The sequence below is a fragment of the Oncorhynchus keta genome, chromosome 26, assembly GCF_023373465.1.
Source record: "Oncorhynchus keta strain PuntledgeMale-10-30-2019 chromosome 26, Oket_V2, whole genome shotgun sequence".
Lineage (NCBI taxonomy): Eukaryota > Metazoa > Chordata > Actinopteri > Salmoniformes > Salmonidae > Oncorhynchus > Oncorhynchus keta.
Window position 1 is genome coordinate 12,278,660 of NC_068446.1, and position 144,179 is coordinate 12,422,838.

Below are 144,179 nucleotides of genomic sequence, written 5' to 3' on the forward strand. Positions count from 1 at the left end.
ATCCTATCCTAGGTATTCCTTAAAGAGGTGGGGTTTCAGGTGTCTCCGGAAGGTGGTGATTGACTCCGCTGTCCTGGTGTCGTGAGGGATTTTGTTCCACCATTGGGGGGCCAGAGCAGCGAACAGTTTTGACTGGGCTGAGCGGGAACTGTACTTCCTCAGTGGTAGGGAGGCGAGCAGGCCAGAGGTGGATGAACGCAGTGCCCTTGTTTGGGTGTAGGGCCTGATCAGAGCCTGGAGGTACTGAGGTGCCGTTCCCCTCACAGCTCCGTAGGCAAGCACCATGGTCTTGTAGCGGATGCGAGCTTCAACTGGAAGCCAGTGGAGAGAGCGGAGGAGCGGGGTGACGTGAGAGAACTTGGGAAGGTTGAACACCAGACGGGCTGCGGCGTTCTGGATGAGTTGTAGGGGTTTAGTGGCACAGGCAGGGAGCCCAGCCAACAGCGAGTTGCAGTAATCCAGACGGGAGATGACAAGTGCCTGGATTAGGACCTGCGCCGCTTCCTGTGTGAGGCAGGGTCGTACTCTGCGGATGTTGTAGAGCATGAACCTACAGGAGCGGGCCACCGCCTTGATGTTAGTTGAGAATGACAGGGTGTTGTCCAGGATCACGCCAAGGTTCTTAGCGCTCTGGGAGGAGGACACAATGGAGTTGTCAACCGTGATGGCGAGATCATGGAACGGGCAGTCCTTCCCCGGGAGGAAGAGCAGCTCCGTCTTGCCGAGGTTCAGCTTGAGGTGGTGATCCGTCATCCACACTGATATGTCTGCCAGACATGCAGAGATGCGATTCGCCACCTGGTCATCAGAAGGGGGAAAGGAGAAGATTAATTGTGTGTCGTCTGCATAGCAATGATAGGAGAGACCATGTGAGGTTATGACAGAGCCAAGTGACTTGGTGTATAGCGAGAATAGGAGAGGGCCTAGAACAGAGCCCTGGGGACACCAGTGGTGAGAGCGCGTGGTGAGGAGACAGATTCTCGCCACGCCACCTGGTAGGAGCGACCTGTCAGGTAGGAGGCAATCCAAGCGTGGGCCGCGCCGGAGATGCCCAACTCGGAGAGGGTGGAGAGGAGGATCTGATGGTTCACAGTATCGAAGGCAGCCGATAGGTCTAGAAGGATGAGAGCAGAGGAGAGAGAGTTAGCTTTAGCAGTGCGGAGCGCCTCCGTGATACAGAGAAGAGCAGTCTCAGTTGAATGACTAGTCTTGAAACCTGACTGATTTGGATCAAGAAGGTCATTCTGAGAGAGATAGCGGGAGAGCTGGCCAAGGACGGCACGTTCAAGAGTTTTGGAGAGAAAAGAAAGAAGGGATACTGGTCTGTAGTTGTTGACATCGGAGGGATCGAGTGTAGGTTTTTTCAGAAGGGGTGCAACTCTCGCTCTCTTGAAGATGGAAGGGACGTAGCCAGCGGTCAGGGATGAGTTGATGAGCGAGGTGAGGTAAGGGAGAAGGTCTCCGGAAATGGTTTGGAGAAGAGAGGAGGGGATAGGGTCAAGCGGGCAGGTTGTTGGGCGGCCGGCCGTCACAAGACGCGAGATTTCATCTGGAGAGAGAGGGGAGAAAGAGGTCAGAGCACAGGGTAGGGCAGTGTGAGCAGAACCAGCGGTGTCGTTTGACTTAGCAAACGAGGATCGGATGTCGTCGACCTTCTTTTCAAAATGGTTGACGAAGTCATCTGCAGAGAGGGAGGAGGGGGGAGGGGGAGGAGGATTCAGGAGGGAGGAGGATTCAGGAGGGAGGAGAAGGTGGCAAAGAGCTTCCTAGGGTTAGAGGCAGATGCTTGGAATTTAGAGTGGTAGAAAGTGGCTTTAGCAGCAGAGACAGGAGGAGGAAAATGTAGAGAGGAGGGAGTGAAAGGATGCCAGGTCCGCAGGGAGGCGAGTTTTCCTCCATTTCCGCTCGGCTGCCCGGAGCCCTGTTCTGTGAGCTCGCAATGAGTCGTCGAGCCACGGAGCGGGAGGGGAGGACCGAGCCGGCCTGGAGGATAGGGGACATAGAGAGTCAAAGGATGCAGAAAGGGAGGAGAGGAGGGTTGAGGAGGCAGAATCAGGAGATAGGTTGGAGAAGGTTTGAGCAGAGGGAAGAGATGATAGGATGGAAGAGGAGAGAGTAGCGGGGGAGAGAGAGCGAAGGTTGGGACGGCGCGATACCATCCGAGTAGGGGCAGTGTGGGAAGTGTTGGATGAGAGCGAGAGGGAAAAGGATACAAGGTAGTGGTCGGAGACTTGGAGGGGAGTTGCAATGAGGTTAGTGGAAGAACAGCATCTGGTAAAGATGAAGTCGAGCGTATTGCCTGCCTTGTGAGTAGGGGGGGAAGGTGAGAGGGTGAGGTCAAAAGAGGAGAGGAGTGGAAAGAAGGAGGCAGAGAGGAATGAGTCAAAGGTAGACGTGGGGAGGTTAAAGTCGCCCAGAACTGTGAGAGGTGAGCCGTCCTCAGGAAAGGAGCTTATCAAGGCATCAAGCTCATTGATGAACTCTCCGAGGGAACCTGGAGGGCGATAAATGATAAGGATATTAAGCTTGAAAGGGCTGGTAACTGTGACAGCATGGAATTCAAAGGAGGCGATAGACAGATGGGTAAGGGGAGAAAGAGAGAATGACCACTTGGGAGAGATGAGGATCCCGGTGCCACCACCCCGCTGACCAGAAGCTCTCGGGGTGTGCGAGAACACGTGGGCGGACGAAGAGAGAGCAGTAGGAGTAGCAGTGTTATCTGTGGTGATCCATGTTTCCGTCAGTGCCAAGAAGTCGAGGGACTGGAGGGAGGCATAGGCTGAGATGAACTCTGCCTTGTTGGCCGCAGATCGGCAGTTCCAGAGGCTACCGGAGACCTGGAACTCCACGTGGGTCGTGCGCGCTGGGACCACCAGATTAGGGTGGCCGCGGCCACGCGGTGTGGAGCGTTTGTATGGTCTGTGCAGAGAGGAGAGAGAGCAGAGAGGAGAGAACAGGCATAGACAGACACATAGTTGACAGGCTACAGAAGAGGCTACGCTAATTGCAAGGAGATTGGAATGACAAGTGGACTACACGTCTCGAATGTTCAGAAAGATAAGCTTACGTAGCAAGAATCTTATTGACTAAAATTATTAAAATGATACAGTACTGCTTATTATTATTATTGTTATCCCTGCATTATAATTAAATAAAAGACCCTTAGATATTCTGTGTTTTTACTTACAGTAGTGATGGACAGCTGTAGGCATTTTGTTTTTCACAAGCGTAGCGCGATGGGAGTGCTGCAAACAACATTTCCAGGATTGGAGGATTCTAAATTAATATCTAAGGGGCATTTTTCGTTAGAGCAAATCTAAGAATATCTAAGAGGCTTTTATATAATAATAATAATAATAATCGTTGGATAACAGATCGGCTCTCGGAGCTCATTAACCTCTTGATTCTAGCCATCCCGAATCCGGGATCGTGAATACAGCCTCAAGCTCATTACCATAACGCAATGTTAACTATTCATGAAAATCGCAAATGAAATGAAATAAATATGCTAGCTCTCATCTCAGATTTTCAAAATATGCGTTTCAACCATAGCAAAACAAGCATTTGTGTAAGATTATTGATAGCTAGCGTAGCATTTAGCGTAGCATTCAGCATGCAACATTTTCACAAAAACAAGAAAAGCATTCAAATAAAATAATTTACCTTTGAAGAACTTCAGATGTTTTCAATGAGGAGACTCTCAGTTAGATAGCAAATGTTCAGTTTTTCCAAAAAGATTATTTGTTTAGGACAAATCGCTCCGTTTTGTTCATCATGTTTAGCTACGGAAAAAACCTGTATCCAGGAGTGTAATTATCCCCGCAGCTCATTAGCATAACACAACGTTAACTATTAATGAAAATCGCAAATGAAATGAAATAAATATATTAGCTCTCAAGCTTAGCCTTTTGTTAACAAGAAATTTGTGGAGTGGTTGAAAAACGAGTGTATGTAAACTTCCGACTTCAACCGTAACTTGGGGTTTTAAGCTACATTTCTGTATAGCACTATGACATCTGCTGATGTAAAAATGGCTTTATGAATACATTTCATTGATTATTGACTCAAGACATTTCAGCTTTTCATTTCTAATTAATTTGTAGAAATTTCAAAAAACGTAATTCCACTTTGACATTATGGGGTATTGTGACACATAATCTCAATGGAATCCATTTTAAATTCAGCCTGTAACACAACAACATTTGGAAAAAGTAAAGGAGTATGAATACTTTCTAAAGGCACGTTTTGGCAAAAAGGAAAATCATATTCTAGTCCACATGCCTGTAGCTCTGTGCACTGACAGTATCACATATGCAAACAGTTTTTGCATAGTGTTTGTGGGTGATACATCCAGTGCATGGAGTAATGGCCTGTGGAGCCCTCTTCAACCAGGTGGATGGAATTCAACTATTTTTTTCACAATAGCCCAATAATCTGTCATTTCACAATATATCCTAAATTGTTTGGGAGAACTACAATCAAGTTAAGAGTGATACATGTCAAAGGTTGAAATTCCACTTTATTACCTCTTGAATTATCTGAATATGTATGACTTTGATACATTTGTTTACTGTGCTCTATTGTTTTCTTTGTTTTTGCTTCTAGATGCATAGTCGAGAGTGCTTGCAGAGGATGAGAGAGACATTTGGACAGTAGTTATTGTTGACCTGATGGCCTGCAAAATGGAAAAGCAGTGTGGTTCGTCAAGAGTGAGGTGTTCACTGCTCTTTGTCAAGATCTAGAGTCGCTTGGAGAGGGACCAGAGCTACTTGGCGAGCCACAAAACACGGGACATGTCTGTGGAATTTTTGTCGAGGCAACCTATATCCCATGGACCCCTTGTATGTAATTGTGGTGGTTAATTTCTTTACTATCAAATGAGGAGAGACAAATGTATCACACAAGTCAGAGTTCTACTTAAACTAAATATTTAATGACTTCTTAATAATGGAGCAGGTCAATACAACGCACACATATAAAGTGAATCGATTGAGTGCTCTATGATAATGATGGCTGGTCATGGCTGGTCTACGATTCATGCTCAGATGATTTGTTGAGAGCCCCGAGACAAGAGTTCAAAGGAATTTTATAGCCAAGATACACCCCTTTCAACCTACATGACAAACAACAGATATATAGAATGGGTCACAAGGTTAAGACTTGTATGAAAGACACCTATAATACATAGCAGACAGTATCTGCTGTGTCAACAGTTTTCATTGTGTATAGACCAGTGTCTGGCCCTCAGACTACAAACTGGAACCATCTCTCCCTGCTATGGTATAGAACAGAAACATTAACTCATGCTCTGGAATACTCTTTAGGTTTTATCACCCAAAAGACATTGTAAATCTCCTGTCAGTGTTATCTCCCAGAGGCCCATCCTCAGTAGAACACACACACAATATATAGAATACTATATTATTTTGCTTAAAACAACCATTTGATGCAATAAAGGTATTATACCATAGTCTTGCAATTTGTCCACCATAGTATGTATGGAGCATAATGTATTTACTGTTTTTTTCACATGTTTTCAAGTAATGGTGACAAATCATGCATTTAGATTCTTGCATAGATTGTAATGGACACTTATATGCGTAAAATACTTTTTTGAAGGTTGTACTAATTATGTTGAGCTAATGCTAAGCCATTTGCCAGCTATGTGTGGCGCCATGTAGTTTGACATCATACAATGCATTCTGGTTGTCACGTAAGCATCTGTCAGACCAATGTTGTAGCAAAATGAGGTGACTGACGTATGGCTCTTTCAAGACAACTGGGAACTCTGAAAAATATGAGGTTAAATCATGATGTCAGTGATCTTCAGGTCGGAAATTCAGAGCTCTGAGTTTCCGAGTTGGAATTCCAAGTTGGATGACCGTTCAAAACAAACAGTTGTCTTGAACGCACTGAAGTTGGAAGTCTGAGATTTCTGAGTTCCCAGTTGTTTTGAAAGTGGCATCAGATTGTACCTCGGGTTTGCCAGCTCAGACCCCCCTTTCCAGGCATTTTATTTTTATTCAGCTTATAAACTTATCCTGTGTTTGCCCCCCATTTATTGATAAATCCCCCATCATAATCATATTTGCTGCATCATATACCCCCACGATACCTTCCCCCATGTTTACCCCCCATGGTCTTGACCCCCCCCCCAAACATCCCTAAAATGGTTTCATCCAAATCTGTCAACCGTGTTTAGCTTTCACACTACGGTTAAGCTAGGCAGTAGGCTTGTATTTGGGGTGATGACTTGTGAGGTGATAATATTTTATTTGCTTAGTGATTTGTCAAAAACTGTAAAGGACTTGTCAAGTCATGTGCTCCGGTTATTTTATACACTGTACATCGAAGACTTATAATATGCTGAAAAGTGGCCAGACTAAAATAATATTTTTTAGGCAATGGGCGAAGCCATCTTTGACTTTGTTTATTTGCATCTTATAGTGAATGTTATTCTGGGATTAGGGAGTTTTCGCTTGTCAAACATAAACAAACATGGTTGCCATCATAAAGAATTTAGCTGACACGCATCTCTATTCTAAACAATATTACATTTATCCGTTGTACTCACCAGAGATGTGGTACATTGTAAACAAGTCTAGCTGTTAGGTTGCTAATTTATGTTATGTTTTTTTGTCAGCGCAACCTGTTTTTTAGACTGGTTTATGGAATGAGTTTGGCTGTGGATGTGTTCCGTGTAATGCTTTTACAATAAGGTGAAATTGAGGAATAAAGATGTGAAGACCTTTATTTTCCATCAGTACAAAACATTGTTTAGATCATTTTCAGACAGCATTGGTGTTTATATGTGTTTGTTGCGTCATGTGTTCTGTTGCTACTGTTCCAATCACATATTTGCGATGGTAAGCTGCAGGGACCACTCAACAATGATCACAAACATGTGATTGTACTTATCAAAGGGTTAAAAACAACACAGTCTGAACTGTCTGTCCCCTCAACGTCCATCTACCTGTCAGGAATGATCCATCACTGAAGAGAAATGACCATTCGGTCTCAGGAGAGAAGGGAGAGACAGAGAGAACACTAAGACAGAAATGATTTTGTGAGACCTGAGCTTGACTCACAAGGAAGCGTATTTTAGTGTATGTCACACATGCATACCTGGATGTGTAAAATTCAAAAAGGCACTTGCACATCTGATCTGTCTTTGTTGCATGTGCATGGTAACAGTTGAATAAGATGAGAGAAAACTAGAAACCTGCACACTGATCTTGCTAGTATCACTGCTATTTATTAAGCTTTACTTAATGGCCTCAAGGCCTTCGTCAGCTCGAGCAGTGTGCGGGTTTCTCCTTTTTTCTCATACCTGGATATGTAAACACACAAGCCGACACAAACAAAAACACTTGGTACAAGCACACAGACACTAATGTACAGTATTTTGTGTGGCGATTGTCAGTCATTGCTTTCTTCTCTTTCTTGTTCTTTTCTTTTTCTTTTTAAAATTATTTTCTATTGGACCTATGTGAAATTATATTAACTTAAAATAGTTAATAGTTAAATAGATTTAATGTATTTCGATTCCTTCTTCAGCATAGCCAGGATTCAATTGTTGAGGAGGGTGAGGTGAGTTCAGGTCAGATACATCAACACCAGCAGTTCTACATCAACCAAATCAGCACTGTAGGAGATGAGTGGACCTGCAATTCCCAGATAATCTAATGATCATGTTTACAAAAGCACAAGCATGCACACACACCCTAATGGGAGCCTGTGGGGGATTCTCTGTACTTGTACTAAGTCTGGGTCCTTTTGTAGCGGGTGGACGGCTGAGTGGACACCCCCGGGCCAGCTGTGGTCCTCGATAGTCCTGGGTCCTAGTTAGAGAGATCAGACATGTGCATGGGCTACCATGTCACAAGGAGGCCAGCCCAGTAGAATGTTACGTAACAGGACCATCAGTGTGTGCAAGTTGTGTGTGTGTGTGTGTGTGTGTGTGTGTGTGTGTGTGTGTGTGTGTGTGTGTGTGTGTGTGTGTGTGTGTGTGTGTGTGTGTGTGTGTGTGTGTGTGTGTGTGTGTGTGTGTGTGTGTGTGTGTGTGTGTGTGTGTGTGTGCGTGTGTGTGGAAGTGTTTAACTATACTTATGAATAGTAACAAACTAAATATTTGACCAACTGGGGACATTTTGTTAGTCCCCACAAGGAAAAATTATATTTCTAGGGGGTTTAGCGTTAAGGTTAGATTAGATTAGGGTTAGGATTAGGGGTTATGGAAAATAGGATTTTGAATGGGAATCTATTGTGTGTCCCCACAAGGTTTGTTAAACAAGAGTGTGTGTGTCTGTGTGTGTCTGTGTTTGTGAATGAGTACTTGAGTGAGTTAGTGAGTGATATGATACACTTATGTCACTCAAATGTGAGTTAATGGTCATGCATATGTATGTACAATGTGTGCGTGTGTTATTGTGAATATGTTAGTATCCTAACATATCTGACCTCAATGAGACATCAGCTCTGTAAAGTGGGTTATGGAATGGCAAGGTGGACCGGGGTAGAAAGTGTGCCATCAGGACAAACAGCCCGAGAGCCGGGCTGGTGCTGTACACATGGGGTGCGTCCCAAATGTTACCATATTCCCTACATGGGCCCTGGTCAAAAGTAGTGTACTATATAGAGAGTAGGGTGTCATTTGGGACATGACCACACATCCCAGGAAGTTATTTAAAGGGCTCCCGTCCTCCCCAATGCACCATGCAGGCTAAAATGGGCCAGGCAGGACCAAGCCCAGAAGACAGAGAGAGAGAGTCACACTCCCCAACTCTTTTCAGCAGGGCTTACTGTTTCTAATGTATTTAGGACATTATTTAGTAGGAAAGAATGGTAAGACAGTTACTTTCTGTTACATATTTGAAAGAATGCTTTGAGAAAGTGAGAAGTGGGTGTGTCAGTAAAGGGAAGCCATCTTTGCATGGTGGTCAGAAATGTTTGGGGAAACAAAGAAACTGTTTAGAATTTAAAAGTGACAACTTTCTCAATTGTAAATACCTGGTACTAAATGGTGCCTAGTGGTGCAAATCACAGCAAATCTAGCATTTGTCAATGAGAGCAGTGCAACGGTTTGAGGTCACTGTAGTGGGGGTGGTAGTATAGTATAGTGGTTAGAGTGTCGTTACCCTACTATTTCCCGGGCTGGATTGTGGATGTCAATCAGTGGAGGTTGTAGCTTGTATGGCTCCATGGGTGGACCCATCTGCCCCCCTCAAAAAGCACCATTCTGCACTAACTGTAGACTCATAAATATCAAAAAGAAGTAACAGAAACAAATGTGTTAATTTGGCACTTGAACATCAATACATTACCCAACACAACCAAGAGCCAAGACTAAACTAATTCACCTTGGTGGTGTGCAGACTGGTTTTATATTATTTTTAACGATTTCACACAAACCAGAAAAAAATGCAACAATATGTCTGTAAAATGATATATTCACAGTATTATGAATTGTGATTTATTTGGTAGTGTTACCGATTTGTTATTTTTTAATACATTTTTATTTTATTTTATTTGACTAATTGCATTAGTACTGTACTAAGTTAGATGTGCTATTTGATAGATTCGCCCGCTCCCCCTACCTCGGGCCTCCAGTGGGGAGACCTGAGGTCAACCTATCCCCTCCCCATCTCGTACAGTAGCCTGCCTTGCTCACAAACTAGAATCAGGGCACCCACTCCGACAAGGTTAATTGACCCACAGTTCCACACGGTGACAGGATATCTTTGAAGTGATGTGCAAATGAGCGATAGAAAACCAATCGCGCAAATGTCACCATTCAGATAATTTTTTTGTATTTTTTTTGTGCAGGCGCCCCATGCCGCCCCCGGTAAGATGCCACCCTGGGCGGCAAGATGCCACCCTGGGCGGCTGCCCATGTCACCTATACCTAAATGTTTCAGAAGGGTTGGGTTAAATGCGGAAGACACTTTTCAGTTGAAGGCATTCATTTGTACAACTGACTAGGTATCCACCTTTCCTTAGTGCTTCTGCCAAGGTTTTAAAGACCAAAGTGACTGTCCCTACACACACACACAAGCAGCTACTCCTCCACTGCGATGGATGATTTTGGTGACAGGTATTTGTCCCAGGGCCTTAGCGTGTGGCGTTTTTGTGTGTGTGTGGACATCCAGATGTACGGAAGACACTGCTGTATAGGACTTCCACTGTGTATCACGACACAGATGGGCCCATATATATGTGATTTTCCTGGTGTATCCAACCACTGTTCTGACAACATCACAGTATGCACTGTAGCCCTAATGTTTTATATTTCCAGCTCCCATGTGCAGGTGCCAGACAGGAGCAGCCAGTTATTCCTAATTGTGTCTCACAAGGAGACCTGAGGTAAAGTCTATCTTTACCTCAGGTCTCCTTGTGAGACACAATTAGGAATAACTGGCTGCTCCTGTCTGGCACCTGCACATGATCAGAGAGAAGGATGAAAGGATCAACAGCAGTGTAGAGGAACCAAGAAATATTGGTGACTGAGAAATAATAGAATAGTGGTTACAGAGAATGAATGGAAAAGGGAGAGGGCGAGGAAAAAGCGAACGTGTGATGGTACTGCAGCCCTTGGCTGAATCTGGAATATGGTCACCCATGGCTGACTGTCGGTTGGTTGGGCCCATCCCATGGTTAGGCTGCCCCTGGCTAGGAAGCATATGTCTGCACTGGGCTACCAGGTGTCCATATGGAGACTTTGTTAAATTATTACTTAACAACTCCAGTTTCACCGCATGTTAGTTCACCACAGGCCCACAGAGCAGTCATTTTACCGTTAAAGCTATTGTGGAGAATATTGAGTTTTCATGCCATTTTGCCTATTTACTTTTATTTTGTGTCAGGAAATAGCAAACCTTACCAAATATTTTTATGTATCTTGTCTGAGCTACTCTAACATTTATTTAATGACCCAACACACACACACCGTACCCACAAACATCGTACACACACACACATTTGTGAGTGTCCCTCCCTCAGTAGCCCATTAGGTAATATCAAGGCCTCCCACACCAGCCCCCTGTTATCGCTCTGACTTGGGGCCTTAGAGAGGGGATGGAGGAAGAGGTATCTCATATACTTCCACAGATCAACCAACTGGACGTTTTGATTTCATTCAATTTCCAGCTTTCTGCTGTTAGTTGGGCCAGACAGGAAGCAGCTCCCAACGGATGTGGTTGTCTAGGCTACAAAAGAACAATCACAAAAGGTCAGAGGAAGAAGGTTGTGTGACCGATATGTGAGCTTAGTAAACAAGTGATACTGGCAGTGGCAAGTGCGGTGAAGGATTTTAGTTACATTAGAGCAGACAAACAGGAATTGAAGGAGAAGGCTGCGCTGCCCTTTCTACACACCTGTGCCCCTGTTTCAACATCAGTAACTTAATAACTCATGGGAGACCGAACAGTGTGTACTATTTCCTGATGGCTCCGATGCGATGGTAGCCATTTCCTTGACAGCACATGGTATCCATTGTTTAGATATTACTCGCACAGAGTTGGCTGAGGACAACTGAGAGAGTAGGAATACATCTGACGAGTGGAAGAGATGTGATGAAGCTTATACAGTTGAAGTCGAAAGTTTACATACATCTTAGCCAAATACATTTAAAGTCAGTTTTTCACAATTCCTGACATTTAATCGAAGTAAACATTCCCTGTCTTAGGTCAGTTAGGATCACCCCTTTATTTTAAGAATGTGAAATGTCAGAATAATAGTAGAGAATCTTTTATTTCTTTCATCACATTCCCAGTGGGTCAGAAGTTTACATACACTCAATTAGTATTTGGTAGCATTGCCTTTAAATTGTTTAACTTGGGTCAAACATGTCGGGTAGCCTTCCACAAGCTTCCCACAATAAGTTGCGTGAATTTTGGCCCATTCTTCCTGACAGAGCTGGTGTAACGGAGTCAGGTTTGTAAGCCTCCTTGCTTGCACACGCTTTTTCAGTTCTGCCCACAAATGTTATATTGCATTGAGGTCAGGGCTTTGTGATGGCCACTCCAGTACCTTGACTTTGTTGTCCTTAAGCCATGTTGCCACAACTTTGGACGTATTCTTGGAGTCATTGTCCATTTGGAAGACCCATTTGCAGCCAAGCTTGAACTTCCAGACCGATGTCTTGAGATGTTGCTTCAATATATCCACATAATTTCCCCCCTTCATGATGCCATCGATTTTGTGAAGTGCACCAGTCCATCCTGCAGCAAAGTACCCCCACAACATGATGCTTTCACCCCCTTGCTTCATGGTTGGGATGGTGTTCTTCGGCTTGCAAGCGTCCCCCTTTCTCCTCCAAACAACACTGATGGTCATTATGGCCAAACAGTTCTATTTTTGTTTCATCAGACCAGAGGACATTTATCCAAAAAGTACAGTCTTTGTCTCCATGTGCTGTTGCAAACCGTAGTCTGGCTTTTTTATGGCGGTTTTGGAGCCGTGGCTTCTTCATTGCTGAGCGGCCTTTCAGGTATCGTTGTACAGTGGATATAGATACTGTTGTACCTGTTTCTTCCATCTTTACAAGGTCCTTTGCTGTTGTTCTGGGATTGATTTGCACTTTTCGCATCAAAGTACGTTAATCTCTAGGAGACAAAACACGTCTCCTTCCCAAGCGGTATGACGGCTGCATGGTCCCATGTGGTTTATACTTGCATACTATTGTTTGTACAGATGAACGTGGTACCTTCAGGTGTTTGGAAATTGCTCCCAAGGATGAACCAGACTTGTGGAGGTCTACAATTTATTTTCTGAGGTCTTGGCAGATTTCTTTTGATTGTCCCATGATGTCAAGCAAAGAGGCACTGAGTTTGAAGGTAGGCCTTGAAATACATCTACAGGTAAACCAAATGATGTCAATTAGCCTATCAGAAGATTCTAAAGCTATGACAATTTTCTGGAATTTTCCAAACTGTTAAAAGGCACAGTCAACTTACTACATGTAAAGTTCTGACCAACTAGAATTGTGATACAGTGAAATAATCTGTCTGTTAACAATTGTTGGACAAATTACTTGTGCACAAAGTAGATGTTCTAACCGAATTGCCAAAACTATAGTTTGCTAATATTAACAAGAAATTTGTTGAGTGGTTGAAAAATGAGTTTAAATGACTGCAACCTATGTGTTTGTAAACGTCTGACTTCAACTGTAAGTCCCACACATGTATGGACTGACTGTTAATGTTTCCAGCAGTGCTATTGTTGACACTGAGGATGATAAGTAGCCTGGCATCCAAACTGATTTAGGGCTAGATTAAATCCATAGCGCAGAAGATCTGTGTTGTAGCACGATAAACATTTTAAGGGAATTTCCGATTGAGTTGACATATGCAGTGTTTACCATGTATGTGGTCTCTGTAAACGCAGGAACATTGCTTTTAAATTTCAAACGCACTATTGTGTGGGTCTTCACTGTTTCACTTACAACGCTGACATTACCGAAGTCAGAAGATCAGACAACCATGTGGAGAATCATGTGACCACAGGTGCAGCTGGATGTTCCTTACTGAGACTTTGGCTGTGTCTGAAAATGTTAATATCTGTCTAATCATTGCCTCCTTTGTCCATGTTTTTTCAAAGAACATTAGAGGATTCAAGGTCCCTCCCTAATACCTCCTTCTATGAGCTTTGAGAGGAATTGAGGAAACAAGGACAGAGGAACCAAGGATTTGACAGCTATTAACCTTTTTTTAGACACAGCAGTTCCCAAATTGTAGCATATTCCCTACATAGTGGACGACTGTTGACCAGAGCCCTATTGCTCTGATGCCAAGAATGGCGCTGGAGAGCCCGTTGTACAGGCTACTGACCAATTCTGCAATTTAGTTTTAAGATCTTAACTTTTTTTCATACAAAATGTGTCTGCCATTTCCTATGCCGGAAAACGGCTTCTGGACATCAGAACAGCGATCACTAACCTCGATGTGAATTAAGAGTTCTACTTCAATGAGTCGGAAGCTCTGAACATTTGGCTTACTCCGGACCAAGCCCTTAATCCCTGGGACCCAAAAGAGGAAGAGACAGAGAAAAAGAGACATGCATGGCGGCCTCCTAACAAGATTACGTTGGCAAACAAATAGATCACCATTGCTCTGTGTTCTGTTGGCAATGTGCAGTTACTGGAGAACAAACTGTATTAACTCTGTTTGATTGAGACTATTCTATCAATGGGACCTGAAGAAATATAATATTCTGTTTCTTGATTGAACAAGGACATTGATAATATATACAGTATCTTGCAGGTTTTTCCATGCATTGTCTAGATCGGAAAGCAGCCTCAGGTAAGACAAGTGGGAGGGGTGTTTCTCTTTGTTAACAGCAACTGGTGTGCGATCTCTAATGTTAAGGAAGTTTCTAGTTTTTGCTCACCTAACTCATGATAATCTGCAGACCAAACTATTTACAAAGAGTTTTCACCTATATTTTTTGTAGCTTGTCTATTTACTACCACAAAACGACGCTATCAGTAATACCGGACTCAATGAGCTGAATAGGACCATAAGCAAGCAAGAATGCACTTGTGTTCATAGACTTTATATATAGATTTTTAACCATTATGTAACCTGTGCAACTAGAGGCGACAAAACTCTTGACTCCACACACAAACGCATACAAGGCTCTCCCTCGACTTCCTTTTGGCAAATATGACCATAACTCTGTCCTTATTTTTTCCTGCTTACAAGCAAAAACTCAAAGGAAGTACCAGTGAAACGCTCAATATGGAAGTGGTCCGATGAAGCGGATGCTATAGGACTGTTTCACTAGCAAAGACTGGAATATGTTCAGGGATTCTTTCAAAACATTGAGGAGTTCAACACATCAGTCACCAGCTTCATTAATAAAAGCAGGAAGTACCAGTGACTCAATACGGAAGTGGTCAGATGCTACGCTACAGGACTGTTTTGCTAGCACAGACTGGAATATGTTCTGGGTTTCACCCAATGGCATTTTAAGAGTATACCACCTCAGTCATCGGCTTCATCAATAAGTGCATCGATGACGTCATCCCCACAGTGACCGTACGTACATTTCCCAACCAGAAGCAATGGCTACAGGCAACATCCACATCGAGCTAAAGGCTAGAGCTGCCACTTTCAAGGAACGGGACACTAATCCGGACACTTATTAGAAATTTATGCCCTCAGACAAACCATCAAACAAGCAAAGCGTCAATACAGGATTAAGATTGAATCCTACTACACCGGCTCTGACACTCATCAGATGTGACAGGGCTTGAAAACTATTACGCACTACAAAGGGAAACTCAGACGCAAGCTGCCAAGTGATGCGAGTTTACCAGACGAGCTAAATGCCTTTTATGCTCGCTTGGAGGCCAGCAACACTGAAGCATGCACGAGAGCTCCAGCTGTTTTGGACGACTGTGATAACACTCTCAGTAGCCGATGTGAGCAAGACCTTTCAACAGGTCAACATTCACAAGGCCGCGGGGCCAGACGGATTACCAGGACGTGTACTCAAAGCATGCGCGAACCAACTGGCAGGTGTCTTCACTGACATTTTCAACCTCTCCCTGACCAAGTCTGTAACACCTATGTTTCAAACAGACCACCATGGTCCCTGTCCCCTAGGAAGTGAAGGTAACCTGCCTAAATGATTACAGCCCTGTAGCACTGATGTCAGTAGCCATGAAGTGCTTTGAAAGGCTGGTCATGGCTCACATCAACAGCATCCTCCCGGATAACCTAGACCCACTCCAATTCGCATAATGCCCAAACTGCTCCACAGATGACGTAATCTCAATCGCACTCCACACGGCTCTTTCCCACTGGACAAAAGGAACACCTATGTGCGAAAACTGTTCATTGACTACAGCTCAGCGCTCAACACCATAGTGCCCATGAAGCTCATCATTAAGCTAAGGACCCTGGGCCTAAACACCTACCTCTACAACTGGATGCTGGTGATAAGGGTAGGCAACAACACGTCCGCCACGCTGATCCTCAACACTGGATCCCCTCAGGGGTGTGTACTTAGTCCCCTCCTGTATTCCCTGTTCACCCACGACTGTGTGGCCAAACACGACTCCAACACCATCAGTAAGTTTGCTGACGACACAACTGTGGAAGGCCTGATCACCGACAACATACCAAGACAGTCATGAAGCGGGTACGGCAATGCCTATTCCCCCTCAGGAGACAAAAAATTTGGCATGGGCCCTCAGATCCTCAAAGTTCTACAGCTGTACCATCGAGAGCATGGTTGCATCACCGCCTGGTATGGCAACTGCACGGCCCCTGACCGCAAGGCACTACAGAGGGTAGTACATACAGCCCAGTGTATTACTGTGGTAAAGCTTCCTGTTATCCAGGACTTCTATACCAGGCGGTATCAGAGGAAGGCCCAAAAAATTGCCAAGGACTCCAGCCTCCCTAGTCAAGACTGTTCTCTCTGCTACTGCACAGAAAGCCATAAGACTCTTGAACAGTTAATCAAATGGCTACAATGACTACTTGGATTGTCCCCACCCCTCGTTTTACGCTGCACAACAATCTCCAGTCGTTAATGTAAAAGCCTCTGCCAATTCTTGTGATTTCAATATTACAATTCACTTGACTTTATCATGATGTTATTTGACACAAGAATTGTAATTTCAATGCTGCTTACCGCCACATGCTCTCCTTACCACATTGAGGCATTTTGAAAATGTAACTTTTTCAGGAACAATACTGGATGTCAAACCTTACAGTAATTGTAGCTGGTGTTGTGCTCTCCAGCATTCCCTTTCACTCTTACATAAGGGGAGGGGGGAGGGTTGTGTAACAATTGTGGGTACATTTTTATTTGGGATATGGCCTCACCTCCCAAACACTCCCCACTGAGCCAGAAAGGTCAGATCATCCACAGAGATCGCCCGGACAGGGGGGCGGACAGGGGATAGGGAGGCAGACGAGGGTAAGGGGGAGGGTGGTTGGCAGGGGTATGGGGGTGGACAGCGGGACAGGGGGTAGAGGGGTTGAAAGGGTATAGCTATGGGTGGACATGGGCTAGCTAGGAAGCAGACAAGGAGAAGGGTGCAGGGGATTGGACGCACACGACTGGGCTTGGTTTTCCCCATGCAAAAAGCAAAATAACATGCAGTGAGCAAAATAACATTTGAAATAGCCGATACGGCATATTATATTTTCCAAGGCAAGTTTGCACATACAATAGTGTCACAACTTCATGTCCTATACTTACGTAGATACCCTCTCGCTCCCTCTCTCTATGCTCCTTATCTCGCACACAGACACAAACACATGCGCTCACTTGCGCACACACCGTGATGCTCGAGAGATTATGATGAATTACGATGTGAGATCAGGTATGATTTATTAGTCTCTCTTTGTGTGTGTATGTGTGTGTTGTAGGGCCCTATTCTGTCAGTGGAACAATCTGCTCCTCATGGTATATAATCCAGACTACCACTCAGTTGCCTCTTGGGGATTACTACCAGATACAGCTCTCCTCGCACTGACACACAAACACACCCATGCGAGCACACACACACACACTCACTCTCATACAGCGCATTACTGTAAGATATTAATAGAACAAGACCACACCACCTTAACCCCAAGACAGTTTTCAAGGTGGTGGCATGACAAAAATGCATATGCACACGCACACACACATACACAAACAAACATCCGCAATCTATGTAAGTTTAAACTGGCAACAAGAACTCAACCAACACATTTGACTACAGCAACAGGTAGTGCAGGTAATGGACTGTGTATTTTTTGTGTATAAACTTGTGTGTTTTGGACTCTGCAATATTATAATTAATGTCTATGTATGATGTTAAGGTCATTGCAAATGTGTGTTACTTAATGTGTGTTCAGTTGTTTGTGTACACTGAGCATCAGGCTGCCTCTCAGTGTCAATGCAGTTCTTCGGGAGCGGACTAGCGCATAGTCTGCAAATGCCAACATTGACACAGACAGAAAGGGAGAAAAAGAAACAGAAGAGAGGGAGGTTGAGAGGGTGAGTGCGCAAGAGAGAACTGCAGCAGAACTGGATCAGATAGGTAGAGAGAAAGAAGAGGGGGGGTGACTGTATGGATTCGACAAGGTTGGGGGAAACATTGATTTAAATGAGTGGACCCCTACAGAGAGGGAGAGACCCTCAAAGATAGTTCCGACCGGAATATCATGCTTTTTTCTTTGCATAAAATTGTTACCTAGAGAGGTTACCATTGGGGGTTCTGGTCCTTTCCAAAGATCTACTTCCCTTCCCAATTTTCCCATATACCTATTTCTGAAAACGAGAGCACACAGAAAGAACCCAGGGCACCTATCGAGTGCGTCTTGGTGGAACAGGTGTTTTGTTGTGCAGCGATACGGTCCCTGTCCTGTCACTTCGTTGTGTAGACACATTTTCTGAACGGCGAAAGAGACCAGTGACGACCAGGAATGATCGAGATGAAGAACCTCAGCGGGTTTTTTCGGTTCTGCCTCACTCGGATGGAGTGGTTCTACCCATAAAGGATCTGAAGAGAATTAGCCAAAACCCAGCAGAGAACATGCTACATTTTGGCTAAAGAACCTTAGCAAGCAGAGGGGGAACTGGAAAAGCTCTGTACCAGAGCAGTTGGAGAAAGGGAACTTTAACTGGAACAAATAGGGATCATCACAAGGTAAGCAGCTGGATGATCAGACTGGCATTGATTGACACCTGTAATGGAATTAATTCACCACCTATTTCTTCAACAGCTGTCTAGTGCAGATTAGTTACCCTGAAAATCTGACAACTGACGTTTTGGATGTAGTCTACATTCTCTGTTAAAACAAGTTGTTGTACAGACCTACACGTTTACAATCAGGTTATGATAAACATGCATATTGTTCTGACGGCCGTAAAGAGTCAGAGAGAAGTCTAACAGAACAGTATGGATATTCATATCTCTGGTATGGTTCGATGCTGGCATCCTAGCAACTGTATTGAGCAACCTGCTGTTTTATCTTGGACATAACGGATTGAAACTGGGGCAACATGCTTAAGCTGTTGTTAAACTGTTCTGAACCTGCATGGGTCTAATGGGAACACATAGACCATTGAGGAGGACAAAGCTTGAATTCATAGTCACATACAGGTACATATATCTAGGCTATTAATAAAGAGTCATTGTCCTCTCACTAAACAGTCTAGCCTAGACAATTATACTAGGAATGAATGTTTCAAAGGCAATCATTATCAGTAGCTGGAGAAATTAGATTCTTCCTGGGAGAAATATTATATTTTTTGTATCTAGCCAAGTAAAATATATTCAACATTTATAAAATTTAAAATAATTTCTCCCAGGAATATTATTGAATAGTTCTCATGGTTTTGGAGCTGTTTGATCCAAATATTTTGAGTAAATAACAGTATGAATAATCAAAATAAAGTTGATGTATCATGCATTTTTTCCCCCACTATTAAAAGCAGAACGATAGCCTACTCATTTGCTATTACTGATATTTTATTTTATATTTATTATATATTTATTTACAGTATTTCTATTATTATTATTATTACTCACTCACTCACCACTATTTCATTCGATCACTGAAATAAGCAAATGGCTGTCAATTACGTCAGAAGTTTAAATTAAGTACCTGAAAATACCTTGTACCAGCACTATATGCACAATTGCATCCAGTAACACACACGTTTTGAGGTCCAATCATATAGTGCACGCATACTCATAATTGTGTCTATTCCTAGGAGTCAGCTGGTCTGAATGGGGATTCAGTTCAAATCAATATCAGAAATAGCCATGCTTCCATTTAGTCATTTATTGTACTTTTTAGTTTTAGTTGATCATCTGGTGAAAATGTATGATTACTGAATCACTGTATAGATTGAGATCAACAAGGTGGTTTATTTGGAGTGTATTTGATTCAGGGCTAAACTTACCCCATGAGCCTTTTCTGGATGTCTTTCATTTACAGTGGCATTTGCAATAACACATTTTACATAATGATTACTAGTTCAAATAGACAAGTATTTACTTGACAGGTTTTTCAGATACTCGCAAACGTAAGTGGAATTCATTACATACAATACAGCTACAAAATATTTGAGACCTTCACAGAAGTTAAAATGTCTGTTTCTGTTTCATACAGTTAACATTTAATGAGTGGGCCACTTCATATTTCACCATATTCAATAGAACTTGTAGGTGTTTTTTTGGACAGTTAAATTAGCGTGTGTCTGTTACTGTCTGTCATCACCACCATCTGACACCCTATCAAGACCAGTGCTGTGCTCTCTTTCCCTCTTAGTCTACAGCAATAGCAGCACACACATGTAAACCCCCTTCCGCCTTTCTCCCTCCCTCCCGTTTCAGTTTCTGCCCCAAACCTGCCAGTTTCCAACACCAGCCAGCCAGTCACAAGCCTCCGAGCACCTTGGCGTGAACACCTTCCTAACGAACCAATCAGGTTTCTGTGCAAGGCGGTGGAAAACCCAATCAATTAGACAATGATACTTCCAAGCTATGAACTATGGGCGCACCTGGATTGTACAATATTTGGACCCTATTCAGTCCCGCTTGTAATGGCGTTCAGCTTATAAAAAGGGTGTCATGTTAGTCACATTACACCTAATCTCTTTCCCGGACACTTCTGCCCAAATGCAGAAGAAGTCTGGTGGACCAACACATCAAACTTGGCCTTCATTAGTTCGGGTTAGGTTTAAAATAAGTTTAGGAAGATAAACTGTAGAAATGGGCAGGGTTTAGCAATAATTAGGACTTTTGGACTGTTAAGTAGTGACGATGACAAATACTTTAGTCCGTAAGGAAGAAGTCTATGGTCACTCCCACGAAGGCCAACTTTAAATGGTTGATATTCCCAGGCTTAATAAACGCAGCAAAAAAAGAAACGTCCTCACTGTCAACTGCGTTTATTTTCAGCAAATTTTAACATGTGTAAATATTTGTATGAACTCAACAACATACATAAACTGAACAAGTTCCACAGACATGTGACTAACAAATGGAAAAATGTGTCCCTGAACAAAGGGGGGTCAATATCAAAAGTAAGTAATTATCTGGTGTGGCCAACAGCTGCATTAAGTACTGCAGTGCATCTCCTCCTCATGGACTGCACCAGATTTGCCAGTTCTTGCTGTGAGATGTTACCCCACTCTTCCACCAAGGCACCTGCAAGTTCCAGGACATTTCTGGGGGGAACCCACCGATCCAACAGGTCCCAGACGTGCTCAATGGGATTGAGATCCGGGCTCTTCGCTGGCCATGGCAGAACACTGACATTCCTTTCTTGCAGGAAATCACGTACAGAACGAGCAGTATGGCTGGTGGCATTGTCATGCTGGAGGGTCATTTCAGGATGAGCCAGCACGAAGGATTCCAAATGAGGGAGGATGCGTTCAGCGTTGAGATTGCCTACAATGACAGTCCGATGATGCTGTGACACACCGCCACAGACCATGACAGAGCCTCCATCTCCAATCTCCAAATCGATCTCGCTCCAGAGTACAGGCCTCAGTGTAACGCTCATTCCTTCGACGAGAAACGCGACTCCGACCATCACCCCTTGGTGAGACAAAACCGCAACTCGTCTGTGAAGAGCACTTTTTGCCAGTTCTGTCTGGTCCAGTGATGGTGGGTTTGTGCCCATAGGCGACGTTGTTGCCGGTGATGTCTGGTGAGGACCTGCCTTACATATTTGTATGCTGTTCTTTGTATGACATTTTAATATTTGATTATTAACCAATGATATTAGGCCACTCCTGGCCATGATTACAGACACCTGTGTCTTTTGACACTATATAAACGAGTCATCCCGCAGTGTTTGTGATTATACCCTGATGAAGACAGCTTGGCTGTCGAAACGTTGGTATTACATTTTTGCATCTGAGCTCCAAGAGTGGGCGGCTTTCTTTTATTGTCGAGGACCTGCCTTACAACAGGCCTACAAGCCCTCAGTCCAGCCTCTCAGCCCATTGCGGACAGTCTGAGCACTGATGGAGGGACTGTGCGGTCCTGGTGTAACTCGGACAGTTGTTGCCATCCTGTACCTGTCGCGCAGGTGTGATGTTCGGATGTACCTATCCAGTGCAGGTGTTACACATGGTCTGCCAATGCGAGGACGATCAGCTGTCCGTCCTGTCTCCCTTTAGCGCTGTCTTAGGCATCTCACAGTACAGACATTGCAATTTATTGCCGTGGACACATCTGCAGTCCTCGTGCCTCCTTGCAGCATGCCTAAGGCACGTTCCCGCAGATGAGCAGGGACCCTGGGCATTTGTCTTTGTGTTTTTCAGAGTCAGTAGTAAGGTCTCTTTAGTGTCCCAATTTTTTCATAACTGTGACCTTAATTGCCGACCGTCTGTAAGCTGTTAGTATCTTAACCACCGTTCCACATGTGCATGTTCATTAATTGTTTATGGTTCATTGAACAAGCATGGGAACAGTGTTCAAACTTTTTACAATGAAGATCTGTGCTGTTAATTCGTAAAAATCCAAATATCTTTGAAAGGCGGTCCTGAAAAAGGGACGTGTCTTTTTTTTGCTGAGTTTGTGCTGTGTATTCAATAGCCTGTAGACAACGTTACACCAATAAACACTTACCTTGAACCCCCAACCTAAAGAAATTGAAAGTTTCTTTCTTCTGGAGATAAGATACATGTTCCCCAGTGCACAAACATGCACACAACAAACATTTGCCATACCATGCAATGCTGAGCCCAGTCGTGGTATTGACACATTCACCCTGCTGAAAGATCAGCCACAAAATATTGGCACCATTGTAACAGGTTGTAATCAATCTCTGGTCTCCACCATGGGAACAGAAGAGGAATATCTGGTTTGGTAGTCTCAGGTTGGACTACTCCAAATCAATTTGGTTCTGACACACACACACAAACACAAGCTTTGCAGGTCCATCAACCCATTAAAATACCTCTCACACCCTACAGTAACCTGTGGATCATGAAAGAACCTTCATAAATCAGCCTAACTGCCTATTTATTGACACTATGTAGTGTCCTGTAGTACTTAGTTTGAAATGAGAGCCCTTCGATCATTCACAACACATCCATAAAGCCTCTATATTGCATGATGCTACAATTAATTTAAAGTCAGACCCCTTTCGTCATTTATGTATGTGTTATATCATATGATGCTGTAGTTACTATAGGGTCAATGTATAGTTCCAACTTTAAAGTTTGGTGGAGGAGGAATAATGGTCTGGAGCGGTTTTTCATGGTACGTGCAAGGCCCTTAAAGTTCCAGTGAAGGGAAACCTTAATGCTACAGCATACAATGACATTTTAGATGATTCTGTGCTTCCAGCTTTGTGGCAACAGTTTGGGGAAGGCCCTTTCCTGTTTCAGCATGACAATGCCCCCGTGCACCAAGCGAGGTCCATACAGAAATGGTTTGTTGAGATCGGTGTGGAAGAACTTGACTGGCCTGCACAGAGCACTGACATCAACCCCACCAAACAACTTTGGGATGAATTGGAACGCCAACTGCGAGCCAGGCCTAATCGCCCAACATTAATCAGTGCCCAACCTCGCGAATGCTCTTGTGGCTGAATGGAAACTAGTCCCTGAAGTGATGTCCCAACATCTAATGGAAAGCCTTCCAAGAATTATATGAAGGCTGTTATAGCAGAAAAGGGAGGAACAACTCCATATTAATGCCAATAATTTTGGAATGAGGTGTTCGAGCAGGTGTGCACATTGAACATTACACAGCGCTGTGAATAGTGTAGGTTGTCCATGAGCTGCAGGACCAATGGTTCTTGCCTCTCTTCCTGCTGAAGGAACTGCATGTTGGTTCCAAGCTTAAAAGTAACAACAAAGAAAGTTAGTAGGTCTGTTAGGAAATGCCTTTGTCACACCATCTGGATAAAGGCATATCTGTGCTGTGCCAGAAACTCTACAGTACATGAGAAGATGGGTAACTCCATTCAATTAGTATATTCCTCTTTCATTTACAAATCTTATGTGACTGAGACATGGCTGTATCTCGGGGGATGTGTATTTAGCTGAGCTCGCTAGAAATTACTTTGAAGTCACCAAAATTATTAGAAATAAAGATTGAGTTAGCTACAGTATGTAATCTACTTCAACGCTTAACTACTACAAACTAATTTAAATTACAATAAAGGTCTGTTTTTCACTGTCCAGTGGCAGCACAATACAGGAGTAGGTGTCTTGTTAGCAACACTAAAAAAGTACTTCCGGGTCAGGAATTTCAGAAATGTTCCATATAAAAGCCTCCCACTTAATAGTAGAAGTGTCTAACCATTCATGATAAAAAACAGTTGTGCCCTTGTATATGTAGTGGAAATTTCCTGTATTTACCAAATCATGAGAGCAAACCACATACAAGTCAGAGTTATCATAAAGTTAATCTTTAATTATATGAGCTCCATCACAACCCTGTGACTCTCAGATCAATTCAGTGTCTATAAATGAATTCTCTGAGAGTGCTTACAAAACAGTTCTGAGTATAATTTATAGCCAAGACACACCCATCTCAACTCACATGACGAATAACAGATTTTAGGAATATTACAAAGGAATACTTTTACTTGAGAGAGGAGTAATTCCATAGCCAGACAGCATTAGCTATAAATTATCGTTCCGTTTGCTCTTCTAAAACGAGGTTCTACTTCTCGTTCTTGGTACAACATAGTACCATTAGGATATATATCAATTGTCATTTTAGACACTCCCATTCTGGACAAGCTCACGGAGACACAGTGACTGGCACACAGACATTGTGGAGCCAAGAGATAATTGGTTCCCCCTCAATCATCCCTTCACATGGTTTAAAAGACATGTTTACATATGAAGACAAGCTTGACCTCTCCCCTCTCTACGGCCCAAGTAACTGACCCCATGACAGAGAAAGGATAACTGCAAATGGCCACCACTATAGTACAACAAGATACATTCTATTTGAGAAGTAACTCACAAGCATATAATGAAAATAAAACATCTTATCTATGTTACCCAACTATTCTGATTAATCCCCAACATATATTTGCTTAAAGCAGGAACTATTCTGGGTGCAGCAGTAAAAGTATGTGAATACTCAGTAGGGTCTGTAGAATGTATACATGGTGTCATTTCATGGAGCTCTGAATAATACTAATAATCTGAGTGTTGCTGACATTTTACTCCACCCATTCCACTGGCGGCTGCATCACATCACGTGCACTTGCTGCACTACAGAAAACCTGCTAACCAAACAGTGCAGGGCATGCTCACTATATTAAAGGGCAACTACACTCAAATCTAAGTTTCTTAGACCTCAAAAGTCATCCCCTGATGTGGTTTAAGCATTGTTGTAAACAAATAAATCAAATTGTGTTGTTTTTCTATTAAATGAGTGTGAAAGAAATGGGGTAAACCAGAAAAAATGGGGTAAGTCCGAAACCTGGATAAACAAAACCAAGAAAATGGAATTTGGGAAAAAAACAGAAGTAGGCAAACCTAAACAGATTTTAAAAGGTCCTCCCAACGTTTTTTTGCTGTGCATGACTGCACTTTAGTGTGAGTCATCCTGCAGCACAGCATTTTGGAGGACGTTGAGGTCAGGTCCAATATTGACTATTTACCCAAGAGGGAAAGGGGCTGTGCCATGCTAGAAATGTTTTTGTGAAATATAACAATTTTGCGGACACTTTTATCCAAAGCGACTTAGTCATGCGTAAATACATTCTCATGTATGTGTGGTCCGTGAATCGAACCCAATGTCATGGCGTTGCAATGCACTACCAAGATGCATAACAGGGTTAAGAATGATTTGTGAAGCCTCAATTTAACATAATTTATAAGGCCTTTATTAAGCGGTGCAATTGCCACCTTTTATAAAGCACATGTTTATGTCATATTTGACAAAGTTGGTTAAATCACACAGTTATGCAACATTTATGAACCCTTTAAAGCATGGCATACAGTTATAGATTTGTAACACGTATGTAGTATTTATGAAGACTTTATGAAGCCTCTATAAGCTGCACGCAATTTATAGCGGGACCCATTATTCTTTAAAAAATTATTCAAGCACTGTCAAGTTGGTTGTTGATCATTGCTAGACAGACATTTTCAAGTCTTTCCATAGATTTTCAAGATGATTTATGTCAAAACTGTAACTAGACCACTGTAACTAGACCACTCCAATGCAGTGGCTAGAGCGTTGGGCCAGTAATCGAATGGTTGCTAGATTGAATCTCCGAGACAAGGTAAAAAATCTGTCGTTCTGCCCCTGAACAAGGCAGTTAACCCACTGTTCCTAGGCCGTCGTTGAAAATAAGAATTTGTTCTTAACTGACTTGCCTAGTTAAATAAACCAAACTCCAGTGCCGTCAGAAAATATTCATACCCCTTGACTTATTCCACATTTTGTTGAGTTACAGTTTCAATTCAAAATCAACTGAATATATTTTTGTCTCACCCTTCTACACACAATATCTAACTCCATAATTACAAAATGAAAACATGAGTTTAGAATTTTTTTTCACATTTATTGAAAACTAAATACATAAATATCTAATTTCCATAAGTATTCACACCCCTGATTCAGTACATGTTAGAATCACCTTTGGCAGCGATGACAGCTGTGAGTCTTTCTGGGTAAGTCTTTAAGAGATCTACACACCTGGATAGTACAATATTTGCACATGATTCTTTATAATGTCTGTCAAATTGGTTATTGATCATTGCTCGGCAGCGATTTTTAAGTCTTGCCATAGATTTGAACATTCAGGAACATTCAATGTCGTCTTGGTACGATACTCCAGTGTATATTTGGCCTTGTTTTGGTTATTGTCCTGCTGAAAGGTGAATTTACCTCTCAGTGTCAATTGGAAAGCAGACTGAACCAGATTTACCTTGAGGATTTTACCTGTGCTTAGCTCTATTCCATTTAACTCCCTAGTCCTTGCTGATGACAAGCATACCATGATGCTTGAAAATAAGAAAAGCGGTACATGTTGTATATGTTGTGTTGGATTTGCCCCAAATATAATGCCTTGAATTCAGGACATAAATTTCATTTATTTGCCAAATTTTTCAGATTAGTAGCAAACAAGATGCATGTTTTGGAATATTTTCTTTCCATACAGGCTTCCTTCTTTTTAGTCTGTCTATAGGTTAGTATTGTGGAGTAACTACAATATTGTTGATCCATCCTCAGTTGTCTCGAATCATAAGTATTTGCCTCTCAGTGCCTCTCTTAAACTCTGCAACTGTTTTAAAGTCCCCATTGGGATATTCCTGTGAGTTAGGAAGGATGCCTTTATCTTTGTAGTGACTGGGTGTATTAAAACCTCTTAGGGTTTGTGAACCGCTAGCGGGACACCTGTCGACAACATCCGGTGAAATTGGAGAGTGCAAAATTCCAATTACAGTGTCGTAATATTAAATATTCATGAACATATAAGACACTTGTATAATTTAAAAGCCTAACTTCTTGTTAATCCAACTGCGTTGTAATATTTCAAAAAGGCCTACCATGCGATTATCTGTGGACAGCGCCCCACATCAAAAGATTTTTTCTGTAGTATGATCTAAAATAAGGACGAGCGACCACAAGGTTCTAGCTCCAGCCTGTTTATTAACCTAACCCTCGCATATCGTACATAGGTACGGATCCCCCCAAGGGACATCCTACTACATCTTCCCCTCTCCCATGAACAAGAACTCAACATGCATAACAACTGAAGCATAACTGAAATGCCATTTGGAAACCAGTATTATTCTCTAACATGCTACTTCCCATCCTGAAACAGTATGAAAGCATTAAATCACACAGTATGAACATTAACTTAGATACAGTCTCTTTTTGCTGGGTATGGTCCCCAACAGTATGTTTTCTCTTCACGTAACATAGTCTTTCAGCCACTCTGGTGGCTTCACATCCCTTTTTGGGCGCGATTGTGGCTCTGTGAGCATTCTCTCCCCTTCACCCTCTTTTTGTGCATTTTCTGTGGCCTCAGTCTGTGTGGCTGGTAGATCTGAAAGATCTCTGAGGTGTGTTTTGTTCCTTCATACCTCTTCCGAGCCTGTGTCCACCACATAGGAGCATGGGGCATCCGCTTTCCTCAGCACTATTGCTGGTGTACCACCACCCCACGCGCTCCAGCAGGTTATTCTCTCTGGTCGCCCCCAAAACCAATTATTTCTTTGGCCGCCTCTCCTTCCAGTTCTCTGCTGAAAATGACTGGAACGAACTACAAAAATCTCTGAAACTGAAAACACATCTCCCTCACTAGCTTTAAGCACCAGCTGTCAGAGCAGCTCACAGATTACTGCACCTGTACATAGCCCACTTATAATTTAGCCCAAACAACTACCTCTTTCCCTACTGTATTTATTTATTTTGCTCCTTTGCACCACATTATTTTTATTTGTACTTTGCACATTCTTCCACTGCAAAACTACCATTCCAGTGTTTTACTTGCTATATTGTATTTACTTTGCCACCATGGCCTTTTTTTGCCTTTACCTCCCTTATCTCACCTCATTTGCTCACATTGTATATATACTTGTTTATACTGTATTATTGACTGTATGTTTGTTTTACTCCATGTATAACTCTGTGTCGTTGTATGTGTCGAACTGCTTTGCTTTATCTTGGCCAGGTTGCAATTGTAAATGAGAACTTGTTCTCAACTTGTCTACATGGTTAAATAAAGGTTAAATAGATAAATAAATAAATAAAAGTGTCTTTGAGTTCGTAATCGACACACGTTGACCTTCGGTCAGCTCTGGCCTCTTCGTAGCACGGTGTCTCCGATTAAAGTCTCCAGTGTGCGTTTGTTTCAGCCGTTTGTCCCTCTCAGCGAAGGCCTTCCTGTTAGGCCATCGGGGTTTAAGCTGAGCCGGCGAGACAGGCAATGGGGAACGCAGCCTTCTGCCCATCTGGAGCTCGGCAGGCGACGGCCCATGATGCAGTGGTGTAACTCTGTAAGCTAACAGAGCCCTGTATGGATCCTTGTTCTTTTTCAGCAGTCCCTTGACTGTTTTCACAGCTCTCTCTGCCTCACCATTACTCTGTGCATGGTAGGGGCTACTGGTCACATGTGTGAAGTCATATTCTGCGGCAAAAGCAGGGGGAGCGTTAAATGTAACCAGGACCTCAGCGATCCCTTGCCTGGAAAAAAATGACTTTAATCCATTGATAACACCAGCTGATGTGGTTATGGGTGTCTTTGCTATTTCAATGTATCTTGAGTAGTAATCTACCACTAGCAGATAAGTGTCATTTTTCCAATAGAACATATCTGCCCCTACCTTTTGCCATGGCCGTTTTGGCAGCTCCGTTGCCATCACTCTGTCTAGCATTTCTGGTTGTAGAGTTTCTGGGATAACTATCCGTTGTCCTTTCATGAGAAGGTCTCCATTACAGTGGAAGTCACTTTGGTGCACCCAATAGGGCTTCAGCAGCTGAGGCAGTTCCTCCTGCCTGGGCCATCCCCTTTTGCACTGCTGCACTATCTGCCGGCAGATGTGGTCTCGTTGTTGCTCCTCTGCAATCTGCTGCTGTTTGGTCTGAGATGCAGCTAGGCTGTCCCTTATTGCATTAATGGACACCTGTACCTCACCCTCTAGACATTGCTCCTCCTCTGATAATGGATGTTTAATTGGGGCCCTGGAGAGTGCATCTGCTGTGATCTGTGCCTTCCCTGGCACATACACCATCTTGTAGGTGAACCTCAGTAATCTGAGGCGGAAGCGCAGAACTCTGGGAGGCAAGTCGTCCAGTGCTTTTGTCCCTAACAGAGCCAACAGTGCTTTGTGGTAAGTCTCTGCTGTAAACTGCAGGCCAATAAGGTATTGGCTGAGCCTTTCACATGCCTATGTGATAGCCAACGCCTCCTTCTCCACTTGAGCATACCTTTGCTCTGTGTCGGATAAGCTTCGGGAGATGTATGCTATTAGACGCCACTCCATGTTGTCCTGCATCTGTGTGAGGACCGCCCCTAGCCCAAAGGATGATGCATCGAATGATACTTTTGTCTTAGCGTGGGGACGGTACTGGGCCAGCACTCTCTGTGAGGCCAGGTCTCCTTTGACTTTGTCAAACGCGACCTGTTGCATGTGACCCCATGACCAGTCATTCTCTTTGGCTAGTAAGTCTCTCAGAGGTTTGGTTGTATCTGAGAACTGTGGGAGGAACTTACCCACATTTGTGGCCATGCCTAAGAAGGTCCTGACTTCAGCCACATTCTGGGGTCTGGGCATATCTGTGATGGTGCTGATCTTCTCCGGGTCCTGCTCTATTCCAGCTGCACTGATTTTGTGTCCCAAGAACAAGACCTCTGACTGTGCAAAAGTGCATTTTTCATTGAGTGTCAGACCAGTCTCCTGGATTCTGGTCAGAACTGCTGTGAGCCTTACATCATGTTCTGCTCTGTCCCTTCCGCACACGAGCACATCGTCCGCGTGGACTATGACGCCACTCAGCCCATCCAACAGCTGGGACATGCATCTTTGGAAATGCTCAGGACCGGAAGCGATTCCAAATGGCAAAACAGTAACGGCCAAACGGTATTCAGTTATTCAGAAAGTGGACCTGTCTGAAACAGACATTTGTTGAAGGTCAACAGTGCCTGTTTATTGCCAACCCATCCCAACATCATATTTGCAAAACATTGACATATTTCCAGAAGACTTGGCTAGTTAAATAAAGATAAAATTAATAAAAATGAAATGCTTCACGATGGGAACCACACATGCGAAAATCATCCATTCACCTACTCTGCGTCTCACAAAGACACGGAAGTTGGAACCAAAACTCTAAAATTTGGACTCCAGACCAAAGGACAGATTTCCACCAGTCTAATGTCCATCGCTTGTGTTTCTTGGACCAAGCAAGTCTCTTCTTATTATTGGTGTCCTTTAGTAGTGGTTTCTTTGCAGCAATTCGACCATGAAGGCCTGATTCACGCAGTTTCCTCTGAACAGTTGATGTTGAGATCTGTCTATTATTTAAACTCTAAAGCATTTATTTGGGATGCTATTTCTGAGGCTGGTAACTCCAATGAATTTATGCTCTGCAGCAGAGGTAACTCTGGGTCTTCCTTTCCTATGGCGGTCCTCATGAGAGCCCGTTTCATCATAGCAATTGGGTTTTGTGACTGCACTTTACTGTCATCATTGGCAGCTCTATGGTGAGAAACATATCGGATCCCGGCGCAAAAACCTTGTGCTTTCTCAGAGGATGATTTCCTAGAGGATGATTACATTACAAGGCTGCTTCCTACCATTCTACGACAGCTGCCGGGGGCTGATGCTGTCATAGTTCATGTGGGGTCAGATTACATTAGGAAGGCTAGCTCGGAACTGCTGAAATTGGATTTTAGAAAACTGAATCTAGCTTTAAAAGACTACAAAATGGGCTAATTATTTCAGGCCCTGTACCATTGCTGGCTACGAAAGATTCTGCAGGCTACTGGCATTACACATCTGGCTAAAAGACTATGGTAGCTCTGTTGGCATAACTTTTAAAGAGTCCATCCAAATCACCTTGGTGCCTGGACCTTGTCCAAGCATTTCAAGGCCTCGTTGAGACAATTATTTATCAGTGACTCAAGCCCGGCTCAGATAATCCCTACCATTGTGTCTCTGGGTTGTCGTTCACCCTGCACCCTCAGCTCCAACATAAACATCACTGTCATGTCTACCTCTGCTAAAAGATTTTTGACTAGGCAAGTCAGATTCAAATTCTTATTTACAATGACAGCCTACCGGGGAACAGTGGGTTAACTACCTTGTTCGGGGGCAGAACAACAGATTTGTACCTTTTCAGCTCGGGGATTCAATCCAGCAACCTTTCCCTAACTGGCCCGACGCTCAAACCATTAGGCTACCTCCTAGTAAAGCAATAAAAACTATCAAGAATCTCAGAAAAGCTCCCACATGTAACATATATATGTTATATGTAGCCTAAGTAACAAGGTTCATGAAATCGATTACTTGCTGGTAACATAACATTCATATACTGACCATCTCTGAAAAGCAATTAGATGATACCGTGGTAGCAATACATGGTTACATCTTCAGAAAAGACACTAATGCCAATGGGGGTGGGGTTGCTGTTTATATTCAGAGTGATATTCCTGTACAGCGGTCCCATGTAGCTCAGTTGGTAGAGCATGGCACTTGCACCAGGCTCGTGGGTTTGATACACACAAGGGACCAGTGGGAAAAAAGTATCAATGTATGCACTCACTACTACAAGTCGTTCTGAATAAGAGCATCGAACTGACTAAAATGTAAAGCTTAGAGAGGATATCATGTAAAATCCCGTGGAAGTAATATGGCTTCAGGTTCACCTGCCTCACCAAAAGCCTATTTTTGTGGGAAGTTGCTAAGCCCACCAAGTGCTAACAGTCAGTATCTGGATAATATGTGTGAAATGCTTGATAATAGAGGTCGACCGATTATGATTTTTCAACGCCGATACCGATTATTGGAGGACCAAAAAAGCCTATACCGATTAATCGGCCAATTGATTTCTTTCTTTCTAATAATGACAATTACAACAATACTGAATGAACACTTATTTTAACTTAATATCAATAAACATCAATAAAATCAATTTAGCCTCAAATAAATAATGAAACATGTTCAATTTGGTTTAAATAATGCAAAAACAAAGTGTTGGAGAAGAAAGTGAAAGTACAATATGTGCTATGTAAAAAAGCTAACGTTTCAGTTCCTTGCTCGGAACATGAGAACATATGAAAGCTGGTGGTTCCTTACCTATAGTTTTCGATAAAACTCAAACTTTCATTAAAACACACATGCAAGGTACTGAATTAAAGCTACACTCGTTGTGAATCTAGCCACCAAGTCAGATTTGTAAAATGCTTTTCGGCGAAAGCATGAGAAGCTATTATCTGATAGCATGCACCCCCCAAAATACCAGAACGTCACCTAAACAACAGAATTTGCGGTAGCCGGCGCTACACAAAATGCAGAAATAAAATATAAAACATTCATTACCTTTGACGAGCTTCTCTGTTGGCACTCCTATATGTCCCATAAAAATCACAATTGGGTCTTTTTCCCGATTAAATCCGTCATTGTATACCCAAAATGTCATTTCATGAAGGCCAGTCTGATCCAGGAAAATTCCCCTTTACAAGACGCAACGTCACTTTTTAAAATGACAAAAGTTGCCTATAAACTTTTACAAATCACTTCAAACTACTTTTCTAAACCAACTTTAGGTATTAATAAACGTTAATAATCGATCAAATTGATCACGGGGCGATCTGTATTCGATAGAAGCAAGTCTTGAATTCATCCTCTATGTTTACACTTTCATAACATCCTGCGTTGCGCCTCAAGACAGGAAGTGCCTATACGTCATCTAACCAAGGATAAAGCAGCCATAAAATTCCAGTACTGGCGACATCGTGTGGAAGCTGTAGGCATTGTAATGGGATTCTCGTTTTTTTTCTGTCGCCTTAGACAATACATTGACTGGCGGATGAATATTTTTTTTGTGTTTTTGGTGAACAGTTTTCCCTGGGATTTTTACTCCTAAACACGTTCTGTTATAGCCACAGACACGATTTAACCAGTTTTAGAGACTTCAGAGTGTTTTCTATACACACTTCTATACATACTTATCATATGCATATACTATATTCCTGGCATGAGTAGCAGGACGTTGAAATGTTGCGCGTTTTTTTACAAAAAGCTGCGAAAATTCGCATCATCCCTAACAGGTTAAATAAATAAGAACTGCACCACTTAAAAGCACATTACTCAACACTAGTGAGACTCATGTCGACTACGGTGGGCCAACTGTATATCAAAATATGACGTGACTTGCCACCAATTACATAGAGGGTTGGAGGATTCTAAATTAAAACCAAAAGCCACCTCATGGCCCTCCCGGTGGCGGCCGGCATGGGTATCGAACCTACATCTGTAGCAACGCATTTTGCACACCGGAGCCCCCATCCACGAAGTATCAAAATACAGATAGGTGTTGGTAGAGATATTGTCCTTGTAATGATGGGGCGGTGAGTTGGAAGCAGGTGCAACGCTTTAATCAAACAAAACCAAGAACACAACACTAACGTAAGGCAGAATGCCTTACCAACTGGAGAGTGACATATAAAGGGGAGGAAATGATGAAGGTAATTGAGTCCAGGTGTGAATCATAATGATTAACAGGTGTGCGTAGTGATGAATCCCAGGACCGGCGGTTAGTACTCTGGCGACGTCGTATACCGGAGGAGCAGGGGCAGACGTGACGGTCCTGCTAATAGCCTATGATTGGCTATTATAATACTGTACATGGTGTCCAGGTCAGGATAACCAACACATTTCTTTATTAACGACTATCAGAAAGAATGTTTATTTTGATCCAAAGCCATGAGTCACTCAGCTTTATGTAGGTGCCGGGCTATATGACTCGGTCATCAACTGGATAATATATAATGATATTTTGGAGGTAATTTTGTTTTGTTTTTAAACAAAAGAGCGATTGTAATCTGAATAAAGGCCAAAATAATATTTGTAAAGACCAAAACATATATTTCTGAAATGCTAGGCAAGTTGTGCGCCTTCCCATGAAGGCCATAATATAGCCCTGCTAATAGCCACAATGGCAATGTACAACGTGACAGTGTGTGTTTTGAAAGAGTATTTCTATCATTATTTTATTAACAAAAGCATAAAGATGCTGATGAAGAAATACTGTACAGTATATGCTTTTACGTTTGGATAATAAAGCATTTTGAATATAAGCCACCTGCATTTGTTTTATTAGGCTACTGTGCAGTCTGACAAGTAAACATAGCCTGCACTACATACTGTAATAAACATGGGAAAGTGCCTAAGGGAGAGCATGCCATGTCCAGACTTTCTTTGTGACTTCAAGTTCTCTAACTCTGTCTTTAATGCTTTTTAGGGTTGCATCAGTCATGGACAGAAACTTCTAAGACACAATAATAATGATGAACAGCTGAAGGTTCATTGGTAAGCAACATTTGCCTTGGGATCCATCCCAGTTGGTATTCTGTGCCCACTCGTGGTATCTCGCTTCGGTTACACATCCTTGGAATAGCAGAACAGCATAACGCTGTGCCTGGTGAGCAGTTGGTCAAGTTCTGTTGTCAGAGGAGGAATGGAAATGTCAGGGTGAACCGACGACCTGACGAACCCACCAGGTATGTTGACTCTGCCTGTCCGAGGTAAAGTTTCAGAGCTCACAGGTGTGTCTGGCATGGATTGTGACTCCATTACGTTCCTCACCCTCTTCAACGCGCCATTCTCCGCCTGACGCTCCGCCAATGCCGCCTGGCACTGGACCAATGCATCAGCTGTCGCCCGTATCTCTGCCCTCCAATAATGTTTCTCTTCTGCTGGTCTGCCTTCAATGACTCGATCTCAGTCTTCAAAGTTTGAATCTGATCCATGTGTACCTTCATCAGATGAGCAGAATGGTACTGCCCTAAGTAGCCATCGATTACAGTGGCCTATGATAGAAATGGTAAGTCAATTAAGAATTAAAAGTGACTCCAACACACATTCTGCGTACACATTAAGAATCTAGCAAACCATGCATTTTTTTTTCCGGTGCGGCCCTTTGTCCACTGATCTCCACGGATAGTTGTCGGCATGTTTGTATGCTCTGAAAAAACACATTCCTGTTTTTAGTACCCAATTGTTTTTAATTTTTTTATTTAACCTTTAGTTATTTATCGATTTTATTACACAGTATGCCTACACATTGATAGGCTATATATATATATATTTTCTTTTAAGTGATCCTCTCAGCACCGTCTCATTTTCTCGTGGTTAGGGTCCTAACCCTGGAACGGGTAGACCCATGGAAAGAGGATGGCTTGTTGAAAACAATGTTCATTTTGTCTATTCTCTTTGGTCTGTTCTCTTTGGTCGCATATAATTTTCTTTAGATAAACAGCTCGTTTTTGAATGGTAACTGTTTGTAGTTATTTTATTAACGAAAGCATGAAGATGTTGATGAAGAAATACTGTGCTGCTGTTTTGAGTAGAAATTTAACACTTCAGAGTACTTAAGCATCAAATAAATTGCAGATAGGGGGGATGTTCACACCTACAGTAGCCGAGCTTTAAAGAGTCTTGCTAATCGGGCTACAAGTATTTGGAAAACAAAATCAAAACGCTGTCCATCACTGCTGTAAATAAAAACCATAGCATCTTGTTTACATCTTGTTTACATTCCTTATTGTAACCACAATGTCACAAATAATTTGTATCTACCTTTCCAATTACTTTTAGAGTTTAGGATTAATATTATGGTGTTTATATTCTAAGAAAAATGAAAAACCCTTTGGATTTCCAATGGGATGGAATGGAAAATATGACTCAACATGACGGTCGGGAGTACAGTACTGTTTTATTTAGCTAAAGAAGTGGCACGTGGGAGACCGGGGTTCAATTCCCTGGTGGGGAGGAAGGAGTAGGCTGTCCTTGTAAGTAAGAATTTGTTCTTAATTGACTTTCCTAGTTAAATAAAGGTTACACTAAGAGCCTAACATTTCTACACCCAAAACGGAGATTCAGTGAAAGTAAAAATCTCATTGATTTATCAAGACCTGTAATTCAGTGATCTTTATTCCCATAGTAATTTGTTATGGATCCATAACTAAATAAACATCGGCATTTTGAAAGAGTATTTTTATCATTTTATTAATGAAAGCATAAAGATGCCATTATTAATTGCATTGTTTGAATGTGCAGACTGGCACTGCTTCCATCACGTGGACTGGGATATGTTTCGTATTGCGTCAGATAACAATATTGATGAATACGCTGATTCGGTGTGCGAGTTCATTAGAACGTGCGTTGAAGATGTCGTTCCCATAGCAACGATTAAAACATTCCCTAACCAGAAACCGTGGATTGATGGCAGCATTCGCGTGAAACTGAAAGCGCGAACCACTGCTTTTAATCAGGGCAAGGTGTCTGGTAACATGACCGAATACAAACAGTGCAGCTATTCCCTCCCCAAGGCAATCGAACAAGCTAAGCGTCAGTACAAAGACAAAATAGAATCTCAATTCAACGGCTCAGACACAAGAGGCATGTGGCAGGGTCTACAGTCAATCACGGACTACAAGAAGAAATCCAGCCCAGTCACGGACAGGATGTCTTGATCCCAGGCAGACTAAATAACTTTTTTGCCCGCTTTGAGGACAATACAGTGCCACTGACACGGCCTGCAACGAAAACATGCGGTCTCTCCTTCACTGCAGCCGAGGTGAGTAAGACATTTAAACGTGTTAACCCTCGCAAGGCTGCAGGCCCAGACGGCATCCCCAGCCACGCCCTCAGAGCATGCGCAGACCAGCTGGACGGTGTGTTTACGGACATATTCAATCAATCCCTATACTATCTGCTGTTCTCACATGCTTCAAGAGGGCCACCATTGTTCCTGTTCCCAAGAAAGCTAAGGTAACTGAGCTAAACGACTACCGCCCCGTAGCACTCACTTCTGTCATCATGAAGTGCTTTGAGAGACTAGTCAAGGACCATATCACCTCCACCCTACCTGACACCCAAGACCCACTCCAATTTGCTTACCGCCCAAATAGGTCCACAGACGATGCAATCTCAACCACACTGCACACTGCCCTAACCCATCTGGACAAGAGGAATACCTATGTGAGAATGCTGTTCATCGACTACAGCTCGGCATTCAACACCATAGTACCCTCCAAGCTCGTCATCAAGCTCGAGACCCTGAGTCTCGACCCCGCCCTGTGCAACTGGGTACTGGACTTCCTGATGGGCCGCCCCCAGGTGGTGAGGGTAGGCAACAACATCTCCTCCCCGCTGATCCTCAACACTGGGGCCCCACAAGGGTGCATTCTGAGCCCTCTCCTGTACTCCCTGTTTACCCACGACTGCGTGGCCACGCACGCCTCCAACTCGGAGTGTGGTGTCAGGAAAATAACCTCACACTCAACTTCAACAAAACTAAGGAGATGATTGTGGACTTCAGGAAACAGCAGAGGGAACACCCCCCTATCCACATCGATGGAACAGTAGTGGAGAGGGTAGAAAGTTTTAAGTTCCTCGGCATACACATCACAGACAAACTGAATTGGTCCACTCACACAGACAGCATCGTGAAGAAGGCGCAGCAGCGCCTCTTCAACCTCAGGAGGCTGAAGAAATTCGGCTTGTCACCAAAAGCACTCACAAACTTCTACAGATGCACAATCGAGAGCATCCTGGCGGGCTGTATCACCGCTTGGTACGGCAACTGCTCCGCCCTCAACCGTAAGGCTCTCCAGAGGGTAGTGAGGTCTGCACAACGCATCACCGGGGGCAAACTACCTGCCCTCCAGGACACCTACACCACCCGATGTTACAGGAAGGCCATAAAGATCATCAAGGACATCAACCACCCGAGCCACTGCCTGTTCACCCCGCTATCATCCAGAAGGCGAGGTCAGTACAGGTGCATCAAAGCTGGGACCGAGAGACTGAAAAACAGCTTCTATCTCAAGGCCATCAGACTGTTAAACAGCCACCACTAACATTGAGTGGCTGCTGCCAACACACTGACACTGACACTGACTCAACTCCAGCCAATTTAATAATGGGAATTGATGGGAAATGATGTAAATATATCACTAGCCACTTTAAACAATGCTACCTTATATAATGTTACCTACCCTATATTATTAATCTCATATGCATATGTATATACTGTACTCTATATCATCGACTGCATCCTTATGTAATACATGTATCACTAGCCACTTTAACTATGCCACTTTGTTTACATACTCATCTCATATGTATATACTGTACTCGATACCATCTACTGTATCTTGCCTATGCTGCTCTGTACCATCACTCATTCATATATCCTTATGTACATATTCTTTATCCCCTTACACTGTGTATAAGACAGTAGTTTTGGAATTGTTAGTTAGATTACTTGTTAGTTATTACTGCATTGTCGGAACTAGAAGCACAAGCATTTCGCTACACTCGCATTAACATCTGCTAACCATGTGTATGTGACAAATAAAATTTGATTTGATTTGATAAGAACATATCAGTGGGAAGGTTTCCCTAGTCACCGCCATTATTAGCGCAATGCCCCTTAAAGTGTTGCCAGTGTGGCGGCAACACTTTGAGGGGCATTGCACCCCCCCTTCCTCATCCTCCCTTCCCCATGGGCCTGGTCAGTCTTCTGTGCACAGCACTCCAGCCCATCCCGTGCCCCCTGCCCTCGTGCATTGAACCTTACGCGCTTTCAGGGGATACAGCTGGAGAACTGCAAGGCAATCCCATTGTGCGCCACTCGGGAGCCATGACCAATATATATTGTCCTTCTAATAACAGGGTTAATAATATATCTGTGAGAATATCCAATGGGCTTTTATATACTCATTCATTCATAATAATATTAATAATAGCTTTGTTTAAAAAAATAACAATATTTGAGATAATTTTATTTTGAAATAATTTCAAATGAGCGAGGAAAAAGGCCATTCTTGAACATGGGGTGAGACGTTGTTACTTATTTGTAAATAAAGCCAGTTAGTTATAATGATTTATTTCTGTTTTTAGAGGGAGAGAAACCAAAAACCTACAGTCATCTCATGGATCTCCTACTCGAGGCCAGCACAGGTTTTGAACCAGCATCTGTAGCTACACAGCTTATGTGTTGTATAACGTGACAGGTCGGGAGTGGCCTACAGTACTACAGTAAGAGCAAAATAATCCTAACAAAATAAAATAATAAAAACCTTAGTGTAACAACAGTTTTAGTAAGTACGACTGAAGTCGTGCACAATTATCAGTTTCTATTTAGGTTTATGTCACCCATTCATTGTCACTTAGAGACACAGTAGGACCCAAAAGCATAATCAGTGCTCTAACTCCCCCTTGCGCTGGTCTGGAGCAATGAAGTGGTGACGCTTCAAGATTGTTTTGATCACGCAGACTGGGAAATGTCCTTGGAAGCCTCAGAGAATAACATCGATTTATATGCTGACTTGGTGAGTGGGTTTATAAGGAAGTGCATTGAAGATGTTGAACACAATGTGACTATTAAAACCTACCCTAACCAGAAACCGTGGATAGATGGCGGCATTCACGCAAAACTGAAAGTGCAAACCACCGCATTCAACCATGGAAAGATGTCGGGGAATATGGCCGAATATTAACAGTGTAGTTATTCCCTCCACAAGGCAATCAAACATGCAAAATGTTGGCATAGGGACAAAGTGTAATCGCAATTCAACGGCTCAGACTCAAGAAGTATGTGGAAGGGTCTCCAGGCAATTACGGACTACAAAAAGAAAACCAGTTACATCATGGACACCGATGTCTTGCTTCCAGACAAACAAAACACCTTTGCCCGCTTTGAGGATAATACAGTGCAACCGACGTGGCCCATGTGGCCGGTCTGAGTAAATCATTTAAGTGCGTTAACCCTCAGAGGGCTGCTGGCCCAGACAGCATCCCGAGCCGCGTCCTCATAGCATGCACCAGCTGGCTGGTGTGTTTACGGACATATTCAATTACTCCCTATCCCAGCCTGCTGTCCCCACATGCTTCAAGATGGCCACCATTGTTCCTGTAGCAAAGAAGGCAAAGATAACTGAACTAAATGACTATTGCCCCATAGCACTCACTTCTGTTATCATGAAGTGTTTTGAGAGACTAGTCAATATCATCACTTCAGTGTACATACTGCCTCAACAGGTCCACAGATGATGCAATTGCCTGCACACTGCTCTATCCCATCTGGACAAGAGGAATACCTACAGTATTTATATGTACTGTACATATTCTTATGCCATCCCTTCACATTTGTGTATGAGGTCATTTTTGTGGAATTGTTAGTTTACTTGTTTGATATTACTGCACTGTCGGAACTAGAAGCACAAGCATTTCGCTACATTCGCATTAACATCTGCTAACCATGTGTATGTTACCAATAAAATTAGATTTCATGTATGTGATATAAACAGAAGTATATATTTCTGGGTGATTTAAATATTGACTGGCTCTCATCAAGCTGCCCACTCAAGAAAAAATTTCAAACTTTACCCGGGGCCTGCAACCTGGTTCAGTTTGTCAGTCAACCTACAGGGTATTTACAAACAGCACAGGAATGAAATAATCAACATGTTTTGATCACATCTTTACTAATGCTGCATACATTTGTTATAAAGCAGTATCCAAATTCATCAGATGAGGTGATCACAATATATACAGTAGCCATATTTAGGAAATTCAAAGTTCCAAAGTCTGGGCCTAATATAGTGTATAAGGGGTCATTTAAGAAGTTTTGTAGTGATTCATATGTTGATGATGTAAAGAATATTTGCTGGTCTGTGGTGTGTAATGAGGAGCAACCAGACGCTGGGCTAGACACATTTTATGAAATTGCTTATTCCAGTTAGTAATAAGCACACACCCATTAAGAAAATGACTGTAAAAACAGTTAAATCCCCTTGGATTGACGACTAAATATAAAATTGAATGGTTGAGGGATGAGGCGATAGGTATGGCAAATAAGTCTGTCAGCCCAACTGATTGGCAAATGTACGGCAAATTAAGAAATCATGTGACTAAACTAAATAAAATTCAACTATACTATGAAAAAAAAAATGATATAATCAGATTCATCACAAAACCCATTGATTTTTCCAACTACTTTGCTTATCTTGCCAATGAAAAAGTAATTAAACTTAGGTATGACATACCAGCAACAAATGCTGACACTTCACATCCATGTATATCTGACCAAATTATGAAAGACAAGAATTGTACTTTTGAATTATGTAAAGTCAGTGTGGAATAGGCAAAAAAATAATTGTCTGTTAACAATGACAAGCCACAAGTCTGACGATCTGGATGGAAAATGTAGGATAATAACAGACGATATTGCCACTCCTATTTGACACATCAATTTAAGCCTACTAGAAAGTGTGTGCCCTCAGCCTGGAGGGAAGCAAAAGTCATTCCGCTACCCAAGAATAGTAACGAACCCTTTACTGGCTGAAATAGCTGACCAATCAGCCTGTTACCAACCCTTAGTAATCTTCTGGAAAGAATTGTGTTTGACCAGATACAATGCTATTTCACAGTAAACAAATTGACCACAGAGTTTCAGCACGCTTATAGGGAAGGACACTCAACAAGCACAGCACTTAGACAAATGACTGAGAGAAATGAATGATAAAATGAATGTGGGAGCTGTCTTGTTAGACTTCAGTGCAGCTTTTGACATTATCGATCATAGTCTGCAGCTGGAAAAACACATGTGTTATGGCTTTACACCCCCTGCTATAATGTGGATAAAGAGTTACTTGTCTAACAGAACGCAGAGGGTGTTCTTTAATGGAAGCCTCTCAAACATTATTCAGGTAGAACAGGGAATTCCCAGAGTAGCTGTTTAGGACCCTTACTTTTAAAAATCTTTACTAACGATATGCCGCCAGTGTGTGTATGTATGCGGATGACAACACTATACACGTCCACTACTACAGCTACTGAAATGACTGCAACACTTAACAAGGAATTTGCAGTTCGTTTCGTAATGGGCAGCAAGGAATAAGGCTGAAATATTTCCAAAACTAAAAGCATTGTATTTGGGACAAATCATTTAACTAAACCCAAAACCTCAGCTACATCTCGTAATGAATAATGTGGGAGTTCAGCAAATTGAGGTGACTAAACTGCTTGGAGTAACCCTGTATTATGAACTGTCACGGTGAAAACATATTGATACAACAGTAGCTTGATACAACAGTAGCAAAGTCTGTCCATAATGAAGCGCTGCTCTGCCTTCTTAACAATACTACCAACAAGGCAAGTCCTACAGACCCTAGCTTTGTCGCACCTAGACTACTGTTCAGTAGTATGGTCAGTTGCCACGAAGAGGGACTTAGGAAAATGGAAGAGATCGACTTCACCACTACTTGTTTTTGTAAGAGGTGTTGACAAGCTGAATGTGCCAAGCTGTCTGTTTTAAAGTACTTGCACACAGCTCGGACACCCATGCGTACTCCACAAGACATGCCACCAGAGGTTTCTTCACAGTCCCTAAGTCCAGAACAGACAGAACAGGCGCACAGTACTACACAGAGCCATGACTACATGGAACTCTATTCCATAGGTAATTGATGCAAGCAGTAGAATCAGAGGAAAAAACGGGTATAAATTCACCTTATGGAACAACGGGGACTGTGAAGAGACCCACACAAAGGTACAGACTAGAGGTCGACCGATTAATCGGAATGGCCGATTAATTAGGGCCGATTTCAAGTTTTCATAACAATCGGAAATCGGTATATTCATTCAAACAGCACTTTCGTGTGTTTTTCCAGCAGCTCTTCATTGTGCGTCAAGCATTGCGCTGTTTATGACTTCAAGCCTATCAACTCCCGAGATGAGGCTGGTGTAACCGAAGTGAAATGGCTAGCTAGTTAGCGCACGCTAATGGCGTTTCAAATGTCACTCGCTCTGAGCCTTCTAGTAGTTGTTCCCCTTGCTCTGCATGGGTAACGCTGCTTCGATGGTGGCTGTTGTCGTTGTGTTGCTGGTTCGAGCCCAGGGAGGAGCGAGGAGAGGGATGGAAGCTAATACTGTTACACTGGCAATACTAAAGTGCCTATAAGAACATCCAATAGGCAAAGGTTAATGAAATACAAATTGGATATAATGGGAAATAGTCCTATAATTCCTATAATAAGTACAACCTCAAACTTCTTACCTGGGAATATTGAAGACTCATGTCAAAAGGAACCACCGGCTTTCATATGTTCTCATGTTCTGAGCAAGGAACTGAAACCTTAGCTTTCTAACATAGCAAATATTGCACTTTTACTTTCTTCTCCAACACTTTGTTTTTGCATTATGTAAACCAAATTGAACATGTTTCATTATTTACTTGAGGCTAAATTGATTTTATTGATGTATTATATATATTAAGTTAAAGTTAGTGTTCATTCAGTATTGTTGTAATTATCATTATTACAAATGAAAAAAAATATATATGTAAAAAAAAATCGGCCAATTAATCGGCATCGGATTTAATAGGTATCGGTATCGGCGTTGAAAAATCATAATCGGTCGACCACTAGTACAGACGCATGCATACTCATTGATTTGTGATATTGTTGTATAGTGGTATCAAACATTTTGTATATTATCTATATGTAGTAGTGTAATAATTTTATATGATGTACTGTTTTATCTTTGGATTTATATGTAATGTAAGTGCTTTAATATGCTTGGACCCCAGGAAGTGTAGCTGCTGCCTTGGCAAATGGGTCTTGTGTACCCATCTACTACACTCGCCTGTCTCCCTCCCTCCCTCCCTCCCTCCCTCCCTCCCTCCCTCCCTCCCTCCCTCCCTCCCTCCCTCCCTCCCTCCCTCCCTCCCTCCCTCCCTCCCTCCCTCCCTCCCTCCCTCCCTCTCCCGTCTCCTCCTCCTCCCCTTGTCTCGCCTCCCTCTGTTTCCTCGTCCGTCCCTCCGTCTCCCCTTCCTCACATCTGTCTCCCCCATATCCCATCCATTCACCCATCGCCCCTGTCTCCATCCAGGTGGGACACTGACCTCATTCTGCTGCTGGCTGGACCAGTCTCTGAACGGAGCTCAGATAGACTGAGCCACACCAGGCAAGATCCTCTTAACTCCACATCTGAATACACCAGTTAGTACCGAGACTATGGCCTAGTGGTGGTTAACAACACACCTGGCGCTTAACAGAGACTGGGGTTCGATCCATGTGCCTACTTTTCCTACTGCGTCTCCTCCTCATTCATCTTCCGTTCTGTTTTCATCCTGTCTTATAAAGCATAAAAAACTGAGTTATATGAGACCAGATTTCGCTCCAGACCATCTCACAGACCAGATAAGAGGTCCTAAACTGTCTGTGCAATATTGCGTATAACATTCTGCTGTTCAGGCAAACGGCCAAGCAAACAAGCAGCCCTGACTGTTCCACTGTTGCCGTGGTGATTCTTTGAGAGTGCCGCTTTGTCTCATGGGAGCAGGTTTGGGATTTGCATGTCGGTAGTCTGATCTGCCAGGGACCTGCAGTTCTTTGCCTTCCCCGATCAGCAAGTGTCATGATGTCCCCCTCCAGCACTGTTCGCCAGGAAGTTTTATATTCAAGTTGCATTCCATATGGTACCCTTTTCCCTATAAAGTGCAGTATGGGCCCTGGCCTAAAGTAATGCACTATTGGGAATAGGGTGCCATTTGGGACGCAGCTTCAGAGTATGAGAACAGTAAGATGACTGCTGTCTCATCTGATTGGGCACAGATAAACCTGAGATGAATGGGACTTGTAATTATATATTAATTTTCTTTAATAGCCTTATTATTGACATTCTGTTATGAGGGAGACCTGGACAGGGACAGATGGAAGGACTGTTGTACAGAGTGAATGTCCATGTTCAGTCTGTGGTTCTCTGGCTGTAATTTGTTTGAGTCTCTCCTTGATCTCATCCCTTTATCTAATCTCTGTCTCATTGGTCTTTACAGCCTGTCTGTGTCTCCCCAAGGCTCATACTTGTCATATGGTCTCACCTGCCTCGAGTTTACCCACATTGTTGATGCCTACATTCCTGCTGTTGATGTTATTGTGGACTTAAAGTGGAGATCTCGATTGACTAACAGATTGGCTGAAACTGGTAATAGTTATATGGCTAGAGAGGAAGCGAAGAGAGGATTTGAGGGTTGGACAAAGGAAAGACCTTTGAGAGTTGGATTCAGGAAGCGCAGAGGACACAAAGGACTGAGAGAGAGGAGTGAAGTCCTGACCAGCCAGAGACAGCCCCGTAATGACAATAGCACAGTAAAGCTCCTCTAGTCAGATTATTATATACCGTACATCACTGGAGTCTGGAATAACCTAACCTGGACTCAATCCACCCAGCTCAAACACACACGTACACATGCTCACAAATACACTCGCGCACACAGACACACAATCTTGGTTAACAATCGTCTGTATAAGTGGCAGGGAAGTCAGGCGCAGGAGAATTCAACTTGGTAAAATGGAGTAATTTAATAAAACAAAACATAACTCCAAAACCCATAAATACAAATGAAACAAAATTGGGTACGAGGACCCGTCGCGCACCAAATACAAACAACACGAAACTGAACATAAAACAATCTCTGACAAAGACATGATGGGAAACAGAGGGTTAAATACACAACAGGTAATGAATGGGATTGTGAAACCAGGTGTGTAGGAAGACAAGACAAAACCAATGGAAAATTCAAAATGGATCAGAAGAACGGTGACGTCGACCGCCGAGCCCCACCCGAACAAGGAGAGGCATCGACTTCGGCAGAAGTCGTGACAATAACTATCCTTGTGGGGATACACAATTCAGTCCCATTCAAAATCCTTTTTCCCCTAATCCTTACCCATACCCTAATTCGAATCCCCAAACCTGACCTTTATGGCTATTATAATTAATTACCAAATGTACTTTTCTAAACGAAGTAGAATATTGGCATGTTAAACTTACAACTCACTACTACATCGCACAGTTCGGGCTGATTTTTCTCAAGAGAAACTGTGCTATGTGTGCATTGAGTTTGCAGAAAAAACCCAAACCTAAATGGAATTCCAATAATTAAACCAATGTTGGTCAATTACTTGTTTAAAAAATGAAGAAAAATCTAAATTTCTGTTAATAGCTCAGCACTACATTCGAGTTATTATATTTCTATTCCCTCCATGTTATCTTCCTCCCTATTGTCATAACACCTCCACTGCAGCTGGATTCCAGATCCAGAGCATTCTGTGGTGCAGGGATAATAGAGGGAGTGTGCTGGAGGCAGAGGTGGATATTTAGGCCATGGGCTGAGTGTGCTGTGTGGAAGAAGGGGGAGAGGAGAAAGGGATGTGCAAGGTTCCCTTGGGGTCTCTTACACGAGTCCCAGGGGATGCGAAAAGACTTCACAAAACTAAACAGACACGGAATGAGCACACGTCAACACATGGGCCCATGTTTATTCGCGGTGTCCTGATTGATCCTATGCTTCACTAGGGTATCATACAAAATATGTCAACAATGACAAGCCACAGGGGTCTGACAACTTGGATGGAAAATTATTCAGGATAATAGCGGAAGATATTGCCACTCCTACTTGCCATATCGTCAATCTACGCCTACTAGAAAGTCTGTGCCCTCAGCCTGGAGGGAAGCAAAAGTAATTATGCTACCCAAGAATAGTAAAGCCCTTCTTTACTGGCTTAAGTAGCCGACCAATAAGCCTGTTAGCAACCCTAAGTAAACTTTTGGATTTTTTTTATTGACTAGATTCAATGCTATTTTACAATAAACAAATTTACAACAGACTTTAAGCACGCTTATAGGGAAGGACCTGTCTAGGAAAGGCTAGCGGGAAACCCACGACAACATTCCGGTGAAAAGGCAGCGCGCAAAATTCAAAATATTTTTTTGAAATATGTAGCTTTCACACATTAACACGTCCAATACATCAAATGAAAGATAAACATCTTGTTAATCTACCCATGGTGTCCGATTTTAAAAATGCTTTTCAGCAAAAGCAAAACATATGATTATGTTAGGTCAGAGTCAAGTCACAAAAACACACAGCCATTTTCCAGCCAAGGAGAGGAGTCACAAAAAACAGAAATATAGATCAAATTAATCACTAACCTTTGATGATCTTCATCAGATGACACTCATTGGACATCATGTTACATAATACATGTATGTTTTGTTCGATAATGTGCATATTTATATCCAAAAATCTCAGTTTACATTGGCGCGTTACGTGCAGTAGTGTTTTGATTCCAAAACATCTAGTGATTTTGCAGAAATACTCATAATAAATATTGTGTTATTCACAGAATTAAAGATAGTCTTATCCTCTATGCAACCGCTGTGTCAGATTTTTTTTTTAAAATACGGAAAAAGCATAATCTGAGAACGGCGCTAAGAACTCAATTCAGCCAAAGAAATAGCCGCTATTTTGGCATCAACATTAGTTAGAAAAAACACTATAAATATTCACTTAACTTTGATGATCTTCATCAGAAGGTACTCCCATGAATCCCAGTTCAACAATAAATTACTGATTTGTTCCATAAAGTTCCATAAGGCCCATCATTTAGCCACTTGTTTGTTAGCGTGTTCAGTCCAGTAATCCATGTTCATGAGGAGCGAGCACTTCCTCCAGACAAAAACTCAAAAAGTTCCATTACAGGTCAAATGATGTTTGCAATCAATCTTGTGTTTTCAATTTAAAACATCAATAAGGTTCCAACCGGAGAATTTCATTGTCTGAAGAAAAGCACTGGAACGAGAGCATACTCTCTCATGACCGTGCGTCATGACCACTCACTTAAAGAGCTCATATGAGCCCCTCCTTTATAGTAGAATCCTAAAACAAGGATCTAAAGACGGTGACATCTAGTGGAAGCCCTAGGAAGTGCAAGCACATCCATAACTATCAGGGATTTGAATAGGCACTGTTTTGAAAATTGATTTCTCACTTTCTTTATTATTTTGGTCAGGCCAGGGTGTGACATGGGTTTATTATGTGGTGTGTTTAGTCTTGTTTTCTTTGTAGGTATTGGGATTGTGGTATAGTGGGGTTTTCTAGAAAAGTCTATGGTTGCCTGAAGTGGTTCTCAATCAGAGGCAGGTGTTTATCGTTGTCTCTGATTGGGAACCATATTTAGGCAGCCATATTCTTTGAGTGTTTCGTGGGTGATTGTTCCTGTCTCTGTGTTAGTTTGCACCAGATTAGGCTGTTTAGGTTTCCGTGTTACGTTTATTGTTTTTGTATTGTTCGTGTTCTTATTTCATTAAACATGAATCTAAATAACCACTCTGCATTTTGGTCCGATCCTTGCTACACCTCCTCGTCAGAGGAGGAGATAGAAGAAACCCGGAACAGAATCACCCACCACAACAGGACCAAGCTGCGTGGTGACAGGCAGCGGCAGGAGGAGCAGCGATCACAGGACTTGTGGACTTGGGAGGAGATATTGGACGGAAAAGGACCCTGGGCACAGCCTGGAGAATATCGTCGCCCCAAAGAAGAACTGGAGGCGGAGAAAGCGGAGAGGCGCTGGTATGAGGAGGCAGCACGGCGACGCGGATGGAAGCCCGAGAGTCATCCCCAAAAATGTATTGGGGGGTCACATGGAGTATGGCTATGCCAGGTAGGAGACCTGCGCAAACTTCCTGTGCTTACCGGGGGGCTAGAGAGACCGGGCAGGCACCGTGTTATGCTGTGGAGCGCACGGTGTCTCCAGTGCGGTTGCATAGCCCGGTGCGGTACATACCAGCTCCTTGTATCGGCCGGGCTAGAGTGGGCATCGAGCCAGGTAAGGTTGGGCAGGCTCGGTGCTCAAGAGCTCCAGTGCGCCTGCACGGTCCGGTCTATCCAGTACCACCTCCACGCACCAGCCCTCCGGTGGCAGCTCCCTGCACCAGGCTTCCTGTGCGTGTCCTCGGCCCAGTACCACCAGTGCCAGCACCACGCATCAGGCCTACAGTGCGCCACACCTGTTCTGCGCTGCCGGAGTCTCCCGCTTGTTTAGCGCTGCCAGAGCCTTCCTCCTCTACTGCGCTGCCGGAGTCTCACGCCTGTTCTGCGCTGCCGGAGTCTCCCGCTTGTTTAGCACTGCCAGAGCCCTCCTCCTCGACTGCCAGGATCTTCCAGATCCGCCAGCCAGCCAGGATCTGCCAGTCAGCCAGGATCTGCCAGAACCACCAGCCAGCCAGGATCTGCCATAGCCAACTACCTGCCTGAGCTTCCTCTCAGTATTGAGCTACCCCTCAGTCCCGAGCTACCCCTCAGTCCCGAGCTGCCCCTCAGTCCAGTGGGGCCCTTGGAGGGGGTTACTAGGCCAAGGTCGGCGGCGATGGTCACCAATCAAAGGACGCGATGCATGTGGACTAAGACTTTGTTGGATTGGGGTCCACGTCCCGCGCCGGATCCGCCACCGAGGACAGACGCCCACCCGGACTCTCCCCTATGGGTTTAGGTGTGCGGCCGGGAGTCCGCACCTTGGGGACTGAAGACGTTTTTTTTTATATTCCAAAACATGCATATGTATGCAACAAGGCACTAAATGCAAATACTTATGTTTGGGGCAAATCAAACACAACACATTACTGAGTAACTGCCTCCTTATTCTCAAGCATGGTGGTGGCTGCATCATGGTATAGGTATGCTTGACATCGGCAAAGACTGGGGAATTTTTCAACTGCAACATTCTAGAGCAAACCCTGCTTGTCTGCTTTACACCAGACACTGTGAGAGGAATTCACCAGGACAATGACCTACAACACAAAGCCAGATCTATAATTTTTATTTATTTATCCATTATTTTACCAGGTAAGTTGACTGAGAACACATTCTCATTTGCAGCAACAACCTGGGGAATAGTTACAGGGGAGAGGAGGGGGATGAATGAGCCAATTGTAAACTGGGGATTATTAGGTGACTGTGATGGTTTGAGGGCTAGATTGGGCATTTAGCCAGGACACCAGGGTTAACACCCCTACTCTTACGATAAGTGGCATGGGATCTTTAATGACCTCAGAGAGTCAGGACACCCGTTTAACGTCCCATCCCGAAAGACGGCACCCTACACAGGGCAGTGTCCCCAATCCCTGCCCTGGGGTATTGGGATATTTTTTTAGACCAGACGAAAGAGTGCCTCCTACTGGCCCTCCAACACCACTTCCAGCAGCATCTGGTCTCCCATCCAGGACCAACCCTGCTTAGCTTCAGAAGCAAGCCAGCAGTGGTATGCAGGGTGGTATGCTGCTGGCAATGGAGTTGCTTACCAAGAAGCCATATGTTCTTGAGTGGCCAAGTTATAGTTTTGACCTAAATCTGCTTGAAAATCTGTCAAAACTTGAAAATTACTATCAAGAAATGATCCCCAAATATTGCACAATAAACGTGTGCTAAGCTCTTATGAGATTTACCCAAGACGCACAACTGTAATCGCTGCCAAAGGTGTTTCTAACATGTATTCACTCGGGGGTGAATACTTAACTCATCAAAGTATATTGGTTTTATTTTTAATTCATCTTAAACTAAATTCAGAATTGTTTTCCCACATTTTTTCCATTGATACTTTCAAATTCAATTAAATCTAATTTAATTCCACTTCATAACACAATAAAATATTTAAAAATTCAAAGGGGGTGTAGACATTCTATAGGCACTGTATTATTATTTTAAAACACTTCTGTAATTGTGCTTCTTTGTACGCCTCTTTCTTTCTCTTGCATAGTGTGTGTGTGTGTGTGTGTGTGTGTGTGTGTGTGTGTGTGTGTGTGTGTGTGTGTGTGTGTGTGTGTGTGTGTGTGTGTGTGTGTGTGTGTGTGTGTGTGTGTGTGTGTGTGTACAGTAAATAAACCATCTTTATGACATGGAAAACATCTTAGGGCTAGGCATCCCGTCAGCGGGACACCTGTCGACAACTTCCGGTGAAATTGGAGGGCACGCAATTCAAATAAATAATCATAAAAATGATGGATATTAAACATTTAGGTACATACAAGTGTCTTATATCGGTTAAAAGCTTAAAGTCTTGTTCATCTAACTGCATTGTCCGATTTACCATAGGCTTTACAGCGAAAGCATACCATGGCGATTGATTGAGGACGGCGCCCCACATCAAAATATTTTTCAACCAGCACAGGCTTCATAAAATCCCAAATAGCGATTACATTTTCACTTACTTTTTGAAAATCTTCCTTTCTGACTTGCAATCCAAAGGGTCTCAACTACAACATGCATGGTCGTTTTGTTAGATAAAATCCTTCTTTATATCCCCAAAAATATTTTTAGTTGGCGCCATCGATTTGAGTAATCCACTCGTTCAACATGCAGAGAAAGGAATCCAAAAAACTACCGCTAATCTTTGTTAGAACAAGTCAAAATACGTTTCTATTTAATCCTCAGATACTCTACAATTTAATTCAACTATAATACGGAAAGAAGTATGTTCAATAGAAATGCAAAATAAGCAGGTCCCAGTACCAAAACTCAAAATGATTCCTTTTTTGCAAAGAAACAAGCCTGAAACCTTGAACAAAGACTGTTGACATCTAGTGGAAGCCATAGTAATTGCAATCTGGGAGCTGGAATTGCATATGACCCATAGCTTTCCATTGTAAAAGCATAGGCTCTCAAAAAAAATGTTTATTCTGGTTGGTTTTTCTTTGGAGTTTCTTCTACTATATCAATTGTGTTAGAGTCTCATAAATAATTGAACCATTTCAACAAACTTCAAAGTGTTTTCTATCCAATGGTACAAATTACATGCATATCCTGGCCACTAGGCCTGAGTAACAGGCAGTTTACTTTGGGCACGTCAGTCAGACAGAAAGTGGAGAAAATAGACCCTAGTCTGAAGAAGTCAAATCCTATACTCACATCAGTCTATATTGTAGAAATCTTGGTAACACTTTACCCAATGTCATAGCATGTTATAACAGCTGACCTATCACTGCCATATATGTACATCTGTTGTGACACATGTTATTTTATGGCTGGTTATGACACCTACATAAGAGTGTCAAAACCCACATTTATTCAAATTTGTTTTTTCATTGCCAGGAAGTTTCCTTTAATTTGAAAGTTTGTTTCTTATGACCTTTGTTGTTGTTGTAATGAATTCTTTAAAGTCATGTTTTTTTCATCATATTTTAAACAACTTGTAGAAAATACACTTTATGGCTGTCAAGAAGCATTATGACCATCATAATCAAATAAGCCAGATAGGCCTATCACGTACATGGCCTTATATCAGTCATCAGTCAAAAAGAGGGTGTCTTGTCCTGCTCATGAAATCTGCTCCTGCATTCATCCCAGTCATCAGCAACAGAGCATTGGGGTAGGTGCATGTCTGACCACAATGTGTGCGCAATTACAATGACAATTTTTATATGATCAATAAAAAAATATTATATGACATTAACATACTGTTGACAAGTAGGCTATGGTGTAACAATACTGTAATGGCCCAATGTTTGTGGTAGGTTTCGTGGGTTTTGAAACACTTATGTAGATGTCATAACCAGACATAAAATAACACAACATATGTCACAAGTCTAAATACAGTCAAAAGTTTGGACACACCTACTCATCCAAGATGTTTCTTTATTTTTACTATTTTCTACATAGTGAAGACATCAAAACTATGAAATAACACATGGAATCATGTAATAACCAAAAAAGTGTTACAAATATTAAAATATATCTTATATTTGAGATTCTTCAAAGTAGCCACCTTTTGCCTTGATGACAGCGTTGCACACTCTTGGCATTCTCTCAACCAGCTTCACGAGGTAGTCACCTGGAAGGCATTTCAATCAACAGGTGCGCCTTGATAAAAATTAATTTGTAGAATTTCTTTCCCTCTTAATGCGTTTGAGTCAATCAGTTGTGTTGTGACAAGGTAGGGGTTGTTTACAGAAGATAGCCCTATTTGGTAAAATACCAAGTCCATATTATGGCAAGAACAGCTTAAATAAGCAAAGACAAATGAGAGTCCATCATTACTTTAATGAAGGTCAGTCAATATGAATTTTAAGAACTTTTAATGTTTCTTCAAGTTCAGTCGCAAAAACCATCAAGCGCTATGATGAAACTGGCACTCATGAGGACCGCCACAGGAAAGGAAGACCCAGAGTTACCTCTGCTGCAGATAATAAGTTCATTAGAGTTACCAGCCTCAGAAATTGCAGCCAAAATAAATGCTTCACAGAGTTCAAGTAACAGTCTCCTCTGAGAGATCTGTCTATGTGAAGCGCCAGCGGTGTCTGTTACTAAAGAATCCGGCATCCACTAGAGCAGAGGGACGGTCACATCACCTGGACCAGGAGTGAGTATTCCATCTACTGCTCTTCCTGTTAGACTCTTTTTAGTACCCATCACTCTGGCTGACTGTCCCTCATGCCCTGTGTCTACAGCTTTACTGGATTCCGACGCCGCTGGGAGCTTTATGGATTAGACCCGTGCCTCCTCTCTGAATATTACTACCTACCCGTTCTCCTCTCCTTTTCTGGTTCAAGGTCTCGGCTGTCGGTCTCTAGGATCCAGAACCATCACACACTTCACCCAACCACTCACCCTCACCAGAAAAACATCCCCTTCATCACAATTGCACCAGTTCACAAGATCATCCTCGGCCTACCTTGGCTTCAGCGCCATAACCCTACCATCTCATGGTCGAGGATGAGAATCATTGACTAGTCACCTGAATACCGGAAGACCTGTTTCCCTGTCCCCTGTGGTTCCACATCGGTTGAGAGTCCTGTGGTTGCCCAACATCCCGGCAGAATATCAGGATATAAGGAAGGTATTCTCCAAGACCCGCGCTACCTGTCTCCCTCCTCATCGCCCCTGGGACTATGCAATTGACCTGTTTTCCGGTGTGAGAATATCTGAGAATATCTAAGGGGCTTTTATATAATTTTAAATGAAATAATAATAATAAAAATCGCTTTGTTTAAAAAGTAACAATATTTTGGAGATTTCATTTTCAATTAACCAAGAGTGAGTGAGAAAAAGGCAATCCTTGAACATGGGGTGCAAACAGCCCTTCTTGCAGAATCAGTCATTTGTAAATAAAGCCAGTTATTTACAATTATTAGCAGACATCACTTGCTTATATTCAGTCAACACATATTTTAAGAATAACATGGAATATTTGAACTTTTTTGTTTCTCCATGCTTGTCTCAGAGCAGCGCGAAACGGTGCTGAAATAGATGGCCACAACGGGAAGGCTATGTATTCTGTGCCCACCGGGGTATCTCTCTTCGGGTACACATCCTTGGAATAGCAGAACAGCATAACGGTCCGGGAGGCCCTTGCTGTGCCTGATGAGCAGTTGGTCAGGTTCTGTTGTCAGAAGAGGAATGGAAATGTCAGGGTGAACCGAAAACGAAGATGATGAGCAATCGGCAATTGTGGTGGTCTGGAGCAATAAAGCCGTGACACTGGGTACCTCTAAGTCCCGCGGTGTAAGCTCACAACTTTTAAAAGAGGAACCACTGTATTCTGCAAACAGCCCTTCTACTTGTCCAAGACTATGGTCCTCTCACTCTTCCTCATCAACAAGAGACACAGCTTGCTCAATCCTTGCAGAATCAGTTCTGGCAAAACATGTAAAAGTAGAAACAAAAAGGCTGGTATTGGTAATGCAGTGGGTTAAATGGAAAAAGTATTATTGTTGCAGTCAATTAGACTAAATTATGAGAAAAAGTTACATTAAACTCAATATTTACCTTTTACTCTTTGTGCCATTTCCTTGACCTCCTCCTTGACCAGCACATGGTGCTCCACCCACATCAGAGAAAAAGCCAGATCCAATGCAGCTGTTTTGAGGTAGACTGGATCTGAAAAGGGGGCAGTGATTCCATCTTGTGTCCTGGCCATTTTCACATTGAAGATTCCAAGAAATCTTTTGTTAAGGGATGCCTGGGGACTTCTGACCAGGCAGCTCAAGAAATGGACTTGAGGCTTCTGCTGCTCCAGGTGGTGATTCAGGGACAGGACAAGAGGGAACAACAGAACTGATTGTGACTATCTTCTCCCCCTGTGTCAAATCTGTTGCTTCTACAAACGGCTTCAGGATGTCCGCCAACTAACATATTTGACTCCCGTACTGTGAACAACTTGTGCCCAGTCTTTTCTGGAACATGACAGAGCTTTAGATGGTCACATTGGATAACTACCTTCACTTGTCTCAGTGTTGAGTTCCATCTTGTGTTGACAGCAGCAGGGTTGCCTCTTTCCCCAAAACACCTCTTTGAATGTTGTGCTTGTATGCAGCAGTGAGCTGATTTTTGATAACTTTGAAAGAGGAGTCATCACTTTTGTTTCTTTCAAGCCATCTCCCACCACCAGCTAGAGAGTGTGGGCAAAACACCGCAAGTGCTGTAGGCTTGTACACAATCACCCAACCTTCACACACACACACACACACACACACACACACACACACACACACACACACACACACACACACACACACACACACACACACACACACACACACACACACACACACACACACACACACACACACACACACACACACACACACACACACACACACACACCTAGCCTAGCCAGTTGTAGCTCAATCTTGGGTGCAATGATCACATTCCCGCACTGACTGACTGTGTGTAGGCGCATTGATTTAACGCTGTGTTAGCCTACATGCTACACTAGCAAAGTTATATATCGCTGTTGGCCATATTAGTCACGACTTACCGTTCTTTGTGCAGCTTCAGATGTGAACAAAGTTGGAAGTTGTTGCGCCTCCGTCTGTCATTTTCTTCCTGTATGTTTTGCAAGTTGCAATCTGTTTTTTGTTGACAACAACGTAGTCTTTATATCGGGAAATAATAATTTGGGGTATCATCTTTCCAAGGGCTCCATCTGAATTCACCCGCCGGCGTTCCACTGCACTGCCACGCGCAACTTCTTTCTCTGCTTGCACAACTTAGCTGGCTGCTGTCCGATTCAAACTGTAATCCGTTAAAGAGTTGATGCGCTGCACACTATTTTGAATAGCATAATTTTTTACATTTGGGCTTGGGGAGGGTACCAAGGCAGTTTGAGTCAAAAGGCTCAAATCCAAGTTAAGTCAGGAGTCATTGGTGTTAAAGTCAAAGTCGAGTTGCAAGTCTTTCTTGATATTGTCAAGTCTAAAATCATCATATTTGTGACTTGAGTCCACATCTCTGTCAACCACTGTGTCTTTGTGAGACTCAGAGTAGGTGAACGGATGATCTCTGCATGTGTGGTTCCCACGGTGAAGCATGGAGGTGGTGGTGTGATGGTGCTAACAATGTCTGCAATTTATTTAGAATTCAAGGCACACTTAACTAGCATGGCTACCACAACATTCTGCAGCAATACACCATCCCATCTGGTTTGCACTTAGTGGGACTATCATTTGTTTTTCAGTAGGACAACAACCCAACACACGTCCAGGCTGTGTAAGGGCTATTTTACCAAGAATTAGAGTGATGGAGTGCTGCATCAGATGACCTGGCCTCTACAATCCCCCAACCTCGGACCGCAGAGTGAAGGAAAAGCAGTGCTCAGTGCTCAGCATATGTGGGAACTTCTTCAAGACTTTTTGAAAAGCATTCCAGGTGAAGCTGGCAGAGAGAATTCCAAGAGTGTGCAAAGCTGTCATCAAGGCAAAGGGTGGCTATTTGAAGATATGACTCCATATCCGTTATTTCATAGTTTTGATGCCTTCACTATTATTCCACAAAGTAGAAAATAGTAAAATAAGAAAAACCTTGAATGAGTAGGTGTCCTAAAACTTTTGACCGTTTGTGTTCATACTCTATAGCGAATGTTGAGGAACACACACACACACACACACACACACACACACACACACACACACACACACACACACACACACACACACACACACACACACACACACACACACACACACACACACACACACACACACACACACACACACACACACCTGTGGTGTCCCGTCTGCATGCTGACAGCTCTGGGAGTTTGATTTCAGTACAGATCAAAGCTGGGAATTATGATGTCCTCTCATTTCAACTCAGTACATTAAAAAAAATTCAAAAAACATTTCATAAATATTATGTGAAAATAATATTAAATTCTCTAAATCATGAGATTCATTTGACTCTATAACTTTTCTGTGAATATTCAGATAGCAGATGACATAAACCAAACCAACAGGTAGCCTAAATGTCTGTAACTACATGTCAGTCAAGCCAAAGTACAGCAAAAAGATCATCTTGGCATGAACTTCATTCATTGGACTTTAACACCCTCTTGAAATATAACAGTCAGAAATACCAAGGAGACACTCCTGGAAGGACTCTAATTTCGGTGTCTATCTGTCTTTCTGTCTCTCTGCCTGTATTTGTTTCTTTTTTTGACGTACAGTATGTGTTGTTTTGAGAGTTCGGACTTCAGAGTGTGTTTGTTAGCCAGTCACATAAGTGGGTCACATAAGTCAAAGGTGGGGGGGGTCAAATATACAGGTCTGATTACAATTGGCTATGTGCTGAATCATCTCACTGTACATGTCTCTATCTACAGTGCTCTCTGACTCACTTAGCCTGTGTCCCAAATAGCACTTATTTTGACAGGGTCCATTGGGCGCTCTGAAACTTTGTGTGTGCTCCTCTTGTTCAGCTCTCATTTATTTTATTCCTCTTCCACTAACTCTGTGATAATTTAATTGCGATTGGACCCAGCAGGCTTTTAATAATGACTTGAAATTTAAAGTGTGTAATTAATACATGCTCAGTGTACTGTACATTATAGACAATATTCAGCCCCACTTCATCAGAAAACCCTTAAAGAGTAGAGTGGCATTAAGTACAAGGCCTGTTCTAAACTAGTCTAGCCTGCCATGTTTCAATGGCCAGACAGAAACTAATATATATTCCAATGTCCAGCCATAGACTAATATACAGTATATTCCAGTGGCCAGCTATAGACCAGCTCCTGTCCTGTCCCTCTACTGTGCAACATCTAACACCGCTGTGTGTCTATTCGTGGCATTAAAACACTCATATGATCTGCGAGTCATCTGGCAATAGTGCAGCCTCTACATATAGCTACGTGTGACTCTGCCATCTCATACGGCTGATCAGGTTCAGATGGCAATTAACTCATGGTTTCACTGTCGAAGAAGAGGCAAGTAAATGTTGGGTAACATTACGTGTTGCACAGGAACAGTGTAATGGACTTAAATGCTCACTCTGTAAAATGTGCGTAATGCATTACATTTAAGGGTGGGCCTTTGAAAAATACTTATTTTTGTCAGAGGCCCACCCTTGAGTTCTATTTTATATCTGTAGAGAGCAACATTACATTCTTTAAGCATGATTTCAAGCTATAATACATATGACAACAAAAACATAATTGGTTTCTTATGATTAAGACATTAAAAGGGATCATAACAGAAATGTTTGTAATAATGGAGTTGTGAGTCGGGAAGTAGGTGCAGGTGAAACATTTAATAAAACAACAAAACCAGGAACAAGACAATTCCATGTGGCTACACACCGGGACACAAGAATAAGACCATCTGGTGAGTGAACATAAGAGAGTGACATATACTGTATATACAGGAAGTAACGGTACTGAGTCAATGTATGGGGGTGCAGGTTAGTCAAGGTAATTGAGGTAATATGTACATGTAGGTAGAGGTAAATTGACTATGCATAGATAAGATAATAAACAGTGAGTAGCAGCAGCTTAAAAAACATGGGGGGGTCAATGCAAATAGTCTGGGTAGCCATTTGATTAGCTGTTCATGAGTCTTATGGCTTGGGGGTAGAAGCTGTTAAGAAGCTTCTAGGATCCTAGATTTGGCACTCCGGTACCGCTTGCCATGCGGTAGCAGAGAGAACAGTCTATGACTAGGGTGACCAGAGTCTTTATTTTTTATTTTTAGGGCTTTGCTCTGACACCGCCTGGTATAGAGGTCCTGGATGGCAGAAAGCTTGGCCCCAGTGATGTACTGGGCCGTACGCACTACCCTCTGTGGTGCCTTGCGGTCGGAGACCGAGCAGTTCCCATACCAGGCCATGATGCAACCATGCCTTCGATGGTGCAGCTGAAGAACTTGAGGGGGAATAGGCATTGTTGTGCCCTCTTCACGGCTGTCTTGGTGTTTTTGTAGGTGTTGTGGACACCAAGGAACTTGAAGCTCTCAACCTGCTCCACTGCAGCCTCGTCGATGAGAATGGGGGCGTGCTCAGCCCTCCTTTTCTGGTAGACCATGATCATCATCTTTGTCTTGATCACATTGAGGGAGCGGTTGTTGTCCTGGCACCACACTTATGGATCTCTGACCTCCTCCCTATAGGCTGTCTCATCGTTATCGGTGATCAGGCCTACCACTGTTGTGTCATTGAAAAACTTAATGATGGTGTTGGAGTCGTGCTTGGCCACTCAGTTACAGGAGGGGACTAAGCACGCACCCCTGAGGGGCCCCCGTGTTGAGGGACAGCATGACAGATGTGTTGTTGCCTACATTTACCTACCGTTACCACTTGAGGTGGCCTGTCCAGGATCCAGTTGCAGAGGGAGGTGTTTAGTCCCAGGGTCCTTATCTTGGTGGTGAGCTTTGAGAGCATTATGGTGTTGAATGCTGAGTCAGGTTTGTCAGGTTTGTAGGCCTCCTTGCTTGCTTGCACATGCTTTTTCAGTTCTGCCCACAAGTGTTCTATGGGATTGAGGGCAAGGCTTTGTGATGGCCACTCCAATACCTTGACTTTGTTGTCCTTAAGCCATTTTGCCACAACTTTGGAAGTATGCTTGGGGTCATTGTCCATTGTCCACGGTCGGTTATGACAGAGCCTGGGCGCGAACCCAGGGTCTCTGGTGGAACAGCTGCAGTACAGCGCCCTTAACCACTGCGCTGGTCGGGTATCTCAAGTGAATCTTTCGCATCCGACTAATTTAAAATCAGTTTGAGGTGAGTAATGCTGTTCTGATATCCAGAATCTCTTTTCGGGCATAAGAGATGGTGACAAAAACATTATGTACAAAATGATGTACAAACAATGTGAAAAAACACAGAAAATAGCACAATTGGTTAGGAGCCCATAAATCTCCTTTCTATTCATGCATACTGGCATCATAGTACATTGTACCTGTTGGCTGTAGCCCTTCCCTGCAGTCAAAATGACCTAGTGGCCTCATGGGTCTAATGTTATTCATATTTTTCCAAATTAATACACTTTTACGTTTTTTTAGTGTTGCAGAAAATCCAGTGTTTCTGTGTTAAACAGTTTTGTTATATTTCAGTCTTCTGTGATGCATATAAAATGTAATATTAGGATGCAAACTCAAAATTGAATACATTTCAACTCTATATCTGACATGGTGTCTTCTTTTTTAAAATTGCCCATAAGCATGTGTGTGAGGTGTATACTTTTGTGTCAAAGTAGATTTGTTTAAGACAATCAAGAAACACTCTGTGTGACCCTCATTTCGCCCACTGCAGTAAAATTAATAAAATTATACTGAAATGTCTATCGGCAGGTAGGTACAGAACAAGAGGAGAGCAATAACCACGGTGACAGCAGCAGAGGGTTTTTCTTTGGTTATCGGGGAGATGGCGGAGTCATTTGTTGGCAGACGTTTGACGAAACAGACAAGCTCTATTTAGACCAGTATACATTTCTCCCTCTCCCTCCCTTCTACAGTCCTAAGGTTCCCCCCTGTTTTCTGCCTCCTTCTCTTCCCTTTCTTCTTCCTTGTGTCCTTCCACAGTGCCTCCCTGTCTTCCCTGACCTCTATCCCCTTTTAATCCTTTCTGCTCACCTCTTCACTCTCTCTCTCTGGTTTCTCTATGTTCCATTACAGTACTTCACTCTCACCATCACTCGCCCTCTCTAGCTTATCTTCCTCAGTCTGTCTTGCTATTGGTTGGTTTCTCTGTCCATGGGCTGCGTTCCAAATGGCATCCTATTTTCTATAGAGGGCTCTGGTCAAAAGTACTGCACTATATAGGGACTGTGATGCCATTTGGACACAACCATGCTCACAGGAAGGGGGCAATATATATATAATAATATATGCCATTTAGCAGACGCTTTTATCCAAAGCGACTTAGAGTCATGTGTGCATACATTCTACGTATGTGTGGTCCCGGGAATCGAACCCACTACCCTGGCGTTACAAGCGCCATGCTCTACCAACTGAGCTACAGAAGGGCAACTCTTCCTGACTGTTCTGCCACCTGGAGGGAACCAGAAATACTTAATTTAGGGTGGCAAGACACCAAGATGGGCAAGGCCAGTTACTCCTGTTAAAAATAATCGATTTATAGCCATATTCTAGGAGAGGAGGAAATAGTGAAGATAGTTACCTGTGTACTGAGACAACACCAATTAGGAAATTACGAACCACCTCACACCTGCGATCAAACCAGCCCCCAAAGTTACCACATCTTAGGTATAGCTACAGAACACCAGGCACCCAATCTCAGCTGCCCTCAGTCTTGGTGCGGTGACCTGTTTCCATGGTGACTCCTTTAACCACTCTTACATTGAGCCATCCCACAATACCTCAGCAAATCAGGTTCCTTTTCAGTGACTCCTGTTTACTGGTTGGTCGATAATAGAGAGAGAGAGACTTGAGAGAGGGAGAGAGAAAGAGAAAGAGAAAGAGAAAGAGAAAGAGAGAGCGAGAGAGAGAGAGAGTCAGAGAGAGAGACTACGAGAAAGAGCGAGAGAGAGAGAGAGGTGCCTGTTAGTAAGGAGGCCAGTCAATAACGATGTGGTCCATATGTCATAACTTACTTTTTGTGTCGCTACACATTTCACTGCAATATGGTATCAGTTCTGTTTCTGTGTTCAGCACCTGATGAACACCTAAGAAACACCCTCAAAACATTGTTTCACTGAAATGATCTGCTTAGCTGCGTTGACATGAACGGTGCTGGAGTAGCATTGAAATGAAATGGTCTGTACAGTACTTTTGTTGAAAATAAACGCAATCAGAACGCAGTGAGCTCTCAGAGTCTGAGCTGTGGAAAAGGGGGCTCAATGTGACTGGCAGCTATTATTAGAGAGACATATCACACTGCTCAGCCACTAGACTACAGAACAGCCAGAGCCAGACCAGGGGGTGCTGATGACGGGTGACGGTGGTGGTGGGAGGTTAATATAAAGGTTACTATAAAGGGAATAGGGTTTAATTTGGGACACAGAACTAGTCTACTGGGGAGTTTAAAAACCACTATTTGTATCCTCAAGACCAGGACCCCAGCTGAATGGCTGCTTATCATTTTCACAAGAAAGAGTGTAAACGTGGTTTAATTAGCAACATCTGCTGCTACTAAGGTGCACCAAGCCCAAAGTGATAGAGTGCTACGCACCACACCATTGTAGTGATAAAACACTTAAAATGCCGCTGAGTAGATGAGTCTTTGAGGCAGAATGGGAGTGGTGTTGTTTAACATGGCCTGCATGTAATAGCTTCATTTTTATTGAAGTGTTGCATATAGAACACACATCAATGTTTTAGATATTTCAATTGTTTCATTTTTTATCATACAAACAGTAGATAATATCAGGATCTTGTGTGTAGTAGACTAACCTCTGGCTTCTCTCGTCTCCTCAGGTCAGGAAGGGTGTGTCTAGAACCCATTTGGCCCACTTGGACAGAGATCTGTTTTGGCAGAAGGGGGGAGCTGCCTGTAGCCATTTCCTGTGATCCCCAGTGCTATTTCCCGCATCTTGACTACCACTCTGTCTGTTGAGTTGGAGCAGCGACTCTCTGGTGCCCCACTAGCTGAGTCTGGCTCGGTTATGAGTGTGGTCGGGGCGCACAGCTACTGCATCGTGTCCTCGGAGGAAGAAAGCCTGCGTCTCGGTGCCATGCCTGCTGTCACAATGGGCAACGGCTTCGGCAACGGCAAGATCCACACGATGCGCCGCAAGTGCCGCAGTCGCTTCGTGAACAAGAACGGCCAGTGCAATGTGCGCTTCTCGCACATGGACGAGAAGTCGCAGCGCTACATGTCAGACATCTTCACCACATGTGTGGACATCCGCTGGCGCTGGATGTTCCTGATGTTCACACTGGTGTTTGTGGTGTCCTGGCTGGCATTCGGCCTGGCCTTCTGGGTCATTGCTTTGCTTCACGGGGATATGGACAACCCGGGTAGTGGAGACGATAACTTCAGCCCCTGCGTCCTGCAGGTCAACAGCTTCGTGGCCGCCTTCCTGTTCTCTGTGGAGACCCAGACCACCATTGGTTATGGCTCCCGCTGCGTGACGGAGGAGTGCCCCTCGGCCGTCTTCATGGTGGTCTTCCAGTCCATCTTCGGCTGCATCATCGACTCCTTCATGATCGGCGCCATCTTAGCCAAGATGGCGCGGCCTAAGAAGCGTGCAGAGACGCTGCTTTTCAGCAACAATGCAGTGATCGCCATGCGTGACGGGAAGCTGTGCCTTATGTGGAGGGTGGGCAACTTGAGGAAGAGCCACATGGTGGAGGCCCATGTCCGGGCCCAGCTCATCAAACCTCGCATCACCGAGGAGGGTGAGTACATCCCCCTGGACCAGATCGACATCAACGTAGGGTATGACATGGGCATCGACCGCATCTTCCTGGTCTCCCCGCTCACCATTGTTCACGAGATTGATGAGGAAAGCCCCCTGTTTGGCATCAGCAAGCAGGACCTAGAGTTGTCTGACTTTGAGATAGTGGTGATACTTGAAGGGATGGTGGAAGCCACAGCCATGACAGCGCAAGCTCGCAGCTCCTACCTGTCCTCAGAAATCCTGTGGGGTCACCGCTTTGAGCCTGTCGTCTTTGAGGAGAAGAGCCAGTACAAAGTGGATTACGCTCACTTCCACAAAACCTTTGAGGTGCCGTCCACCCCCCAGTGCAGTGCCAAGGACATGGCGGAGATAGAGGACGAGGACAAGGATCCCACGTCCACCGACAACTCTTTCTGCTATGAGAATGAGCTGGCTTTTATCAGCCGGGACGAGGAAGAGGATGAGGAGGGGAAGCAGGATATGGACAGGGTGCCAGAGCTAGAGAGACTGGAGGCCACTGTCGGCCTAGACCAGAGGTCATATCATAGAGAATCAGAAATATGACCTTAGACCTTTGAGAATATTTTTCTTGTTACTCAGTTCTAGCGGGTTGTTTTCCATGTGAATAGATGCAGAGTAATGAAAGTGCCATATAAAAACCATGACTTGTTAGCATCACGCTACAGCCATAAGGAAAGAGGAAATCACTCTAGTCAGACTAGAAACAGCCAGGAATGGAGACAGCAGTGCTGCTTCCTCATTGCATGGAATAACAGGAACGATCATAAAAAGACCCCTCTCTCTTTAGGAAAACTTGAAATATTTTGGTCATGAGATAGTTTGAGGTAGGAGCTTTATATAATGCAATATTCATTGTCTATTAGGAAATAATATCTTAGCTGTAAAAAAAAATATATAGATATCGTAGTAAAGTGTGTGAAATATTTCCAACAGATCAAGAGGGTATTTTGGGGGATTCTTATAACTGCCCTGTATTGTAGTTTACAGAGTCAGTCAAAGAGGGAGAGTGTGTTGGAAATGGAAACACTGGATACCTACTGATGTTTAGCTAAACATTTTCTATATGCACACCTGTAGTTTTAAAGGTGCTTTCCATAAATACTGCCTGAAGCTAATTAGCTATTTGAAAAATATTTGAAACATAACCTTCACATTGGAAAAATACAGTGATTAAATGCATAAATGTGCATTGTGTATTTTGCATTTCTATGCAATTTGAATCACTTAGAAAGTAAACACTTTATATTATGAAAGTAGCTTTTGTTATATTACTGGGAACCTACACTACCGTTCAAAAGTTTGGGGTCACTTAGAAATGTCCTTGTTTTTGAAAGAAAAGCATATTTCTTGTTCTTTAAAATAACAATAATTGATCAGAAATACGGTGTAGTCATTGTTAATGTTGTAAATGACTATTGTAGCTGTAAACGGCAGATTTGTATGGAATATCTACATAGGCACACAGAGGCCCATTACCAGCATCCATCACTCCTGTGTTCCAATGGCACGTTGTGTTACCTAATCCAAGTTTATCATTTTAAAAGGCTTGATCATTAGAAAGCCCTTATGCTATTATGTTAGCACAGCTGAAAACTGTTGTTCTGATTAAAGAAGCAATTACAACTGGCCTTCTTTAGACTTATTGAGTATCTGGAGCATCAGCATTTGTGGGTTCGATTACAGGCTCAAAATGGCCAGAAACAAAGTATATTCTTGTTCTGAGAAATGAAGGTTATTCCATGCAAGAAATTGCCAAGAAACTGAAGATCTCGTACAACGCTATGTACTACTCCATTCACAGAACAGCGCAAACTGGCCCTAACCAGAATAGAAAAATGAGTGGGAGGCCCCGGTGCACAACTGAGCAAGAGGACAAGTACATTAGAGTGTCTAGTTTGAGAAACAGACGCCTCACAACTCCTCAACTGGCAGCTTCATTATATAGTACCCGCAAAACACCAGTCTCAACTTCAACAGCGAAGAGGCGACTCCAGGATACTGGCCTTCTAGGCAGAGTTCCTCTGTCCAGTGTTTGTGTTCTTTTGCCCATCTTAATATTATATTTTTATTGACCAGTCTGAGATATGGATTTTTCTTTGCAACTGCCTAGAAGACCAGCATTCTGTGTGAGGCGTCTGTTTCTCAAACTAGGCACTCTAATGTACTTTTCCTCTTGCTCAGTTGTGCACCGGGGCCTACCACTCCTCTTTCTATTCTGGTTAGAGCCAGTTTGCACTGTTCTGTGAAGAGAGTAGTACACAGTGTTGTACAAGATCTTCAGTTTCTTGGCAATTTCTCGCATGGAATAGCCTTCATTTCTCGGATCAAGAATAGACTGACGAGTTTCAGAAGAAAGTCCTTTGTCTCTGGCCATTTTGAGCCTGTAATCGAACCCACAAAGGCCGATGCTCCAGATACTCAACCAGTCTAAAGAAGATCATTTGTATTGCTTCTTTAATCAGTTTTCATCTGTGCTAACATAATTGCAAAAGGGCTTTCTAATGATCACCTAATGACCTTTGTAAAATCATAAACTTGGATTAGCTAATACAGCGTGCCATTGGAACACATGAGTGATGGTTGCTGATAATGGGCCTCTGTATGCCTGTGTAGATATTCCATACAAAATCAGCCATTTCCAGCTACAATAGTCATTTACAACATTAATAATGTCTACACTGTATTTCCGATCAATTTGATGTTATTTTAATGGACAAAAAAATAGCTTTTCTTTCAAAAACAAGGATATTTCTAAGAGACCCCAAACTTTTGAATGGTAGTGTAGATAGAAAACAATAGGTGGGCACAATTCACTATCAAGTGAACAAAACACAGTGTTTGCTGTCTAAATCACTCTCTAGCAATTCATTTGTTTTTGAACAGGGAATCGGTTTGATTTAGACAGCTCCAGTTATTGCACACAGCTGAACAGCAGACCAGGCAGCAACATTGACAGTTACATGATAGCTCGCACCAAAATCTAGCACAAATAGAACAAAGCAGTGCATATTAAGGGGCTACACTCAGCTACACTTGAAAGTCAAACAAATTAACCCATTAGCCACTACCCAAAAGCTAAAGATTGGCTAACAAAAGAGCAGTAGCCTAAGCTGAATATTAGTCTACATTTCAGCTGATAATACTACAATGTGAGTTGGCTGGATGACTGAGGTTAAAGACAGGATAATATAGAACTGTAGTATTGACCCACTGAAAGACAGTCTTACCAAAAACCTTCAACCATTGGAAATAAGTGAAAAGTGGGAAGAAAAGAGGAAGGAAACAAAGAAGAGAAGAGATTAAAGTTGGCCGGGAAAGTAAATCAATCATCATGTAGATAAAATACGGTACAGTACTAAAAATGGGTATATAATTTGCACAGTTAAGACTCCTTCCAGTCATCACATTGGCTGAGGAGACATCAATCAAGACATGGGCCATGTTAATTAGGCACCAAAAGAGAATAAAAACAGACAAACAGGAACCGCAAATGTTCGTTTACCATTGCATATGTTTTGAAACTTTGAGTGCCCTAATGAACACGGCCATGAGTTTGCTTAAAGAAGAGATACCATTGGACATCCATAAACAGACCCAGAGGAGGAAATTGTGAGAAATAGAATAATGGAGAGAGACAAAGGAAGATTACATTAGTGACCTGTTCTCCCACAAGGGCTCTTTGCAGACAGACAGCACTTGGAGAAATGTCTAATTACAGTACGGAGGGGATTATGTAACATCATTTAAATGAATGAAATGTGTTGTAGAAATAGATTACTGGCTGCAAAACTTGTCACCACGAAGTAGAAAAACTCTGGGTGGGAAATAGAGTGGATGGATCATGGTTACGTCCCAAATGGTACCTAATTCCCTACATCAGGGCTGCCCAACCCTCTTCCTGGAGATCTTACCATCCTGTGGGTTTTCAGTCCAACCCTAATTTAACACACCTGATTCTACTAATTAGCTGCTCAACAGGACCTTAACTAGCTGAATCAGAACTGCTAAATTAGGGTTGGACTGAAAACCTACAGGACAGTAGATCTCCAGGAAGAGGGTTTGCCAGCCCTGCCCTACATAGTGCACTACTTTTGACCAGGACCCATTGTACTTATTCCCTACATAGTGCACTACTTTTGACCAGGGCCCTATAGATGTGTAGGGAACAGGATGCCATTTGTTCTTTCTGCTTTTCATATCTGAACTATGCACGTTAGATACAGTTTTAAGAAAAGACGAGTGAAAACTAATAATCACAAGAAAACAATACCATAGTCACGACATGGGTCATTCAGTTAGGTTCAACACAACAGTAAGTGTACACCAGACAGAATTGGACATATATCAGTAATACGGTAGTAGATCAGACCCTCTCTTAGGTTAGGTTGTGTTACTACTGTTTTACTTACACCGATTTATGCCACTCCGGTTTTGAACGGGAATCAAGAAGTGTATGGTGGTAGGGACTATACTACAGTGGTTTATGCTCATTTAAAACTGTATTGTACAGTCCTGCTATCCAGAATTAGCCACGTCTATCAAGGTTTCATATAAGCATTATTCTCAAGGTGGAGCTTGCTGCTGTTGGCTTTTGAGGGTGTGTATCAGAACCTCTCATGTTGTATCCAATCCAATCAACTGACTCTTGTTATTCAGACCCTGATTGGCTATAGACAGAAGACAGGCCCAAAATAGACCTCCTGATGCTTCTTTTCTTTCAACACTTTCAAGCAACACAAAACTTTGGCTTCAAGCCCTAACTACCCGTCGGGACTCTTCTTCCCAAATGAAACCTAAACCAAAGTTGTGTACTGGACTGTGCAGTCAGAGCCAGATGACGCTGGTTTTAGTGCATGAGATTGAGCAATACTCGTCCATGTACTGTACTGTATGTGTCAGGTTGCGATATCCGAAACGGCACCCTATTCCGAAATGGCACTCTATTCCTTAAATAGTGCACTATAGTGCTCGAGCTCTGGTAGAGTAAATTAAAATAGAGCACTACAGTACATAGGGAATAAGGCGCCATTAAGGACGCACCCTCAGTCCTCCCTACAAACCCAACAGATTCCCAGGACACTGCTGTATGGAGGATCCACATACAGGTCAAACGGGTTACGTTTTTCTAGTATATTTTTGTAGAGTACCAGAATTCCTTGTCCCTCCTACTGCACAAAGTAACTCACTATATAGCCCTATATGACCTATAATAGTTTTGGTGACAATCTTTCATAGAGTCGGCATGAGGGACATAGATGTATTGTATAGAATGGCCATCAACTTTTGAAAAGCAATGTTGGATGGATGCCAGTCAGATGGCTAATGAACTTGGAGGAGTAGTGGTTTGATGAAATATTCAAGTAATTGTCGATTTTTTTGTTTTGTTTCAGCACTTTGTATAATTCACACACTATCTGATCTGTTCAATTGTGCTTTGTTCACAATAATTCACGTGGAATGGAGAGAACAATATCTATACATTGTAATTCTAAACTAGCTCTCACAGTCTCACGTCAGAATTAGACATTCATCCATTTGATGCTCAAACGTCAAATTTCTAAGTTCTTCCAAACGTAAAATGTTGTACCCAGTGTTTAAGGTACTTAGGCATAACTCCACATAACATAACTCCACATTTTTAAGGTTGGGGTTAAGTTTAGGCATTAACTCCGAAATCTTAAGGTTAGGCATTAAGTCCGAATGGTTATGGTAAGGGTTAAGGTTTAGGATAGGCTTAGAACAAAAATATCAAAAACAACCTTTGACACCAGAAGCAGACGCCTATGCCTACCCACCATCACTGTCTACAATGCCTAAGCAAAAGCAAAAGCCACTAGAGTAACAACGCTTTCTGTGCCCCTAGTGGCCAATTTCCACGTCATATCAGATGTTGGATGTCGAATACTAACTTGTGTCACAGGTGACCTGGCTGGTAAATTCTACAGCATCATATTGCTTCGTCTTCTAGGAAGGTTAATGAAATACATGGCGAGAAAAATTGTCTGTGCACAACTTTGGATCCTGGTCAAAATTAGTGCACTTTGAAGGGAAACGTGCCTTTTGGGACAAAAACATTTACTTGCTGCTACGACTGTACAAGGTGTCATCTCTGTAATAATGATGGCAATGGGCGATCATAGAGATGCAAAACCATCATCAACATCTGCTTTATCTCCGGCATCATGGGGTAGTGGATGACCATTGATATTTAATGAGACTAATTAACACTTTTAATACCAAATTCCTTATATAGTGCACTACCTATGCCCTGGACAAAAGTATTTCACTATGTAAGGAATAGGGTGCCATTTGGGACTTAGACTTAGTTGTCCATGACTCTTAGTAATGCTCCCATATGGGTCCGTAGGTAGGACAGTCTGTTTATGTGCAGTGGAAACCTACTTTCTCACTATTTTCACAACACTACTCTATTTTTTATCAATCTTGCTGAGCTGTTTTTTTCTTTCTTTAATATCTCTGAATATGCTTGGAGGATGAGGAAAGTGGTTGGGTTGGCTTTTTATTTATTTTATTTTATTTTATTTCACCTTCACCAGCTTGATACTTGAGCACAAACTGAAACTGCAAACCTGGGGATGAGGAGAGGGAATTGGGGGGGGGGGGAGATACAAACTGAAACTGCATTCAAATCGAGCTCTGAGATTTTAGCACGTCAGAACTACTGATCTTTAATCTCTAGATCTAGATGTAAAATACCAATAACATAAGCTACCAGATGATACCAACCGGAGAGTTGTGGAGATATAAGAGATGTCCGAGCTGCTTGCTAAGCCTCTGACTTAAGAACGGAGAAGGGATACTGTAACTGACTGGACGAACCGGTTGAACTTTGACCACAATCGGACGTCTTCCAATGACTGAACGAAACCCGAGATGCTGGCTTACACTGACTGGGTTGTTCTTGATACATCTTTCCCCCTAGCTTTTTGTTTATTTCAATGAACATGAATGATGAAAACGTTAATAAATCATTTTAAAAAATCTGATTACAAGACTTAACTACGTTTTAAATGTCTATTTTCTCAATGACATAATGATGTGTGATGTGACTGAAGAGAAATACGTGTGGGAGTTAAGAGGACAGAAGAGAAAAGAGGGAAGAGAAGAGAAAAGGAGTGAGACAGAGAGAATAGAAAAGGGAGAAGGAGAGAGAAAAGAAAGAGAGACCTGTGGGATTTATGATTGGCAATTTGTGGTACGGTGTCAGAGACCCCTACACACACACAACACACACTTGCATGTGGAGAGGATCCAGAGTTACAGTCTAGATTGATGTGTCAGTCCTTTTAAGGTACAGGACAAATCACCATTGGGTCAACTTTGGGAAATACATGGAAAGTGTCATCTGCTCTGGGATAAATAGTTTGTGTGTGTGGAACATATTATGTTGTATGTAAGAACTTCAAAAGTTTGGTTCACCTAGAAATGTCCTTGTTTTTTAAAAGAAAATAATGTTTTTTGTCTATTAAAATAACATAAAATTGATCAGAAATACAGTGTAGACACGGTTAATGTTGTAAATGACTATCGTAGCTGTAAACGACAGATTCTTTATGGAATATCTACATAGGCATACAGAAGCCCATTATCAGCAACAATCTGTGTTCCAATGGCACGTTGTGTTAGCTAATTCAAGTTGATAATTTTAAAAGGCTAATTGATCATTAGAAAACCCTTTTGCTATTATGTTAGAACAGCTGAAAATTGTTGTCCTGATTAAAGAAGCAATACAACTGGCCTTCTTTAGACTCGTTGAGTATCTGGAGCATCAGCATTTGTGGGTTCAAAATTATAAACTTGAATTAGGCTCAAAATGGCCAGAAACAAAGTATTTTCTTCTGAAACTCGTCAGTCTATTCTTGTTCTGAGAAATGAAGACTATTCCACGTGCGAAATTGCCAAGAAACTGAAGATCTCGTACAACACTGTGTACTACTCCCTGAAAACAGAACAGTGCAAACTGGCTCTAACCAGAATAGAAAAAGGAGTGGGAGGCCCCGGTGCACAACTGAGCAAGAGTACATTAGAGTGTCTAGTTTGAGAAACAGACGCCTCACAAGTCCTCAACTGGCAGCTTCATTAAATAGTACCCGCAAAACACCAGTCTCAAGGTCAACAGTGAAGAGGTGACTCCAGGATGCTGGCCTTCTAGGCAGAGTTGTAAAGAAAAAGCCATATCTCAGACTGGCCAATATAAATAAAATATTAAGATGGGCAAAAGAACACAGACACTGGATAGAAGAACTCTGCCTAGAAGGCCAGCATCCCGGAGTCGCCACTTCACTGTTGACGTTGAGGCTGGTGTTTTGCAGGTACTATATAATGAATCTACCAGTTGAGGACTTGTGAGGCGTCTGCTTTTCAAAAACAAGGACATTTCTAAGTGACCCCAAACTTTTGAACAGTACTGTATATATCCAAAAAATGTAACATTTCTTATTTTTCAAATAGCTATGTACCATGGTTATGTATTGATTCCTGAAAATATGGGGGGGGGGACAGCACAGCTGGGCCATCAACAAAATAACACAGCAGTCGCATCCCAAATGGAACTCTACTCCCTACATAGTGCATACATTTGACCAGAGCCTTATGGGCCCTGGTCAAAAGGGATGCACAATATTGGGAATAGGGTGCCATTTGGGACGCTGACAATTACTTAGCAACCAGTACCCACCCACTGGGCACAGACGTCAATTCAACATCTATTCCACGTTGGTTCAACGTAATTTCAGTGTGTGTCCAGTGGACAGTTACGAGCTGCCAGTTTAACCACCTCTCCATTAAGCTCTGTGGCTTGACCCTTGATTGTTTGTGTGTGTGCGTGTGTGTGCGTGAATACAGAGACACAGCAGTGACAGCAACATTTGCGGTTTATATTTTGTCCATTTTTGTGTGTGTGGCTGTGATTCAATCTGATCTCGGGTTATAGGAATTGCGGCTTTTAAAGGCAATTTCCAATTGACGTGTGGACAGTGTGTGTCCAGTGGGCAGTTACCAGCTCCCAGTTTAACCACCTCTCCATTAAGCTCTGTGGCTTGACCCTTGATTGTTTGTGTGTGTGTGTGTGTGTGTGTGTGTGTGTGTGTGTGTGTGTGTGTGTGTGTGTGTGTGTGTGTGTGTGTGTGTGTGTGTGTGTGTGTGTGTGTGTGTGTGTGTGTGTGTGTGTGTGTGTGTGTGTGTGTGCATGTGTATGTAAACATGTTACGTGTGTGTATTCAATCCAAGCATGTACAAAAGGATCAATGGAAATATTATTCTCTCCAAAAAAAACATCTTCGGACCAATCAGATTAGATTAGTGATGATGATGTAATGTCACCTCCATAGTTCCCATGACAGCCAGAGTGCGGCGGTGCCATGGCGTTAGCGTGAAGCCTAATCTGGTGCCTAAAACTGTCCGGTGCGTCCTGCCGATTAATCCCTGACAAGATCAGAGGCCAAAGGGTCGTGTGCCATTGCTTCCCAAATGGCACACTATTCCCTTTATAGTGCACTACTACACACACACACACACACACACAAACACACACACACACACACACAAAACGCAAGTGGTTTGCAAGGCACTTACTGCCAGGGGAAATCAGCGCTCAGACTCATTAAGATGCCCTCTCTCTCTTAGTTTGTACAATACCAAAAAGACAAAACTTTGTAATTTCATCCCATAGTGTGAATGTGTGCAAAGGTGTGTTTTCAACCACGTGTTTGTGTTAAAGTGTTTACATACCCTCATGAAGGGAAAACATCCAGTGTATTTGTGTGTGTGCCTGTGTCTATGAATGAGTGTCTGTTTTTGCCTCTGTGTGCGTGCATCATGCATATGTGCATAGCTGTATGTAAGTTTCTAGGTGCATGTGCCTGTGCATGTATAGCTGTGTGTGTACCTGTGTTGCAGAGCATGTTGTCTGAATTGGAAGGTCACATCACTGCTATTGGTGGGTCAATAAGAGTTAATTAACACCATATCAGACTTGAGGCTATCCACTTGGTCATCCAGTCACTGACACAATAAAACCTGTCTTTTAGAGAGGGCAAGACACACACGCATACACACACACACACACACACACACACACACACACACACACACACACACACACACACACACACACACACACACACACACACACACACACACACACACACACACACAGGCACAGACACACTGACTCAGGGCTAGATTAAATCTGAAATGTGGAAGATCCGAGTTATAGCGTGATAAAAAAAATGTCTCATCCTACAGAAACACACTCTCTCTTGTTCATCGTGAGCAACACAAATGTGTGCATAAATATGTTTGTTCTTCATGATGCCATAGGGCTCTGGTCAAAAGTAGTGCAGTATGTAGGGAATAAGGTGTCATCTGGGACACAGTCAGAGAGTGGGTCGGTCATTTCTTAGGCCACTCCGTCTTTAATTGCTGTACTTCTGTTCTGTACCGGTTCTCCTTGCCTGCGGCTCAGTATGGGAGGAGAGAAGAACGAGGTGAGGGAGGGATGGAGGGATGGAGGGAGGGGCATGTCGCAACGCTAAAAGCCTTCCCTCTCCTCTCACATTCCCTCTGGAGGAGTGACCTCTCTTTTGATGTGGAGGAGTGAGTCATCTTTTCTTCTTCTCCTTCTCTTCACTTCTTTCTCTCTCTCCCTCTCTCGCTCGCTCCCCCCTCTTCTGACCACACTGTAAGGGCTGTGGTTACTGAACTGCTAAATTGGGTTCGTAGAAGTGGACATGCTAACCTCCAAAAACATTTCTGTGAGGTTGCACAGAGGTAACAGTGGCTTAGCTGTGGGTGTAGGTATGTATCTGCAAGAATGAAATGATATAGGCTTACTGTATGGTGTTAATATCATCACATGCTTTTCCCCCCCATCTCTCTCTCCCTCACTCACTCACGCTCTCACACATACACACATTGAGGATTTTCACATGCCCATCAGCGAAACTAAATTGATAATTGATTGAGTCCAACTTGCTACTGTAGAAAAACAAGACAAGCTATAGTGAATGCAATCTCTCCCACACTCACACACAAGAACACACCATCCCACACACACGCACCTTAATGAAAACACAGACACCATACACACTACTACATGGTAGTGGGAGGAGAATGAGAGATTCAGATTGACTCCACTCAGTGCTGTGTTCCCATGGGGACAGATGTGACATAACGCCGAACAGAACACAACCAAACCCGATGACAAACACCGAAACAAAACCACTTGAACACTATGTGCGTCTGAAATGGCACCGTATCCCGAACTCAGTACTTTGTTGAAGCACCTTTGGCAGAGATTACAGCCTTGAGTCTTCTTGGGTATGACGCTGCAAGCCTGGCACACCTGTATTTGGGGAGTTTCCCTCATTCTTCTCTGCAGATCTTCTTAACTTCTCGAGGGCCAGTGGCAGTATTCGGTATTTCGGATGACTGACGTGCCCAAAGTAAACTGCCTGTTACTCAGGCCCAGAAGCCTGGATATAGGATATGCATATAATTGGTAGTATTGGATAGAAAACACTCTGAAGTTTCTAAAACTGTTAAAATATCTGTGAGTATAACAGAACTGGTATGGCAGGCAAAAACGGAGAACCCATCTGGAATTCTTTTTTTTTTTAGGTGTCTGCCCATCCAAATATTTGTTTATCGGAAAATCAAAGGAATACCTCCCCGGTTGCAGTTCCTAGGGCTTCCACTAGATGTCAACAGTCTTTAGAAAGAGTTTCAGGCTTTTTTAAAATTTAAATGAGCTAGAATTTGTAGTTTTTCGAGGTGGCTCCCATTTTGACTGTAGTATTGTGGCGCGCTTGGATGAGGACATACTATTCTCCGTCTTAATTTTATAGTTTACTTACATATTAGGGTACCTGAGGAGTGATTAGAAACGTTGTTTGACTTGTTTGGACTTGCATTTTGAACGAGGGAAACAGGTGGATTACTGAATCAAGTGCGCCAACTAAACTGACTTTTTTGGGATATAAAGAAGGACTTTATCGAACAAAATGACCTTTTGATGTGTAGCTGGGACCCTTGGGATTGCAAACAGAGGAAGATCTACAAAGGTAAGTGATTTATTTTATTGCTATTTCTGATTTGTGTGACACCTGTGCTGGTTTGGAAAATGTTTTTGTGTGTGGGGCGCTGTCCTCAGATAATCGCATGGTATGATTTTACCGTAAAGCCTTTTTGAAATCTGACAAAGCGGCTGGATAACAAGAAGTTAAGCTTTTAAATGATGTAGGACACTTGTATTTTCATGAATGTTTAATATTACGATTTTGTATTTTGAATTTGGCGCTCCGATTTCACCGGATGTTGATGAATTTGATCCCGCTAACAGGATTTCCGCACTAAGTTAAGTTCTGTCAGGTTGGATGGGGAGCGTCGCTGCACAGCTATTTTCAGGTCTCTCTAGAGATGTTCGATCGGATTCAAGTCCGAGCTCTGGCTGGGCCACTCAAGGACATTCAGAGACTTGTCCCGAAGCCACTCCTGCGTTGTCTTGGCTGTGTGCTTGGAGTTATTGTCCTGTTAGAAGGTGAACCTTCACACCAGTCTAAGGTCCTGAACGCTATGGAGAAGATTTTCATCAAAGATCTCTCTGTACTTTGCTCTGTTCATCTTTCCCTCGATCCTGACTAGTCTCCCAGTTCCTGCCACGGAAAAACATCCCCACAGCATGATGCTGCCACCACCATACTTCACCATAGGGATGATGCCAGGTTTCCTCCAGTTGTGACGCTTGCATTCAGGCCCTAAAGTTCAATCTTGGTTTCATCAGACCAGATAATTTTGTTTCTCATGGTCTGAGAGACTTTAGATGCCGTTTGGCAAACTCCAAACAGGCTGTCATGTGCCTTTTACTGAGGTGTGGCTTCTGTCTGGCCACTCTACCATAAAGGCCTGATTGGTGGAGTGCTGCAGATATGGTTGTCCTTCTGGAAGGTTCTCCCATCTTCACAGAGGTACTCTGGAGCTCTATCAGAGTGACCATGGGGTTCTTGGCCACCTCATTGACCAAGGCCCTTCTCCCCTGATTGCTCCATTTGGCCAGGCTGCCAGCTCTAGGAAGAGTATTGGTGGTGCCAAACTTATTTCATTTATGAATGATGGAGGCAACTGTGTTCTTGGGGACCTTTAACACTGCAGAAATGTTTTTTTGCTCTGACATACACTGTCAACTGTGGGACCTTATACAGACAGGTTTGTGCCTTTCCAAATCATGTCCATTCAATTGAAATTACCACAGGTGGACTCCAATTAAGTTGTAGAAACATCTCAAGGATGATCAATGGAAACAGGATGTATCTGAGCTCAATTTCGAGTCTTATAGCAAAGTGTCTGAATATTTATGGAAATAAGGTATTTCTGTTTTTTAATTAGCAAACATTTCTAAAAACCCGTTTTCTCTTTGTCGTTATGGGGTATTGTGTTTAGATTGATGAGTAAATGTATTATTTAGTCCATCTTAGAATACGGCTGTAATGTAACAAAAGGTGAAAAAGTCAATGGGTCTGAATAATTTCTGAATGCACTGTATCTGCAGGTAGGTGAGTGACAGAGACTGTTGAGGGAGGCTGACCCTGTCTTGTCCTTGTCTGTGTTGTCCATTAATCTATATTCATGTATTCCTTTGGGCTGATTTGCTTATGGAATCCAAGTAGAGCACATCACTCATACAGTAATGAAAGCCTCCTCTGCCTCCATCCCGGGAGAAATATTCAATTACACCAACAGACCAATTCAATTACCAGAAGTGCTGACGGGGGCCTGCGGGCCACACACGCACACACCTTCCCACAGTCACATAAGCCTATACACACACACACACTAGAAGTCGACCGATTATGATTTTTCAACGCCGATACCGATACCTATTATTGGAGGACCAAAAGCCGATACCGATTAATCGGACAATTTTTTTTGCATTTTTTATTTGTAATATTGACAATTACAACAATACTGAATGAACACATCTTTTATCTTAATATAATACATCAATAAATTCAATTTATCCTAAAATAAATAATGAAACATGTTCAATTTGGTTTAAATAATGCAAAAACAAAGTGTTGGAAAAGAAAGTAGAAGTGCAATATGTGCTATGCATGAAAGCTAACGTTTAAGTTCCTTGCTCAGAACAAAAGAACATATGAAAGCTGGTGGTTCCTTTTAACATGACTTCAATATTCCCAGGTAAGAAGTTTTAGGTTGTAGTTATTATTGGAATTATAGGACTATTTCCCTCTATCCCATTTGTATTTCATTAACCTTTGACTATTGGATGTTCTTACAGGCACTTTAGTATTGCCAGTGTAACAGTATAGCTTCCGTCCCTCTCCTCGCTCCTCCCTGGGCTCGAACCAGGAACACAACAACAACAGCCACACTGGAAGCAGCGTTACCCAAGCAGAGCAAGGGAAACAACCACAGAGCGACTGACGTTTGAAATGCTATTAGCGCGTGCTAACTAGCCAGCCATTTCACTTCGGTTACACCGTCATGAATCTAATATAATTAAAGGTACATTCATGGAAAAATTCAATATATACAAATTCATTTTTTTTTAGGTTTCCATCCAATTGGGAACAGATTTTCATGCAAATATAAAAAATCCAACAGGAGATTTCCGTCAAATTGACTTGTTGTGGATAAAAGGCTCTGCCTGATGACATGATGCACATAAAAATAATTCCCATGTACCAAAAAACAACAACAAGATAAATGGGTTTCCATCACATTTTCAACTTTCAAATTATTCACAAAAACATTTGCGTTATATAGCGAATGTGCCCAGGTCTTGGTACCTGCGCTCCTTCTAATAGCTTGCAGAAACAGTGCGGGTAGACTAGCATACATGATGAGATTATAATGGACAAAAGAGTGTGATTATTTTTATTTGTCAAACGGAAGCCAAGCTTCAATCAACATGTCACCAGAATAAGACCCTCAACATTTCATCACCGTGCACGTTCAGCACCCTGTGAAGTTCATCATAACTTATTTAATCTGTTGCCTATATCCATGCTTTCTTGAGTTGTAGTGGGAGGACCACACAACATATCATCGCGTGACACCAAGTTTACTTCGATATGATAGTTATTAGATCAATATTTGCACATAAAGGAGTTTTCAGCACCATTTCTCGCATAATACATTTTACAGACACAAAAAGATCCCACCTTGCCTAGCGTATTTTGTTTTGTCAGCATTTGGAAAGTTTACCAACAAATTAGCTTTTTCCATCAGGCCCGTCGTGATTATTATTATTAATATATATTTTTTACATGTACTTTACTGCATAAAAAGGTTGGATGGAAACCTGGTTAATTTTAAAGATAGAAAACCATGATCTTTTCATCTTACAAATAGATCAAATTCAAATATAATGGACATGATGTCTCTGGAGAGTGGGTTGATGAATGGTGACCTATCCACATCTGGCACGTTTGCCCAAACAAGGCCTCTCTCCTGGTGTAAAGCCATCCACAAGCACCCTGCCATAGAGCATAAAACATCTGTGTCCTGTTTGGACCATCTCACTTTGTTTGGTGATGTTTTAGGGGGTCCACGTGAACACTCTGGGTGCAAACCATATGGTACCCTATTCCCTATATAGTGCACCACTTTTGACCTACACACACCTTTACATAAACACACACCAGACAAACAGACAGACACCTTAGAAATGGGGGGGGGGGCACAGGCTGTCGCACACACAGACACACACAGAGACAGCGCCTCTGTTTTAGGAATGAATAGGTGTTGTGTCTGTTTAGCATAATGAAGGGCTCCCTGTCAGCTCACAGAACTATGCATTATTCATACATTATTATTCATCAGTCTATAAAATCGACGAGGCACAGGCAGACACCTGCTACTCAGAGGCAGTCGTGCAAACACACACTTTAGAAGTAGGGGTCACAAGTGGGGGCTGTCGCAAACACACCTTAGAAGTGGGGGCCACAAGTGGGGGCTGTCACACACACACCTTAGAAGTGGGGGTCACAAGTGGGGACTGTCGCACACAGATCTTAGAAGTGGGGGCCACAAGTGGGGGCTGTCGCACACACACACCTTAGAAATAGGGGCCTAGGCTGTCACACAAACACCCGAAGGCCCGTTCAGGAGTATATAATATTACTGTACTTTCAGATAAATATGTATTAAGTAGATTGAACAGTGTGGAAAACAGTGTGATGGTCTCCATTTGTGAATCTGCTGCTTCATCAAAGACACACTCACAGAAGTGTGAAGGGAGCCTTACACTGTAGCAGGGACTGGCAAATGCACAGATGAAAGGAATATACACAGTAGTGAAAAGAGATGGTAGAGGAGAAAGAGACAGTAGTAGAGAGTGGACAGACACACACAATAGTATAAAGAGACAATAGTCTACAGAGACACAGTTTAAAGGGATACATACACAGTAGTGTACATATACACTGTGGTTGAGAAACAAATAGTACTGTAAAATACACAAACCAACGGAGAGAGAAGTAGATGACATTTTATGAGAAAGAGACACAGTTGTCTACATAGGAACATAATATAGAGACACACATATATAAAGACAGAATAGTATAAAGATAGTAATAGTATAAAGACAGAATAGTGAAGAGAAACACACTAGCCTGAACAGGGAGACAGTACTCGAGACACACTGTAGCGTAGACACTTAACTGGCTGAAGTACTCCTCACTGCTATTAGATGGAAGTGTTGCATCAAGAATGAAACCAATGGCAATAGTGCTGAAGTCAATGGATGCAATACCCTTTCAAAGAAAATGTAGAGGGTATTTAGGGGATATTTGGAGAGCCAGAGGAGGGAATACCGCTAAACTACCACGAGATTGCGCAATTTCCAAACATAATTCAGGGTAATTTATATATGTTGGGACAGCTGTTTCGACACCAATGAGATATCAAGTATTTAGTATGTCCCGCCTTGTGGATTACAACTGCATCCTGTCTTCTGCTGGGAGCCCTCTGGTACGCTCACCCTGAGGGCATCTGAAGATTGCCAGGACCATCCAGAAGTAGGAGGGTACCAGTGTCATCAGGGTGCTGAAGCAAAGACTTGTGAGGACAAAGGCTGAGAAGGATGCAACTGTGGCCTGCAATTCAGGGCGTTCCTGCGTATGGGCATTCCTGCATCTGCAGGAGCCCCTATTTATACTTCTATTGGTCAAGTTTTAAGCTAGGACAGGCGGGAGGCGGGGTCGCTCCAGTACAGTATGTGGCGTTAATGCACAATAAAGTTGGATGCCAGCTGCCGAAAAAACCCACTGAAGAAGAGGAGGGGCCAACAATGGTAACTAGCTAGCCGTACACCAGTAGACAACGTCCTTCGACCCCGCCTGTCGGCCATCATTTTCACGCAAGTACACACACACAGACAGAAATCAGTAGCATGGGCAGCCACATGCGATTTAGCAACATTAATTGGACTAAATTGTTTTTGGTATCTTTAAGTTTTCAGTGTATCAAACAGAGTATATATAGCCTTGTTGAATAGTTGATGCTTAAATGTTTAAGTTAAAAGTGTGCTGGACTAGAAGAGGCAGTGCACCTTGTCTTTGTGCTGACTCCGTTGTTCTAAATCAGTTGCTGTTTTGTAAAACTGTTGCTTACATTAACTTGCTTGACCATCCTGCAGGTGCTATAACTGTTGCTTACATGTAATATTTGCTTTGTGGACTTCACGGGACAGATATTGCTCTATGGTTTTGTGATGAAATAAACGTACAGTATGTGTAGTTGAATTTATTCCGCCACTGTGTGACTGTTGTCTTTTTGTTGTCACTGCCTTATTGTATAATCACAGTGGCGTATGAACTAATGGGTTATAGAGAAACCAACATAATTATCACAACATAAGATTGTAATATGGCTTTTTTACTGCCTTGGCTTGCTCAGTGATTTTAACCCACGCACCGCTACTGTGTGCGAATTGTTAAGACTAGGAAGCATGTGACAGGCTTAAGTCACGATGTTCCTATGCTGTGAGTCTTGGCTTCTCACCAGCAGAAATAATATTTAGAGGATGATACTGCATGGTTTTCACTGATATCATAAACAACTTTATTACTTAAAAAGCACGTATGGGCCCTTTTTTTATACATGAACTCATATCATGTTATGTTTTGTTATGTGGTAGATCTTCTACCAGCTCAAAATGGCTAAGGGCTCTATTCAATCTGGATAACAGAAATTCACCTCCAAAGCCCAAATTACATTTAAAGTCAATGTTCATGGTAAAACATTGCATGTCTATCTTTACATATCAATTTTGACAAATCTATAACGCTTCAGAGATGCGTATTGAATAGAGCCCAAATAAATCACTCTTTCCATTGTAAGATGATACTTACAGCTGTTTAAATACTTATGACAAGCCTATGACACACATCCAGTGGAGGCTGGTGGGAGGAGCTATAGAAGGATGGGCTAATTATAATGGCTGGAAGGAATAAATGGAACGATCAAACACATCCATTTATTCCATTCCAGCCACTGCACACATCATAATGTAATGTACCTGTATGCCTTAAAGTATTACCACAACTTTAAATTACAACTTTTCCGTCCTGTGTAGCTCAAGGTATGTTTTGTGTTTTCATTTAGAATTGAGATTTGACATTTGTTATCCGTCCTCATGCTGAAACGTGTAGAAATAGGATATTAAATTACATTAGCCATATACAGCTCAGATTCTGGAGGCTCACTTGGCAATGGTGTAATGTTGGAAACTGTGTAAACGGTTTCTGTTCAGTGTATATATACAGTACCAGTCAAAAGTTTGGACACAGCTACTCATTCAAGGGTTTTTCTTTATTTCTACTATTTTCTACATTGTAGAATAATAGTGAAGACATCAAAACAATGAAATAACACATACGGAATCATGTATTAACTAAAAAGTGTCAAACAATTCTAAATATATTTGAGATTCTTCAAAGTAGCCATCCTTTCCCTTGATGACAGCTTTGCACACTCTTCGCATTCTCTCAATCAGCTCAACATTAATGATCCCACATTTGTTTAAACGTCACACCCCTGTGTCACATCCTGTGATCTCAAGAGACCAACAGATGAGTGAACATGAACAAATCATCCCACACCCATGCTAATTATAACACCCAGCATATCCCAAGACATAACAATTACTATAATGGATCTATCTTTAGGAACAACAGGTACCTTTAAAACGATGTTAGGACAGGTGGCTCGGAACAAGTTTAAGACTTCATTGTGCTCTGGGCTTCCTGGCTAAATGAGGCATGACGTGTTTGCTGACATGGCATTCCAATGCTGAGGGAGACTGTCAATCGGTTGAGCTGGAGTGAGCACAGAATACAAAGTTAATGTCCGTAAGCTGACGTTTTCATTAATTGTTTCTGTATATGATGCTATGTCTATGCCATGTTTATCTCCTTGTTGGGATTTCTAAACACAGTTAACGTTCTGTATGTAAAGCACATTTCTGTGAACAACAGGCAAAATGTATTTCATACACGTATGGTTAAGTATGGTTAAAATAACAAAATTCACGCTGTATGGAATACACAAATATGCATTGTAAATACCAAAGGGAAGAGTAACTGCGAACTTGTCGATGCGTCTGATATTGAGGCTGTTTCCATGGTTATCTGTAGTAGGCCCCTCAGGCAGGTTGACATTGTACATCTGCCCCTAGCCAGAGACCTCTACGTGGGGCACCTTCCTCTCCAGCGCCTGCTCCAGATGGAAGTTTGGGATGTGGTCAAAGCTCTGGTACTGTACCCCTGGCTGCTGCTGATACTGCCACTCCACTATGTTGCTGGCCACTTCCACATTCCTGCTGAATGTCTCTTTGTCCCTGGCCTTCCTCAGCATCTCCTGGATCACGTTGACTGCATTGAGAACATCCTTGCTAAGGCCCTCGATCGTGAGCGTAGCTTCCTCGCTGGAAGAATTGTATTCTATCCTCACAGTCACTCCCATGGTACTATGCATGTCGTGGATGCGCTTGAGTCAGACAAGTTTAGGATGGAGTCATCATTGATGCTGTTGCTGACTTACTCCTTCAGGATCAGGTCCTTGATCCAAAACCTGGCTTTGGTCCACTCTGGCCTGAGAGCAGATGTGGAAGAAAGCTGGATCTACTTCCTGGCCCTCAATGACAAAATCCTCATCCTTTACCCCAGGTGAACAATGCTGTACCAATAATGGACACAATACATTATTTAGATGAAATCTTAGGGTATTAGTCAATGAGAGCTAGTACTACGGTTAACTTTGTTTGGGTCTATGTGGCAGTAAATGTTAGTGGGTGAAGAAAGGCCCACATGGTCAAATATAATGCTGCTCCACAGTGCACTGGGGGATAGCATTATACCATGTGCTGGCCTTTCCTTTCTTTACCAACATAATAAGGTAGCCTTTACATTTAATTTTTCCCCAGATGCTCCCCTTCTCTTGAGTGTCAACGCATGTGCCCTCCTTCTTCACCATAGATTTGTGGAACTCTGTGAGCATGGCAGGCTGGAAGATGACCATCCTGACCAGCTGAAGTGTGTTTTGGGACCCACCACCTCCACAACAGCATCCAACATGGTGTCAGCCACCTGGCCCGCCTGTACATTGCCCTGACCTTCAATGAGAGAACAGGATATTTGCCACACCTAGCAAGTGTGGATATGAAGTTCAACAACATGCAACATTTATATTATATTGCTGCAAGTAATTGCCCAGCAATGAGACAATAAAGATTTTCTGAATCTGAATGTGCTTGTTAGCTTTTACTGTCTAGTGGAGGGCAAAGATTTTTAAAAAAGAGCACTTAGCAAACAGCTAGTATTTAAGTGGGCCAAGTCCTGTTCCTTCAATCTTATGGATTCTCACTGTTGCAAAATTCCATTAACTTTCCACAAGTTCCCAGGTTTTCCCCAAAATCCCGGTTGGAAGATTCAACTCTAACCAGGATACTCTAACCAGAAAATGTTTGACGTCTGTCATTGCCAACAAAGGGTATATAACAAAGTATTGAGATAAACTTTTGCTATTGACCAAATACTTATTTTCCACCATAATTTGCTAATAAATTCATTAAAAATCCTATAATGTGATCTTCTGGATTTTTTTTCTCATTTTGTCTGTCATAGTTGAAGTGTACCTAGGATGAAAATTACATCTCTCTCATCTTTTTAAGTGGGAGAACTTGCACAATTGGTGGCTGACTAAATACTTTTTTTGCCCCACTGTATCCTCCATGCAAATTAATGTTGAAAGAAGAGATATTTAAAAGTTAATTGCTTAAAAGTTTGCATGTCCAAAAGGCATCCATTTTGTGGATCGACCCAGGTCCCTTATGTAATCGGCTTGACTTTTTCTCCCTCCTAACTAGCAGTGTTATTAAAAGAAGGGATGCACGATATATCAGTGAACACATCGGAATCGGCCGATATTAGTTAAAAATGCCAACATCGGTATCGGCCTGTTGTCTACTTTAACAATGATGTCAAAGCTGACGTGCATACCTATATAACGTACAGCTTTACCTAAGGATTGGGGATCAAGGAAATGGGGTATCAGTCTACTCAATACCCAATATATTTTTCCCCAACATCCTCCTCAGAGTTATCAGACTCCAAAATATCCACGCAGTATTGTTTTTCCTCGGGAATAGTGTTCAATTCATATAGATTGACAATAAATGTGGCTCAATTCACAGTTGTTTCAGAGGTCCTGCAATAAGAGCTATGATGGTAATGTTCTCTGGGTGTCACTGAGTAGACTGATACCCCATGTCAATGATCCACAATCCATAGGTAAAGCTGTACAGTGAAATAAGTATGCCCCCAATGCAATCCTAAAGTATAATACATCCAGTGTTCAACAGAGATCAACAGATTTTTGTCAAATTAACAAATGATTGTCCTTTGTTGATTTTATATAACAATATTCCAACCTTGCTTAGCATGATCTATTCAATTAGCATGATCTATTCAATTATGGATCACAAAGTCCACTATTGTGGATAATCCTTATTGTGGCTAGCTTCACATATATGGGTCCGACCACCATTAATCAAATAAGTGTATTTTAAATGATGACACTTAGCTACATAGTTAGCTAGCTAACTATAGCTACTAAAACAGATTGTGTTGTTTTGCTATGTTTTGGGGGAAACACATTGTTGGCATCCATGAGCTAGCAAGCTTTTTTTTAATGACCAGCACTGTAGGTGCACGAGACAACTTTACCAGCATCATAGCATACAGTGAGGCAAAAAAAGTATTTAGTCAGCCACCAATTGTGCAAGTTCTCCCACTTAAAAAGATGAGAGAGGCCTGTAATTTTCATCATAGGTACACTTCAACTATGACTGACAACATGAGGGGAAAAAATCCAGAAAATCACATTGTAGATTTTTTATTTATTTATTTGCAAATTATGGTGGAAAATAAGTATTTGGTCAATAACAAAAGTTGACTTACTCCTGGTTGGAGGTTCCAGATTCCTGCCTACATTTACATTTACATTTAAGTCATTTAGCAGACGCTCTTATCCAGAGCGACTTACAAATTGGTGCATTCACCTTATGACATCCAGTGGAACAGTCACTTTACAATAGTGCATCTAAATCTTAAAGGGGGGGGGTGAGAAGGATTACTTATCCTATCCTAGGTATTCCTTAAAGAGGTGGGGTTTCAGGTGTCTCCGGAAGGTGGTGATTGACTCCGCTGTCCTGGCGTCGTGAGGGAGTTTGTTCCACCATTGGGGGGCCAGAGCAGCGAACAGTTTTGACTGGGCTGAGCGGGAACTGTACTTCCTCAGTGGTAGGGGGCGAGCAGGCCAGAGGTGGATGAACGCAGTGCCCTTGTTTGGGTGTAGGGCCTGATCAGAGCCTGGAGGTACTGAGGTGCCGTTCCCCTCACAGCTCCGTAGGCAAGCACCATGGTCTTGTAGCGGATGCGAGCTTCAACTGGAAGCCAGTGGAGAGAGCGGAGGAGCGGGGTGACGTGAGAGAACTTGGGAAGGTTGAACACCAGACGGGCTGCGGCGTTCTGGATGAGTTGTAGGGGTTTAATGGCACAGGCAGGGAGCCCAGCCAACAGCGAGTTGCAGTAATCCAGACGGGAGATGACAAGTGCCTGGATTAGGACCTGCGCCGCTTCCTGTGTGAGGCAGGGTCGTACTCTGCGGATGTTGTAGAGCATGAACCTACAGGAACGGGCCACCGCCTTGATGTTAGTTGAGAACGACAGGGTGTTGTCCAGGATCACGCCAAGGTTCTTAGCGCTCTGGGAGGAGGACACAATGGAGTTGTCAACCGTGATGGCGAGATCATGGAACGGGCAGTCCTTCCCCAGGAGGAAGAGCAGCTCCGTCTTGCCGAGGTTCAGCTTGAGGTGGTGATCCGTCATCCACACTGATATGTCTGCCAGACATGCAGAGATGCGATTCGCCACCTGGTCATCGGAAGGGGGAAAGGAGAAGATTAATTGTGTGTCGTCTGCATAGCAATGATAGGAGAGCCCATGTGAGGTTATGACAGAGCCAAGTGACTTGGTGTATAGCGAGAATAGGAGAGGGCCTAGAACAGAGCCCTGGGGGACACCAGTGGTGAGAGCGCGTGGTGAGGAGACAGATTCTCGCCACGCCACCTGGTAGGAGCGACCTGTCAGGTAGGACGCAATCCAAGCGTGGGCCGCGCCGGAGATGCCCAACTCGGAGAGGGTGGAGAGGAGGATCTGATGGTTCACAGTATCGAAGGCAGCCGATAGGTCTAGAAGGATGAGAGCAGAGGAGAGAGAGTTAGCTTTAGCGGTGCGGAGCGCCTCCGTGATACAGAGAAGAGCAGTCTCAGTTGAATGACTAGTCTTGAAACCTGACTGGTTTGGATCAAGAAGGTCATTCAGAGAGAGATAGCGGGAGAGCTGGCCAAGGACGGCACGTTCAAGAGTTTTGGAGAGAAAAGAAAGAAGGGATACTGGTCTGTAGTTGTTGACATCGGAGGGATCGAGTGTAGGTTTTTTCAGAAGGGGTGCAACTCTCGCTCTCTTGAAGACGGAAGGGACGTAGCCAGCGGTCAGGGATGAGTTGATGAGCGAGGTGAGGTAAGGGAGAAGGTCTCCGGAAATGGTCTGGAGAAGAGAGGAGGGATAGGGTCAAATTAGCTTTTTCCATCAGGCCCGTCGTGATTATTATTATTAATATATATTTGTTTTACATGTACTTTACTGCATAAAAAGGTTGGATGGAAACCTGGTTAATTTAAAAGATAGAAAACCATGATCTTTTCATCTTACAAATAGATCAAATTCAAATATAATGGACATGATGTCTCTGGAGAGTGGGTTGATGAATGGTGACCTATCCACATCTGGCACGTTTGCCCAAACAAGGCCTCTCTCCTGGTGTAAAGCCATCCACAAGCACCCTGCCATAGAGCATAAAACATCTGTGTCCTGTTTGGACCATCTCACTTTGTTTGGTGATGTTTTAGGGGGTCCACGTGAACACTCTGGGTGCAAACCATATGGTACCCTATTCCCTATATAGTGCACCACTTTTGACCTACACACACCTTTACATAAACACACACCAGACAAACAGACAGACACCTTAGAAATGGGGGGGGGGGCACAGGCTGTCGCACACACAGACACACACAGAGACAGCGCCTCTGTTTTAGGAATGAATAGGTGTTGTGTCTGTTTAGCATAATGAAGGGCTCCCTGTCAGCTCACAGAACTATGCATTATTCATACATTATTATTCATCAGTCTATAAAATCGACGAGGCATAGGCAGACACCTGCAACTCAGAGGCAGTCGTGCAAACACACACTTTAGAAGTAGGGGTCACAAGTGGGGGCTGTCGCAAACACACCTTAGAAGTGGGGGCCACAAGTGGGGGCTGTCACACACACACCTTAGAAGTGGGGGTCACAAGTGGGGACTGTCGCACACAGATCTTAGAAGTGGGGGCCACAAGTGGGGGCTGTCGCACACACACACCTTAGAAATAGGGGCCTAGGCTGTCACACAAACACCCGAAGGCCCGTTCAGGAGTATATAATATTACTGTACTTTCAGATAAATATGTATTAAGTAGATTGAACAGTGTGGAAAACAGTGTGATGGTCTCCATTTGTGAATCTGCTGCTTCATCAAAGACACACTCACAGAAGTGTGAAGGGAGCCTTACACTGTAGCAGGGACTGGCAAATGCACAGATGAAAGGAATATACACAGTAGTGAAAAGAGATGGTAGAGGAGAAAGAGACAGTAGTAGAGAGTGAACAGACACACACAATAGTATAAAGAGACAATAGTCTACAGAGACACAGTTTAAAGGGATACATACACAGTAGTGTACATATACACTGTGGTTGAGAAACAAATAGTACTGTAAAATACACAAACCAACGGAGAGAGAAGTAGATGACATTTTATGAGAAAGAGACACAGTTGTCTACATAGGAACATAATATAGAGACACACATATATAAAGACAGAATAGTATAAAGATAGTAATAGTATAAAGACAGAATAGTGAAGAGAAACACACTAGCCTGAACAGGGAGACAGTACTCGAGACACACTGTAGCGTAGACACTTAACTGGCTGAAGTACTCCTCACTGCTATTAGATGGAAGTGTTGCATCAAGAATGAAACCAATGGCAATAGTGCTGAAGTCAATGGATGCAATACCCTTTCAAAGAAAATGTAGAGGGTATTTAGGGGATATTTGGAGAGCCAGAGGAGGGAATGCCGCTAAACTACCACGAGATTGCGCAATTTCCAAACATAATTCAGGGTAATTTATATATGTTGGGACAGCTGTTTCGACACCAATGAGATATCAAGTATTTAGTATGTCCCGCCTTGTGGATTACAACTGCATCATGTCTTCCGCTGGGAGCCCTCTGGTACGCTCACCCTGAGGGCATCTGAAGATTGCCAGGACCATCCAGAAGTAGGAGGGTACCAGTGTCATCAGGGTGCTGAAGCAAAGACTTGTGAGGACAAAGGCTGAGAAGGATGCAACTGTGGCCTGCAATTCAGGGCGTTCCTGCGTATGGGCATTCCTGCATCTGCAGGAGCCCCTATTTATACTTCTATTGGTCAAGTTTTAAGCTAGGACAGGCGGGAGGCGGGGTCGCTCCAGTACAGTATGTGGCGTTAATGCACAATAAAGTTGGATGCCAGCTGCCGAAAAAACCCACTGAAGAAGAGGAGGGGCCAACAATGGTAACTAGCTAGCCGTACACCAGTAGACAACGTCCTTCGACCCCGCCTGTCGGCCATCATTTTCACGCAAGTACACACACACAGACAGAAATCAGTAGCATGGGCAGCCACATGCGATTTAGCAACATTAATTGGACTAAATTGTTTTTGGTATCTTTAAGTTTTCAGTGTATCAAACAGAGTATATATAGCCTTGTTGAATAGTTGATGCTTAAATGTTTAAGTTAAAAGTGTGCTGGACTAGAAGAGGCAGTGCACCTTTGTCTTTGTGCTGACTCCGTTGTTCTAAATCAGTTGCTGTTTTGTAAAACTGTTGCTTACATTAACTTGCTTGACCATCCTGCAGGTGCTATAACTGTTGCTTACATGTAATATTTGCTTTGTGGACTTCACGGGACAGATATTGCTCTATGGTTTTGTGATGAAATAAACGTACAGTATGTGTAGTTGAATTTATTCCGCCACTGTGTGACTGTTGTCTTTTTGTTGTCACTGCCTTATTGTATAATCACAGTGGCGTATGAACTAATGGGTTATAGAGAAACCAACATAACTATCACAACATAAGATTGTAATATGGCTTTTTTACTGCCTTGGCTTGCTCAGCGATTTTAACCCACGCACCGCTACTGTGTGCGAATTGTTAAGACTAGGAAGCATGTGACAGGCTTAAGTCACGATGTTCCTATGCTGTGAGTCTTGGCTTCTCACCAGCAGAAATAATATTTAGAGGATGATACTGCATGGTTTTCACTGATATCATAAACAACTTTATTACTTAAAAAGCACGTATGGGCCCTTTTTTTATACATGAACTCATATCATGTTATGTTTTGTTATGTGGTAGATCTTCTACCAGCTCAAAATGGCTAAGGGCTCTATTCAATCTGGATAACAGAAATTCACCTCCAAAGCCCAAATTACATTTAAAGTCAATGTTCATGGTAAAACATTGCATGTCTATCTTTACATATCAATTTTGACAAATCTATAACGCTTCAGAGATGCGTATTGAATAGAGCCCAAATAAATCACTCTTTCCATTGTAAGATGATACTTACAGCTGTTTAAATACTTATGACAAGCCTATGACACACATCCAGTGGAGGCTGGTGGGAGGAGCTATAGAAGGATGGGCTAATTATAATGGCTGGAAGGAATAAATGGAACGATCAAACACATCCATTTATTCCATTCCAGCCACTGCACACATCATAATGTAATGTACCTGTATGCCTTAAAGTATTACCACAACTTTAAATTACAACTTTTCCGTCCTGTGTAGCTCAAGGTATGTTTTGTGTTTTCATTTAGAATTGAGATTTGAGATTTGTTATCCGTCCTCATGCTGAAACGTGTAGAAATAGGATATTAAATTACATTAGCCATATACAGCTCAGATTCTGGAGGCTCACTTGGCAATGGTGTAATGTTGGAAACTGTGTAAACGGTTTCTGTTCAGTGTATATATACAGTACCAGTCAAAAGTTTGGACACAGCTACTCATTCAAGGGTTTTTCTTTATTTCTACTATTTTCTACATTGTAGAATAATAGTGAAGACATCAAAACAATGAAATAACACATACGGAATCATGTATTAACCAAAAAGTGTGAAACAATTCTAAATATATTTGAGATTCTTCAAAGTAGCCATCCTTTCCCTTGATGACAGCTTTGCACACTCTTCGCATTCTCTCAATCAGCTCAACATTAATGATCCCACATTTGTTTAAACGTCACACCCCTGTGTCACATCCTGTGATCTCAAGAGACCAACAGATGAGTGAACATGAACAAATCATCCCACACCCATGCTAATTATAACACCCAGCATATCCCAAGACATAACAATTACTATAATGGATCTATCTTTAGGAACAACAGGTACCTTTAAAACGATGTTAGGACAGGTGGCTCGGAACAAGTTTAAGACTTCATTGTGCTCTGGGCTTCCTGGCTAAATGAGGCAGGAATTGCATGACGTGTTTGCTGACATGGCATTCCAATGCTGAGGGAGACTGTCAATCGGTTGAGCTGGAGTGAGCACAGAATACAAAGTTAATGTCCGTAAGCTGACGTTTTCATTAATTGTTTCTGTATATGATGCTATGTCTATGCCATGTTTATCTCCTTGTTGGGATTTCTAAACACAGTTAACGTTCTGTATGTAAAGCACATTTCTGTGAACAACAGGCAAAATGTATTTCATACACGTATGGTTAAGTATGGTTAAAATAACAAAATTCACGCTGTATGGAATACACAAATATGCATTGTAAATACCAAAGGGAAGAGTAACTGCGAACTTGTCGATGCGTCTGATATTGAGGCTGTTTCCATGGTTATCTGTAGTAGGCCCCTCAGGCAGGTTGACATTGTACATCTGCCCCTAGCCAGAGACCTCTACGTGGGGCACCTTCCTCTCCAGCGCCTGCTCCAGATGGAAGTTTGGGATGTGGTCAAAGCTCTGGTACTGTACCCCTGGCTGCTGCTGATACTGCCACTCCACTATGTTGCTGGCCACTTCCACATTCCTGCTGAATGTCTCTTTGTCCCTGGCCTTCCTCAGCATCTCCTGGATCACGTTGACTGCATTGAGAACATCCTTGCTAAGGCCCTCGATCGTGAGCGTAGCTTCCTCGCTGGAAGAATTGTATTCTATCCTCACAGTCACTCCCATGGTACTATGCATGTCGTGGATGCGCTTGAGTCAGACAAGTTTAGGATGGAGTCATCATTGATGCTGTTGCTGACTTACTCCTTCAGGATCAGGTCCTTGATCCAAAACCTGGCTTTGGTCCACTCTGGCCTGAGAGCAGATGTGGAAGAAAGCTGGATCTACTTCCTGGCCCTCAATGACAAAATCCTCATCCTTTACCCCAGGTGAACAATGCTGTACCAATAATGGACACAATACATTATTTAGATGAAATCTTAGGGTATTAGTCAATGAGAGCTAGTACTACGGTTAACTTTGTTTGGGTCTATGTGGCAGTAAATGTTAGTGGGTGAAGAAAGGCCCACATGGTCAAATATAATGCTGCTCCACAGTGCACTGGGGGATAGCATTATACCATGTGCTGGCCTTTCCTTTCTTTACCAACATAATAAGGTAGCCTTTACATTTAATTTTTCCCCAGATGCTCCCCTTCTCTTGAGTGTCAACGCATGTGCCCTCCTTCTTCACCATAGATTTGTGGAACTCTGTGAGCATGGCAGGCTGGAAGATGACCATCCTGACCAGCTGAAGTGTGTTTTGGGACCCACCACCTCCACAACAGCATCCAACATGGTGTCAGCCACCTGGCCCGCCTGTACATTGCCCTGACCTTCAATGAGAGAACAGGATATTTGCCACACCTAGCAAGTGTGGATATGAAGTTCAACAACATGCAACATTTATATTATATTGCTGCAAGTAATTGCCCAGCAATGAGACAATAAAGATTTTCTGAATCTGAATGTGCTTGTTAGCTTTTACTGTCTAGTGGAGGGCAAAGATTTTTAAAAAACAAAGCACTTAGCAAACAGCTAGTATTTAAGTGGGCCAAGTCCTGTTCCTTCAATCTTATGGATTCTCACTGTTGCAAAATTCCATTAACTTTCCACAAGTTCCCAGGTTTTCCCCAAAATCCCGGTTGGAAGATTCAACTCTAACCAGGATACTCTAACCAGAAAATGTTTGACGTCTGTCATTGCCAACAAAGGGTATATAACAAAGTATTGAGATAAACTTTTGCTATTGACCAAATACTTATTTTCCACCATAATTTGCTAATAAATTCATTAAAAATCCTATAATGTGATTTTCTGGATTTTTTTCTCATTTTGTCTGTCATAGTTGAAGTGTATGATGAAAATTACATCTCTCTCATCTTTTTAAGTGGGAGAACTTGCACAATTGGTGGCTGACTAAATACTTTTTTGCCCCACTGTATCCTCCATGCAAATGAATGTTGAAAGAAGAGATATTTAAAAGTTAATTGCTTAAAAGTTTGCATGTCCAAAAGGCATCCATTTTGTGGATCGACCCAGGTCCCTTATGTAATCGGCTTGACTTTTTCTCCCTCCTAACTAGCAGTGTTATTAAAAGAAGGGATGCACGATATATCAGTGAACACATCGAATCGGCCGATATTAGTTAAAAATGCCAACATCGGTATCGGCCTGTTGTCTACTTTAACAATGATGTCAAAGCTGACGTGCATACCTATATAACGTACAGCTTTACCTAAGGATTGGGGATCAAGGAAATGGGGTATCAGTCTACTCAATACCCAATATATTTTTTCCCCAACATCCTCCTCAGAGTTATCAGACTCCAAAATATCCACGCGGTATTGTTTTTCCTCGGGAATAGTGTTCAATTCATATAGATTGACAATAAATGTGGCTCAATTCACAGTTGTTTCAGAGGTCCTGCAATAAGAGCTATGATGGTAATGTTCTCTGGGTGTCACTGAGTAGACTGATACCCCATGTCAATGATCCACAATCCATAGGTAAAGCTGTACAGTGAAATAAGTATGCCCCCAATGCAATCCTAAAGTATAATACATCCAGTGTTCAACAGAGATCAACAGATTTTTGTCAAATTAACAAATGATTGTCCTTTGTTGATTTTATATAACAATATTCCAACCTTGCTTAGCATGATCTATTCAATTAGCATGATCTATTCAATTATGGATCACAAAGTCCACTATTGTGGATAATCCTTATTGTGGCTAGCTTCACATATATGGGTCCGACCACCATTAATCAAATAAGTGTATTTTAAATGATGACACTTAGCTACATAGTTAGCTAGCTAACTATAGCTACTAAAACAGATTGTGTTGTTTTGCTATGTTTTGGGGGAAACACATTGTTGGCATCCATGAGCTAGCAAGCTTTTTTTTAATGACCAGCACTGTAGGTGCACGAGACAACTTTACCAGCATCATAGCATACAGTGAGGCAAAAAAAGTATTTAGTCAGCCACCAATTGTGCAAGTTCTCCCACTTAAAAAGATGAGAGAGGCCTGTAATTTTCATCATAGGTACACTTCAACTATGACTGACAACATGAGGGGAAAAAATCCAGAAAATCACATTGTAGATTTTTTATTTATTTATTTGCAAATTATGGTGGAAAATAAGTATTTGGTCAATAACAAAAGTTGACTTACTCCTGGTTGGAGGTTCCAGATTCCTGCCTATTCCCTCATGATTCCGAGAATTTTCTAACCAGGTTTTCTGGAAAACAAGGATATTTGGGAAAGTTTCCCCATTTTTGCAACTACCTGGGACAGAAATCACCCACATCTGTATTATAGAACGAGCTCCCTAAGTAACAATGAGATAACAATTCTGCATGATATAGACAATGACGTGTGGATCTAATGACGGCCCATGACTGCATGGAACTCTATGGAACTCTGCTTGGAACAACGTCTATTTGCGCCCCTACTGGATGGAAATTACACATGTAATGGCTGTGCTCAATGCTATGGTACTTATAAATGTAGATCCTTCAAATACCCACAAACAGGGAAATCGGTCCCAGTCAAAGGTGTTATTACGTGCTCCACTAAGGCAGTTATTTATCTTATATGCTATTCATTTGTATACTGTTGTTTGTATGACATTTTAATATTTGTATGCTGTTGTTTGTAGGACATTTTCATATTTGATAATTAACCAATGATATTAGGCCACTCTTGGCCATGATTACAGACACCTGTGTCTTTTGACACTACATAAACGAGTCATCCCGCAGTGTTTGTGATTATACCCTGATGAAGACAGCTTGGCTGTCGAAACGTTGGTAATTAAATGTTTGCATCTGAGCTCCTAGAGTGTGCGGCTCTCTTTTATTTTCAAGTTTTCTACTCCGCTAGCCAGCACCTCGTCTAAATAGGTGTGCGTTTCTTTTTTCTAGATCATTGCATGGAACTCTATACCACATCAAGTAACTCATGATTTAAAAAACAGATACAAATACACCTTATGGGACTGTAAAGCAACACAAACATAGACACATGCATACAAACACACGATAACATATGCGCTATACACACATGTAAACATGGATTTTGTGTTATACATATATGGTAGTAGAGGCCTGAGGGCACACACTATGTTCTTAATATATGTTATGAATGTATTGTAATGTTTTTTAAATGTATAACTGCCTTAATTTTGCTGGACACCAAGAAGAGTATGGGGATCCATAATATATACAAATACAAGTAATTGCCAAAATAAAGGAAATGCCAACATAAAGTGATTTAATAGGGCGTTGGGTCACCACGAGCCGGAACAGATTCAACGATGCATACATTCTACAAGTGTCTGAACTCTACTGGGTGGATGAGACGTCATTCTTCCACGAGAAATTCCATTCTTTGGTGTTTTGTTGATGGTGCCACTTGTTGATGGTGCCACTCAGGTGCCACTCCAGAATCTCCCATAAGTGTTCAACTTGGTTAAGATCTAGGGACTGAGACAGCCATGGCATATGGTTTACATCGTTTTCATGCTCATCAAACCATTCAGGCACTCGTGCCCTGTGGATGGGGATATTGTCATCCTATGGGGGCATAACTATGGTAGCCAGAAAAAGGGCCTGCCCAGCATTTTTATACATGACCCTAAGCAGGAACCACAACTGTGTAGAAACAGCAGCTTTCAATATACTTCTTTCCCTCATGTACTCAAGTGTTTCCAATGTTTGGCCCTTACCTGTATTTTTATCTAACATGTTGCACCTTCCTGAATAAACTCCAGAATAAACCTCAAGAACAAGGAGATTTTCCTGGTGCTCGGGAGGTCCCTAAGGTTCTACATTTGTCAGGACGTTATGTGCTTAAGTCATTAAAATTACTAGCAAATATATTGTTTATTTTCTAGAAACCTATCATTCATGAATTCAGCTGATTAGTTATCTAGCTAGTGGGAGTTAGTTATCTAGCTAGCTAAGCACTTCCCCAGGAGTTTCAACCTAGCTAGCTAGCTAGCTACCTACCTACTGGCATTTTTATTATCTTTACAGATAATATAAAAAATATTCATTTTCCCGGCGCGTCTAGAGCTGGACAATTTAGCAAGCCAGTTGATAGTACATTAGCTAGGATTAATGCAATATGTGACAGTAGCTATATGGGCAAAGTTAGATGAATAAGTGAGATGACAAGAAATTTCATCACATCAGAAAAAGGTTTATAGCTAAACTGGAATTACTGAGTCTACCATTGCAGATATCCACTGGCAAATCTTTAAATAAAATCACATTGAAATAGCATTAGGCTGAATTAGCTAGTTAGCTTTCTTACCTGAGAAGAAACTACTTGCTGGGAGTCTGCCATGTTGCAATGTGGCTACTGACTAGCAGGGTTGCCAGGTCTAGCTAAAAATGTATAGCCCAATGAGCACTCTAAACCTGCCCAAAAGGCCTGAAAACTAGCCTCTTTTTTGCACAGCAAGAGAATAGTTACTACATTTATACAATAAACCATTTTCCCGTAATGTTATTGTGCAATTAAAGAAGGAATATCGACGTAAATCGTAACTACGTTGGAAGCAAAATTTGGGTTTCATCAAAATAATAATAATTCGAACTATGACATGACATGAAAAGTTCATTCACCCTCATTAAACTCGCCAGATCATTGTCCATCAATGGATGTCGATTTAACTTGTTTGACTGCTATGATTATGCAATAAGGCACGAGGGGGTATGGTATATGGCCAATATGCCATGACTAAGGGCTGCTATTATGCATGACACAACGTGGAGTACCTGAACACAGCAGTTAGCCGTGGTATATTGGCCATATACCACAAACCCCCACGATTACTTATTGCTATTATAAACTGGTTACCAACGTCAGAAGATTTTTTTTGTCATATCCATTCAATATGGTCTGATATACCATGGCTTTCTGCCAATCACCACTCAGGACTCAAACTCATTTCTAATTGTAAATATATCCCATTTGTGCATGTGCACCTATGTGTAACAAGCCGTTATATTGCAGAAGTCCGCTAGGAACTTTTGTCTCGTGTAGTAGGTCTGTGTGTGTATTATGTGTTATTATTTAGATAGCTAGTCAATAAATTATTAAACCAATTTGTGTAGTACTAATAATGAGCAAGGCTGGGGTTTTTGCAGATCCAAGAAGGTTATGACTGGTCAAAATTATGATTTGATAAGTGGTAATGATTAATAAGATGACTGTTTATCATTTAAATAGGTAAAGACCTTATAGAGTTTAATTCGGGAGATGGTAACTCTCTAAACAATTTCTTCTGTGGTGCCCCAAATCCTAATGAGTTAATTGTTACATTATTAATTTAATCGGGTAACAATTAAACATAGTTAGTGGATTAAACAAATAACAGTCAACAGATGAATGAAAGTAAAGGAACGACATATGCAATCCCCATAGAGAAACATTGGCAGTAGGATGTCCTTACTGAAGAGCTCAGTGACTTTCAATGTGGCACCGTCATAGGATGCCACCTTCCCAACAAGTCAGTTCGTCAAATTTCTGCCATGCTAGAGCTGCCCCGGTCAACTGTAAGTGCTGTTATTGTGAAATGGAAAGTCTAGGAGATACAACGGCTCAGCCACGAAATGGTAGGCCACACAAGCTCACAGAATGGGACTGCCGAGTGCTGAAGCGCGTAGAACATAGAAATAGTCTGTCCTCGGTTGCAACTCTCACTACCGAGTTCCAAACTGCCTCTGGAAGCAACGTCAGCAGAATAATTGTTCGTCAGGAGCTTCATGAAATGGGTTTCCATGGCCGAGCAGCCTAAGATCACCATGCGCAATGCAAAGCGTCAACTGGAGTGGTGTAAAGCTCAACGCCATTGGACTCTGGAACAGTGGAAACGAGTTCTCTGGAGTGATGAATCATGCTTCACCATCTGGCAGTCCAATGGATGATTCTGCACTTGACAGATGCCAGTAGAACGCTACCTGCCCTAAGGCATAGTGGCAACTGTAAAGTTTGATGGAGGAGGAATAATGGTCTGGGGCTGTTTTTCATGATTCAGGCAAGGCCCCTTAGTTCCAGTGAAAGGAAATCTTACAGCATACAATGACATTCTAGATGATTCTGTGTTTCCAACTTTGTCGCAACGGTTTGGGGAAGGCCCTTTCCTGTTTCAGCATGACAATGACCCTGTGTATAAAGCGAGGCCCATATAGAAATGGTTTGTTGAGATCAGTGTAGAAGAACTTGACTGGCCTACACAGAGCCCTGACTTCAACCCCACAGAACACCTTTGGGATGAATTGGAAGGCCGACTGCGAGCCAGGCCTAATTGCCCAACATCATTGCCCAACCTCACTAATGCTCTTGTGGCTGAATGGAAGCAAGTCCCTGCAGCAATGTTTCAATATCTAGTGGAAAGCCTTCCTCGAAGAGTGGAGGCAGTTATAGCAGCAAAGGAGGACCAACTCCATATTAATGCCCATGATTTTGGATTGAGATGTTCGGCAAGCAGGTGTCCTCATACTTTTAGTCATGTAGTGTAGATGTAGGTAGCCTATAGCCCTACATTTATTTCAGATAGTCTACAGTACATGTAAACTAAACCACTCATCAGCTTGCTTAGATCAAATTAACAGATTAATTTATTCAACATGCATAATTTGGCGATTTCAAGGTAAGAAGTGCTAGTGTTTCCCATTAGCCTGCTGGAATAGGCTACAGAGGATGGGGTCGTAATTTCAAACACTGAATTAAGTATTAACAATATGTACAATACCAGTCAAAAGTTTGGACGCACCTACACATTCAAGGGTTTTTCTTTATTTTGACTATTTTCTAAAAGTGACGACATCAAAACGATGAAATAACACATATGGAATCATGTAGTAACCAAAAAAAAGTGTTTTAGATTCTTCAAAGTAGCCACTTTTTGCCTTGATGGTGGCTTTGCACACTCTTGGCATTCTCTCAACCAGCTTCACCTGGAATTGTTGGCTGCTTTTCCTTCACTCTGCGGTCCAACTCATCCCAAAGCATCTCAATTGGGTTGAGGTCAGGTGATTGTGGAGGTCAAGTCATCTGATGCAGCACTCCATCACACTCCTTCTTGATCAAATAGCCCTTACACATCCTGGAGGTGTGTTGGGTCATTGTCCTGTTGAAAAACAAATGATAGTCCCACTATGCACAAACCAGATGGGATGGCGTATCACTGCAGAATGCTGTGGTAGCCATGCGGGTTAAGTGTGCCTTGAATTCAAATAAATCACTGACAGTGTCACCAGCAAAACACCCCCACACCATCACACCTACTCCTTCATGCTTCACGGTGGGAACCACACATGTAGAGATCATTCATTCACCTACTCTGCCTCTCACAAAGACACGGCAGCTGGAACCAAAAAGCAAACATTTGTACTCATCAGACCAAAGGACAGATTCCCACCAGTCTAATGTCCATTGCTCATGTTTCTTGGCCCAAGCAAGTCTCTTCTTATTATTTGTGTCCTTTAGTAGTGGATTCTCTGCAGTAATTTGACAATGAAGGCCTGATTCACAAAGTCTCTGAACAGTTGATGTTGAGATGTCTGTTACTTGAAGTCAGTGTTGTTAACTCCAATGAACTTATCCTCTGCAGCAGAGGTAACTAACCAGAATAGAAATAGGAGTGGGAGGCCTCGGTGCAAAACTGAGCAAGAGGACAAGTACATTAGAGTGTCTAGTTTGAGAAACAGACACCTCACAAGTCATCAACTGGCAGCTTCATCAAATAGTACCTGCAAAACACCAGTCGCCACGTCAGTGGAGACAGTGAAGAGGCGACTCCGGGATGCTGGCCTTCTAGGCAGAGTTCCTCTGTCCAGTGTCTGTGTTCTTTAACCCATCTTAGTCTTTTATTTTTATTGGCCAGCCTGAGATATTGTATTTTTCATTGCAACTCAACTCGGGTTCGTGCCATGGGGGAGGTCTTCGTGGGCTATACTCGGCCTTGTCTCAGGGTAGTAAGTTGGTGGTTGAAGATATCCCTCTAGTGGTGTGGGGGGCCTTGGAAAAGTGGATGGGGTTATGTCCTGCCTGTTTGGCCCTGTCCGGGGGCATCGTCGGACAGGGCCACATTGTCTCCCGACCCCTCCTGTCCCAGCCTCCGGTATTTATGCTGCAATAGTTTATGTGTCGGGGGGCTAGGGTCAGTCCGTAATATCTGAAGTACTTCTCATGTCTTATCCGGTGTCCTGTGTGAGTTTTTTTATGCTCCCTCTAATTCTCTCTCTCTCTTTCTCCCTCTCTTCTCTCGGAGGACCTGAGCCCTAGGACCATGCCTCAGAATTACCTGGCCTGATGACTCCTTGCTGTCCCCAGTCCACCTGGTCGTGATGCTGCTCCAGTTTGAACTGTTCTGCCTGAGGCTATGGAAGCCTGGACTGTTCACTGGACGTGCCACTTTGTCCCGGAACTGCTGTTTTGGACTCTCTCTCTACCACACCTGCTGTCTCCAACTTTGAATGATCGGCTATGAAAAGACAACTGACATTTACTCTTGAGGTGCTGACCTGTTGCACCCTCTACAACCACTGTGATTATTATTATCTGACCCTGCTGGTCATCTATGAACATTTGAACATCTTGGCCATGTTATGTTATAATCTCCACCCGGCACAGTCAGAAGAGCACTGGCCACAACTCAGAGCCTGGTTCCTCTCTAGGTTTCTTCCTAGATTTTTCCTAGCCACCGTGCTTCTACAATTGCATTGCTTGCTGTTTGGGGTTTTAGGCTGGGTTTCTGTACAGCACTTTGTGACATAGGCTGATGTAAAAAGGGCTTTATAAATAAATTTGATTGATTTATTGATTGATTGATAGAATGCCAGCATCCCGGAGTCACCTCTTCGCTGTTGACGTTGATACTGGTGTTTTATGGGTACTGTTTAATGAAGCTGCCAGGCATCTGTTTCTCAAACTTATCCAAAAATATATGGGGGATTGGAAATTATGCAGACAATTACATTGATTGAAGCTACAATCTATCTGCAGTAATTAAAGCTGATCTTCCCCCTAAACATTTTATTAATAATAATAAAATAAAAAAATTAAGACAAAAATATATGAACTAAATTCAGTGGACTGTCACTAATTGAAGACAGAATCAGAATGGCTTCTATTTGCTGGGTCATATTGTGTTTAACCTCTGGCACAGTGGTGCTGTATGTTGGTGAACTGTCACGGTGAAATGGGCAACAGGCTGTGGATGGGGCAAGTTTCCACAAATGTGGCGTGGGAGCCACCAGTAAGGAAGATGTCTAATGCAAACAACTTTTCCACTCTGGTCTGGAACTCCCACTTCCTCCTGTGGCCCACAACACACTCGGTCTCCATGGTGATGGCAAAACTACTTCTGTTCTGGGATGAACTGATGACATCTGCTCCATATCCTGGCTCATGGCAGACATTGAACATGTCCTTCAGCTTGCTATCGAAGACAATTTATTTTGCACACACTCGTCAATAGAATCTCCTGGCTCGCACTGAGAAGATTGTGATTCTGAGCTGCTTCTCTCAGGCCCATACAGTGAGTCCTGGTCCTGGTCTTGACTCGTCTCACTCTATCTCTCAATCAGCTCCTCCATGATCTGTGGCTTGGTCATACTGTATACAGACGGTCATGAGCGCAGTCTAGCTCCAGCTCTGTAGTGATGGTCCCGGTGGACCTCTTCTCCACCTCAGCACAAGGACAATCTGGCACCTAACCATTCTTTCCTGTTGCTAGAAAAAAAATAAGCCAGTTGTACAAAGATTATGATGAGGCTACTGCTCCAGTATATTCTTCAAGAATCACTGTATATTGTCCATTTTCTATCCAAATTTCTATCCCCTCAGGAATGACAGAAGTTGGCTTGAAATGAAAAACAGCTGAGAAATAACATGGGTTTCCATGTAGCTACCTCCTCTGACTCCTGCCCAGTCTCCACTGTCTCCTCCAGGATGAAAACCTTTTCAGTGATGATGATCAAATCAAATTTTATTGGTCACATACACGTGATTAGCAGATGTTATTACGGGAGTAGCGAAATTATTGTGTATTTAGCTCTGACAGTGCAGTAATATCTAACAAGTAATATCTAACAAATTACACAACATATACCCAATGCACACAAATCTAAGTAGGAATAAATTAAGACTATATACATATGGATGAGAGATGTCAGTGCAGAACGGATAAAGATACAGAAGAATAGTACAGAAAAAACTGTATATACAGTTGAAGTCGGAAGTTGACATACACCTTAGCCAAATACATTTACACTCAGTTTTTCACAATTCCTGACATTTAATCATAGTACAAATTCCCTGTCTTAGGTCAGTTAGGATCACCACTTTATTTTAAGAATGTGAAAGGTCAGAATATTTATTTAAGCTTTTATTCCTTTCATCACATTCCCAGTGGGCCAGAAGTTTACATACACTCAATTAGTATTTGGTAGCATTGGCTTTATATCGTTTAACTTGGGTTAAACGTTTCGTGTAGCCTTCCACAAGCTTCCCACAATAACTTGGGTGAATTTTGACCACATTCCTCCTGACAGAGCTGGTGTAACTGAGCCAGGTTTGTAGGCCTCCTTGCTCGCACACACTTTTTCAGTTCTGCCCACAACATTTCTATGGGATTGTGGTCAGGGCTTTGTGATGGCCACACCAATATCTTGACTTTGTTATCCTTAAGCCATTTTGCCACAACTTTAGAAGTATGCTTGAGGTCATTGTCCATTTTGAAGATCCATTTGTGACCAAGCTTTAACTTCCTGACGGATTTCTTGAGATGTTGCTTCAATATATCCACATAATTTGAGTTCCTCATGATGCCATCTAGTTTGTGATGTGCACCAGTCCCTCCTGCAGCAAAGCACCCCTCCACAACATGATACTGCCACCCCTGTGCTTCACGGTTGGGATGGTATTCTTCGGCTTGCAAGCCTCCCCCTTTTTCCTCCAAACATAACGATGGTCATTATGGCCAAACAGTTCTATTTTTATTTCTCAGACCAGAGGACATTTCTCCAAAAAGTACGATCTTCAAATCAAATTTTATTTGTCACATACACATGGTTAGCAGATGTTAATGCGAGTGTAGCAAAATGCTTGTGCTTCTAGTTCCGACAATGCAGTAATAACCAACGAGTAATCTACGCTAACAATTCCACAACTACGACCTTACACACAGTAAAGAACGGATCATTCTGACCAGTCGTACACACAAGTGTAAAGGGATAAAGAATATGTACATAAAGATAAATGAATGAGTGATGGTACAGAACGGCATAGGCAAGATGCAGTAGATGGTATAGAGTAAAATATATACATATGAGATGAGTAATGTAAGGTATGTAAACATAAAGTGGCATTGTTTAAAGTGGCTAGTGATACATTTTTTACATAAATTTCCATCAATTTCCCTTATTAAAGTGGCTGGAGTTGAGTCAGTATGTTGGCAGCAGCCACTCAATATTAGTGGTGGCTGTTTAACAGTCTGATGGCCTTGAGATAGAAGCTGTTTTTCAGTCTCTCAGGAGCCGGCCCCTGCTTTGATGCACCTGTATTGACCTCGCCTTCTGGATGATAGGGGGGTGAACAGGCATTGGCTCGGGTGGTTGTTGTCCTTGATGATCTTTATGGCCTTCCTGTGACATCGGGTGGTGTAGGTGTCCTGGAGGGCAGGTAGTTTGCCCCCGGTGATGCGTTGTGCAGATCTCACTACCCTCTGGAGAGCCTTACGGTTGTGGGCAGAGAAGTTGCCGTACCAGGCGGTGATACAGCCCGGATGCTCTTGATTGTGCATCTGTAGAAGTTTGTGAGTGCTTTTGGTGATAAGCCACATTTCTTCAGCCTCCTGAGGTTGAGGAGGCGCTACTGCGCCTTCTTCACAACGCTATCTGTGTGGGTGGACCAATTCAGTTTGTCCGTGATGTGTACGACCGAGGAACTTAAAACTTACTACCCTCTCCACTACTGTCCTGTCGATGTGGATAGGGGGGTGCTCCCTCTGCTGTTTCCTGAAGTCCACGTTGAGTGTGAGGTTGTTTTCCTGACACCACACTCTGAGGGCCCTCATCTCCTCCCTGTAGGCCATCTCGTCTTTGTTGGTAATCAAGCCTACCACTGTAGTGTCTTCCGCAAACTTGATGATTGAGTTGGAGGCGTACATGGCCACGCAGTCGTGGGTGAACAGGGAGTACAGGAGAGGGCTCAGAACGCACCCTTGTGGGGCACTAGTGTTGAGGATCAGCGGGGTGGAGATGTTGTTACCTACCCTCACCACCTGGGTACGGCCCGTCAGGAAGTCCAGTACCCAGTTGCACAGGGTGGGGTCGAGACCCAGGGTCTCGAGCTTGATGACGAGTTTTGAGGGTACTATGGTGTTAAAAGCTGAGCTGTAGTCGATGAACAGCATTCTCACATCGGTATCCTCTTGTCCAGATGAGTTAGGGCAGTGTGCAGTGTGGTTGCGATTGCGTCGTCTGTGGACCTAAATACCATGATGTCTTCAACGCACCGGTCCAGTTAGTTCCCGGCGAAGTCCACTTTGAGTTGGACACAGCAATCCAGCCTGTCCAGTGTGCACCCCACAATGTACCAGTGGCCATGAAATCAGCTCTGAAGGCTCAGCTGGACAAATACGAAGCAGAAGGGCACATCACATTCATCACCGAGCCTACAGACTGGATAAGTAAATATGTTTATCGTCAACAAACCAGATAAGCTACGGGATATGCATTGATCCTAAACATCTCAACCGGGCTTTGTGACGTTCACATTACATTATTGTCACGCCTTGGTCTTAGTATTTTGTGTTTTCTTTAATTATTTGGTCAGGCCAGGGTGTGACATGGGTTTATGTTGTTGTATTTCGTATTGGGGTTTTTGTATTATTGGGATTGCGGCTGAGTAGGGGTGTTTGTATGGGGTTGGCTGCCTGAGGCGGTTCTCAATCAGAGTCAGGTGATTCTCGTTGTCTCTGATTGGGAACCGTATTTAGGTTGCCTGGTTTCGCTTTGTATTTCGTGGGTGATTGTTCCTGTCTCTGTGTAGTTTCACCAGATAGGCTGTAATTAGATTTCACGTTCCGTTTGTTTTGTATTTGTAGAATTTATTTCATGTGTCACTTTCTTCATTAAAGTCATGAGTAACCACCACGCTGCATTTCGGTCCGACTCTCTTTCTACAAACGAAGAACGCCGTTACAATTATGCCCACATGTTCTTTACAAGCTCCCGAAGGCCAGAGTCTTCAAGCTCGTGGACGACAGAGATGCCTTCCTGCAGTGCAAGCTTGACGAGCATAGCAGCTACATGACCACCTTTTGGTGGGACTGAGTGGTGTGGAACCCATAGCAGATGACATCCTCGTAGTGGGCTGTGGGGATAGTGATGAGGAGGCTAAATTTGACCATGACGCTAAGCTGCTGGCCCTGATGAACAGATGCAGACAGGTCAAGCTAAGGCTAAGCATAAAACATATTCAGTTCACAGTGCCAGAGGTCCGCTTTCATGGGTACATCACCAGATTGAAGGCAGATCCTGAGAAAGTGAAGGATGTCTTGGTCATAGGGGTTCTATGACAAAGGATGGAACCACAGCAAGTAACGTGGGGCCTGAGGCACTGGGCGAAGAGCCAGGGGATCACAGGGCAGCCGCTCCCTCGCCCAATACTCCCCTCAGACAGTCAGGTGACACGCCTGCGCGTGATCCCGTAGTCCTCACAGAAAAGCCCCATGTATTTTCAGCTGCAGGCAGCTGAACCAGCCACCTAAAATACTTAATCTGTAGGTTTCTTTTTATGGATTGTTGACAGAGATTTAAATAATAATAATAATAATAAAGACATGGGAAAAGTGAAGAGACTATCAAAATGTGTTTGTTTTTTTAAATACCTGAAATAAAACTAAACTGTTCATGTTGGATATTATTGTTAGGTTTGTTTTGTTAGTGAATTGATAGCTCCTGTCCTATTTTATAAATTGAAGATGTTAAACGTGTAAAATGGCACGTTGATGCCATCTGTTGGTAAATCTTAATCACTGCAACACCAGCGTTTTTACAATGTATTACAATGTGCTGAACAAGATTGGTTTGTAGCATCAATGACTCGTCATTTAACATCGAAACAATATGTCCTCTGTAGAAGTCAGGGCATTCGTACTTCTTGCGGAGCATCGCAGAGCTGTTGTGTAAGAAGTTGTCAACAGGACCTCCCGCCCTCACCTACTGTCAACCAATCATGTCAATGCGAAGCTTTACAGAGCTTTCCTTTATTGTTACAACATTTGACAGGCACAGGGCGATGTGGTGAAATTGTATCACACCATCCATACAGCGCCTCTGGCCACATTTTTCTGATCAAGTATAAATGGACTTTTAGTCCGTTGTCAGTTGCTAATTCCATAAAACATTCGTTGCTGTGAGGTGAGTAGGCTATAATACTGTCACAATTTCCTTACAACTCTAATTGCTGGTTTGATTGATTTTGTTAAAGTATTGTGACAAACTAACAGTTAGTGTTCTGGCGTGATCGTGTCATTTGGAAACTGACTTTGATTTAGTTTGTTTGAAAGTTAGCCCAAGTCAACTGACGTTGTGTTAGTGGCTAGCCTGCTAGTGGATATGTGTGTTTTTGATGCATTTATGGTTGACTAGCCTATTTGTTGCTTTCCTTTAGACTGATTTAGCTGGGCAATTTACAAAACAGATATCGTTCCCGATTAGCTTTAGCCCCCCGGCTGCCAGTTTGGAGACAGCTGTCAATACAATTCCTAAGTGCACACTTTCCCTAATAAAGTAAACTGTCACTGTTGTACAGCTGGAACAGTCACTAAGTAGCTAATGGATACGTTGCCACAACTTTATTTCCCACAGACTCAAATTCAATAACCAATTCAAAATTGATTTTCTTTTTTTTTGTGTGTGTAATGAAACAGGCAGGGAGCAGGCCTCGAACCCTCGACCTTCTAGCCCGAAGTCCAGCACGCTATCGACTATTACACTTCTCCAACTGTTACACTACTCCCTCCTTTCAAAGAGCGCGTCCCTTCTCTAGCTTGCGACTCTTCGTCTTATAGGAGGAACGCGCTCGACGGTGCCCCAAAAGCATGCTCAAGCGGCAGTCGATATCCGCGCTTGTAAACCCAGGGTCGTTACTAAATATATATATTTATATATATTATATATATATATATATAACTGACATGACTGATCACGTTAAATATATATACATATATATTATTATTTAACGTGGTCAGTTTACTTTCAGTTTTGATTATAGCCTCCTCCTTAATGATACAAAAACAAATGTACACACCCTTAGGAAAAAAATATGCAGCAAATGCTGAGTCTAAATAAAAACATTTTACTGCCGTAATTTTGCATTGTAACTGCAGTTAGAGTGCAGTATAACTGCAGTACACTGCAGTTATTCTGCAATTATTGCGTCCAAAATACCACAGTTGACTGCAGATACTGCACTTTTAATGCAAAACTACAATCTTTTTTTGGAAAGGGCACTGTGCACAGAGGTAATTTCAACGTCTATTACACGTTGGTTCTGTGGAAATGACGTTCATTCAACCAGTGTGTGCTCAGTGGGTCTTCATCTCTGAATGTAATATGCTAAAATGATCTTACTCAAACGTTTGTTCTTTACAGGTTAACATTGGATTCCCTATGCTGTGTGAGCCATGGCCAAGTCATTAAATATCCCTCTAGAGGAAGAGATGGTTAGCATCTTAGGCCAATGTGGATCAGCTCTAACTATAACGTCCTGCAAAGCAAGTTTGGATGCACTACTGTGCTCCATGGTGTAGATGCCACCTGTGCAGGGCAGTCGAGGAAGCCCTCTGTCTTCCCCGAGGAAAGGTTTTCTATACATCTATCTAAGAGCTTCAAGGTGTCTGTGTGGAAGGATGACCTTACCTCTCACCGTGTTGATGCTGAGGTCAATGCTGCGAACAACTGGCTAAAGCATTGTGCAGGTCTCGCAAAAGCGCTTAGCGACGCTGGTGGCCCAGCTATCCAGCAAGATGGTGACCAGTACATTTTCAGAAAAGGAAAGTTGTCAATAGGAGATGCTATCATGTTGAATTTATTATGGATAAATGAATAAACAATATCCTCATTTTAAATAGAATTGTAACTAGGTAAACTTATACTTTGTTTTATAAGTGATTGACAATATGAGTTCATAAGGGATTGTGTGACACGGACAAGGAGTAATAAAAAGTTAATGAACACCATTCCAACTAGGCAGAAACAAATGGGTTGTGGACTGTGTAAACACAGAAGGTCGTTAGCCTATGGTTAACCCTACTGAAACGTAGCTCTGGGGTTTCAGATAAGGCAGCGAGTGCATTCCTAGGTTGTCTGTTAATTAAAACTGTCAGTTCAGTGGTGATCGATAATGTTGAGGGGTCAAAAGTTATCTGGGAGTGTGTTAGTAAGTTAGAATGAACTTTTCACCTTACTTTGTCCCGGTCGAGAGGAGGGGATTCTGTTAAAGCAGTGAAATGACGGCATGATCTGTATATAAACTGCTGCACGTGTTTAAGTGGTAGCGCGCTCCGAGAATAAATTATATTACCTATTATTGAAAGACTGGTCTGCGTCTATTTTATGCAAACAAGAAATCTTACAAATTCTCATAAAATAGATTAAGGGTTTTCAATTGATGAAAGCACATTGGCATAATTAAATTACAGTAACATCGCCCCACCTGGATACCTTCCATGCAGGAAGATCATTCATGCTGTGGGTCCAAACCGTCCATACAACAACATAAAATCTGAAGTTGATAATGTCACACCACAACTCCAAAGGGCTGTTTTAAGCATTCTGAAAGTGGTCAAGCAAGATAATCTGCAGTCAGTTGCCATTCCTGCCATAAGTTCTGGCCTCTTCAACTATCCCTTGCCACTCTGTGCAGACGTCATTGTTAAAATCCTGAAAGAGTACCATGCTTCAAATTATTCTGGTGCTCCACTAGAGGTTCGTCTAGTTAATCATGATGAGCCATCGGTCAGGGAGATGGAGAGAGCGTGCCGTCAAATACTGGGGTCCTCGGGTTCACATAGTCAACCAGTGGAAGCTCAGGGGCAGCCACCTAAGGCTTCATACAGTCAAGCTGCAAGGAGCCACGGGAAAGGCTCCACCAAACCCTTTTCAACACCCACGGTTCAGCTTGGGAATGTCAGTCTGACCATCAAAAAAGGATACATCGAGAGAGAGCAGGTCAAATAATAGAAAATAGAGCATAGGAATGATACATAGCATAATGTGGTAAATGATATTGATTGTGGAATTGGTACATTTTTGGCATCTCTAAATATCTGAAACAAAATTGATGACTTGATTTTCTTTCTTGCTAATCTTTTATTGACAAACAATCAGCATTGTGAACACAATTTCTAATGACCTACATTTGTCAACTGGGGTAATATCCAAAGCAATCATTGAAAGCTGCTGACCAAGGCATCCAGAAAGAGATGTGGAATTACTTAAAAAACAACCACAAATATGGTGATGTTATTGAAACCCAGGGGCACAAACTACGATGCAAATATATGTGTATCACACTATATGCCCTCACAAAAGTCAAGCGTCTGAAAAGGTAAATGCAAATAAGGCTCTATTAAGTCTTAGTAAGGTAACCAACTACACTGCAATTACCTGTTATGAGATCAAATATGAAATTGTTAGCCTACCTCATTGTTCCAAGCAATATGTTAAGAGAAGTATATATATCGAACTATATTTACTATATCCAGTCCATACGTATAACATGGAATAAGCAAGTAATTTGTAAGCTTTCGGTATTCCTCTGTTAACAGAGTCTTGGTGACATTGTCTCGAAGTGTCTGAGCATGGCACAAAAAAGGCAGCTGTCTTCTATCTCCTTCCCAGCCATTGGTACTGGAGTGCTGGGCTTCAGCAAGCAGGAGGTTGCAAAGATCATGATGGACACAGCAGTGACATTTTCCCAGCACAACAATGGAATGAATATGGATATTTTTATGTAATCTTTCCATCTGACACTGAGACATATAATGTATCAGTCACTTTCATACTTGTCCTTAGTGGCCTGGTAAAAGTTTTGGATTTTGCTATTTTAATTAGGCTACTTGTCAGTTTTTAAACTGAAGATTTTGGGAATATGGTGTATTTCTAAATCAAGACTTCAGTTCTTTACTGTCTCGCTATGACACACCAGAACAGATATACAGTAAAGTTGGACGTTTACATACACTTTAGCCAAATACATTTAAACTCAGTTTTTCACAATTGCTGACATTTAATCCTAGTAAGAACTCCCTGTTTTAGGTCAGTTAGGATCACCACTTTATTTTAAGAATGTGAAATGTCAGAACAGTAGAGGAATGATTAGCTTTTATTTCTTTCATCACATTCCCAGTGGGTCAGAAGTTTATATACACTCAATTAGTATTTGGTAGCATTGCCTCCTCTTAGGCCGCCCCATCCCGCATGCGGGATCGTGACTACAGCCTCAAGCTCATTACCATAACGCAACATTAGCGATTTCTGAAAATTGCAAATGAAATGAAATAAATATGCCTGCCCTCAAGCTTATCCTTTTCTTAACAATCCTGTCGTCTCAGATTTTCAAAATATGCTTTAGAACCAGAGAAAATCAATAATTTGTGTAAGAGTGGTGATAGCTAGCTTAGCATTTAGCGTTAGCATTTAGCACGCAACATTCACAAAAACCAGCAAAGGGATCAAATAAAATAATTTACCTTTGAAGAACTTCAGATGTTTCAATGAGGAGACTCTCAGTTACATAGCAGATGTCCAGTTTTTCCTGAAAGATGCTTGTGTATGCATTTGGCTACCGAAACTAACCGAAAATTCAGTCACCTAAACGTCAAACTTTTTTCCGAATTAACTCCATAATATCGACTGAAACATGGAAAACGTTGTTTGAATCAATCCTCAAGGTGTTTTGTCATATATCTCTTCATTGAAATGCCTTCCCTGGAAGCGTGCATTCTTCTCTGATTCGGATGGAAAAATACTGGTACCTGACTTTTGCGCACCAATTTCCACGCAGACACCGTGCGGGACACTTGGTAATTGTAGGCTCTTATGGTCAATCTTCCAATGATATGCCTACAAATACGTCACAATGCTGCAGACACCTGGGGAAACGATAGGAAGTGTCCGTTCATTCCTGTCGCATTCACAGCCATATAAGGAGATCATGGAAAACGTGCCTCCAGAAATCCTGTTGATTTCCTGGTCACTCAAACATCTTGGTTTTGCCTGTAGATTTTGTTCTATGGCACTCACAGTGAAAATCTTTGCAGTTCTGGAAACGTCAGAGTGTCTTCTTTCCAAAACTATCAATTCCAAGCATAGTCGAGCATCTTTTCGTGACAAAATATTGCGCTTAAAACGGGCACGTCTTTTTATCCAAAAATGAAATACTGCCCCTATAGGACTAACACTTGTTTAACTTGTATCAAATGTTTCAGGTAGCCTTCCACAAGCTTCCCACAATAAGTTGGGTGAATTTTAGCCCATTCCTCCTGACAGAGCTGGTGTAACTGAGTCAGGTTTGTTGGCCTCCTTGCTCACACACACTTTTTCAGTTCTGCCCACAAATGTTCTATAAGATTGAGGTCAGGGCTTTGTGATGGCCACTCCAATACCGTGACTTTGTTGTCCTTAAGCCATTTTGCCACAACTTTGGAAGTATGCTTGGGGTCACTGTCCATTTGGAAGATCCATTTGCGACCAAGCTTTAACTTCCTGACTGATTTCTTGAGATGTTGCTTCAATATATCCACATAATTTTAGTTCTTCATGATGCCATCTATTATGTGATGTGCACCAGTCCCTCCTGCAGCAAAGCACCTCCACAACATGATGCTGCCACCCTCGTGCTTCACGGTTGGGATGGTGTTCTTCAGCTTGCAAGCCTCCCCCTTTTTCCTCCAAACATAACAATGGTTTTATGGCCAAACAGTTCTATTTTTGTTTCATCAGACCAGAGAACATTTCTCCAAAAAGTACAGTATTTGACCCCATGTGCAGTTGCAAACCGTAGTCTGGCTTTTTTTATGGCTGTTTTGGAACAGTGTCTTCTTCCTTGACGAGCGGCCTTTCAAGTTATGTCGATATAGGACTCGTTTTACTATGGATATAGATACTTTTGTAGCTGTTTCCTCCAGCATCTTTACAAGGTCCTTTGCTGTTCTGGGATTGATTTGCACTTTTCGCACCAAAGTACGTTCATGTCTAGGAGACGGAACGCTTCTCCTTCCTGAGCGATATGACGTCTGCGTGGTCCCATGGTGTTTATACTTGTGTTCTATTGTTTGTACAGATGAATAATGGCACCTTCAGGCGTTTGGACATGTCTCCCAAGGATGAACCAGACTTGTGGAGGTCTACAAAGTCTTGGCTGATTTCTTTTGATTTTCCCATGATGTCAAGCAAATGATGGTTGAAAAATGAGTTTTAATGACTCCAACCTAAGTGGATGTCAACTTCTGGCTTCAACTGTAGCAGAGTTACCAGTAGGCGTATGCCGATATCGTTCTACTCGTAATTGTATCTGTTATATATCACACCTGATACTCGTAATCACATTTACTTGTGATCGGAAAACCTGGAGGTGTGCTTTAAAGCCTATACCTCAAGTGCGCAATACTGCGCTATTACTGAGTGCATCTCAAAGCGTATCATTATGTGTTAAAGGAATTTAATTCCTCTGTTTTAATTCCCAATCAAAAGTAAACACTCTGTCAATGCATAAGGGTTTGTAAGACCCTTATTTTATAAGAATGGACAGAGCCCCAGTCTTAAAAGTCAAGTAACAGCCTTTAATTCGAGAGTACTGAGTTCATACACATTTTACCACAGGTTATAAACTGAAAATGACGTCAGCGTTTTCTAAATGTTCCGTCTCTTCTTGCCACTGGTAGAAAGGCCCTATAGTTCTCAAGCCTTCCCTCCTCGCCTAGAGCCAAGGTCAGTCAGTGTAGATAAGCATTCTAGACAGTCTGGAGATAGTCCGTCCCTGCCATCTGGAGATGGTCTGTTCCTTTGTACAAATGAATGAACTGTCATTGTACTAAACTCCCGACTACATTCACTAAATTATATTCAATAATGGGAGCAAGAGAGAAAATTCATACATGTACAGTAGCATAATTGTATTCTGATTAGTACATCCTGATTGAAATGTATACATAATTAGTCATCATTGATAAAAATTCCCTTAACATTATGTTCCTTCACTCATTCACACACATTGTTAATAAACAACCCTGACAGATGAAAATGCACACAATTTAATAGGACTAAGTAAGTAAATCATCAACGGAATAGGCAATTAAATAGCCTAATGCATGGCTGGCTACGACTGCATTTATTACAGACACAGATTTAGATGATGGTAGGCTAATTTGCTTGCCCCAAATTGTTTCCCTTTCGAGAGGAGCAAAGCTTTTCTCTCCCGACACTTAAGCCACATTTGTACAATCAAATTAATCTACAGTTCTCATTTTGTTTTCCAAGCATGGGCTTGGATCACAACATAACGACAGCTGTCGTCAGCAATGGACTAATTATACAGACAGACAAAAGTAAGCCTACTAAACAACGCCATGTAGACAGACAAATAACCATATGCCCTCAGCAAAGTTGACAGGGAATAACTAGATGGAACAACAATGACTAGCTACGGATTCATACATGTCGTTTGGAGAAGGGGATACTTGTGCCCTGAGACAGTGACTGAGTGAACACCTGTGAATGTTTGTGTCTGAGGAAATGAGAGCAGAGGGAGAACGGCTTGTTCTTATCCAGCCGTTGCAGCAGACTCAACCGATAACCCGCCAGTTTCTCACATATTTCTGCTCTTTTCCACAGGCTTTTGAAAATCAACTGAAATCTCTTCAAGGCGCAACACAATATTCTAGCCCCTCCAACAGTGCCTCCTCTCAAGGCGAGATCCCGATCAAAAGTAGACTACGGGGTATGTTAATATAATGTATTTATCAACAGAACACATACTTTTCTTGTTGTATGTGAACCCTTTGGAAATACCTGGATTTCTGCATAAACTGGTCATAAAATGTGATCTGATCTTCATCTTCATCTGTTTCAGTTTACAACAATAGACACACAATGTGCTTAAACTAATAACAAACGATTTATTGAACACACTGTGTAATCCTTCACAGTGCAGGGTTGGAAAAGTATGTGATCCCTTGGATTTAATAACTGGTTGACCCTCCTTTGGCAGCAATAACCTCAATCAAATGTTTTCTGTAGTTGCGGATCAGACCTGCACAACGGTCAGGTGGAATTTTGGACCATTCCTCTTTACAAAACTGTTTCAGTTCAGCAATATTCTTTGAATGTCTGGTGTGAACCGTTCTCAAGGTCATGCCACAGAATCTCAAGCAGGTTGAGGTCAGGATTGACTGGGCCACTCCAGAAGGCATATTTTCTTCTGTTGAAGCCATTCTGTTGTTAATTTACTTCTGTGTTTTGGGTCGTTGTCCTGTTGCATCACCCAACTTCTGTTGCGATTCAATTCATTCTCCTGTAAAATCTCTTGATAAACTTGGAAATTGATTTTTCCGGTAATGATAGCAAGCTGTCCAGGCCCTGGGGCAGCAAAGCAGCCCCAAACCTTGATGCTCCCACCACCATACTTTATAGTTGAGATGAGGTTTTGATGTTGGTATGTTGTGCCTTTTTTTCGCCACACATAGTGTTGTGTGTTCCTTCCAAACAACTCAACTGTAGTTTCATCTGTCCACAGAATATTTTGCCAGTAGCGCTGGAACATCCAGGTGAACTTTTGCAAACTTCAGACGTGCAGAAATGTTTTTTGTTGTTGTTGTTGTTGGGGAAAGCAGTGACTTCTTCCGTGGTGTCCTCCCATTCTTGTTTAGTGTTTTACATATCGTAGACTCGTCAACATCAATGTTGGTATGTTACAGAAATGTATGTAGGGCTTTAGCTGACACTCTAGGATTCTTCTTAACCTCATTGAGCATTCTGCGCTGTGCTCTTGCAGTCACCTTTGCAGGACGGCCACTCCTAGGGAGAGTAGCAACAGTGCTGAACTTTCTCCATTTATAGACAATGTCTTACCGTGGACTGATGAACCCTTTCCAGCTTTATGCAAGTCAACAACTCTTAATCTTAGGTATTTTTGTTTGAGGCATGGTTCACATCAGGCAATGCTTCTTGTGAATAGCAAAATTATTTTTATATAGGGCAAGGAAGCTCTAACCAACATCTCCAATCTAGTCTCATTGATTGGACTCCAGGTTAGCTGACTCCTGACTCCAATTAGCTTTTGGAGATGCCTAGGGGTCACATACTTTTCCCAACCTACACTGTGAATCTTAAATTATGTTTTCAATTTAGACAAGAAAAATACAATGTGTGTGTTATTCGTTTTAAGCACTCTGTTTGTCTATTGTTGTGACTTGTGTTGAAGATCAGATCACATTTGATGGCCTACTTAATTTTTATGCAGAAATCCAGGTAATTCCAAAGGGTTCACATACTTTTTCATGCCACTTTATTTCTTTCAACTTTTGAGCTAACGTATGCTTTCATGTCTTTGAATCTGCAAGGATTTGGGCACACAACTGATCATTATGAGTCCAGAGCTACAAATAAACGCTGATATCCAAGAGGAGGTGCATCACCGTATATCGAGCTCAGCAGTGCCCACAATGACATATTGAGGGAGGCCAAATGTTGGCTCACTTATGCTTTCTTGATGCCCTCTGAGAACTTCACCATTCTCAATGGTTTCATACAGCACTTTGGTTAGAGGGAATTTGACAAGCTGCTTTCCCTTCAAACCAAGTGGAATGTTTCCATTGAGGAGTTCTTTAAAGATGGTCGTGCTGGTGTGATCATCCAGGGGTCTTCTAGAGGTGTCAGAGCTTCTATGTTAGAGTTGGAAGCCATTTTCTGCAAAGTCCAAGAGGATTTTGCAAAAAAAGAGGAGTGTGACATGGGCCTGAAATCGTCCAACAATTTCTCAAGGACGGCCTGTAGAGAACAACAGCTCAGACGATTTTTCCGGGCTTGAAATTATCAGGGTCTGTGTTAACAAAATAAACTACAGATTTAAGTAGTTCTGACTACACCCAAACAAGGGCACTGCGTTCATCCACCTCTGGCCTGCTCGCCTCCCTACCACTGAGGAAGTACAGTTCCCGCTCAGCCCAGTCAAAACTGTTCGCTGCTCTGGCTCCCCAATGGTGGAACACACTCCCTCACGACGCCAGGACAGCGGAGTCAATCACCACCTTCCGGAGACACCTGAAACCCCACCTCTTTAAGGAATACCTAGGATAGGATAAAGTAATCCTTCTCACCCCCCTTAAAAGATTTAGATGCACTATTGTAAAGTGGCTGTTCCACTGGATGTCATAAGGTGAATGCACCAATTTGTAAGTCGCTCTGGATAAGAGCGTCTGCTAAATGACTTAAATGTAATGTAATGTAAATTTAACATTAAAGGTGCAATCTGTGATATTTACCGCATGATAACTGATCAAATATGGCTGAATCTTATGTTACAGGTTGAGAAGGTGGAGAATAGCACTCTGAAGCATCTCTTTGAGCTAAAGAAGAGCCAGTTTCAGTCTGCCTCTTCACAACGAATGTACCAGCGCCTGCCAGCGCAATACTGTGACCTGGCCAGCCGAGTGGGCTTCCAGAGGGAGTATGCACCACCTGACGGTAAGAGAAGCCACCTATAGTCTAGAAATTGAATTACATTTTCTAATCACAAGGCTTTTTGAGGCAAATGCCTGTAGCTACTTTGCAGCTAAAACATAATTCAACCTTATCACACAATGTTTTTGTTTCAAATGTGTGTTTTTTCTCTTACATTTTGTAATGCGTTACTCTCATCCACAGAGCAAAATCATGGAGAGGGGATCTACTTCGGTAGCAGTGTGCATGGAACAGAGAAGCTGTGGAGGGGCTTGGCTGATGAAGAGTACCTGTACTTTTTTGCAGCACAGGTGCTGACAGGGAAGTCTACTATTGGCACACCAGGTCTTATTGTGCCACCGGAGACCCCCGGTGGAGACCCCCTAACCCAGAAAACCAAGACAGCTAGTCCGGGAAAGATTTATCAGGAAATATTCACAAGCATGTGTTTGCAGGGGGCGTAGACACCTGTGTCATTTTCAATGGTCACCAAGCTCTACGGCTTCAGTTTACAGCCAACTAAATTCTATTGCAGTTTCAATGGGTATGTTATGAATTTAGCAGTGGGTTTGCATGTATACTGAACAAAAATATAAACACAACAATTTCAAAGATTTGACTGAGTTGCAGTTCATATAAGGAAATCAGTCAATTTAAATAAATAAATTGGGTCCGAATCATCTACAGATTTCACCTTAAAGTATGGGGATGGATCAGAAAACCAGTCCGTATCGGCTGTGACCACCATCTGCCTCATGCAGCCCGACATATCTCCTTTGCATAGAGTTGATTGTGGAATGTTGTCCCGCTCTTCTTCAATGACATGTTCCCCCACCCAACAGCTAGCAACCGCAAACTATGTGATACAGGTTGGAAAGTCGACACACTTTCTGTACAGATGAAGCCAATGCTTCCATGCAAAAGAGGTTTTGACATTTAAATCCAGTCAATGTATATACAGTGCATTCAGAAAGTATTCAGACCCCTTGACTTTTTCCACATTTTGTTACATTACAGCCTTATTCTAAAAATTGATTCAATTGTTTTTCAATCAACACACAATACCCCATAATGACCTGAAGTATAACATTTACATAAGTATTCAGACCCTTTACTTTGTTGAAGCACCTCCCTTTCTAGGGAGTTTTTCCTAGCCACCGTGCTTCTACACCTGCATTGCTTGCTGTTTGGGGTTTTAGGCTGGGTTTCTGTACAGTACTTTTAGATATCAGCTGATGTAAGAAGGGCTATATAAATAAATTTTATTTGATTTATGGCAGCAATTTACAGCCTCGAATCTTCTTGGGGATACGCTTCAAGCTTGGCCCAGTTGTATTTGGGGAGTTTCTCCCATTCTTCTCTGCAGATCATCAAGCTCTGTCAGGTTAGATAGGGAGCGTCGCTGCACAGCTATTTTACTGTCTCTCCAGAGATGTTTGATCTGGTTCAAGTCTGGGCTCTGGCTGGGCTACTCAAGGACATTCAGAAACTTATCCCAAATCCACTCCTGCGTTGTCTTGGCGGTGTGCTTAGTCGGAGGTCCTGAGAGCTCTGCAGCAGGTTTTCATCAAGGACCTCTCTCTACTTTGCTCCGTTCATCCTGACTAGTCTCCCAGTCCTGCCGCTGAAAGACATCCACACAGCATGATGCTGCCACCACCATGTTTGGTTCCAGTATTCCTCCAGACGTGATGCTTGGCGTTCAGGCCAAAGACTTCAATCTTGGCTTCATCAGACCAAAGAATCTTGTTTCTCATGGTCTGAGTCTGTAGGTACTTTTTGGTAAACTCCAAGCGGTCTGTCATGTGTCTTACTAGGGAGTGGCTTCCGTCTGGCCAGTCTACCATAAAGGCCTGATTGGTGGAGTGCTGCAAATATGGTTGTCCTTCTGGAAGGTTCTCCCATCTCCACAGAGGAGCTCTGTCAGAGTGACTATCGGGTTGTTGGTAACCTCCCTGACCAAGGCCCTTCTCCCCTGATTGCTCAGTTTGGTTGGGCGGCCAGGTCTCAGAAGATTCTTGGTGGTTCCAAACTTCTTCCATTTTAGATTGATGGAGGCCACTGTGATCTTGAAACGTCAATGCTGCAGAATTGTTTTGTGCCTCGACACAATCCTGTCTCTGAGCTTTACGGACAGTTCCTTCAACCTCATGGCTTGGTTTTTGCTCTGACATACACTGTCAACTGTGGGACCTTTTTATATAGGCCTGTGTGTGTGCTTTTCCTAATCATGTCCAATAAATTGAATTTACCACAAGTGGACTCCGAGTTATAGAAACATCTCAAGGATGAATCAATGGAAGTAACTGGATGCACCTGAGCTCAATTTTTTGTCTCATAGCAAAAGGTTTGATTACTTAGTCCCAGTCAAAAGTTTGGACACACCTACTCATTCATGGGCATTTCAATTAACAGGTGTGCCTTAAGTTAATTTATGGAATTTCCTTCCTTCCTTAATGCGTTTCAGACAATGTTGTGTTGTGACAAGGTAGCGGTGGTATACAGAAGACAGCCCTATTTGGTAAAAGACCAAGTCCATATAATGGCTTAGGAAGTGGGCACACCACCCACCGCTTCCGAGGATATTACTCGCTAATGTTCAGTCCCTGGATAACAAAGTTGACGAGATCAGGGCAAGGGTTTCTTTCCAGAGAGACATCAGGGATTGTAACATACTGTTTCCCGGAAACATGGCTCGCTCGGGATATACTGTCGGAGTCGGTCAAGCCATCTGGATTCTCAGTTTATCGCACCAACAGGAATAAAGATCTTTCCAGGAAGAAGGGCAGGGGTGTATGTTTTCAAGATTTAATGACACTTGGTGTAATTGTAATAACATACAGGAACTCAAGTCCTTTTGTTCACCCAACCTAGAATACCTCACAATCAAATGCCGGTCGTAATTCTCTTGGAGATAATATCTTCGGTTATAGTCACAGCTGTGTATATCCCCCCTCAAGCCTATACCACGACGGCCCTCAAGGAACTTCACTGGACTTTGTGCAAACTGGAAACCATGTATCCTGAGGCTGAATTTATTGTAGCTGGGGATTTTAACAAAGCAAAATTGAGGAAAAGGCTACCAAAATACTATCAGCATATTGACTATAGTACTCGTGCAGAAAAAAACACTACTATTGCTACTCCAACTTCCGGGATGCTTACAAGGCCCTCCCCCGCCCTCCTTTCGGCAAATCTGACCACGATTCCATTTTGATCCTCCCTTCCTATAGGCAGAAACTCCAACACAAAGTACCTGTGCTAAGGACTATTCAACACTGGTCTGACCAATCGGAATCCACTCTTCAAGATGGTTTTGATCACTCGGACTGGGATATGTTACGGGTAGCTTCCGAGAATAATATTTACATATACACTGAGACGGTTACTGATTTCATCAAGAAGTGTATCGGAGATGTTGTACCCACTGTGACTATTAACATTCCCTAACCAGAAACCGTGGATAGATGGCAGCATTTGTGCAAAACTGAAAGTGAGAGCCATCACATTTAACTAGGTCAAGGTTACTGGGAATATGGCAGAAAACAAACAGAGTAGTTATTCCCTCCCCAAGGCAATCAAACAGGTAAAATGTCAGTATAGAGACAAAGTGGAGTCGCAATTCAACGGCTCAGACACGAGAAGTACGTGGCAGGTTCTACAGACAATCACAGACTACAGCCATGTCGCGGACACCGTCTTGCTTCCGGACAAGCCAGATGCAGCCAGCTACCAAGGACTGTGGGCTCTCCTTCTCCGTGGCCGACTTGAGTAAGACATTTAAGCGTGTTAACCCTCACAAGGCTGCCGGCCCAGACGGCATCCCTAGCCACATCCTCAGCATGCACAGACCAGTTGGCTGGTGTGTTTTACGGATATATTCAATCTCTCCCTATCCTCATTTGTTGTCCCCACATGCTTCAAGATGGCCACCATTGTTCCTATACTCAAGAATGCAAAGGTAACTGAACAAAAAGGTCCCGTAGCACTCACGTCTGTCATAATGAAGTGCTTTGAGAGACTAGTCAAGGATCACATCACCTCTACCTTACCTGACACCCTAGATCCACTTCAATTTGCTTACCGTCCCAATAGGTCCACATACGACGCAATTGCCATCACACGGCCCTATCCCACTTGGACAAGAGGAATACCTATGTAAGAATGCTGTTCATTGACTATAGCTCAGCATTCAACACCATATAACCCTCTAAGCTCATCATTAAGCTCGAGGCCCTGGGTCTAAACCCTGCCCTGTGCAATTGGGTCCTGGACTTCCTGATGGGCCGCCCCCAGGTGGTGAAACAGCATTTCCATTTTGCTGATCCTCAACATTGGGGCCCCACAAGGGTGCATGTTCAGCCCCCTCCTGTACTTCCTGTTCACACAAGACTGCGTGGCCATGAACGCCTCCAACTCAATCATCAAGTTTCAGATCACACAACAGTAATAGGCTTAATTACCAACAACAACGAGACAGCCTACAGGGAGGAGGTGAGGGCTCTAGGAGTGTGGGGCCTGGAAAACAACCGCTCACTCAAGTCAAAAAAACAAAGGAGATGATCGTGGACTTCAGGAAACAGCAGAGTGTGCACCCCCCTATCCACATCGACGGGACTGCTGTGGAGGTGGAAAGTTTTTAGTTCCTCTGCGTACACATCACGGACATCACGGACAAATCCCATCCCTTAGTATGGGATAATTTATATAGTCAAGTGACCCTATGTATGTGTGTGGGGGGAGACAACTTGGTGAAAAGATTGCCTCAGTCTGTCACAACTGAGTGAGGACAATAGACGCCAGAATGACAGGAAGTCACTCCAGACATACTTCCTCTAATAATAGCTCAAGGGTTCCCCCAAGTTCAAATCAAATCAAATCAAATGTTATTTGTCACATACACATGGTTAGCAGATGTTAATGCGAGTGTAGCGAAATGCTTGTGCTTCTAGTTCCGACAATGCAGTAATAACCAACAAGTAATCGAACTAACAATTCTAAAACTACTGTCTTATACACAGTGTAAAGGGATAAAGAATATGTACATAAGGATATATGAATGAGTGATGGTACAGAGCAGCATAGGCAAGATACAGTAGATGGTATCGAGTACAGTATATACATATGAGATGACTATGTAAACAAAGTGGCATAGTTAAAGTGGCTAGTGTTACATTACATAAGGATGCAGTCGATGATATAGAGTACAGTATATACGTATGCATATGAGATGAATAATGTAGGGTAAGTAACATTATATAAGGTAGCATTGTTTAAAGTGGCTAGTGATATATTTACATCATTTCCCATCAATTCCCATTATTAAAGTGGCTGGAGTTGAGTCAGTGTCAGTGTGTTGGCAGCAGCCACTCAATGTTAGTGGTGGCTGTTTAACAGTCTGATGGCCTTGAGATAGAAGCTGTTTTTCAGTCTCTCGGTCCCAGCTTTGATGCACCTGTACTGACCTCGCCTTCTGGATGATAGCGGGGTGAACTGGCTCGGGTGGTTGATGTCCTTGATGATCTTTATGGCCTTCCTGTAACATCGGGTGGTGTAGGTGTCCTGGAGGGCAGGTAGTTTGCCCCCGGTGATGCGTTGTGCAGACCTCACTACACTCTGGAGGGCCTCACGGTTGTGGGCGGAGCAGTTGCCGTACCAGGCGGTGATACAGACCGCCAGGATGCTCTCGATTGTGCACCTGTAGAAGTTTGTGAGTGCTTTTGGTGACAGGCCGAATTTCTTCAGCCTCCTGAGGTTGAAGAAAGGTTAAGAACTAATTCTTATTTACAATGATGGCCTACTGGGGAACAGTGGTTTAACTGCCTTGTTCAGGGGCAGAACGACAGATTTATTAACCTTGTCAGATCAGGGATTCAATCCAGCAACCTTTCGGTTACTGCCCCAGGCTTGTGTAACAAGCCATCATATCTTGTCAGTCCACTAGGGACTTTTGTCTCATGTATGTGTACTATGTGTTTATAATTAAATCAATTTGTGTAATGAATTAACAGAAAAGGCTGGGGTTCTTGCGGATTCAAGAAGTCTGCGATGTTCAGAATGAGACTGATATGAGGTAATGATTTAATAGATGACTTATCGATTTATATATCGATGAGTTAAATTTGGGTGATGGTAACTCTATAAACAACTTCTGCCATGATGCCCCAAATTCCTAATGAGTTAATTGTTACATGATTAATTTAATCTGGTAACAATTAAACATAGTTAGTGATTCGATAAATAAGTCAACATTGATGAAGGTCATGTCACAACATATTGGAGCCCCTGTGCGAAGAATGTAAGACAGAATTAGGCCTTACTGTTGTATTTAGTCTATATAATTTGTGTAGCAGATTACGTTATACACCATTAGAGCCATAGCAAAATTTGTTGTTGGGGGTGTGTGTGTATTCATTTGAGCAAAATACTAGAGGTTGCCTCCGGTGTTGTTTATCTGACGAAGTCAGCGTGTAAGATGAATTACTGAATGTCTACGAGCCATGACATAGGGGTGGCCAATTTAGGTATTCTGGGAAATCTCGTTGGCCATAACGTAGGACTATTTCTGTCTCTCGCGTTTCATGAGTAGACTCGGGTCATTCATTCATTTATAGAGTGAGGACATATGGGCAGGCTGATTTTACAGAAATTTGAGTAGATATATTTGCTTGATCGAAGTGCAGTTATCTCTCCATCTCTCGCATTTCAGTAGCTTGAGTAGGTCACTGTGTATTTTATTTGGTACCGTGTTTTTCCGGTAAAACATTGCTCGTGAAGGAAAAGCTGAAGGGGTTTGAATGTGAGATGTCATTAGTAGACCCGTTCCCGTATTATAGGGGACCATGTTGTGCTTGGAAGTGAGATTCCAGGCTAGCTGTGCATTAGATGCTAAGCTAACAAAGGGAGAGCAGCCATTTTTTCCCCCATTGTTTAAAGTGGAATCCTGTTTTGATTTTAGCTTTCTGGGATCAATGACCCTTGGTTGTGAAGAATGCCAGTATAAAAATACACAAAATAGTGGGAAGAACGTGTTCTTACATCTGTTACAACGGGTTACACTTGATAAAATCCAGCCACTCTCAACTGATTGGATATGATTGGCTCATTCAATTTAACAAGGAAGTTAAATTGCCAAACAAACCTTTTCAGGTTGATCATTTGGATAAGGTCCAAATTGATTTGTTTCAATCCATGAGACATTTTAAACTTTTCCACATTAACCTAGATACAGCAAAACTTTCAGGTTAATTACAGTTGAATTCCCAGATTGTCTATACAGAGATGAATCAATTAAAATGCTTTTGCAAATTCAAGACCTCTACCTGCAAACCATGACCTGGCGGCAGGTAGCCTAGTGGTTAGAGTGTTGGACTAGTAACCAAAAGGTTGCAAGATCAAATCCCTGAGCTGAAAAGGTAAAAATATGTTGTTCTGCCCCTGAACAAGGCAGTTAACCCACTGTTCTTAGGCTGTCGTTGAAAATAAGAATTTGTTCTTAACTGACTTAAAATGAAATTTTAAAAATGCCAACTATGAGGCTGATCATAGCTAGTGTGACACTCATGTGTCTAAAATAAGTGCTCTACCCACCCAAGTAGTCTCTGCTATGCAGCAGAATACTTAGGTACCATCTGGAGGAATTCCAGAACAGACACGTGCTACAGAGTGACTACCCAACCAAGCAACCTAGCTCACAACCAGAGCCCGGTACACAAAGGAGTGAAGACGACAAAGGGTTTCAGAATTTGCCCCTCTCAAGAGTCCCTTAGTCTTCTCCTCTTAGCCATTCGGCATAGAATAATATTTTGCGCCGCCAACGCTTGACTTCTCCTCTTGGCCTTTTCAGCCCACAATTCCCCACAGGATGAAGAGCCAACCCTCTTACTTGGCACAGAACGCCTTCACAAACTCATCAAAAACACCTTTGACCCCGTTCCAGGTAAGCCAAACGACACTGAGACATTCTTAGCTGACATAGAGGATGCCTTGGATGGCTACCTGAACTCTATGTGCCCTGGCTTTACCTGTTGAAGCGAACGTCGAATAGACTTGACAAGGTCCATTCGTCTACAATAGCAACTCGCAAACACGACAGCTCGCTGGCTAACACTGTCAAACAAGCTCGGAATGAACACCCACATGTTTACTATCATAGGCTTCGTTCAGTTTACTTTGGCCTACTCACTGAAACAGGAATGGAAGAGCTATTACCATGTTTCTGTTGAACATCTATCCCAACTTAGTTACCTACTTGGGCCCTACAGTCCACATTGGTTTGCCAATCTCAGAACTCCGAGAGATTGCGAGCACAGCTTTTAAGGCATCAAAAGTGCGCTACGCTAAGAACCCTGAGATCTTGGGTTTGAAGATTGAACAGGAGCACTCACTCCAGTTAGAGGGTGAGTTATCAGGTATTGGAGCATTGAGAGATGACACACAACAACGGTTTCTACCACGAAACGACGATACCAATCCCCACCGCTGTAGAAATGCCTGTAAAGTGCATAGCCAGCGAATCGACTACCGCTACAATCAACCTGATCGCTACGTTCCTGCACCCAACCCACACAGTGTCAAGTCACAAGGCTAACAAAAGGTTCAATGACAATCAAAACGTAGACAGATGTTCTCTAGAAGTTCTACTACGTGAAGTACTAATGCGAGAAAAATTTGAGAAAGGGGAAAAAGACAAGTCACTATGACCAGGCGCCGTATTGCTGGACAGGTCCACCAGAATTAACACAGTTAGCAAGGATGTAAACAATCAAATTACTCCCACTCTCACTCGAGACCCTATCCAGGGCCTGCTCGATCAAGAAACAAGCCCACAGGCTTTGTCTACAGACTCTGATACAAATGTAGAAAAATAGAAAAAGGTCAAAACCATCGTAATAGCCAATTCCACTCAAACCCTGATGAGTCGACCTGAGTCGATCTGCAAGCACTGAGGCTGTTTCAGGAAGAAAATCATCGATAAGCAGAGTGGACTGTTGCTTCCGATGATATGTTTTCCGCTTGAGGGGGACTGAAACCCCTTACAATGACACTACCGGTGTCAGTCCCGCAACTGACCCGATGACTCCCATTGGTGAAACACTGTGCGATATCACAAAGATATCCTTGTGTCGGTTCGCAAGTACTGGAACGGTTGCCACACGGACGCTGTAATGACTGGCAGGCCACGACAGCCACGGAGTGTTTTGGAGCACAATCACCGGGATATTTGGTTGAAAGGTTACAGCCTAATAACATCTAATAACAACATGGCTGCTGACAACTCGTACAAAGGGTCAAGCGACATTTTTGTTTGCCTCCGACACCTACACCAACTGCTGGTGGGGTGTTCCCGAGACACAAAGGGGGGAATACTAGCCCAGACCCATGAGGTGCCCTTCGAGGCTGGTGTGGGGGGAGGGGGTCGAGACTACGTGCAACACTATGAGGCCGCCCGAGCAGGAAACAAAGTTGTAAACTTGCCCACGAGAATAGAGAGGAGTGGACAAGCCCCTCGATGTGGATAACCTTAAAATACATCTGAGATATCACTGAGGTGTACCACACTGGTCGTAAAAACAAATAGTAACAGTGATCATTCCTTGCCATGTGTAGTCTCAACTACAATGTAACTAGTAAAATGCTCTAATCATGTGTTTCGGTAAGATAACATTTCAGAATGAATTGGTAGGATAGCTGGTCCCCTTGGGTATCACTACCAATGCCAGCAACAGTCAGTCCAGCCACAATCAGTAAGAAGGTTAGAGACCTAACAATTTGAATTGCCATTGATGTCAGCGACAGAGGCGATAGTAGTCACTAAGATTGCAACATGTGGAAGGGAATCTCCAAAACACTCCTCTGATGGTTAACACACATGGCACTAATACATAGAAGAACCCTCCATTCAGGAGGAAAGTTATTAGAAGTCATGAACCATGATCACACCGCGTACGACTGGTTCAGTGCTTATAGAGCACTTCTGTCGTGAGGTTAGCTCCTCCATGGATGACATAGGTATGAAATAGCAGTAAAAATCATACCTATAGCAACTAAAATGGGGTAAGACACATTGACTTCACTACAGGTCCCCTTGGCATATGGCTTGAGGTCGACACTGATTTTTTCTGACCTCCAGTCATTGACATGGAAATTATCTGATGACGTCAGACTCATTCTGAACAGGTTGCAGCCTAACAGGATACTTGGTTTTCCTTCCCTTGGTGTGTGTGCTTGTGTAAGCATAAATGCACATTTAATGAGGATTTATGCTAGGATCACTTAAGGGTTCAAGCAAAATAACAGCCTTGGTAAAGTTGAACATTTACCCTGAAGCCTTTGACTCTACAGCTACAGTACTCACCAGTTTCTCCCCAGAGGTCCATAGGTCATCCCTGTAGACTGTCCGAAGCTAGTGCCTTGCAGCTGTTGATGTATCATGTAGTCATCAACTTAGGATAGTGCCCTAAGCTACACACCACTAAGTAGGAATGCTCTAGATATGACATTAGACACAATGCCATGGTAGGATCATTTAGCCAAGACTGTGGACGTATATAGAATACAGTCCAATTAGATGATTGCGGTGTGGTTACTATATTTTGTATATCTTTTGTTTGTGTTTTTAGTCATTTTTGTTTCATTTTATTTGACACTTAGGTAGCCACAAACAAGTTCCCCATACCAGTTAGTGCCACAACGTCGCTCATTTGGGGAAGAAATGTAATGATATACAGTGGGGCAAAAACGTATTTAGTCAGCCACCGATTGTGCAAGTTCTCCCACTTAAAAAGATGAGAGAGGCCTGTAATTTTCATCATAGGTACACTTCAACTATGACAGGCAAAATGAAAAAAAAAATCCAGAAAATCACATTGTAGGATTTTTAATGAATTTATTTGCAAATTATGGTGGAAAATAAGTATTTGGTCAATAACAAAAGTTTATCTCAATACTTTGTTATATACCCTTTGTTGACAATGACAGAGGTCAAACATTTTCTGTAAGTCTTCACAAGTTTTAGAGGGTCTCGCTGCACCATTGGAGGCGGTGGTCTCACTTGTAAATGACGTTGAGGGTCTTGATGCACCGGTGGCGCCCACACTTGTGGATGACGTAAAGGGTCTGGCTGTAAAATTGCCACTCGTTGCCCTAGGCACATTAAATGGATCAAAAATGTTATGCAGCATTGATGCAATGACGCAGCCGGTGTGTTCGAAGCATTAGACCGCTGTGCCAATCGGGAGCTCTATTAAATTATCTGACCCCAATCTCAAATTCACTGCAGAATGAAGTTGAGAAACAATAGTTTCTTGGATCTTACAATCCACAAAAATAGGTTGGCTGTAAATATGTCATTATGACTCTCATTCTGGTTGATTTTTGAAAGGTTTTCAGATGTATTTTTTAGACGTCAATATGACCTACGAAGTCAGAATCTGACCTGAATAAGACGTCTTATTTCTAATGTCCTCATAACTCATATCCAACCGAATTAGTTTCTGACCTCCCAATATTATTATTGTAATGCTGTGCTCATGCATCTCACAGCAGCAATGTTCACTGAAAATCCATCTATATATATATCTTACATTACAACACTATATGACAATGTCCAGATGATCTACAAAGATGAAATTGCCTATTTAAAATAGCTAAATTATCCTAGGGTCCCATTCACAATAACTGTTGAACATTTATTTTGTACCACCATAAAAAAAAGATCAGTAAGGAACATTTTCAGACCCCTTGACTTTTTACACATTTTGTTACATTACAGCCTTATTCTAAAATGGATTCAATTGTTATTTTTCAGGTTTTTAGAAATGTTTGCAGATATATGAACACATAAGCATTCAGACCCTTTACTTAGCACTTTGTTGAAGCACCTTTGGCAGCGATTACAGCCTTGCGTCTTCTTGGGTATAACACTACAAGCTTGGCACACCTGTATTTGGGGAGTTTCTCCCATTCTTCTCTGCAGATCCTCTCAAGCTCTGTCAGGTTGTATGGGGAGCGTCGCTGCACACCTATTTTCAGGTTTCTCCAAAGATGTTCGATCGGGTTCAAGTCTGGGCTCTGGCTGGGCCACTCAAGGACATTCAGAGACTTGTCCCGAAGCCACTCCTGCATTCTTGGCTGTGTGCTTAGGGTTGTTGTCCTGTTGGAAAGTGAACCTTCGCCCCAGTCTGAGGTCCTGAGTGCTCTGGAGCAGGTTTTCATCAAGGATCTCTCTGTACTTTGCTTCGTTAATCTTTCCCTCGATCCTAACTAGCCTCCCAGTCCCTGCATCTGAAAGACATCCCCACAGCATGATGCTGTCACCACCATGATTCACCGTAGGGATGGTGCCAGGTTTCCTCCAGACGTGACGCTTGGCATTCTGTCCAAAGAGTTCAATCTTGGTTTCATCAGACCAGGGAATCTTGTTTCTCATAGCGTGAGAGTCCTTTATGTTCCTTCGACCTCATGGCTTGGTTTTTGCACTGACATGCACTGTCTACTGTGGGACCTTATATAGACAGGTGTGTGCATTTCCAAATCATGTCCAATAAATTGAATTTATCACAGGTGGACCACGATTAAGTTGTAGAAACATCTCAAGGATGATCAATGGAAACAGGATGCACCTGAGCTCAATTTCGAGTCTCATAGCAAAGGGTCTGAATACTTATGTAAACAAGGTATCTGTTTTTTATTTTGAATCCATTTAATTCCCCCAAACCTGTTTTTGCTTTGTCATTATGGGGTATTGTGTGTAGATTGATGAGGGAAAAAATGTATATAATCAATTTTAGAATAAGGTTCTAACGTAATAAAATGTGGAAAAGGGGAAGTGGTCTGAATACTTTCCGAATGCACTGTATTAACTGGGGGGGGATTATATCATTACAAGATTAACAACCAAACAAGAACAACAACTCATTTTCATGACCGTCCTCCACACCCGCATCTGTCGAGTGCATACTTCAGCACCAGTCCGAGGTCCCTTTACAACTGCACCTCCAGAGTGGTCGGGTCTTTTTGCTGCCCGGCACGGGTATTCAGCCATGTTGGTTCCGACCTGTTTATTAGAGAATATGCTTATTAAAATGTTGAACCAATAACCATAAGACACATGGCAAGCTCACCCATGTGTGCAAGTGCGCGCACACAAAATGGGACCTTTCCTATTGCTCAGAATATGCTATACCCATAAGTCTATCGCTGTGTGCAGGATGTTAATCTGCATGGTGTTGAGTCTTTGTCTGTAGTTTACAGTTTAAGACATACTTAATATTTCACATCTATACTTACCGGCTGCAAGTCAATGATTTACTTTCTGTCCTTGAGGATAGCTGAGCAGACATTCTTCTTCCCAAATCTGTACATTGGTACATTGGTACATTGGTGGTGGGAGCAGCATTGGCAGCACCATTGGGCCATGTCACTTTTTTTTTATCTGAGGGAGAACTTCATAAGGTTTGGTGGACAGTCAAAATTGATCAAAGTTTATGAATATTTGAGGTACTTGTATTTATTTCAATATGTTCCTGCACTAATCCTAATCATGTCTGCCTCCAGCTCTGACAGCAGATTTTCGGCATGAATATCCTTGCAGCCCAGACACGGTATCTTTCACGGTGAAACACGGTGAAAACTGTTTTTGGTCAGCTTTGATGAACATCCAAAGTTGAGTGAATCAAAATCTGGAGCAATCTCCGGAGAACAGGTAGACACAAACAAATCTATGAATTTGTTTATCATTTAGATAAGAAGGGTAGATTGAAAGATAGCACTTTCAATGGCAAGATTTAATAATGCATATCATTTTGTACATCAATGAAACTGGCACAAGAATATAAGTTATAATTAAATCATACATTGAATTCTGCCAGCAGGTAACCTACTGGTTAGAGCATTGGGCCAGTAACCAAAAGGTTGGTGGATCGAATCCTCGAGCTGACAAGGTAAACACCTGTCGTTCTGCACCTGAGCAAGGCAGTTAACCCACTGCTCCATGGGCGCCAAAGATGTGGATGTTGATTATGGCAGCCCCCTGCACCTCTCTGATTCCAATTACAGACCATTCACAGGAAGGACACCGAAATTCCAATTATCTTCAATACTTTTCAATGAGGTCACTTTAGAATTGGGTTTACTTTCTGAATTGACTAGAGTCTAAACGGAATTGTCACAAACTCTGATGAGTATACTTTAGTGTATGGAAACGGATTCAAATCAAATCAAATTTATTTATATAGCCCTTCGTACATCAGCTGATATCTCAAAGTGCTGTACAGAAACCCAGCCTAAAACCCCAAACAGCAAGCAATGCAGGTGTAGAAGCACGGTGGCTAGGAAAACTCCCTAGAAAGGCCAAAACCTAGGAAGAAGCCTAGAGATGAACCAGGCTATGTGGGGTGGCCAGTCCTCTTCTGGCTGTGCCGGGTGGAGATTATAACAGAACACGGCCAAGATGTTCAAATGTTCATAAATGACCAGCATGGTCGAATAATAATAAGGCAGAACAGTTGAAACTGGAGCAGCAGCACGGTCAGGTGGACTGGGGACAGCAAGGAGTCATCATGTCAGGTAGTCCTGGGGCATGGTCCTAGGGCTCAGGTCCTCAGAGAGAGAGAAAGAAAGAGAGAAGGAGAGAATTAGAGAACGCACACTTAGATTCACACAGGACACCGAATAGGACAGGAGAAGTACTCCAGATATAACAAACTAACCCTAGCCCCCCGACACAAACTACTGCAGCATAAATACTGGAGGCTGAGACAGGAGGGGATTCGACTTTAATCCTGTTGCTGGGGTGCTTACTATGACCCACCACACCTGGAGTGTCCAGCAACTATAATTAGAGATTTCCTCCATGGTCTTGGACCCGTTTTCACATATCCTCTTTGCCTCTGGACACCTCTGACTGTTATGGGCAAAACGTATTTAATGTCAAGTACATTTCACTTGGGAAATCCATATTTCCCTAAATATAGTTAGTTGTGTATATCAACAAGGTTGCAGCTGATGTGGCCTAATATCATTATAGACCACATAATAAGATATCCTCGCAATCTCTAAAATACAACAGCCACAGGACAACTTTGTTTGGACGTCGTAAAGGACCATTTGCCGATCTGTTCACCGTCTGCCCTGGCTTGTCTCCCCCTGTCTGGTACCCAACCGTGGGACAGACTGTTTGTTCCCACACTCGGTACTCTGAATCTCTATTGGTTACAGACTGTTGGCCTCCCATTCTATTCTAACCGCCTCTCGCCAGCTTTGTATTCATGTTACCTTATGAAATTGCTGTACAATATGATATTGTTGCTATCTAATGCACATTCGAATGTCATAAATCAACACTGCAGAGCTCTCCCTGTTCTCTGCTGTGCCCTGATTGTACTACTGCTGATGATATCTGGAAATGTGCATGTACACATTGACCCAACTGCTGTTGCTAGCCCAAATTCTGATATCTGCTTCACTGATTTCTGCTCTCGTAAACGCATGGATTTTCTACACATTAAACTCGAAGCTAATTACCTAAAATTGATCAATTGAAAATGTGGGATCACAGCTCCAATCAAGATGTGTCGATCATTACTGAGACGTGGTTAAGAAAGTGTGTTTTGAACACTGATATTAACCTTTCTAGTTATAATCTTTTTCGGCAAGACATTCTTATGGGGCGGCTCAGGATTATTGGTGTCTCTGAGGGTCTTTGGCCTGGTTTGCTAACTACCTCTCTCAAAGAGTGTAGTGTATAAAGTCAAAACATCTGCTGTCTCAGCCACTATCTGCCACCAAGGGGTACCCCCAAGGCTCGATCCTAGGCCCCACGCTTTTCTCAATTTACATCAACTACAAAGCTCAGGCAGTAAGAAGCTCTCTCAACCATTTACAGTACCAGTAAAAAGTTTGGACACACCTTCTCATTACAGGGTTTTTATTTATTTTACTATTTTACACATTGTAGAATAATAGTGAAGACATCAAAACTATGAAACACATATGGAATCATGTAGTAACCAAAAAAGTGTTAAACAGATTGATTCTTCAATGCAGCCACCTTTTGCCTTGACAGCTTTGCACGCTTTTGGCATTCTCTCAACTAACTTAATGAGGGAGTTAACCTTTTGCATGTAGGGGGCAGTATTTTCGTTTTTGGCAACAAAAAAAACGATAGATAGAAAACACTATAAAGTTTCCAAAACTGTAAAAATATTGTCTGTGAGTATAACAGAACTGATATTGCAGGCGAAAACCTGAGGAAAATCCAATCAGGAAGTGCCTCTTATTTTGAAACATCTCTGTTCCTATGTATGCCTATCCTCCATTTAAGGGATATAAACCAGATTCCTTTTTCTATGGCTTCCCTAAAGTGTCAACAGTCTTTAGACATAGTTTCAGGCTTTTACTTTGAATAATGAGCGAGAAAGATCACATTGCGTAAGTGGATAGGTGGGGGCTCTCAGAGTGAGTTTTGCGCTACAGAGTAAAGCAGCCATTGTTTCTCCTGGTCCTATTGAAAAACCTACACACCCAGTTGATATATTATCAAATATATATTTTAAAAACAACCTGAGGATTGATTATAAAAAACGTTTGACATGTTTCTGTGGACATTATGGATATTATTTGGAATTTACATCTGCGTTGTCGTGACCGCTCTTTCCTGTGGATTTCTGAACATAATGCGACAAACAAACGGAGGTATTTTGGGTATAGAAATCATCTTTATGGAACAAAAGGAACATTTGTTGTGTAACTGGGAGTCTCGTGAGTGAAAACATCCGAAGATCATCAAAGGTAAACGATTATTTTGATGCTTTTCTGATTTTCGTGAGCTACTAGCTACTTAATGCTTAGTGTACATAATGTTTTTCAATGCTATCGATAAACTTACACAAACGCTTGGATTGCTTTCGCTGTAAAGCAGAATTTCAAAATCTGCGAAAGGTGGATTAACAAAAGGCTAAACTGTGTTTTGCAATAATGCACTTGTGATTTCATGAATATTAATATTTTTTAGTAATATTATTTGACTGTGGCTCTATGCTATTCAGCAGTTGCTGACGAAAATGATCCCGCTAACGGGATGGGTGCGCCAAGAAGTTAACTGGAATGCATTTCAATGAACAGTTGTGCCTTGTTAAAAGTTACTTTTTGGAATGTATTTCCTCTTTAATGTGTTTGAAACTATCAGTGAGGTTGTGACACGGTAGGGGTGGTATACAGTTGATTGCCCTATTTGGTAAAAGACCAAGTCCATATTATGGCAAGACTGTAATTTATTTTTGAACAGGACAATGACCCAAACACACCTCCAGGCCGTGTAAGGGCTATTTGACCAAGGAAAGTGATGGAGTGCTGTGTCAGATGACTTGGCCTCCACAATCACCCAACCTCTATCCAATTGAGATGGTTTGGGATGAGTTGGACCGCAGAGTGAAGAAAAAGCAACCATTAAGTGCTCAGCATATGTGGGAACTCCTTCAAGACTGTTGGAAAAGCATTCCAGGTGAAGCTGGTTTTGGGAATGCCAAGAGTGTGCAAAGTAGTCAAGACAAATGGTGGCTACTTTGAAGAATCTAAAATATATTTTGATATTGTTAACACTTTTTTGGTTACTACATGATTCCATGTGTTATTTCGTAGTTTTGCTGTCTTCACTATTATTCTATAATGTAGAAAATAGTAAAAATGAAGAAAAACCCCAAAATAAACTTTTGACTGGTACTGTACATGCAGATGATACAATCTTATACTCAGCTGTCCCCTCTACAGATTTTGTGTTAAATGCTCTACAACAAAGCTAGTGTCCAACAAGCTTTTTCTGCCCTTAACCTCCAAACACCTCCAAAACAAATGTCATGTGGTTTGGTAAGAGGAATGCCCCTCTCCTACACATGCTAGATTACAGAGATTTAATTTATAGATCAGCATTTAAGGGTGCTCTCGAGCGCCTAGATGTTCTTTAGCATTCGGCCATCAGATTTGCCCCCAATGCTCCATATAGGACACTCTATACTCTGTAAACTGGGCATCTCTGTATACCCGTCGCAAGGTTGATGCTTATTTATAAAGCCCTCTTAGGCCTCACTCCCCCCTATCTGAGATACCTACTGCACCTCATCCTCCACATACAACACCCGTTCTGCCAGTCACATTCTGTTAAAGGTCCCCAAAGCACACACATCCCTGGGTCGCTCCTCTTTTCCGTTCCCTTTCAGCTAGCGACTGGAACGAGCTGCAAAAAACACTCAAACTGGTGAGGTTTATCTCCATCTCTTCATTCAAAGACTCAATCATGAACACTCTTACTGACAGTTGTGGCTGCTTCGCGTGATGTATTGTTGTCTCTACCTTCTTGCCCTTTGTGCTGTTGTCTGTGCCATGTTTTGGGCTGCCGCCATCTTGCACTGCTACTATGTTGTTGTCATGTTGTCTTGATACCATGCAGTGCTTTCATGTGTTGCTGTCATGCTATATTGTCTTAGGTCTTTCTTTATGTAGTGTTGTGGTGTCTCTCTTGTCGTGATGTGTATTTTATTATTTATTTTTTCTAATTCCATCCCCTGTCCCCACAGGAGGTATTTTGCCTTTTGGTAGGCCGTCATTGTAAATAAGTATTTGTTCTTAAACCTCTTTGGGCTAGGGGGCAATATTTTGACGTCGGGATGAAAAGCGTGCCCAAAGTAAACTGCCTGTTACTCAGGCCCAGAAGCTAGGATATGCATATTGGTAGATTTGGATAGAAAACACTCTAAAGTTCCTAAAACGGTTAAAATAATGTCTGTGAGTATAACAGAACTGAAAGGACAAACCACCCCCCCCCCCAAAAAAAAAAAATCAGCCTACCACTATTTTCAATGACTGTCACTTTTATTATAAGGCGATATCCTCCCAGATTGCAGTTCCTAGGACTTCCACTAGATGTCAACAGTCTTTAGAAAGAGTTTCAGGCTGGTTTTTGTAAAAATTAGGTCGAAGTTGTAGTTTTTCTAAGTGGCTCCCATTTTAGCTGTAGTGTTTCCATGCGCATGGACGAGAGCGTATTTTTGTTTTTCTCCAGTAAAGACAAAAACGATTCTCCGTCTTAAATTTTATCGTTTATTTACGTATTAGGATACCTAAGGTTTGATTATAAACATTGTTTGACTTCTTTAGATAAATCTATTAGTAACGTTTGCGATTCATTTTTTTATGCATTTTGATGGAGGGAAACCAGTGGATTATTGACTGAAGAGCGCCAGCTAAACTTTATCGAACAAAAAGACCCTTTGTGATGTAACTGGGACCTTTTGGAGTGCCAACAGAAGAAGATCTTCAAAGGTAAGGCATTTATTATATCGCTATTTCTGACTTTCGTGTCGCAACTGCCTGGTTGAAAAATTATTTATTCATTTGTATGTATATATGTATGTATATATACACTGAAACGTTTTCCAGGCAAGACAGGACTCCTGCTTGGTCTGTCAGCTTCGGTGGGTGCAGCAGTAGAGTTGAGCTGTCCTGGTCTCCGCTTTCTCAGGTTCCTGAGGTGTTCCTCAAGGAAACCAGTAGAAAGACGGTGGCGTCATCCTTGGGTGTACCAAGTGTCCTTGAATATAAAAGACCATTTGTGTTCAATATGGCTAGGATTTGATCAAACCTGTCAAAAAATATTTCACCTTCAAGGGCTCCATTTCAGTGGAAATAGTTGAGCTCCTGCATGATAGATAATGCAGTGAGTTTCCAAATTAAAACCTAATTTACAGCCTTTACCCTCTGAATACTTGAGGCAAAGAAACTGTTCCACTAATGAAGTAAACAGTTTTGTCTCAGATGTTGGGCTAAAAGAAAAGAGGGATAAACAGAAAAGACAACAATAATAAAAGGTACAATGTTTACTGAAGAATCACAAACTCACAATTCCCTTTACTAGGACCATTATTAATGATGTAACTACTGTAGAACACTCGTGTTTCTCCAAACCTCTTGATGAGGTGTGAAATCAACACCTGGACCATGGGCTGTGTCTTCTTGATTGTGGTTCATGAGGGGCAGATAGCCTAGTGATTAAGAGCCTTGGGCCAGTATTTACTTTGCCATAGTTATTTTCAAAGTATTTTGTTTTCTGCAGTTTTTTTCATAGAGGTCGCTGTTTGAATACCCGAGCCGACTCGATGTGCCCTTGAGTAAAGGCACTTATCTAAAGTGACTTAAATAAGCAATTAGAGTTAAAAGTTTCTCCTAAATGACAGAAATGTAAATGTGACGCATAGCCCTCCATTGAGTCTGGCCGCAATTGTCACGCCTTGGTCATTGTATTTTGTGTTTTCGTTATATATTTGGTCAGGTCAGGGTGTGACATGGGTTTATATATTGTATTTTCGTATTGGGGTTTGTAGTATTTGGGATTGCGGCTGAGTAGGGGTGTTGTATAGGCTTGGCTGCCTGAGGCGGTTCTCAATCAGAGTCAGGTGATTCTCGTTGTCTCTGATTGGGAACCGTATTTAGGTAGCCTGAGTTTCACTGTGTATTTCGTGGGTGATTGTTCCTGTCTCTGTGTAGTTTAACCAGATAGGCTGTAATTAGATTTCACGTTCCGTTTTGTTGTTTTGCATTTGTATAGTTATTTCATGTATCGCTCTTCCTTCATTAAAGACATGAGTAACCACCATGTTGCATTTCGGTCCGACTCTCTTTTGACAATCGAAGAACGCCGTTACAGCAATGGCTTTGTCCTCCAGTGTTGTCTGGGTTCAAAACAGTTCCATTTGAGTCTTACATGTGATCTGCAGCTCATAAGAGAACTTACAAATAATGCCACAACAGTCTAGTGTTGGTCCAACAGGTTCTGCTGGTATATAATGCAGTGCCTTAAAGAAGAATATAAAAAAGTAATCAGTCACTGTTTCATATAGTCATACTACATGATAGATACAACCTACAACAGCCATCCTGACAGCATAAGGGAGTCACTGGAAGACACATTTTATTTATTTTTATTTAACCTTTATTTAACTAGGCAAGTCAGTTAAAGAACAAATTCTTATTTACAATGACGGCCTACTTGTAAAGCCTCCCCGGCCAAACCCTCCCCTAACCCAGACGACGCTGGGCCAATTGTACACCACCCTATGGGACTCCCGATCATGGCCAGTTGTGAAACAGCCAGAGATCGAACCTGGGTCTGTAGTGACGCCTCTAGTGAGTAAAATGGTCACACTTAGACCGCTGAGCCACTCGGGAGGCCACATTGAGATGGTATACTGCACATAGATGTGAGAAGAGATCTTTACAGTTATCTGCAACTTTTTTAAATTCTTAAATAACATACCTTATCTACCATGCATTGATTGAGGTAACAGATCTTTGTGATGCAGCGCTTTACAGTGTGACCATTTTACTCGCTACTATAGAGGATCAGCTACCTACGGAGGAGAGGCTACTATAGAGGATCAGCTACCTACGGAGGAGAGGCTGCTATGGAGGATCAGCTACCTACGGAGGAGAGGCTGCTATAGAGGATCAGCTACCTACGGAGGAGAGGCTACTATAGAGGATCAGCTACCTACGGAGGAGAGGCTGCTATGGAGGATCAGCTACCTACGGAGGAGAGGCTACTATGGAGGATCAGCTACCTACGGAGGAGAGGCTACTATGGAGGATCAGCTACCTACGGAGGAGAGGCTACTATAGAGGATCAGCTACCTACGGAGGAGAGGCTACTATAGAGGATCAGCTACCTACGGAGGAGAGGCTGCTATGGAGGAACTGGGAACGTTGGACAAAGAGATGGGCCTTGATGAAGACCACAATGGAAATAAGTTTCAAAACGTTTTTTTTGTTATCCTCGATAGTTTGCAAATGCATTGTATGGCCTATTGATTAACGAAACACATTATTTATATTATTATTAGTATTATTTTGTGTTAGAATTGGCCACTTACCTTGAAACATTATCATTATAATGTTATTACATTGTTGTGTCTCAATTGGCCACTAGGCTAAGTGGAGCTAAGCACATTGGTCAGGTTGATGTCGAAACGTCAGTGACCTGCTTGCATCCTGTACAATGGATTAAAAGTGGAACTGACAGCATTTTAGCAACATGAAATCTTATTAAAATGTGTTCTTATACACCCCCAAGGAAGAATATGACACCCTTATTTTTGTTAACTATTTGACAAGTGAGCACTTATACATGGTCATTTTCATGTTCTCATAAAATCACATAATGTTTGGAAATTACATATGTTAGTATGAATGACATATGTTATCTTAGTATTTTTAATGATACAGACTTGTCTTGTGTGACTTAGTCATAAATCTGAGCGTACAGATTTATGAGCTGCTTGGGTGCGACCACAGTATGTGACCTCCTGTGTTTACGATCGGCAGGAATTTATCTATGTGGGAAGTACATGGAGGCACAGAGAGGGGTGACGATATCAGCTATCTTGATCTACACAGACAATTATAAGAAAGGGAGACGTTCCTAATTAAAAACTATGGGTTTTGTGTCTGAGTGTGTGTGTGTGTGTGTATAGACAGAGTTTCACAATGGGAGCCAAAAAGCAGTAAGGGAGACCCTTGTCTACCCGATCCGTTGACTGGACCGGTGAAAATAATGGCGGCTAAGGGGGCAGGGACATTCTGGAACAGGTACCGCTCTGGCACAAAGTAGCAGATTTTACTTTGAGGCACATTGAGTGAAGTTTTATTAGCAGAATGTAGAAAGAAGTTACAGGGCGGGACAACAAGCACTACAGGAGAAGAACTTAGCTTGTTACAACTGTGGAAAAGAGGGACATTTCACTAGAAAGTGTCCAAACCTAAATGAGCCAGGGGCAGCAGGGGGAGGTTGGAAAAACGGACCTCCACCAAAAACCACCCTTTTTACAACCCATATATGGACTGACGCGAGGTAGAGACAGTTGACACTCTTGGACAGCATTTAAAGATATTTTCAAACCTCCGTGAGGAGCCAAGGGTTAGTCTATTTGTCAATGGTGAGTTTTTTGTGCCCTTCTCGCAGCACCAATTGTTAGGTTCTAAATAAACAGAGTAAAAACTCACAGATTAGTAAACTAGTAAAGCTCAAACCAAGTTTATTCACCCACTGGGTCACACAGCTGCATAAGACAAAGACATTTACACAATGTAAGGAGTCTCCTCCTTACACATCTGAACAGCCAATACATCTCTGTTACTAGACAGGACTTGAGTGATGCCTGTTCTTTCTCACTTCATCTGACCTGACCTCAGCCCAAATTCCTCAACTCACGGCTGTCCTTTTGACTTGTACCAGACTGTGGCCCTTCTCCTTTCCATAGAGGTCAGTCATATATGGGAGTAAATCGTTAGACTCGGTGCAAGATAAATGTTGTCGTGTCTAAGGGTAGTACATGCTAAATAAAGGACACATAAACGTTAGGTGGATTAAAACAAATGATTAATGATTGGAGGGAGGACAGTGGACTTATCATTATCCTGTTTTGTTTGTAATTAAGACTTTTGGGTTGCTGAGATGTAGCATAGTGAATTCTAACAAAATGTATACTTTCTCTTCCAGGAGAGGAGGGGGTGTAATTATCTCTTGCTTTGAAATGTTGTCTTGGGAGAGCAGTTAGTGGAATTCCGCAGTTTTATAAGTATAAAGGTATCTGGATCCGGCCATAAAAGGAGAGCCCAGATGGTCTTGCCCAGAAGTATGGTCTTGCCATTTCTTTGTTTTTTTTAACTCTATGTTTTTGTTTTTGAAAAAGCAAAAAGCGTTCACTACGACCTCGTCTTTCACTACTCCTACCTGTGATCTGAGTCCAAGCTGGCATGAGTCCTGAGACCGTGCATGTGGAGTGAGCATAGAGAGAGATCACATCCAAACTTTGCTCATGCTGCTGGTGTGCTGGTGGGAAAAATGACCAGACAGAATTGACTGTACAGATTGACAGCTCAGGTGAGAGATTTGTGTGCTTGGGAAAATGTGATTATCCCACAGATATTGAAATTGGGACATTATCAAGGGCCATCAATGGTGACAGGCATGAGTTACATATGTGCCGTTGAGAAGATTAACTGTAATGCTATCTGAAGAAGAAAATGAAGATACTTACAGATACCAGTGTTTCAGGTTAGGTAGTGTGCCCTCAAAAACACCTTTTAAGCCCAATTCCACCTTTTGTCCCATTGTCCAGAATGCCACACTAAATACATTTGCCAAGAAGTTGAAATTTGATGTGGAGAATCTGTTTAAGGATAAAATTTACTCTAACCAAACCTAACCTTTCTAAGACAGAGATGCAGTTGAATCATTGTCCAAAAATGGATGGATTATGGTTAAAAAAGCAGACAAATGTGGCGCAACAGTAGTGTGGAGTAAAGACAAATATGTGACAGGAGCCTACTGTCAATTAGACAATGATGAATTCTACCAATATTTTACCTTCAACCCTACAGAGGACCTAAACACTGAATTGAAAGGGATATTCACAGAAGCTAAGGAGAATGGCTACATTTCAGACAATGAGTTCAAATGTATTTTCAATGACAGTCTGCATATGGCTTCTTTTATTTGTATTTTTTTTATCTTCTGCCAAAAGTCCACAAGAATCTTGAAACCCCCCAGGTGACCGATGTGAAATGGCTAGCTAGTAAGCGGTGGTGCACGCTAATAGCGTTCCGATTGGTGACGTCACTAGCTCTGAGACCTTGAAGTGGTGGTTCCCCTTGCTCTGCTTTCGTGGCGCGATGGGTAACGATGCTTCGAGGGTGACAGTTGATGTGTGCAGAGGGTCCCTGGTTTGAGCCCAGGTTGGGGCGAGGAGAGGGACGCAACCTATACTGTTACACAGGCAGTAAAAATGTCAAAGGTAGTTTGCATTCATCAATCTTTAGGAAGCCTACAGATGGCTCCTCTCTAGGTTTCTTCCAAGGTTCTGGCCTTTCTAGAGAGTTTTTCCTAGCCACCGTGCTTCTACACCTGCATTTACTTGCTGTTTGGGGTTTTAGGCTGGGTTTCTGTACAGCACTTGGTGACATCAACTGATTTAAGAAGGGCTATTTAAATACATTTTATTGATTGATTACCATTCTGAGAGCAGACCGTTTTCACCCCAAAATGCTAAAAGAGAATATGGCCAATTCCAAAGAGTCCACAGAATTTGCGATCAGGAAACAGACTACAAATCAAATCTGCTGAATTGGAGAATCGTTCTTGAATCGGGGCTACAGTGCTCAGGTCCTAAAAGATGCAGGTATAAGGACCGGATGACTTGACAGAGAGAATTTGTCGCAAAGGGCAGTGCCTCGTGATGTATCAGAGAGAGTGTACTTTGTTACAAAATACAGCACTGAAGCAGAGAACATTAAAATAATCATTACAAATAATTGGGGAATCATCCAAAGTGATACGCTACAACGCCAAGTCTTCCCAGAGCCACCAGTCATAAGCTTTAAGAGATGTCCTACCCTAAATTACAAATTAGTTCACAGCTATCTTCCTGGTGGCTAGACCACAAATCCAAGGGCTCTTTTAAGTGCAACCATTGCAGAAATATTGCACAGAAAAGTTTTTTTGTTGACACAGCTTCTAAAATGGAGTATCAAGTCAAGCATTTCTTTAACTGCAAAACCACTCATGTAATCTACAGATAGGAATATCCACTGTGCAAGGTGTTTTACATTGGACAGACAAAAATCTGACTTCAAGACGGCTAAGCGGAACACAAGTACGCCATACGGGTAGGCAATGAAGGCAAGGCACTACAAGTCCTTACACCATGGCAACCCTGCCTCCCTACAAGCTCTGGGTATTGATCATGTTCTGGCCTCAATTGGAAAAGGGGACCGTCTTAAACAGCTAAACCAAAGGGAACGTTTTGGGATTTACAAACTACAGGCCACTAAGTACCCTGGTTTAAATGAAGGTATGGATTTCTCACCTTTCCTGTATGGTTGTGATAGGTCTATTTGATGTAATCTAGTGGACATTTTTGCTCTATTTACCCTCAACTATGTTTAGGCTATTGTTTTCTGTGTTTTAGGGTACTATGGAATGGAGAATTGCCTCTTCTATTCT

The 144,179-nt window shown here is 42.5% G+C and overlaps 2 protein-coding genes across 2 annotated transcripts; both read left to right on the plus strand.

Moving 5' to 3' along the window:
• Positions 1–17,975: 17,975 nt before the first annotated feature.
• Positions 17,976–65,809, plus strand: LOC118358958 (ATP-sensitive inward rectifier potassium channel 12-like). The gene is made up of 2 exons (XM_035737007.2): positions 17,976–18,652; positions 63,171–65,809. Exon 2 carries the CDS (start codon positions 63,359–63,361, stop codon positions 64,658–64,660), a length of 1,302 nt encoding a protein of 433 aa, XP_035592900.1. The 5' UTR covers positions 17,976–18,652; positions 63,171–63,358; the 3' UTR covers positions 64,661–65,809.
• A 41,848-nt stretch (positions 65,810–107,657) lies between these two features.
• On the plus strand, positions 107,658–120,348 carry LOC118358646 (protein mono-ADP-ribosyltransferase PARP9-like). Its single transcript, XM_052481162.1, is given in 10 exon segments — positions 107,658–107,824; positions 109,061–109,504; positions 110,110–110,643; positions 110,792–110,858; positions 110,860–110,967; positions 110,970–111,017; positions 111,238–111,422; positions 117,338–117,455; positions 117,994–118,153; positions 118,334–120,348. Coding segments are annotated over 9 exon segments (1,836 nt in total). The 5' UTR covers positions 107,658–107,824; positions 109,061–109,148; the 3' UTR covers positions 118,594–120,348.
• The last annotated feature ends 23,831 nt before the right edge of the window (positions 120,349–144,179 follow it).

Excerpts from the sequence above, each read along its gene's own strand:
- LOC118358958 (XM_035737007.2), top strand. The coding sequence starts at position 63,359 with ATGAGTGTGGTCGGGGCGCACAGCTACTGCATCGTGTCCTCGGAGGAA.